This window comes from Ornithorhynchus anatinus, chromosome 13 (genome assembly GCF_004115215.2).
Source record: "Ornithorhynchus anatinus isolate Pmale09 chromosome 13, mOrnAna1.pri.v4, whole genome shotgun sequence".
Lineage (NCBI taxonomy): Eukaryota > Metazoa > Chordata > Mammalia > Monotremata > Ornithorhynchidae > Ornithorhynchus > Ornithorhynchus anatinus.
In genome coordinates, this window is record NC_041740.1 from 2,886,166 (window position 1) to 3,008,061 (window position 121,896).

The 121,896-nt window shown below is 60.2% G+C and overlaps 7 protein-coding genes across 7 annotated transcripts in view; 5 read left to right on the plus strand and 2 right to left on the minus strand.

Moving 5' to 3' along the window:
- ZNF467 (zinc finger protein 467) overlaps positions 1-6,190 on the minus strand; it is an 8,719-nt gene extending 2,529 nt beyond the window's left edge. The window contains exons 1-2 of the mRNA XM_029077578.2: positions 6,156-6,190; positions 1,130-1,241 (exon numbers count right to left, since the gene is read on the minus strand). Of these exons, the coding sequence (XP_028933411.1) occupies positions 1,130-1,217 (88 nt within the window). The 5' untranslated portion in view covers positions 1,218-1,241; positions 6,156-6,190. The remainder of the gene's footprint in view (positions 1-1,129; positions 1,242-6,155) is intronic.
- A 5,990-nt stretch (positions 6,191-12,180) lies between these two features.
- SSPOP lies at positions 12,181-70,105 on the plus strand. The gene is given in 117 exon segments (XM_039913972.1): positions 12,181-12,233; positions 13,030-13,218; positions 13,686-13,833; positions 14,305-14,604; positions 14,825-14,927; positions 15,620-15,778; positions 15,951-16,030; positions 17,281-17,433; positions 18,093-18,255; positions 18,523-18,763; positions 19,687-19,831; positions 19,963-20,089; positions 20,734-20,907; positions 21,303-21,559; positions 22,264-22,429; positions 22,952-23,016; positions 23,018-23,202; positions 24,027-24,114; positions 24,117-24,215; positions 24,381-24,475; positions 24,867-25,123; positions 25,798-25,935; positions 26,169-26,371; positions 26,470-26,597; positions 27,011-27,120; positions 27,443-27,592; positions 28,303-28,396; positions 28,486-28,655; positions 29,140-29,304; positions 29,307-29,375; positions 30,301-30,525; positions 30,718-31,449; positions 31,535-31,626; positions 31,765-32,020; positions 32,359-32,511; positions 32,612-32,752; positions 32,874-32,935; positions 32,937-32,954; positions 32,956-32,982; positions 32,984-33,059; positions 33,253-33,403; positions 34,264-34,418; positions 35,478-35,588; positions 35,947-36,256; positions 36,493-36,649; positions 36,826-36,970; positions 37,201-37,362; positions 39,052-39,198; positions 40,501-40,671; positions 41,103-41,121; positions 41,123-41,265; positions 41,569-41,684; positions 41,686-41,749; positions 41,889-42,011; positions 42,628-42,757; positions 42,976-43,101; positions 43,894-43,985; positions 44,130-44,312; positions 44,627-44,794; positions 45,222-45,474; positions 45,793-45,839; positions 46,248-46,418; positions 46,806-46,937; positions 47,339-47,481; positions 47,882-47,976; positions 48,086-48,138; positions 48,350-48,587; positions 49,495-49,562; positions 49,565-49,670; positions 50,355-50,398; positions 50,401-50,420; positions 50,758-50,793; positions 50,795-50,928; positions 51,013-51,070; positions 51,158-51,203; positions 52,410-52,430; positions 52,433-52,459; positions 52,462-52,575; positions 52,724-52,761; positions 52,763-52,801; positions 52,803-52,845; positions 52,848-52,925; positions 53,381-53,477; positions 54,124-54,148; positions 54,150-54,204; positions 54,207-54,323; positions 54,807-54,970; positions 55,262-55,422; positions 55,699-55,934; positions 56,368-56,409; positions 56,687-56,830; positions 57,640-57,764; positions 57,766-57,850; positions 58,413-58,580; positions 58,892-59,023; positions 59,176-59,422; positions 60,066-60,218; positions 60,472-60,518; positions 60,816-61,178; positions 61,516-61,674; positions 61,816-61,946; positions 62,346-62,435; positions 62,437-62,477; positions 62,647-62,693; positions 62,992-63,285; positions 64,096-64,254; positions 64,656-64,772; positions 65,151-65,170; positions 65,172-65,290; positions 65,413-65,621; positions 65,986-66,153; positions 66,355-66,581; positions 67,205-67,300; positions 67,653-67,713; positions 68,136-68,266; positions 69,552-69,702; positions 69,962-70,105. Coding segments are annotated over 117 exon segments (15,537 nt in total). The 3' UTR covers positions 69,985-70,105.
- A 2,733-nt stretch (positions 70,106-72,838) lies between these two features.
- On the plus strand, positions 72,839-82,832 carry ZNF862 (zinc finger protein 862). Its single transcript, XM_029077576.2, has 7 exons — positions 72,839-72,960; positions 75,390-75,501; positions 77,577-77,681; positions 78,209-78,894; positions 80,109-80,286; positions 81,251-81,355; positions 82,290-82,832. The coding sequence occupies exons 1-7, from the start codon at positions 72,874-72,876 to the stop codon at positions 82,745-82,747; spliced, it is 1,731 nt and encodes a 576-aa protein (XP_028933409.1). The 5' UTR covers positions 72,839-72,873; the 3' UTR covers positions 82,748-82,832.
- An 8,210-nt stretch (positions 82,833-91,042) lies between these two features.
- Positions 91,043-97,604, minus strand: LOC100082944 (gastrula zinc finger protein XlCGF57.1-like). Its single transcript, XM_029077581.1, has 4 exons — positions 97,300-97,604; positions 93,990-94,116; positions 93,406-93,519; positions 91,043-92,379 (listed from the first exon to the last, which is right to left on the minus strand). The coding sequence occupies exons 1-4, from the start codon at positions 97,357-97,359 to the stop codon at positions 91,163-91,165; spliced, it is 1,518 nt and encodes a 505-aa protein (XP_028933414.1). The 5' UTR covers positions 97,360-97,604; the 3' UTR covers positions 91,043-91,162.
- Positions 97,605-98,246: 642 nt separating this feature from the next.
- On the plus strand, positions 98,247-102,278 carry ATP6V0E2 (ATPase H+ transporting V0 subunit e2). The gene is made up of 4 exons (XM_001513485.5): positions 98,247-98,580; positions 99,824-99,871; positions 100,441-100,557; positions 101,211-102,278. The coding sequence occupies exons 1-3, from the start codon at positions 98,477-98,479 to the stop codon at positions 100,532-100,534; spliced, it is 246 nt and encodes an 81-aa protein (XP_001513535.3). The 5' UTR covers positions 98,247-98,476; the 3' UTR covers positions 100,535-100,557; positions 101,211-102,278.
- Positions 102,279-112,956: 10,678 nt separating this feature from the next.
- On the plus strand, positions 112,957-121,612 carry ZBED6CL (ZBED6 C-terminal like). The gene is made up of 3 exons (XM_029077570.1): positions 112,957-113,042; positions 116,388-116,504; positions 117,453-121,612. The coding sequence occupies exon 3, from the start codon at positions 118,105-118,107 to the stop codon at positions 121,306-121,308; it is 3,204 nt and encodes a 1,067-aa protein (XP_028933403.1). The 5' UTR covers positions 112,957-113,042; positions 116,388-116,504; positions 117,453-118,104; the 3' UTR covers positions 121,309-121,612.
- LOC100079396 (JRK like) lies at positions 113,042-115,201 on the plus strand. Its single transcript, XM_029077580.2, is given in 2 exon segments — positions 113,042-113,552; positions 113,555-115,201. Coding segments are annotated over 2 exon segments (1,557 nt in total). The 5' UTR covers positions 113,042-113,464; the 3' UTR covers positions 115,024-115,201.
- Positions 121,613-121,896: the final 284 nt, after the last annotated feature.

The window sequence follows — 121,896 nt, forward strand, 5'->3', positions numbered from 1 at the left end:
GACTCCCAGGAGGACGTTAGGGGGGAGACCGAGGATCCCAATATCTGAAGCGTTTGGTTTGAAGCCGTAAAATCCTTGCGCCACTCCCTCCCGGCTCCACTTTCCCGGCTGACCGTACCCACTCCCTCCCCACTGCTCTCATGCCCTAGTGGAAAGAACCCGGGCCTGAGAGTCAGAGGACATGGATTCTAATCTCAGATTTGCCACATGTTTGCTCTGTGACCTCGGAGGAGTCACTTAACTTCTCTGGGCCTCCGTTCTCTTATCTTTCAAATGCGGATTAAGACTGAGCCCCACGTGGGATGGGGACCGTGTCTAATCTGATTATCTTCTATCTACCCCGGCATTTGGAACAGTGCTTGGCACATAGTACGTGCTTATCAAATACCACAATTATTATTATTATTTCCTCTCCCCCACATGGCTGTGCCCACTCCCGCCCGCCTCCACCCTCCCGTGTGGCTGTGCCCACTCCCTCCCCACTGCTCTCGTGACCGAATGGAAAGAGCATGAGCCTGGAAGTCAGAAGATGTGGGTACTGATCCCAGATCTGCCACTTGTCTGATGTGTGACCTTGGGCAAGTCACTTATCATCTCTGGGCCTCAGTTCCCTTATCTGTAAAATGAGGATTAATACTGTGAGCCCCTTGTGGGGCAGGGACTGTGACCAACCTGATTACTTTCTATCTACCCCTGCGCTTAGTACAGTGCTTGGCACATAGTAAGTGCTTAACAAATGTCACAATTATTATTACTGCTCTCCCCCACGTGGCTGTGCCCACTCCCTCCCCCCTCCACTCTCCCATGTGACCATGCCCACTCCCCACCCTCTCCCCTCTATGTGGTCATGCTCGCTCCCCCCTCTGCTCTCCCCCACATAGCCATGCTCACTCCCTCCCCCCTCCACTCTGCCATGTGACTGTGCTCTCCCCTCCCTCCCCCGGGCAGTGCCCACTCCCTCCCCTCCTATTCTGCCATGTGACTCTTCTTACTCTCCCCATCCCCCTTCCCACCCACCCTGCTCTCCCCAACATGGTTGCCCTCTCCCCACTCCATCTCCATAAGGCTGTGCCCTCTGCTCCCTCCTTCCCCCATCTCCACTCCCTCTCTGAGAGCAGTGCCCACTCACCTGAGCCATTGTCTGGGGCTCTTTCTTCGACAGGCGGCACCTGGTCCTGGGCCCAAGGCTCTTCTCGGGGCTCCGTCTGATCAGCCATCTCCAAAGGCACCCGTGGGGTATCCTGCCCCGGACAGAGTGGCGAGCTTTAGCTCTCCCTGCCCGCTTCCCTCCTTCCTCTCTCCCCACCAGCTCCTGCCTCACCATGGTCAGCAGTGGGGTTGGAAATTTGGGCGGGGGGGGGGCGGTTGGTCGACCAGGCTGCTCCACGGCTGACACCGGAGAGGGGACGGACCATCCCGAAAGTAGCTTTGGGATTGCCCTGCGCTCACCCGGTTGAGGGAGGAGGCACCCAGCTGGCTCCAGGACGAACCCGAGCAGACGGTGTTGCAATATAGTACGCTGTGGGTACACACACCCACAGTTGCACACAGGGGCCCCTCTCTAGGGGGAAAGGAGTTAAGTGCTTTGGGATCCTTTGTGGCAGGAAGGTTTCCTTTGGTCCTAGGAAGAGGGTCATGGGCTGGAAACCTCAGGGGGCGAGGCGGGTTGGGAGGCCATGGGACTGCGGCCACTTGAGCTGGAGTTAAGCACGGGAGCGAGTCGCCCACCCTGGAGTCGGAGTCGAGGGGTCACAGAGATTCAATCTTCCTGAGAGCAGGGTCTCCTGGGAGCCCTTCAGCCCCCTGACAGGTCCGGTCAGCCCCTCAGACCCATCTCCCACAGGACCCTCCACCACCCTGGCAGCTTTCGGTCCGCTCTGAACCGCAGGTGGGGAAACTGAGCCCCTGAGCCTCTCTCCCTCTGGGAGAGAAACCCCTTACCAAGCCCCAGCCCCATCCAAGACCCACCTCCTTTTTGGGGGGCCAGGCTGGGGGTCGGGGTGTTAGCTGGTGCTCTGCGTGGGAGAGTGCTTGAAGGGGTGGGGGAGTCCTAGGGGCCAGGCCAATGAAACCGGAGCCCCCAGCCGGGATGAGGCAGGGGACTCTGTGCCCGGGACCCTGGCCAGGGTCTCCTTGCCTCCTGGGTATGTGCCCAACAATGTTTGGCGGCTGCCTCCTGGGGCCCGGGGCCCAGCTGGGGTGGGAAGAGGACAATTGTGAAGGGGAGGGCCGGAAGGAGCCCCCCACTCACAGGGTCTTCACAGGAAGTGGCCCTTACTTCCTCTTTTGGGAGACACCCTCCCTCTGCCACCCCTGCATGACCCACACTTCCCAGAGGGTCCCGTCCTCTCCCCACTGTGGCCCCCCAAATCCCCCCACCCAACCTCCCCCGGCAGAGGCCTCCTTCTCCCTCCCCCAACCCTCCCTCCCTCTTCTCCCCGCGGCTGAATTCCCTCCCCCTCCCTAATCTTTCTGGCTTCTTTCCCTGGGCCCCTCCTCTCCCCACCCATCCCCAGGCTTCCAGTCTCCCTCCTCTTCCCCGATCCCTCCCCTTTCCCTTCCCTCCCCCTCCTCCCCTTCCTCCTCTCTCCTCCCATCCCCAGGCTTCCAAACCTCCCCTCACCCCTCCCTATCCTCCCCTTCCTCTTCTCTCCTCCATCCCCAGGCTTCCAAACCTCCCCTCCCCTCTCCCTGATCCCTCCCCTCCCCCCCTTCCTCCTCTCTCCTCCCATCCCCAGGCTTCCAGTCTCCCTCCCCTTCCCTGATCCCTCCCCTCCCCCCCCCCTCCTGGCCCTCTCCTCCCCCTCTCTTCCCTTTTCCTAATCTCCAACTGCCCTCCCCACCCCTCCGGCTCCCCCCAGCCATTTTCCTCCCCTCCGGCTTCCTCCCTCCCATTCAGGCTCTGCTCTCCCCAATCTCTTCCTAGGGTCCCCCCACCCCACCTCCTTCATGGCATATTCTCCTTCCCCCATATTCCCCTCCCAAATCTCCCAGGCTGCTCTCCCCTCCCCCCACCCCCTTGCCCATCCCCTCCCCAGGCTCTGCCTGCCCGCCTCCCTCCTTCTCCTCTCCTCCCCCTCCCATTGCCCCCCTCCCCACTCTCTCCCCCTCCTCCCCCTTTGTCTTCCCTCTTCCTCCTCCTCCTTTGCCCTCCCCCTTTTTCTTCCTCCATCTCTCCCCTCCCCCTCCTCTCTCCCTGCTCCCTTTCCTCCCCATCCGCCCCCTCCCTTTTCCCTCTCCCTGTTTTCTTCTCCCTCTTGCCACTTTCCTCCTCTCCCTCCTTCCCCTCCTCTCCTCCCCTTCCTTCTCTTTTCCTTTCCTCTCTCCACTCCTCCCTTTTCCCTCTCCCTCCTTTCTCACTCTCCCCCTCCCTCCTCCCACTCCCTCATCCCCTTATTCTCTCCCTTCCTTCCATCCTCTCTTTCCCTGTTCACTCCTTTTTTCTCCTCTTCCCTCCCCCACCCATCTCCCTTTTCCCTCCCTTCTCCTCCCTTCCTTCCTCCTCACCTCTCTTTCTTCCCACTTACTTCCCCATCCTCTCCCCTCCCTTCCCCACCTCCTCTCCCCCTCCCCATGTCCTTCACTCCCTCTCTCCATGTCCTTCACTCCCTCTTTCTCCCCACCTCCTCTCCCTCTTCCTCCCCACCTTCTCTTTCCCCTTCCTTCTCCACCTCCTTCCCCACCTCCTCTCCCCCTCCCCATGTCCTTCACTCCCTCTCTCCATGTCCTTCACTCCCTCTCTCTCCCCACCTCCTCTTCCCTCTTCCTTCCCCACCTCCTCTCCCCTTCCCTCCCCACCTCCTCCCCCCCCCCCCAGCCTCTTTTCTTCCCTCCCTCCCCATTCCCACCAGCCTGGACTCTCCTCCCTTCAGCAGCTCAGTCTTCCCTTCCCCCACAGTCTTCCCCCTCATTGAGCCACTAGCTCTTCCCCTCCCCCTCTTGCCTATTCCTACTCCACTGTCTCCCCTTCCTTTGTCTCACCCCCCCATCTTGTGGGGGGGGCTCCTATTGACCCCCCTTCCAAATTCACCATTCCCCAGTCTCTCCTCTCCCTCACCCCTACCCCTGCTGTCTCTTTTCCCTTTTCCCCCTGGGACCCTCTCCCTCTCCAGACCTCTACTGCCCTTCTGCCCCTTCCCCTTTTGAATCTCGTTGCCCCACCGTGCTCCTGTCAAGGTAGAGAGCCCCTCCCTCAGCCCCCGCTTCCCACCCAGCCCAGTAGACTCCTGAGCCCTTTCTTCTCCCCCAAACCCCGCTCCCTCCCTTCTTTCTTCCAGAATCCTACCACCTCCCTCTCCTTCTCCCTGATGGATCCCTGCTCCCCCTCCCCCTACTCTCTTCCCCTTCTCTCCCTCTAAATCCCCTGATCTCTCTCCCCCAAACTCCCCTCCTTCCTCTCTCTCTCTCACACTCCCCACCCCCATCTCTCCCCCAAACCTTCCCCATCATCCCTCCCCTCTCCCAAGACCCTGCTCCTCCCTCCCAGACCCTGCTCTCTCTTCCCTCAGATCCCCTCCCCCCATAGGCCCCCCAACTCTCTCCCTCTTTCCCTAGACTCTCCTCCCCCCATCTCCCTCAGACTCCCCTCCTCTCTCTTTCCCAGACCCCCACTCCCTCCCTCTTCCCCCCACCCCCTCAACCTTCCTCTTTCCCCAGACCCCCCTCCCTGCCTCTTTCCTCCAGACCCCTGACCCTCCCTCTTTCCTCCAGACCCCCTCCCTGACTCTTTCCTTCAGATCCCCGACCCTCCCTCTTTCCTCCAGACCCCCACCCTTCCCTCCTTCCCCAGCCTTTCTCCCTCCCTCTTTCCCCCAGACCCCACACTCCCCTTTTCCCAGACCCCCTCTCCCTCCCTCTTTCCCCAGACCCCCATCTCTCCCTCTTTCCTCCAGACCCCAACCCCCTTCTTTCCCCAGACCCTCCCTCTTTAATGATGATGGCATTTGTTAAGCACTTACTATGTGTCAAGCACTGTTCTAAGCGCTGGGCACTAGACCCCCTCTCCCTCCCTCTTTCCTCCAGACCCCCACCCTTCCCTCCTTCCCCAGCCCCCTCCCTCTTTCCCCAGACCCCCTCCTTCCCCATACCCCCATCTCTCCCTCTTTCCTCCAGCCCCCCACCCCCTTCTTTCCCCAGACCCTCCCTCTTTAATAATGATGGCATTTGTTAAACACTTACTATGTGTTAAGCACTGTTCTAAGCGCTGGGCACTAGACCCCCCTCTTCCTCCCTCTTTCCCCAGACCCCCCTCCTTCCCCAGACCCCCGCCCCTCCCTCTTTCTTCCAGCCCCTCTCCCTCCCTCTTTCCCCCATACCTCCACCCCCTCTTTCCCCCAGACCCTCACCCCTACCTCTTTCCCCCAGACCCCCACCCCTTTCTCCCCAGACCCCCTCCCCCCTTCTTTCCCCAGATCCCCTCTCCCTCCCTTTTCCCCCCAGGCCGCCCTTTCCCCAGACCCCCACCCCCCTTTCCCCAGGACCCTTTTCCCTCCTCTTCCCCCAGCCCCTCACCCCTCCCTCCTTCCCCAGCCCCCCTTTCCCCCAGCCCCCCACCCCTTCTTTCTCTAGACCCCCTTTCCCCCTTCTTTCCCCAGACCCCCCTCCCTCTGTCCCCCAGACCCCCACCCCCCTCTTTCTCTAGACCCCCTCCCTCTCTCTTTCCCCCAGACCCCCTCTCCTTTCCCCAGGACCCTTTTCCCTCCTCTTCCCCCAGCCCCTCACCTCTCCCTCCTTCCCCAGCCCCCTTCCCTCTCTCCCCCAGACCCCCATCCCTTCTTTCTCCAGACTCCCTTCTTTCCCCCTTCTTTCCCCAGACCCCGCTCCCTCTCTCCCCCCGACCCCCACCCCCCTCTTTCTCTAGACCCCCTCCCTCTTTCCCCCAGACCCCCACCCCTCCCCAGACCCCCCTCCCCACGGGATCCCGCCCCCGGACCCCAGTCCTCCCTAACCCCCAGGAGGGGGAGAGGGGGAGAGCCTTAGCCCCCCGCCCTCTGCCCCCTGGGGGAAACTGTCACCGGCGCCCAACTGACTCGTGTTCGCGCCTGTGTCTGTGTGTCTGTGGCCGGGTGTCTGTGCGTGCGGGGGGGTGTGTATGTGTGTGTGTGTGTGTGTGTGTGTGTTAGGGGCAGCCGGAGCTCCGTCCCCCCGGTCCTTACCTGGCAGGAGGGCGGCGGGCAGGCGGGCAGGCCCCTCCCTCCCTCCCGACCCCGGGCGGACCCAGGCGTCCGGGCTCCCCTCTCCCTCCACCCGGGCCTACAATGGCGCCGGCAGCCTGCAGCTCCGCTGCGGACGGGACCCACCGATCGACCGACCGACCGACCGACCGACGGTCCGACCGACCGACAGACAGCCAGCCCGGCGGCTCCGAAACTTCCCGGGGAGGGGAGGGGAGGGAGAGAGAGGGACGGGGGGGGAGGGGCAGGGGAGGGGCAGGGGAGAGGGAGGAAGAGGAAGAGAGGGGGAGGGGAGGAAGGGAAGAGGGCAGGGCTGGGGGGTCACTGCCGGGGGGGAGGGGCTGCAGATGGGAAAATGGGGGAGGGGGGAAAGGGGAACCACAGAGGGAGGGGCGGGGACACGGGGCCGTCAGTAGCCACCACGGGACACTGACAATTGAGGGGGGGAGATGGGGAGGTGGGAGGGGGCTTCGTGCCTGTTTCTGTGTGTGTGTGTGTGTGAGAGAGAGAGAGAGAGGCACATGCTCAGAGAGAGAGATGCCCCCACGTCCGTGTCTGCCTGTCTTTTGTGCATGGGACAATCACTGTCAAATGGGGATGAAGACCCGGAGCCCCACCTGGGACCACCTGATGACCTCGGATCTACCCCAGCGCTTAGAAAGGTGCTGGCCGCATCGTCAGCGCTTAACAAATGCCGGCATGGTTGCTCATTCATTCCATAGTATCTATTGAGCGCTTACTGTGTGCGGAGCACTGTACTAAGCGCTTGGAACGGACGATTCGGCAACAGATATGGTCATTATTACCGTGGATATTTGGGTCCGAGGGTCTGAGGGAATGGCACGGCCCAGGGAGAGGGAACTGTCCCTCCACACCTCACCGCCCCGGTGCCTGTGAGGCTGTGCGTCTGTGTATGTAATAATAAGAATAATAAGGGTATTTGTTAAGCGCCTGCTATGTGCCGAGCACTGTTCTAATATATACCTATATAGATATATAGTCATGGGGCTGCTCGGGTGCTTCACTGCAATCGTCTGCCCGTCTGCGACTTCCCTCATAATAACGACGGTATTTGTTAAGCGCTTACTATGTGACGAGCACCGTTCCCTTATCCTCGACCGACAAGATATAGGACACTGCCCTTGTGCGGATGGGCAGCCGTCTCGGTAATGTGACTGCCCCTGTGTGCTAATAATAATAATAGCAATAATAACGATGTTTCGTTAAGCGCTTACTTTGTGCCGAGCACTGTTCCCTTATCCTCTTACGTGACTGACGAGATATAGGAGATTGCCCTTGTGTGGATGGGCGGGCCGTCTAGGTGTATGCAACGGCCCTTGTGTGCTTATAATAATAATGATGACGATGATGGTATCTGTTAAGCGCTTACTATGTGCCGAGCCCTGTTCTAATCGCTGGGTTACATATAAGGTAATCAGGTTGATCCACTTGGGGCTCACAGTCTTCATCCCCATTTTACAGATGAGGTAACAGAGAAGTGAAGTGACTTGCCCAAAGTCACACAGCTGATAATCGGCAGAGCTGGGATTAAAACCCACGACCTCTGACTCCCAAGCCCCTGCTCTTTCACTAAGCGTGGCTACATAGAAGCAGCGTGGCTCAGTGGAAAGAGCCCGGGCTTGGGAGTCAGAGGTCGTGGGTTCGAATCTTGGCTCCGCCACGTGTCAGCTGGGTGACTGTGGGCAAGTCACTAAACTTCTTGGTGCCTTGTACCTCATCTGTAAAATGGGAATTAACTGTGAGCCTCAAGTGGGGCAACCTGATGACCCTGTATCTATCTACCCCAGTGCTTAGAACAGTGCTCTGCACATAGTAAGCGCTTAACAAACACCAACATTATTATTATGTGATTGCCTGCATAAATGTGATTGCCTTGTGCATTTGAGATTGTCTGCACACGTGTGTTCTTTTTATTTCATGATATTTTAGTGTTCACTATGTGCCAGGCACTGGACTAGGTGCAAGCTAATCAGGTTGGACGCAGTCCCTGTCCCACATGGGCTCACAGTCTTCATCCCCATTTTTTAGATGAGGCAACTGAGGCACAGAAAAGTGAAGTGACTTGCCTAAGGTCACACAGCAGACAAGTGACAGATCCCGGATTAGAAGTCCTTCTGACTTCCAGACTTGCTCAATCCACTAGACTCCGCTGCTTCTTATGTGATTGTTCATGTGTGTTTGTGACTCCCAGTGTATGTGACACTGTCTGCACATGTGATTGCCCATGTTTACTTGTGGTTCCTTTCAAAACCTTATCAAAGGCCCATCTCCTCCAAGAGGCCTTCCCAGACTAAGCCCCACTTTTCCTCATCTCCTTCTCCCTTCTACGTCACCCGGACTCGCTCCCTTTCCTCTTCCCCGCACCCAGCCCCAGAGCACTTTTGTCCATATCTGTCGTTTTATTTATCCCTTTACTCTTCCCCTCTCCCAGCCCCATAGCACTTATGTACATATTTGTAATTTTGTTTACTTGTATCGATGTCCATTTCCCCCCCTCTAGACTGTGAGCTCACTGTGGGCAGGGAATGTCACTTTTTATTGTTGCATTGTACTTTCCCAAACGCTTAGTACAGTGCTCTGCACACAGTAAGCGCTCAATAAATAGGATTGAATGAATGAATATATGAGATTGTCTGCACATATGTGATTTCCCATGTGTATTTGGGACTGCCTGTGTCTGTGGGACTGCGCATATGTGATTGCCTCTGTGCATTTCAGACTTCCTGCCTGTGCCTGCCCTCCCATCTCCTAACCTCCCTCATGCAACATCCCCGGCCCAGAAACTCCACAAGGAAGGTTGACAGTCGGGAGTTGGGACCCCTGGCTCCTCCACGGACGAACCCTGGGCAAGTCCTGCCAGCTCAATGCCTCAGTATCCCCAAGCCTCCCCATCGCTCCCAACCCACCCTTTCCAGCCTAGCAGAGATGGGAAGTCTGGGTATTTCTTGCTTTGGCTAAAAGAATTTCAGTCCCACAGGGCTCCCGGCCTTGGTGGGAAAGAGGGGCTTTAATAATCATCATAATAATAATATTAATAGCTGTTGTATTTGTTAAGGACTTACTATGTGCCAGGCACTGTATTAAGCGCTGGGATCGATACACGGTAATCGGGTGGGAACCTATCCCTGTCCCACGTAGGGCTCACAGTCATAATCCCCATTTTACAGATGAGGTAACTGAGGAACAGAGAAATGTGAAGTGTAACCCTTGCCCAAGGATCACAGAGCAGACATGTGGCGGAGCTGGGATTAGAACCCAGGTCCTCTGACTTGCAGGTCCAGGCTCTTTCAACTAAGTCAGGTGGCCTCCCTACCTTAACTTCTCTGTGCCTCAGTTGGTTTATGTGATAAAAGGGGATTGAATACCTGTTCTCCCTTCCCCTTAGACTGTAAGTCCCTTCTGGGACAGGGACTGGTCCAATCTGCTTATATTGGATCTACCCCAGCGCTTAGTACAGTGCTTGGCACATAGTGAGAATTTAGCACCACAATTATTAGGATTCCCTGAATCCCTTCCCCGGTCTGGCCCGGTGCGGGGCGGGGTTCAGGAAGCAGTGTGGGCTAATGGATGGAGCATGGGCCTAGGAGTCAGAAAGGCCTGGGTTCTAATCCTGGCTCTGCCTCTTGTTTGCTGTGTGACCTTGGGCAAGTCACTTAACCTCTCTGGGCCTCAGTTACCTCACCTGTAAAATGGAGTTTAAGATTGTGAGCCCCATGTGGGACAGGGACTGTGTCCAACCCCATTTGCTTGTATCCGTTCCAGCGCTTAGAACAGTGCCTGACACATAGTAAGCGGTTAACAGATACCACAACTATTATTATTGTTATTATTATTACTTTCTTTCCCCTTCCTTCCCCTGGCTTTGACCTTGCCTCCTAACCCTCCCTCTATTTCTCCCCCATCCTCCTGTCCCATTCTCCTGGCAGCTGGTGCTGGTTGCCGGGAGATGGTTTTGCTACTTTTAGGTGGCTTTGCTCAGCCCCTGGAGGGTAGAAATTAAGCTGGTCTCCGAGGGGAAGAAGGGTCTGGTGTCTGGAAGTCTAATCCTATATTGAGTCTACTTCAGGGGAAAGACCGGGCCCTGCACCCCAGAGGCCAGGAGAATCCCCCTTTCTAAAGCCTTACGGAAGGCCCATCTCCTCCAGGAGGCCTTCTCTGATCGAAAGCCCCCTTTCCTCTTCTCCCACTCCCTTCTATGTCACCCCGACTTGCTGCCTTTATTCATCCCCCCTCCCAGCCCCACAGCACTTTTGTCTATATCTGTCATTTATTAATTTCTATTAATGTCTGTCTCCCCCTCTAGACTGTAAGCTCATTGTGGGCAGGGAATGTGTCTGTTTATTGTCCTATTGCCCTCTCCCAAGCATTTAGCCCAGTGCTCTGCACACAGTAAGCGCTCAGTAAATCTGATTGACTGACTGGCCGACCGATGGAGCCCCAGCCCGGCCCTGGAGGACTCTTCCTAGCCTGGACTCCCGGACGTCTCATAGCGGCGACACTGGATCGATCCCTTGGGCCGAGGAGTGGGGAATGGGGATGGGCGACCCACCAGGGTTGGGGGAGGCTGGTATGTGGGGAGCACGGGATCTCCTGGGTGAAGGCCTCCTAGCTGCTACCGAGCGGCCCTGGGCATCCCTAGCTGGCAGGAACCAGGATGTGGCCAGCAGGATTTCCTTTTGTGAACCCGGCCCCGGCACACCCCCGCCCCCCTCTCCGCCCCCTCCCTCCCCCCAAACCCGGATCTGCTGATCCTCCCATCCGGCTGGCTCACAGCGGGGCCGCAGAGGGCAGACCCGGGGCCCGGGGGGACGGAGGGACTACCCATCGGAGTTCCGGTTCTGGGCCGGCCCTCTCCGCTACCTCCAAGCCCACAGTTCTGCAGCTGGGGGGGGCTCCTGGGAGACCAGTGGTTCTAGGGGCCTGGTCCCTGGCAGACATAGACAGACACACACACACCCAGAGCCTCACACCCGGGCCCACGGACCCTCTCACATACCCACTCAGACACAGCACACATTCGGGGATGCTGAGATGCACGGCGGCTCATTCAAACACCCACTGTGCCCAGTAAGCATTCTGAGAATACCACTGATTGATTGATAATAACAATAATAATTATGGCATTTGTTAATTGACTGACACACCCTGGGAGACACACGCACACACACATAGGAGCACACGCGCACAGTCCCAGAGACCACATGATGCTGAGATGCACAATGGTTTGTTCGAAAACAGACTGGGATGGATGCCCACACAGTCACAGACAGATACAGTCACAGAAACACACACACAACGGGTGATACAAAGGCATGCAGACGTGCAGACACACTGGGACACGGACCCACACAGTGGGGACCCACACAGGAGCACACACAGACACACAACCGGGCACCAAGATCCACAGTGATACTGATGTGCGACAAGCTCTCGTTCAAATGCACACGCACTGTCACACTGGAGTACACACAACTACCTGAGAAAACTCCCTCTTTCTCCCACCCCGGGCTCGCTCTCACGCCTGTAGTCCCTCTCACCCCAGGGGGGAGTTTCGGGGGGGCACGGGGCAGAGAGCTGTGTCCTGTAAGAATTTGGTGGGGGCGAGGAGCACCAATCGGGATAGAGGCAGATGGTGCACGGGGGTGGGGCCGGGCTGGGGATAAAGCCCCCCGGCCACCCCTGGCGGCCCACTCCTCGCAGCCACCACGGACAGTGTCCGTGGCCGGACAGGAGGGGGACAGACGGACGCCCTGGACGTGGTGACGGTGGACGGATAGGCCGGAGTTGGGGCAAGGACAAGGCTAAAAGGCTGATGGTGGGGGGAGAGGGATGGATGGGTTGGGGTCAGATGGGAAGGGTGGCGGAAGGGAGGCGGTAAGTGGCTCTGGTGCTCTTCGGTGTCAGTCTGGCTGCTGTGCTAACAACCCGGTAACGAGGCCTCCGTATCCTGGCTCTCTTGCAGGTGGTACCGGAAGGGGGAGGCACCATGGGGCTTTTAGCCCTGCTCTGCCTCTGGGCCATCCTGGCATTGGCGGATGGGTAAGTCTCTGCCAACCTTCTCACCGTCCCTCGATCTCGCTTATCTCACCGCCTACCTCTCGCCCCCGTCCCGCCTCTGGCCTGGAACACCCTCCCTCCTCATATCTGACAGACCATTATCTTCCCCTCGTTCAAAGCCTTATCGAAGGTCCATCTCCTCCAAGAGGCCTTCCCTGATTCAGCCCTTCTATCCTCTTCTCCCACTCCGTTCTGCATCACCCTGACTTACTCCATTTATTCGCCCCCCCCCCCTCCCGGCCCCACAGCACTTATGTCCATATCTGTAATTCATTCATTTATATAAACACCTGTCTCACCTTTAAGACTGTTAGTTCGTTACGAACAAGGACTGTGTCTGTTGTATTGTACTCTCCCAAGTGTGTAGTACAGAGCTCGGCACCCAGTAAGCGCTCAGTAAGTACAACTGCCTGACTGATTGACTGACTTGGCCCCCATTGCTTCCTCAGGACCATGTCCCCCCCCCCCCGCCCCAAAGCCCCCTTCTCCTTGCTCTCTGCTTGCCTAGAAGGCTGGGAGTGCCCAGATGGGGGTCTTTAAACCCTGGCCATACCTAGGAGCATCTCTCCCTCCAAACCTGGCGCCCCTCGACCTCCCCTCATCCCAGGACTCTGGAGGCTGCCCCACTTCCCTAGGGCTGATTCCCCCTCCTGTCCTGCATCCCCGAGGGATCCCAGGGTTCTCCCTGAGCCCTCTTCAGGCATCTCTCGTGGGATGGCTGAAGCTGGGGCTCTGGGGTTGCCGTGCTACCAGCCTCCCACCTCCCCCAACCCCACAGCCGGTGGTGCGAGCGGACGGAGATGGTACAAGTGGAGGAGGTTGTGAGCCCACGGCAGGAGGATCTTGTGCCCTGTGCCAGCCTCTACCACTACCTCCGGGAGGGCTGGCAGCTAGATTTATCCCGGAGCGGGCATCCGTGGCCTGGCACCTCCTCTGCCCAGGCCCTGGCCCTCTGCCCAATCTACAAGTGAGTGTGACTCTGTTGACTCTGTGTGTATGTGTGTATGGGAGGTGGGGGGAAGCACAAGGTGCAGAGCTGGGTGGCATTAGGTAGCCAATCAATCAATTCTATTTATTAAGCACTTACTGTGTGCAGAGCACTGTACTAAGTGCTTGGAAGAGGAGAACAGAGTGCAAGCTAGACTGTAAACTCCCTGTGAGCAGTGAATGTGTCTACCGACTCTGTTGTGTTGTCCCCTCCCAAGCGCTTAGTGCAGTGCTCAGTACTCGGTAAGTGCTCAATTAAATACCATTGATTGATTGAGAGTTGGTAACCTGGGGCTGGAATGGGAGGGAGAAGGGAAGACAGTCCAGCCCAGACCCAGAGGATGAGGCTGAGTTCCCACCCTGGCCCCTTGCCCCTCGCTCTGGGGCTGAGGGGGTGGGATCTGCCCCCCACCCCGGGCCCTGCCGTAACCCCCTCGTGGGCCACAGACCCCCAGACACCGGCCGCAGTGTGGAACCGGACGGTGCGAGCCTGCTGCCCGGGCTGGAGCGCCCCCAGTGCACTCTAGGTAAGGACGGCCTAGCGGATGGCTTCGGCGGCCACTCGGGGAGATGGGGACAAGGAGGCAGAGCCAGGGTGGCCACCTCATTGTGCTCCACCATCACTTTCCTGTTCAGGTGGGCACCTCTCCTCAGAGGCCAGGCGGGGAGGGGAGAGGTGGGTCCCCTTCTATCAAGACCCCCGCTCCTGGGGCCTGACTGGGCTGCCCAGCCTGCTTGCCCCAAGGACCTGCCCTCAGGAAATTTCAGCCCCGGAAAGGGAACTTTCCCTTCAGACTGTGAGCTTGTTGTGGGCAGGGATCGTCACTATTATTGTATTGTACTTAACCCAAGCGCTTACTACAGTGCTTTGCACACAGCAAGCACTTAATAAATATGATTGAATGAATGAATGGGCGGACCTCCCCTGCCCGGCCCCTGGGACAGCAGTTCCAAGCTGTCTCAGTTGTGCCAAAGAGGGTACCCCCTCCTACCCGCACATCCCAAACTCTATCCCACCATTACTAATCTCTGCCCACCGCTCCCGCTTCCTGCCTCCTGCTCCCAGGGTACGCAGGGGCATCCCCCACCCTTGCTGTCACGGGGGCTGGTCTTTCTGGCAGGGCCCTCTCCCTCACCCACACTCTTGCAGCCCCTCGGGGGGGCGGTGGGGCAGGTGTGGGGACAGCGCCGGCGCCTCTCGGCCACCTGCACCACCTGGTCCGGCTTCCACTACCGTACCTTCGATGGGCGCCACTTCCACTTCCTGGGTCGCTGCACCTACCTGCTGGCGGGCGATGACGAGGCCACCTGGGCCATCCAGATCACGCCCCGGGCTCACTGCCCACATCCCGGGCACTGCCCGCCGGTAAGGGAGGGGATGCACCAGGCTGATGGGGATCATACTAGAACTATGACCAAGAACTGTGGTATTTGTTAGCACTGACTGTGTGCCAGGCACTGTAATAAGCGCTGGGGGGGATGCAAGCAATTGAGGGAGGGGCTGGTGGAGGGAACGGAGTTGGGTTGGGGACTGGGGAAGGAGATACGGTGTCCAGTGACCCTCCCTCCTCCCGTTCTCCTACCAGGCGGTGCGGGTGCTCCTGGGCCAGGATGAGGTGCTGGTCAGAGGGCGCGACGTCTCTGTGAATGGGGTCCCCGTGTCCGAGGGGGAGCCCCTCCTGCAGCATGGTGAGGGAGACAAGAGGGGAAGGTGAAGGGGGGGGAGGGCCGAGGAGGGAGGGGGCCGGGTCTGAGCTGGGCACTGGGATGAGGGAAGGAAGGGGTGGTCCTTTTCCCCAGAGCCTGCAATGGGTGTGTCTGGAATGCCCTCCCTGTCTTTCTATATTGTCTTTTCCCAAACGTTTAGTATAGTGCTCTGCACACAGTAAGCACTCAATAAATATCATTGATTGATTGATTCCTGTCCCCCCGAGTTGAGCCTATGGTGAGGGGTTGGAAGCCGGGAGACCTCTCTCCCCTTCCCCCCAGGGCTGAGTCTGCAGTGGAGGGGGGGATCCGGGGTGACACCCCTTTTCACTCCTTCCCCCAGGGCTGACCCTGAAGTGTGTGGGGGGGATGACTCCTCTCTCTTTCCCCCAATGCTGAGCCTGTAGTTGCTTGGGGGGATTCAGGGTGATCCCCTCTTTTCTCTCCTTTGCCCAGTGCTGTGGTGAGGGTGGGAGTGGGGGCCCGGTGACCCCTCTCTCCTTCATCCCCAGAGCTGATTTTGCAATAGGGGGAATCCCAGGTGACCTCCTTTTCCATTCCATTCCCCGGGCTGAGCTTGAGGTGGGGGTCCTGGTGACCCCTCTCTCCTTACCCCAGGGCTGAGCCCATGGTGGGCATGGGGATCCGGGTGACCCCTCTCTCCCTTTTCCCAGGGCTGAGCCTGAGGTGGCAGGATGCCTGGCTGCTCCTGGCGGGGGGCCTGGGGGTGTCCGTGCGGCTGGACCGGCGGGACTCGGTCTCCCTCACCGTTGACCACGAGTTCCGGGGCCACACCCGAGGCCTCTGCGGCCTCTACAATGACCAGCCGGAAGGTGAGGGAGGCCGGACAGAGGCCGGGTGACCTGGCGAGGGGGTGGGGAGAAGGGAGGGGCAGAGGGTGCTGGGGCTGCAGACCCTTGGACAGGAAGAGAGCGTCCCCCAAGAACAGGGGGTGAGAGACTGGAGACCCCACGTCCCACACCCATGTTCTGCCGTCACCCTCAGATGACTTCCGGGAACCCGGGGGGACCCAAGCTGTCTTGGCTGCTACATTCGGCAACTCCTGGAGGCTCCCAGGCTCTGAGGTGAGCCTCCCCCCCTCCAATCCAGCCCCCCGCACCTCTGCATCCTTCAGTGACCCCCTCCTTGGCCCTGGAAGTCACTCCCGGAGGAGGGTCGTGCGGTCAGGTGAGGCTAGTCTGAGAAGGCTTCATGGAGGAGGAGAACCAAAAGGAGTTTTGAAAGAGGAGCAGATGGGGGAGGGCTTTCCAGGCAGGGGGAAGGGCAAGCGCTCTCCCAAGTACTTGGTGCCCTGCTCAGTTTTCGAAAAGTGCTCGGTAAGTGCCACTGTTTGGTGAATGAGGGCAGGATCGGGGAGGGAATTGGAGCCCGGACATGTGGTGAATGAGCTTGGTGGTTGGGAATGAAGTAGAGGAAGGTGAAGGAGTCTGGATTTGATGCAAGGAGCTGGGGACCCCCATGATCTTTCTAAGAAGGACAGTTCCCCCTGCTCCCTCCTGCTCTTGAACCCTATTTCCTCTCTCAATCCTGTCTCTTCTCTTCCCTGGGCCTCAGATTCCCCTCCTCCTGTCCTTTACTGCCGGATAATAATAATAATAATGATGATGATGATATTTTTGTTTAGATAATAATGTTGGTATTTGTTAAGCACTTACTATGTGCCGATCACTGTTCTAAGCGCTGGGGTAGACGTAGGGGAATCAGGTTGTCCCACGTGGGGCTCACAGTCTTAATCCCCATTTTACAGATGAGGGAACTGAGGCACAGAGAAGTTAAGTGACTTGCCCACAGTCACACAGCCGACAAGTGGAAGAGCTGGGATTCGAACTCATGAGCCCTGACTCCAAAGCCCGTGCTCTTTCCACTGAGCCACGCTGCTTTTCCGAGCTTCCTCTATGCCAAACACTGGATCAAGGGCTGGAGTAAATGCAAGATAATCAGGTCCCACATGGGGTTCACATAATGAATAGGAAGGAGACTAAGTATTGAAATCCCAGTTGGTTGTGGGCTGGGAACATATTTACCAACTCTGTTGTACTGGACTCTCCCAAGCACTTAGTACAGTGCTCTGTGAATAGTAAGCGCTCATTTATTGCCTTTGATTGATTTTACGGATGAGGTAACTGAGGCCCAGAGAAGTGAAGTGTCTTACCCAAGTTCACACAGCAGACAAGTGGCAGAAATGAAATTAGAAGCCAGGTCTTCTGATTCCCAGGCCTGGGCTCTTTCCACTAGGCCGTGCTTGTTCCGAGGGAGGGGACGTTGGGGATGGGGGCTGGGCTGCCTTCTGAGAACTTGGCTCTCTCTCTCTCAGCCCGGGTGCCCAGATGTGGCGGAGGCGGCCCTGGGGTGTGAGGCCCCTGCGGAGGAGCCGAAGATGGGCCTAGAAGCAGAGGCACGGCGGGCTGAAGCTGAGGGAGCCTGTCACTTGCTGCTAGTGGGGCCCTTCAAGGATTGCCATGCCCAGGTGCCCGGAAAGGAGGGAGGATGGGCAGTACCCGGGTGCCCGGAGGGAAGGGAGGAGAAGCTGGACCCGGGTGCCCCGAGGGGAAGAGGGGCCATTCCCAGGTGCCTGGAATGGAGGAAGAAGGGACTGTGCCTGGAATGGAGGGAGAAGGAGCTGTGCCTGGGTGCCCAGAGGGGAGAGAGGAGGGGCTGTGCCCAGGTGCCTGAAGAAGAGGGAATAGGGCCATACCTGTATGCCGAGAGGGGAGGGAGGAGGGTCCGTGCCTGGGTGCCCAGAGGGGAGAGAGGAGGGGCTGTTCCCAGGTGCTTGAAGAAGAGGGAATAGGGCCATACCTGTATGCCGAGAGGAGAGGGAGGAGGATCCGTGCCTGGGTGTCCAGAGGAGAGGAAGGAGGGGCTGTGCCCGAGGACCTGGAGGGAAGCGAGGAAGCGTCGTGTCCAGGATCCGCTAAAGGGACCTCTGGCTGCAAGGGAGCCTGGGTTAATCTGGAGTGAGGATGCCCCCGATCGGGACACCTAACACTCTAGGTGATTGACAAGAAGGGGTGGGACAACTATGGACGGCTCAGAGGAGGTGGGCAAGCGGGCAAGGCCAGACAGGGCGGGGCATTGCCCTAAAGGGGTGCAGGGGCTAAAGCACTGCTGCCCCCGTGCCCCCAGGTGCAGCCCAGCGGGTTCCACGGTGCCTGCCTCTTTGCTTACTGCACAGCGAGTGAGGGGCAGGAAGGGCACCAGGAAGCCGTCTGCGCCACCTTTGCCAGCTATGCCCGCTACTGTGCCCAGCGCCACGTCTACATCCACTGGAGGAAGCCCGGCTTCTGTGGTACGGTCTGGGTGCCCTCCTGACCCGTGCCCCATACATGGGCACCCTGCTATCGTCTGGTCACCGAAACTCGGGCACCCGCTGCTCACACGGGGCCCTGCTCTCCCCTGGGCACTGACTCTGAGGGTATTAGTTCACCGGGGTACATGTCTCAGCTTGGGCACCTCATGGGATCCCTCCCACCTACCCCGGGGGTTTGCCTGAGTTTGGACTCTGGTGCCCTGCGTCCTAAGAGCCAACCGTGTCCTTCTCCCCCTATGCCCACAGAGCGCCCTTGCCCGACAGGGAAGGTGTTCTCGGACTGCGTGTCCTCCTGTCCGGCCAGCTGTACGGCCGTGGGTTTGGGAGCCGAGGGGCACTGCCGGGAAGAGTGTGTGAGCGGCTGTGAGTGCCCACCCGGCCTCTACCAGGACGGGGAGAGTTGCGTCTCCGCCGCCCTCTGCCCCTGCTACCATCGGGGCCAGCGCTATGGCCCTGGGGAGACTGTGGATCAGCTGTGCAATCAATGGTACAGACTGGGTTTCTGGGTCTCTCCCCTCCCCCTCCCCACCCCTCTCCCTTGCCTCTTAGGGCCCCTCCCCAGCCTGTCGCTCCCTCCCTCGGGGGGTTCCAGCTGACCACCCCTTCTTAATAATTATAATAATAATGATGATGGTATTTGTTAAGCACTTACTATGTAATGTTGGTATTTGTTAAGCGCTTACTATGTGCAGAGCACTGTTCTAAGCGCTGGGGTAGACACAAGGGAATCAGGTTCTCCCACGTGGGGCTCACAGTCTTCATCCCCATTTTCCAGATGAGGTCACTGAGGCACAGAGAAGTGAAGTGACTTGCCCACAGTCACACAGCTGACAAGTGGCAGAGCTGGGATTCGAACCAATGACCTCTGACTCCAAAGCCCGTGCCCTTTCCACTGAGCCACGCTATGTGCCATGCACTCTTCTAAGCGATTATAATGATGATAATGTTGGTATTTGTTAAGCACTTACTATGTGCAGAGCACTGTTCTAAGCGCTGGGGAAGATACAGGGTAATCAGGTCGTCCCACGTGAGGCTCACAGTTAATCCCCATTTTACAGATGAGGTGACTGAGGCACAGAGAAGTGAAGTGACTTGCCCACAGTCACACAGCCGACAAGTGGCAGAGCCGGGAGTCGAACCCATGACCTCTGACTCCGAAGCCCAGGCTCTTTCCACTGAGCCACGTTGCTTCACAAGGCAATCAGGTTGTCCCCCATGGGGTTCAGTGTCTTAATCCTCATTTTACAGATGAGGTCACAGGCACAGAGAAGTTAAGTGGCTCACCCAAGGTCACACGGCAGACAAGTGGTGGAGCCGGGATTAGAACCCATGCCCTCTGACTCCCAAGTCCGTGCTCTTGTCATTAAGCCAAGCTGCAATGCCCCTGTTCCTTCCCCTCTCCTTCCCCAGTGTGTGCCAGGAGGGCCATTGGCACTGTACCCAGGAGCTATGCCCAGCCGAGTGTGCAGTGGGCGGGGATGGGCACTACCTGACTTTCGACGGGCGTCGCTTCACCTTCCTTGGGGGCACGGGCTGCCGTTACACCCTGGTGCAGGTGAGCGCTCTGAGAGGTGAGGGCTGGGCAGGGGCCTAGGGCACAGAGCTGGGTTGCGGGAGGTGGGGGCACCTGGGCCCACTCCCCTTGCCACCTGTGCCTTCCACGTCCCCTCTGCCATCTCTGCCCAGGACTACGTGGAGGAGCGGCTGCAGATCACGGCGGAACACGGGAGCTGTGAGGCAGGAGCCCATGGAAGTTGTCTCCGGGCCATCTCGCTCACCATCGGGGAGACCCACGTCCAGCTCCTCGACTCAGGTCCTGGAGCCCCAACCCCACTCCCCTCCACACCCAACAAACACCTCGATTTAACTGTGGTATTTGTTAAGGGCCTACTATGTGCTAAGCACTGTACTGAGCACCGGAATAGATACGAGATACTACTACTAATAATAATCATGGTACGTGCCAGGCACTGTACTAAGCGCCAGAGTGGATTCCGGCCACTAAGCAAATCGGGTTGGATTCAGTCCCTGTGCCACCCGGGGCTCCCAGTCTCAAACCCCATTTTATAGAGGAGGTAACTGAGGCACAGAGAATTGAAGTGACTGGCCCAAGGGCACACAGCAGCAGATCATCAGGTCCCACATGTGCCAGGTCTACGGGGGAGAGAGAACCGGGATCGAAACCCCACTTTGCAGCTGAAAGAACTGAGGTGTAGAGATGTGAAGTGACTTGCCCAAGGTCACACACGGTGGACGGAGCTGGGATTAGAAGCCAGGTCCTCTGACTTCCAGATCCGGGTTCTATCCACCTGGCCACGATTTGCCCCTTCGACCTCCCCGCCCTTCCTTCGCGCTTCCCGTCGGGGGGGGGGGGGGGGACGGGGACCCCCGACCCCCTCGGTAGAGCCCCTCAACACCCGGCCTTGCCCCCTGAAAGAACCCTCTTGTGGCTTTCAGGGGCGGTGCTGGCAGCCGGGCGGGAGGTGTCCGTGCCCTGGGAGGGCCCGCAGGGCATCATCCGTCTATCCCGCGCCTCCTCCGCCTTCCTGCTGCTGCGCGGGCCCGGGGTCCTGATCCTCTGGTCCGGCCCGGCCGCCACCGCCTACATCACCCTGGAGCCACGCTATGCCCGTCAGGTGCCACCCCGGCCTGGATGGGCATCGGGGGCTCCGGGCAGAGTCCCCGGGGTGGGCGTGGGAGGCAGCGGGAAGAGTCCCTTGGAGTGGAAATGGAGGGCAGCACTCAGGTAGGGGGTTCCAGGCAGAGACCCCCAGGTGGGTATAGAGGGCACCTCCTGGGTGCGTATGGGACTCGGGGCTGGAGATGGGGGGTGAGCCTTTGGGGCACCGGGCAGAGCCCCGGGGGATGGGCATGGGACAGAGCCTTCTGGCGTGGGATTAGGTGGGCATCGGATAGAAGCCCCCGGGGTGGGAGCTGGAGGTCCGCAGGGCAGGGGGGCAGAGGGACCGTCCCGGGGCTTAGACCCCCCTCGTCCCTCCCCTCCTCCTCCTCCTCCTCCTCCGGAGGACAGGTGCGGGGTCTGTGCGGCACGCTCACCCGGAGCCAGCATGACGACTTCCTGACCCCCGAAGGGGACGTGGAGGGCGGCGTGGCCGCCTTCGCCAGCAAGTTCCAACTGGCGGCCGTGGCGAAGGAGGAGGAAGAGGGGGAAGGGGAGTGCCGGCCCGGAGACTCCATGGCCCTCGATCCCTGCAGCTCCTACGCGCAGCGCCGACCCTTCGCGGAGGAGGCTTGCGCCGTCCTCCACGGCCCGGCCTTCCAGGTATCCCGGGGGTGGGCACGGGGGCCTCCGGACGGAGCTCCCTGGGGCGGGCATCGGGGACTCCGGCCAGAGCCCCTGGGCTGGGTATGACGGAGGCTGGGCAGAGCACTCCCGGATGGGAATGGAGGCCCCGGGCAGAGCTCCCCCGGGGTGGGCATCGGGGGCACCGGGCAGTGCTACCCGGTGAGAAGCAGCATGGCACAGTGGATCGATTAGACTGTGAGCCCTTCATCGGGCGGGGATTGTCTCTGTCTGTTGCCGAATTGTACGTTCCAAGCGCTTAGTCCAGTACTCTGCACATAGTAAGCGCTCAATAAATACTACTGAATCACAGGCCTGGGAGTCAGAAGGTCATGGGTTCTGATTCCGGCTCCGCCACAAGTCCGCTGCGTGACCTTGGACAAGTCACTTCACTTCTCTGGACCTCATCTGTAAAATGGGGATCGAGATTGTGAGCCCCACGTGGGATAGGGACTGTGTTCAACCCGATTCGCTTGTATCCACCCCAAAGCTTAGAATGGGGCTTGACACGTAGTAAGTGATTGACAAATAACATTATTATTATTATTATTATTATTATTGGAGGTAGGCACTGTGTAAGACCTCCCGGGGGTGGCTGACACCAAGGGCCCTGGTCCACTGAGGGGGCAGCACTGGGGGGGCACAGGGGACCTCCCTGACCCCCCACCTCCCTGGGCCCCCAGCTCTGCCAAGGACTGGTGGAACTGGAGTCCTACAAGCAGCGCTGCTTGGCGGCGGTGTGCGGCTGTGTCCCCGGACGCGACTGTCTGTGCCCTGTGCTGGCCGCCTACGCTCGCCACTGTGCCCAGGAGGGCGCCCCCAGCCCCTGGAGGAACCAGACCTTCTGCCGTGAGTCCCGCTCCCACCTCCACCCCACCCCTTTGCCCGGTCCCACCCAGAGCCCTCTCCCTTCCCTCGAGGCGGAAGCAGTGTGGTGTAGTAGATAGAGCCCCGGGCCTGGTAGTCAGAAGGTCATGGGCTCTAATCCCGGCTCCGCCAGTTGTCTGCTGTGTGACCTTGGACAAGTCGCTTCACTTCTCTGGGCCTCAGTTCCCTCATCTAGAAAATGGGGATTGAGAATGTGAGCCCCACATGGAACAGAGACGGTGTTCAGCTCGATTTGTTTGTAACTACCCCAGCGTTTAGTACAGTGCCTGGCACAGAGTAAGTGCTTAACAAATACCATCATTATTATTATTACTAATGCCCCTCCTAGAAGGGAAGCCTGTGACTCCTGACCTCAACCTGCTGCAGGTCCCCAAGTGGAGTGGGAGGTTGGAGGGAGGACTTTGGGGTCCAGGTTGGGGCCGTGGGGGTGGGGGGGGCACCCGCTCCTGCCCCTGACGGGTCCACCCTCTTCCTGGCATCCAGCGGTCATCTGCCCCGGCGGCCAGCTGTACCAGGAGTGCTCCCCTCCCTGTGGCCGGACCTGTGGGGGAGCAGTGGGCCCCCGAGAATGCGAGCTGCAAGGGTGTGGGGGGCTGCGTGGCCGGCTGCAACTGTCCCCCAGGTCTGCTGTGGGACCATGTGGGCCAGTGCGTGCCCTCTGCCCTCTGCCCCTGCCGGCTGGGAACAAAAACCCACCCCCCGGGCAGCAACGTCCTGCAGGGCTGCAACAGCTGGTGAGAGCAGGGTCTGGGTCCAAGGTGGGGCGGGGGGCTAGGTTGGGGGTGGGGCCGGAAGGGTCCACGGGAGTGGCCGAGGTTCACCGGGCTGGGGGGATTGACCAAGGGACCCCGATGGACGCAGTGCCAGAGATTACCGGGGGGCAAGAGTGTCTGGGGCAGAGTTACGACAGAAGCAATTAGAGAAGCAGTGTGGTCAGGTGGACGGAGCCGGGGTCTGGGAATCAGAAGGAGCTGGGTTCTAATCCCAGCTCCCCCTCTTGTCTGCTGTGTGACCTTCGGCAAATCATTTCACTTCTCTGGGCCTCGGTTCCCTCATCTGTCAAATGGGGATTAAGAGTGAGCCCCATGTGGGACAGGGACTGTGTCCCTGCGCTTAGTACAGTGCCTAGCACATAGTAATGGCTTAACAACGCTTAAAAAAACAAAAAACAAAGAAGTAGTGTGACCTAATGGAAAGAGGCCAGACCTAGGAGTCCAAGGACCTGGGTTCTAATTCTGGCTCTGCCGGTTGCCAGCGTGGAAACCTTGATCACGCCACTTGCCTTCTGTGTGCCTCAGTTTCCCTAGTCTATGAAATGGGGATTCAATATCTGTTCTTCCTCCTGCTCGGCCTTCGAGTCCGATTTGGGACTATGTCCCTGATGATCTTATCTTTACCCCCCTGCTTAGTACAGTGCTTGGCACATAGGAAGCCCTTAACGAAGACCACAGTTATTATTATAAATTTGCCTGTGGGCAGGGGTTTTCCTTGTGGGTGCTGTAGGGAGGAGTCAGTCGCCTGGGTCCCGGGAAGGAGACCAATTCTTCTCTTCTTTCAGCGTGTGTCAGGAAGGTGCCTGGAACTGCACCACCCACGCCTGCCCCCTCAGCGTGGCATTCTGCCCTGAGGGCCGGGTCTAACGCCCCTGGCACCTGCCTGCCTCACCTGCGACAGCCCCAAGACCAACTTCACCTGCCCCACTGGCACCGCTGATAGCTGCGTCTGTCCCCCGGGCACCGTGCTGCTGGTGAGAGGGGCCGCCCCACAGAAGGGGACAACTGGAATATTGGGGGAGAAGATGAGTGTCGCCCGCTGAGGGCAGCTCCGATATGGTTCACGGGCATGTTTCCCCCCTCCCCTCCCAGTCCGTAGAGGCTGCCAGTTTTCCCAGATCCTGTCTACCCCCTCCCAGGACGAGCACTGCGTGTCTCCGGAGCTGTGCCCTTGCCACCACAGTGGGCGACTCTACCCACCTAATGCCACCATCCAGGAGGACTGCAACACCTGGTATGCCAAGGCATCCCCTGTGCCTCCCTGCACCGTGCTCTGCTTATTCCCCTTGCCTTTGGGTCGGGAGTGGCACTGGGAGGAATTGGCTAGGTACTTTCAGGGGTCATATTTGGACTCTGCCCACTGGGTGGGAGGAAGGAGAAAGCTGAGTGGGCCCGAAGGCATCACGGTCCATCATGGGTTATTCAGTGGCGCATCATAGGCCCTGCCCATCTCTTCCCACCAGCTTCTAAGCCCTGCAGGTCCCATCCCAGCTCATGATAGGCCTGCCCAACCCCGGCCCGTCCAACCACCGCCCCAGTGCCCGGCGATGCCCTCCCTGGAGGCCCATCCACCCCGTGCTTCCCTCCCTCCTCTTTCGCCTCTGAGGCCTGCCCCTCCCTCGCAGCGTGTGCCAGGGTCGGCGGTGGCAATGCGAGGGACGGCAGTGCCCAGGTCGATGCCAGGCCTCGGGGGCCCCGCACTACGTGACGTTTGACGGGCTGGCGCTGACCTTTCCCGGAGCCTGCGAGTACCTGCTGGTGCAAGAATTGGGTGGGCGCTTCTCCGTCTCTGCCCAGAACCTGCCCTGTGGTGCCAGCGGCCTGACCTGCACCAAGGCTCTGACCCTGCAGCTGGGCGGCACCGTGGTGCACGTGCTCAGAGGTACCCTGGGGTGGAGGGGGGAGGGGATGCATCATCAAAGGGAGAGGTCTCGGGGTCTGCAGAGGGAAGGAGTGTGAGAAGCATCGTGGCCTAGCCGATAGAGCCTGGGCCCGGGAGTCAGAGGACCTGGGTTCTAATCCCATTTCTGCTGCTTGTCAATTCAATTGAGAAGTCAATTCACTTTGCTGGGCTGAAGTTATCTCATTTAAAAAATGGGGATGAAGACTGTGAGCCCTCTAAGGGAGAGGGACTGTGTTCAGCCTGCTTCACTTGGATCCACCCCAGTGTTTAGTACAGTGCAAGACACATTGTAAGCGCTTAACGAATACCGTTTAAAAAAAATGGGGGCAAAAAAGGGAACAAACTGTCACCCAGAGAGGTGGGAGGGGGCTGGGGATGAGGTACAGGGAAGGAGGGGCAGGGCGTGTTCAGGAACACGTCTCCGTTCCTTGCTCAGACCTGGGAGCTAGGATTCCGGGGTCCCTGTCTCGCGCTAACTTGTCCAGTCCCCAAGGCTCAGTTTCTCCATCCGCCAAGCCGGTCGTTGTTTCCTCTCAGCCCCCCGTCCCCCCGCCCCAGGCCCACGGTTCCCCAGTCAGTGGGGTGGTGACGAGCTGTGTGTGGGGGGGGGTCCTCTGGGGTCCGTGCCCCGTGCCCCTCTCCCCCTCCCCCAGGCCGGACGGTGACGGTGAACGGGGTGAGCGTTCAGCAGCTCCCCGAGACCTACACGGGCCCCGGCATCAGCCTGCGCCGAGCCGGACTCTCCCTGCTGGTCACCGCCCGCCTCGGCCTCGCCCTGCTCTGGGACGGGGGTGAGGACCCCGCCCACCCATCCCCTCCTCCTCCTCCTCCTCCGCCCGACCCCCATCCCCCTGGATCCCCGAGCCTCCTGCCCCCCGGCCTCTGACCCCCCTCCTCCTCTTTAGCCCCCTAGGACCTCCTCGCCCCCTGCCCCCGCCTCTGACCTCCCCCCTCCTCCCTAGCCCCCCCCAGGACCCCCTCGGTCCGGCCCCCTCGCCCCTCGCCCCCCGCGCCCCTCCCCCAGGCACGCGGGTGCAGATAGAGCTGTCGCCCCACTTTCGGGCCCGCGTGGCGGGACTGTGCGGGGACTTCGACGGGGACGCGGCCAACGACCTGCGGAGCCGGCAGGGCGGGCGGGAGCCCACGGCAGAGCTGGCCGCCCACTCGTGGCGTCTCAGCCCGCTCTGCCCCGAGCCGGGGCCGGGGGACCGGCCCCACCCGTGCACGGTGAGGGGGCCGGGGCCGGGGGGCCGGCGGGGCCGGCGGGGCCTGCGGGGCCCGGGGGGCGGGGGCGGTGACCCGCCGGACCCCCTCTGCCCCGCCAGGTGAACGCCCACCGGGCGGGGTGGGCCCGGGCGCGCTGCGGGGCGCTGCCGCAGCCGCTCTTCGCCCCTTGCCACCCCGCCGTGCCCCCGCAGCAGCACTACGACTGGTGTGTGTACGACGCCTGCGGGTGAGCCGGGATGGGCAGGGCAGGGGGCAGGGCGGGGAAGGACCGGGCAAGGGAGAGGGCAGAGTAGGCAGGGCAGGGGATCGGGAGAGGGAGAGGGCAGGGCGGGCAGAAGAGACGGCAGGGAGGGCGGGGGAAAGGGGCAACGGGCAGGGAAGGGGCCCAGTGGGCAGGGGAGGGGCACGGCGGGCAGAGGAAAGGCACAGCAGACGGGGGAGGGCAGGACGGGCGGGGGAAAGGTGATCCGGAAGATTAAAGAGCTGGGTAGGATTGGTAGGGCTGGAGCACCTGCGCTGGGGGTGAAGAAGCTGAAAAGCTGGGCGTTCCGAGAGTGGAACTGATGGGGAGGGGGCTGAGGAGGGCTGCCGGGGGGCACCTCTGACTCGGCTGAAGTGCTGAACCCATCCTTTTCCCAGCTGCGACTCCGGGGGCGACTGTGAGTGTCTGTGCTCTGCCCTTGCCACCTACGCGGATGAATGTGCCCGTCATGGGCACCACCTGCGCTGGCGCAGCCAGGAGCTCTGCCGTGAGTTTCCTGTCTGCCTGTGTCCTCCGGCTTGCCTAGGAATCTCGCCGGTCCCTCCCTCGCGCCCCAGTGCGCTTCCTCCGTCCACTGACCCGGTGCTCGCTGCCCCACTGACCCAGTGCCCCCCGCCCCCCCGGTCTAGTGTCCGCTGCCCATCTGTCCCAGTGCCCGATGCCCATTTGAACCAGTCCTTGATGCCCATCTAACCCGGAGTCCACTGCCTCTCTGATCCAGCGCCTGCTGCCCATCTAACCCAGAGTCCCCTGCCCGTCTGGCCTAGTGCCTCCGATGCCCATCTGACCCAACGTTATCTCCCCCGCAGCCCTGCAGTGTGAGGGGGGTCAGCTCTACGAGCCCTGTGGTCCTACCTGCCCTCCAACTTGCCACGACTCCAGCTCTGAGCCCGCTTGGCAATGCCAGGCTGTGCCCTGTGTGGAAGGCTGCTTCTGTCCAGAGGGCACCCTTCTGCATGGTGAGCAGGACGGGGCCCAGAGGGGGTGATTTGGGGGGGGGGCGTATGTGTGGGTCCATGCATGTGCTAGCAGAGAAGTGGGAGGACAGCTGGATATCCAGAGATGCATTTATGGGGATGAAGATTGTGAGCCTCACGTGGGACAACCTGATTACCCTGTATCTACCCCGGCGCTTAGAACAGTGCTCGGCACATAGTAAGCGCTTAACAAATACCAACATTATTATTATTATTTGTGTGTGTGTGTGTGTTGTCATGTGTTAGCAAGGAAGGGGGGGTGAGACCTGGACAACCTGGGGATGGGGGAGAGAGAGTGTGTGTGTATCTGTGTGTGCTAGCAGGGAGGGCAACACTGGGGCTCAGCTTTGGAGGCCCAGCTTAGTGCCCAGTTGCTTCAGTCCTGGGCGGAGTGGTTGGTGAGGGGGATGGGCGGCCACTCGGAGCCCCAGCGTGCTGCCAGTCTGAAGATGGAGCACCGTGGGCACAAAAGGGGCAGGAGACTAAAGACCCAAATCCACACACCCTCCTGGGTCTCCTCGGCCATCCTCCGGCCCCAGGTTCCGGCCCCTGACCCCTAGGCTCAGGGAGGCTGTCATCCGGAGGTTCCCTGTGGGTGTGGGGAGCGGCAGCCTAGGGACTTCTGGAGAGGGGGAGGGGAGGAGAAGGGGGGGCGAGTCCTGAGACTCTGCCATCCCCCTCCCCGGCCCCAGACGGGGAGTGTGTGGAACCCTCCGCCTGCCCCTGCGAGTGGACAGGACGCTCCTTTCCCGCGGGAGCCGTGATGCAACGGGACTGTGGGAACTGGTGAGTGGAGCGGAGAAAGCGGAGGTGGTGCGGTAGGCCCGGGCCCCCTCTGCCCCATCCCTCAAGCCGAGGTGTCCCTGTGCCTCCAGTTCATGCCAGGCCGGGCAGTGGAGCTGCGGGGAGGCGGAGGCCCCGTGTGGCGAGCTGGCACCAGGCTGTGCGGAGGGGGAGGTCCCGTGCCGGACCGGGGGACACTGTGTGCCGCAGGCCTGGCTCTGTGACCACCAGGATGACTGCGGCGATGGCTCGGACGAGGAGGGTAGGTCGGGCTGGGGCTGGGGGCACAGGGAGCGGGGTGGGGGTGGGGGGCTCTGGAGAAGCAATGTGGCCTAGCGGATAGAGCACGGGCCTGGGGATCAGAAGGACCTGGGTTCTAATCCCCGGCTCCACCGCTCGTCTGCTGCGTGACCTTGGACGAGTCATTTCACTTCTCTGGGCCTCAGTTACCTCATCTGTAAAATGGGGACTGTGAGCCCCACGTGGGACATGGACTGTGCCCAACGCGATTTGCTTGTGCCCGCCCCAGCGCTTAGAACAGTGCCTGGCACAGAGTAAGCACTTAACAGATAACCGTGATTATTACTGGAGAACGTCCCCAATTTCCCAGTTCCCCCAGGCCTAGAGACGACCGGTCCCTGTGGGTGGGGGCGACACGCGGCACTCTGGGGTCCCCGGGGGCAGGGTTGGGTGGTCCCGGGCCCGGCCTTGGGGTCTCAAGGCACTGTGACCTCCTCGGGGCCCAGGTTGCGGCCCCCCCCCGGGCTGTGAGGAGGGGCAGCTGGCCTGCGACGGGGGACGCTGCGTGCCCGTCACCCTGCGCTGCGACGGCCGCGAGGACTGCGCGGACGGCGCCGATGAGCACGGATGCCCTTGCCCCGCCGGGCACGTCGCCTGTGCCAATGGGCACTGCCCCCCCACACGCGGCTCTGCGATGGGCACCCCGACTGCCCCGACGGTGCCGACGAGGACTCCTGCCTGGGTGAGCCCTTCTCAATCCATCAGTCCCTGTATTTACTGAGCACTTCCTGGGTGCAAAGCACTGTACCAGCGCTTGGGAGAGTCCGATAGAGTACAACGTGATCCCTCCCCTCAAGGGATGCAGTTTAGCTTCAGGGAAAGGGGGATGGTGACCCCACTGGAGAATCTTCGCTCACTCAATCAATTTTACTTACTGAGCACTTACTGCCTGCAGAGCACTGTACTAAGCGTCTGGGAGATGGAAATACAACAGAGTTGGTAAACACGTTCCTCGCCCACGGTGAGCTTACAGTCTCCATCCTGGGCAGTGTCCAGTGTGCGTCCTGGCCACCTACACTGGTTTGGGACACTCCGGGACACCCAGCCCACTGGCCCCCTTCGGGCACACTGAAGAACCCTTCCCCAATCATGGCTCCTACCTACCCAGGTTCTCCTCCCCGTCCTGCCCCAGCATGCCCAGCACCATGATGCCCAGGAGAAGCAGCATGGCCTAGTGGATAGAATCCCGGCCTTGGAGTCCAAAGGACCTGGGTTCTAATCCTGACTCGGCCACTTGACTGCTGTGTGACCTAGGACAAGTCACTTCACTTCTCTGGGCTTCAGTTCCCTCATCTGGAAAATGGAGGTTAAAACTGTTAGCCCCCGTGTGGGTCAGGGACTACGTCCAACCTGATTAACTTGTATCTATTCCAGTGCTTAGAAAAGTGCTTGGCACATACTAAGTGCTTAACAAGTACCATAATTATTATTTATTATTATTGTTAGTGCCCCCTGATCCAGTTCAGATCTCAGGCTGGAACTCTGGGTCTCCCCATTGCCTGGGCCTTTGGAGCAGCTGTGGCCACTGTCCGTTTTAAGGGAGGGCCCGGTTCGGGGGCAGGGGAGTTGGGGGGCCAGAGTCAGAGCTCTCCTGTCCCCTTCCGCAGGGCCCATGAGCTGTGCGCCAAAGCAGCTGCCCTGCCTGGATGGTACCTGCATTGGCAGAAAGCAGCTGTGCGACGGAGTCTGGGACTGCCCAGATGGGGCTGATGAGGGACCCGGGCACTGCCCACCGCCCTCCCCACTCCCCCTGCTGCCTGATGGCACGCCACCCGGGCCCCTGCCCGGGGACAACGGTCCTGGTGAGGGAAGGTCAAGCAGTCAGTCCAGGAATCAATGGTATTTATCGAGCCCTTACTGTGTGCAAAACACTGCACTGAGCACTCGGGAGAGTATAATAAAACAGTGGGTAGACACGTTGGTACTCCTGAGGAGAGGGGAGGTTGGGGGTGCGTGTGGGATGGGGGAACTGGGACTATCTGGGAGAGAATGGGCCCGTGCTCCTCTGAGCCCCTCGAGTTGACCGCCACCCCCACCCGTGCCCTCTGTGCCCCTGCCAGCCCCCTCCTGCAGCCAGTTCGAGTTCCCCTGTGGCAGCGGGGAGTGTGCCCCACGGGGTTGGCGCTGTGACCAGGAGGAGGACTGCCTGGACGGGAGCGACGAGCTGGACTGTGCCCGGCCCTGCCCCCTGCACCACGTGCCCTGTGCCCTCGGGCCCCACTGTGTGCCCTACGGGCAGCTCTGCGATGGGACCGCCCAGTGCCCGGACCACTCTGACGAAAGCGCCGACATCTGTGGCGAGACCCCCTCAGATGGGACCCGCGGACCACACCCCCTGCCCCAGCCCCTCAAGGGCCCCACCCATAAACCAAGTTCTCTGAAACCCAGGCCCAGACCCTGGTTCTGCCTCCATTTCTGCCCAGCTCCCCGGGATCAGAGGGATGAGAAGACCCTCCCTTTGCCCTCTGAAGGGGAGCATCCCAGCCTCTTCCTTTCCCGTGCACCGTCCTCCTCTTCCTCCCTCCTCCTTCTCCTTCTCCTCTCCCCCCGCCTCCCCACTCTGAGTGAAGAGGGCGGTGCCCACAGGCTCCATCCATCTGCCCCTCTGCCCGGGACTCTTTGCCTGCACGTCCGGTCCCCCCCATCTGCCTCGGCCCGGGTCGGCTATGCGATGGCGCCTCCGACTGCCCGGAAGGCGAGGATGAGGCCAACTGCGGTACGGCCCGGGCACCCTTCTGCCCGCCGTGGGGGCGTGGGTGCTGGCTGGGGGGCTGCGTGGGGTCAGGAGGTGGTGGGATTCTGCTCCCAGCTGACCCGACCCCTCCTCTTCCCCCTCTGCAGAGAGCAGGCCGACTCCAGGGCCGCCCAATGGGACAGTGGGACCTTGTCCAGAGTACTCTTGCCCTGATGGCAGTTGTATTAGCTTTAAGCAGGTGAGGCTTCCCCCAGTCTGACCTCTGACCTCTATCGTCCACCTTCCTCCTTGTCCCAAGCCCTCCTTCTGCACCCCCGGGGCCCAACTCGGCCTCCTGACTCTGCCTCCCCTGCCCGCCATCCCCACCCCTCTCCAGGTGTGTAACGGTCAGCCAGACTGCCCCACGGAGCCCCAGGCCCCGGCAGGGCCCCGGACCGGAGCCGAACTGCCCCCGAGGAGCGTGGCTGCGGGGCTTTGGGGTCCCTGGGGCCCTTGGGGGTCCTGCAGCCACTCCTGCGGGCCAGGGGTCCAGGAGAGGGTCCGGCACTGCAGCCCCCCAGAGCTTCCTGTGCTGTGGCGCTGCCCTGGGGGAGAAAGGCAGGCCCAGGAGTGCTTCAGCGACGCCTGTCCGGGTGAGGGCCGGGGCCAGGGCTGGGGCCGGAGGGCAGGGTTGGACAGGGCCGAGGGGAGAGCGGGGATGATCCAGACCCAGAGGAGGCTGGACTTGGATCGGGTTGGGGTCCAGAGGAACTAGAGGCAGGGGGACATCTGGAACGGCTCCTTTGGGTTGGGGGAGGCAGGGACATTGGATTCTTTGAGCCCAGCTCTGTGTCTCTGCTCCAGGAGGCTGCCCTCCATTCCCCTTGGTTCCTGCCCCCTTCCCGAGCCCCTCCTGAACCCTTACTAACCTCCCTCTTCTCCCTCTCCCGGCCCCATCTCCACGTTCCCCCCGCCACCGGTCCCCCTGCAGTGGACGGCGAGTGGGGCAGCTGGTCCCCCTGGTCCAACTGCTCGGAGCCGTGCCGGGGAGCGGTGTCGAGGCAGCGGGTCTGCATCCCACCCCGCAATGGGGGCCGGGCCTGTGCCAGCCTTCCCGGAGGCCCCCACAGCACCCTCCAGACCCGTGAGTGCCCAGCCGGGGCGGGCCCGGGAGGGGGCACTCACAGGATCAGGGGATGCTGGTCCTTCCCAGGTCTGAGCCCGTTCTGTGCTCTCGGCCACAGGGCCGTGTCCTCAGGATGGCTGCCCCACTGCCACATCGTGCCCAGGGGAGCTGGTGCCCTGGCCGTGCGCGCCCTGCCCTCTGACCTGTGCCGCCAGCTCGAGTCAGGCCAAATGTCCGCCGGACCAACCCTGCAGTGCCGGTAAAGGACATCCTCCACGGGGCAGAAGAGGTGGGACAGAGGTGGGGCCGGGGAGAGGCTGGGCGGAGAGTGGGTGGGGGGGCAGTCCCGCGGGCACTCTCGCCCCGTCCTTCTACTGCAGGCTGCTGGTGCCCCAAGGGGCAGGTGCTGGGCAGCGAGGGGCAGTGTGTGCGCCCCCGGGAAGTGCCCCTGCCAGGTGGACGGGCAGCCGCTACTGGCCGGGCCAGCGGAATCAAGAGCCACTGTCGGATCTGCACGTGCCAGGATGGACGGGCCCCGGCGTTGCGCCCTAACCCGGACTGTGCCGGTGAGACCCCTGCCCCGCGACCCGCATCTCAGCCCGATGGCCCTGAGACCTCATCCCTTCCACCCCAGCTGCCCCGGGACCCACACCCTCTCTCTCAGCTGCCCCCGGGACCCCATCCTCCCACCTGCCGTTGCCCCTGGAAGACCCCATGGCCCCGGGGCTCCTCCCCACCTCCCGCTCTTCTCTCCGTCAGTGAACTGCGGGTGGTCTGCGTGGTCGCCGTGGGGCGAGTGCCTGGGCCCGTTGGCGGTTGCAGAGTGTTCAGTGGTCCTTTCGCAGCCCGACAACCCCAGTCCGGCGGGCCAGGGCCGCCAGTGCCGAGGCATCTACCGCAAGGCCCGCAGGTGCCCCTCCCCCACCCTCGACCCCGGGGTCCCCACCCCTCAGGACCCCCCCCCCCACACACACAGGCACACACACACAACCCAGGAGTCCAAGAGGTCGTCCGGTGGAAGAGGTCCTCCACTTGCCTGCAGGGTGACTTTGGGCAAGTCACTTAATGTCTCTGGGCCTCGATTTCCTCATCTGTAAAACGAGGATTTAGTGCCTGATCTCCTTCCTTCCTTCGACTCTGAGCCCGTGTGGGGCAGGGACTGTGCCCCACTGATTATCTTGGATCTTCCCCGGCGCCGAGCACCGGTGTTTGGCACATAGTGAGCGCTTACCGAATACTATTATTGTTGGGAAGCAGGGGGGCTCAGTGGAAAGAGCCTGGGCTTCGGAGTCAGAGGTCAATGGGTTCGACTCCCGGCTCTGCCACTTGTCGGCTGTGTGACTGTGGGCAAGTCACTTCACTTCTCTGTGCCTCAGTTACCTCATCTGTAAAATGGGGTGAAGACTTGTGAGCCTCACGTGGACAAACCTGATTACCCTGTATCTACCCCAGGGCTTAGAACAGTGCTCTGCACATAGTAAGCGCTTAACAAATGCCAACATTATTATTTACCCTCCTGGGACTCCCCTACCCCCACAACCCAAACCCTCCAGGCCCCAGGGTCCATGCCAGCCACGGAGGGATGGGCACGAACGGGACGTCCGCTTGGTGTCACAGTCCGGGGGGGCTGGGGGGGAAAGGACCGCCCATCCGCGGGGCACGTGGAGCAGGGCGATACCCCTTAACCCAGGATGGGACCCCCAGAGCGAAAACCGGCAAGGGGCACCCCAAAAAATTAGCCTTGTCCCACACGTCTTGCCTCTTTCCCAGGTGCCAGACGGAGTCATCGAGGAGTGTGAACAGGAGGGTCGTGCTCAATGGCGTGGGAGAGCGCTGGCGCTGGGGGCAGTGCCAGGTGTGCCAGCTGTCTGGCCAAACCGCACGGTGCAGTGCTCCAGTATTGCCCCCTGGCAGGGTGCCCCGAGGTGAGCGGAGCAGCCTGGGTCGGGGTGGGGGGGCGAGTGGAAGACGCCCTTTTGGAGGGCACCAGAGAAGGGCACAGCACAGGCCTAGTGGATGTAGCACTGCCTGGGAGTCAGAAGGCCCTGAGTTCTTAATCCCGCCTCCCCAATTTAATCTTGTTCTGTAACCTTGGGCAAGTCACTTCCCTTCTCTGTGCCTCGGTTCCCTCTTCTGTAAAATGAGAATGAAGATTGGGCGCCCCATGTGGGACAGGGAATGCGTCCAATCTGATTAGTTCGTATCTACCCCAGCGCTTAGAGCAGGGCTTGACACAAAGTAAGCGCTCAACAAGTACATCAACATCCACATCATCGTCACAGGTGGAGCGAGCGGCACGGCTGGAAGCAGCAGGGGCGGGGTGGTCTTGAGTCCGGGCGATGCCCAACCCTTTCCCCTCCAGACTGTTAGCTCGTTGTGGACAGGGAACGTGTCCGTGTATTGTTGTATGGCCCTCTCCCAAAGCGCTGTAGTACAGTCCTCTGCACAGAGTAAGCGCTCAATAAGTACGATCGAACGAATGAACCTTTCCCTTCAGGGCCAGGTCTTGGAGAAGGAGCCTGGGGACTCCTGCTGTTCCTGTGCCCCCGCTGGTGAGCAGGGCTGAGGGGCAAAAAAGGCGGGGGCCTAGGTCGGGCGGGTGGGGAAGGGGCTGGGGGTCCCAAGAAGTGCAAACCCCGTTGCTCGCAGCTCCCGCGAAGCTGCTCCAGAGAGCAGAGGCTCTCCGGGAACCAGGGCCTGCCGTGGGGAGGAAGGAGGAGGAGCTGCGTGTCTTAGTGGAGAAGAGCGCGGGCTTGGGAGTCAGAGATCGTGGGTTCTAATCCCGGCTCCGCCACTTGTCAGCTCTGTGATTTTGGTCAAGTCGCTTCAGTTCTCTGTGCCTCAGTTAACTCATCTGTAAAATGGGATTAAGACTGTGAGCCCCGCGTGGGACAACCCGATGACCTTGTATCTACTCCAGCGTTTAGAACAGTGCTTGGCACAGAGTAATAAAGTACCGTTATTCTTCTTCTTATTCTGTTCAGAGGAGAACAGGACCAAGTGTCCCTTGGGTTTCTGGGACCCCTTCTGCCCCGCCTCCAGTATCCAGCCTAGCCAGTCTCCCCTCGTCACCTACTCGCTGCCTCTGCCTGGAGGTTGGTACTAACGGGGAGATACTGGGATCCCGGAGGGTTGGCAGGGCAGAGGGGTGTGGGGGGGGGGGCCAGGAAACTGGGTTCCGCTCCAGCTCTGCTCCTGGGGAGCTTAGGGAGGAGCCGCCCTCCCTTTCTGACTGCCTGGGCTGGACTACCCCTTCGAACCCCCTTTTACATCCCGCTAGGACCCCCCAGACTCCTATCTACTATTCCCTGCCCCCCCGAAACTCCAGCCCACGTCCTCAAAGCTTCCAAGCGTCGACCAACGCCCTGACTCCTAGCCAACTGTCACCTTAGGCCCCGGCTCCTCCCAGCTTCTGGCTCCGCCTCTCCTAACCCCTGTGCCCCCTTCCCGCAGACCCCTGCTACGCCCCCCTGGGCTTGGCTCGACTCCCCGCCAGCAGCCTGAGCGCCTCCTCACAGCAAGCCGACCACCCCGCCGCAGCCGGGCGCCTGGGTCCCTCTCCGGCGGGGCCCGACCTGCAGGGCTGGAGCCCCCAGGAGGACGTGTACCCCGAGTTGCACGCTCGTCCCCCCTTTCTGCAGATCGACCTCACTGGTCGGGGCAGTGGGCAGGGCATTGGGCAGGACACTGATCAGGACGTGGGGCCGGGCGCCCCCCAGGATAGGGACAGGCCGGGCCAGGAGAGGTGTTTGCCGGGACTGGGGTGAGAAGGAGTCGGAAGGGTGGGTTGGGGGACAGTGGAGTGGAGTGTTGGAGGAGTGGGCTCTCAGCTGACCTATGCCCATAGTCTGAGTGTGGAAAGGCGGATGGAGGCTCTGTCCATCGTCTGGGAAAAATGGGCAGAGGGCTGACTGGGGGCGGGAAAGGTTGGGAGCTCTGTTCGATCTGGGGCGGGACCTTGCCTGTCCTTTTGGGGAGGGGGTCTGGGACCCCCGGGAGCTTCGATCTCCTTTGCCGTCCTCCCTTTCTTCCCTCTGGCCCTCTTTCCAATCCCGCAGGCATCGTGGTGCAGGGGGCCGGATCATCGGATGCCTACGTCACCAGCTTCTCCCTCCAGTTCAGCGCCGACGGGCTCCACTGGCACGACTATCCCGAGGCCCCAGGCCTCAAGGTACAGCCCAGGATCATTGCCCAAGCTTCCCCTCCCCGCACAAGGCCCTCCTCCTTCTCCTCCTCCTCCTCGCCCTCCCTTGCCCGGTGTGTGCCTTCCACAGGCCAGGCTGACTGTCCCTGGGCGGGGGACCTGGCTGAATGCCCCTTCTGCCCGGGCAGCGGTTCCCGGGGAATTGGGATGATTCGACGCCGGCAGTGCGGACGTTCGAACGGGCGGTGCCGGCCCGGCACGTCCGGGTTCTACCCCACGACTTCCAGGCATGCCATCTTCCTCAGGGTTGGAGCTGCTCGGGCTGTGGGCCAGGTATGGACGGGGCCAGAGGGCAGGGGCCGGGTGCTGTGTGGAAGTGCTGGGAGGGTCCAGTTATGGCCTGCGAGCTGGGCACAGCCAGGGAGGAGTAGCGAGCTGGCTGCTGCTGAGAGGAGGGGCTGGGGGGCCGGACCCTGAGCTGGGGGCCCGAGGAGGGTGAGGAGAGGCATCCTGCCCGAGGAAGAGGCACCAAATTGACCGTCCCCGCCCTGCCCTCTGTCCAGTGTCCATCCCAACGGTGCCCCCTTGCCCGGGAGGGATGGCTCACTGTGCCAGCGGTGCTTGCCTCGTGCCGCCGGCCGTCCTGTGCGATGGGGTCGACGACTGTGGGGACGGCTCTGATGAAGAGGGTTGTGGACCCCTGCCCACCGGCACCGTCAGGTATGGTGACCCGGGCACTTCGCCCCGCCACTGGACACGACAGTCGTACCCATAAGCACGAAGCCCTTTCGGGGGAGGCCAGGAGTCCTTACGGCGGGTGGGGGTCAGACTCCGCTCTTCTCACCCCTGCTGCCAAATGCTTTGGCTTCTTGCCCCTGGACTGACTCCTGTCTTGTTGGGGTGCTTGGCTTCCTGAGGGCGGGGGATAGGAGAGATTGGGAAAGGGGCGATTTTGGGAGACTAGCAGGTGGAGCTGGTTCCTTTCAGCTCCAGTGACCAGACCAAGACCCTGCCCGGCTCCCTGCCCCCTGCCAGACGTCCCTCCCTGGTGAGAAGACCCCGACGGCAGGGGTGGGGACCGCGCAGTGGGAGGGAGGCTGAGCCGGGAATAGTGGAGGCCGGGGGAGCGTCTTGGGGCCTGAGGGGAGGCTCCCCCCTCTCCATTTCAGGGAGGCGGAGGGGAGGAAGATGGACAAACTGACCCCCTAAATACAAGGCAAATGGGTTGGAATGTTATCTCTCTCCCAGAGACCTCTGCAGACCAACACGTGGGAACCATCTGGGAGTGTCGGGAGCCCCCTCCCCACAGGTATAGAGAGCCCTGACCCCCCCCCTTCCCACCCTCCCCCTTCCCCCTATCAATCACTAATATTTACTAAACATTTCCTAAGCCCTTAGGAGAGTACAATCGAGTAAGAGATACACGCCCACAGCACTTATGTCCATATCTGTAATTTATTTATATTAACATCTGTCTCCCCTTCTAGAGTGTAAGCTCGTTGTGGACAGGGAATGTGTCTTTTATTGTTATAGTGTCCTCTCCCCAGCGCTTAGTACAGTGCTTTGCACACAGTAAATACTCAATAGATACAATTGAATGAATGAATGCATGAGAGTCTCTCTTCAAGGAGTTTATAGTCTAATGCTTCTTTCCGGACAGCTGTTGCTTGGGGGGGGGTTCAGCCTCAAGGGTTGGGTCTTTCAGAGGAGCAAGGGAGTGGGGCAGGGAGTTGTGGGGTGCTGAGCTTCGGGAGTCCCCGTGAGAAGTCTAGGGATCATCCCTGGGAAGGAGGGATCAGGTGGCATCCCCTGGCACTGCATGTGCCCTCCCCAGGCACCACCTCTGTGAGCAGTGAGGCCAAAGCCCCTGACTCCTCAACCCGGAGATGAGTAAAGCCCCCTGGGCTCAACGGTGCCTCTGTGGCTAAAGGTGAGGGGTGAGCACGGTCTAGTGAATAAAGTTCCGGCCTGGAAGTCAGAGGACCTGGATTCTAATCCCTTCTCTACCACTTGCTTGCTATGTGACCTAGGGCAAGTTGTTTCACTTCTCTGTGCCTCAGTTTCCTCAACTGTAAAATATCCGTTCTTCCTCTTATTTGACTGTGACCCCCATGTGGGACAAAGATTGTATCCCACTTACTGAACCTGTATCTACCCCCGGTGCTTATAACACTGCTTGACACATAATAAGGGCTTAACAAATACCATTAAAAAAAGGAACTTCTCTGCGCCTCAGTTTCCTCACTTGTAAAATGGAAATTAAGACAGTGAGCCCCAGATGGCACATGGACGGTGTCCGAAATGATTAACTTCTATCTACCCCAGCTCTTAGTATAGTGCCTGGCACATAGTAAGCGCTTAATAAGTACTGCAGGAAACTGTCTGAGATGCAAGAATGGTGTGTGTGTCCGCAGGTCTGAGCCCCGCCCCAGGGGACACCTTCCCCCATGTGCTTTGTGCCCCGGGCCACGTACCCTGTGAGCTGTTGGGCTGCGTGGAGGCTGGGCAGGTGTGTGATGGGCAGAAGGACTGTCCGGATGGCTCCGATGAACTGCACTGTGGTGAGCAGGGCCCCGGAGAGGCCGGGAGCAATGGTCGGGGAAAGGGAGCTCGCCAGTCCTAGAGGAAGTGAGGTGGCTCTGGCAGGGAGTGGGGTGGGAGGATCCAAAATTCTGGGAAGCCAGCCCGCGCACCCCCCTTCCCCGAATTTCCATCCTCTGGGAAAGAGGGAAGCCTGGGAGACAGAACCTAAGGGAAGGAGTTGGTTGGGCAGAGGGAGTGAGGGTCGCTGTTGATAGAATTTGCCAGTCAAGGGGAGTGGTGGGAAGATACGAGTCTGTCCAAAAAGGGACTGCAAAGATCCTGTCCACCAGAAAAACAAGAGAAGGCAGCAACGGCTTAGTGGATAGAACAAGGCCTGGGAGTCAGGAGGTCATGAGTTCTAATCCCGACTCTGCCCCTTGTCTGCTGGTGTGACCTTGGGCCGGTCACTTCACTTCTCTGGGCCTCCGTTCCCTCATCTGTAAAATGGGGATTAAGACTGTGAGCCCTGTGTGGGACAGGGACTGTGTCCAACTCAATTATCTTCTATCTACCCCATTGCTTAGAACAATGTCTGGCACATAGCAAGAGCTTAACAAATACCGTAATCGTTATTATTATTATTAGCAAAGGGGACGGAAAGAGCCCATTCGATCAGAAAAGGGATGCAAAAAACCTATCCGATCAGAAAAGGGGTTACAGGTAACCTAGAAAAGGGGATGTAAAAAACCTGTCCAATCAGGAGTCAGCCCTCTTTGAAGTTCCCTACCACGTCACCTTGGCTCGGGGGTCGGGATGAGGAAGACCCCCGGGAAGAGCCGGAGGAAGGATGCACACGTGCAGGAGTTCAAAGGCGGGAACTCTCCAGGATCCCCGGGCCGAAGGGGAGAGAGGCCAGGCCTGGGCGGAGCTAGGGACGGGGAGTCTTCCTGGAGGAGGAGAGATTTCGGGCCCGGGCTTGGGAGTCAGAAGTTGTGGGTTCTAATCCCGACTCCGCCGCTCGTCAGCTGTGTGACTTCGGCCAAGTCACTTCACTTCTCGGTGCCTCAGTTCCCTCAATCTGTAAAACGGGGACGAAGACTGGGAGCCCCACGTGGGACCACCTGATCACCTTGTAGCCCCCCGGCGCTTAGAACAGTGCTTTGCACATAGTAAGCCCTTAACAGATGCCCTCATTAAATTAAGTCTTCCTGGAGGAGGAGAGATCTCAGTGGGGCCCTAGAGGGACAGAGCCAGGGTTGCAGGAGTTGGGGGCCGGGTGGAGCGGAGGGGAAGGGCGAAGCCCCTGATGAGCCTCCCCCCTTCCCGTGGCGCCCGGGCAGCGGGTGCCACCCCGTTCCCGGTGCCCACGGCGGCGCTGCCCTCGCACCCCAGCGCCCAGGCCATCTGCTCCCCCAGCCAGCTGAGCTGCGGCAGCGGGGAGTGCGTCCCCGGCCAGCGGCGCTGCGACCTGCGGCCGGACTGCCTGGACGGCTCCGACGAGGACGGCTGCGGTGAGGGGGCTCGGCCCGGGACGGCGGGAGACCCTGCCCGGGGCAGCCCGGGGGGCGCTGGGGCGCTCTAACGCCCTGGGGATACCCCCCTGGCTCCCCCTTCCCCCCAGGGGCATCCCGGAGGGCGGCGCGAGCCCGGACATCCCTGATAGCTGGGGGCATCTCACACTCTGGGCAAGGTCCGCTGGCTCCCCTTCACCCCCGGGGGCAACCCAGTGGGCATCGCGGGTTGGCCCTGACGGCAGACCCCTCCCCTGGCCCTGGGCCACCGGACCCCTCTTCAGAATGGGCCCTTCCTCCTCCCCCGTAAGGGCAGGCAGCTCCCGGGGTCCCTCCTCCCCGCCCCGCCCCATGGATCGGCCCTGGCATCTTTTTACCCCCTGGGCCCTTCGTCCTGAGCGCCCCGGCTTCGTCCTCCCCCTCCCCGGCAGTGGACTGCGTGCTGGGCCCTGGCCTCCTGGAGCGGCTGCAGCCGCAGCTGCGGGTTAGGGGTCTCCTTCCAGCGCCGGGACCTGCTGCGGGCAGCCCTGCCCGGGGGCACCTGCCGCCAGGGTCACCTCCGGAGCCGGTCCTGCTTCCTGAGGGCCTGCCCAGGTAACCCCAGATTCTGGTTCCGCCCTCCACCTCACTCCCTAGGGCCCTTCCTTGGGTCGTCCCAGCCCCGGACCCCTTGCTCCGCCTCCCCGCCTGGGTAATCCCGCGATCCAGCCCCTCCCTCCCTCCCCAGGGGACCTCGGGTGACCCAGACGCCACCCGCCGGGTGCCCACCAGGATGAGGATCGCTCCGGGTGGACTCCGAATAGCCCTCGCGGCTGGGTCCCCGGGGCTGGGGCTGCCCAGTTCGGGGAGCTTGGGGGAAAGGACCCTGCCCGGCCTTGGCCCGTCCATCTTTCCCAGTGGCCGGAGCCTGGACGCCCTGGGGGCCGTGGGAGGCCTGCAGCGTGCCCTGCGGCGGGGGCCAGCGGAGTCGCCGGCGCGGCTGTGCGGACCCTCCGCCCAAGAACGGGGGGGCCCCCCTGCCCCGGAGAGGCCCGCGAGAGCCAGCCCTGCGCCCTGCAGCCCTGCGGGGGAGGCACGGGTACCGTGGGTCGGGGAGGGTACACTGGGCAGACTAGGGCGAGGGGGTGGCACGGGAGAGATGGGGGCAGATGGGAGCCAGGAGGCGGGCGGGGGCGCCACGCTCTCAGTCAGGGCTCCCTCCGCCCATCTCCTCCCAGACTGTGGGCCTGGGCAGGTGTATGTGGGAGCAGACCAGTGCCAGAGGGGCTTGGCGCCCCCGTGCCCACCCTCTTGCCAAGATCCAGCTGCCCGCAGGAACTGCAGCAGCCCCTGCCTGGAGGGTGAGAGAGGGGCTGAGGAGACGGGGGTGGGGTGGGTAGAAGGGGTGGAGCGGAAAGGGGGGCGGGGTGGATTGAAACCTGACCAGCCTGTGTCTACACCAGCTCTTTGAACAGGGCTTGGCCCATAGTAAGCGCTTAACGAATACCATTATGATTATTATCGTTATTATTATTGAAAAGAGGGTCCTTCACCCTTCACCTCCTATTCAGACCCCTCCCTCTCCGGACCCAGCCCCGCCCCCTTTCCCTATGGGCAGGGAACGTGTCTACCCACTCTCCCAAGCGCTTAGTGCAGGGCTCTGCACACAGTAAACGCTCAAGAAATACCGTCGATTGATTGATTGATAGATTGATTTTTCCGTCTGAGGGTTGCCTCTGCCTCTTCCCCTAGGCTGCCGCTGCCCCCCAGGACTTCTCCTCCACCACATCCATTGCCTGCCCCCGGCCCAGTGCCCTTGCCAGTGCCAGTGCCCTGTGGGCAGAGAACGTGTCTACCCCCTCTCCCAAGCGCTTAGTGTAGGGCTCTGCACACAGTAAACGCTCAAGAAATACCGTTAATTGATTGGTTGATAGATTGATTTCTCCGTCTGAGGGTTGCCTCTGCCTCTTCCCCTAGGCTGCCGCTGCCCCCCAGGACTTCTCCTCCACAACATCCATTGCCTGCCCCCGGCCCAGTGCCCTTGCCAGGCGGGCACCAAGATGTACCCGCCCGGAGAACCCTTCCTGTTGGACAACTGCAGCCGATGGTGAGCGGGTGCTGGATATGGGCAGGGAATGTGTCTATTACTCTGTCATACTCTCCCAAGCGCTTAGTACAGTGCTCCTCACACAGTGAGCGCTCAATTAATAGGATTGGATGAATGAATGAGGGTCCCTCTGGGAGAAAGGAGGGCCGGCCGGTCTGGCCCGGGCTGGGGCGGGAGGGAGCTGTGCCCCTGACCCTCACTCCCTGTCCTCCCCGCAGCGTGTGTGAGGGAGGGTCTCTGCGCTGCGAGGCGGGGGACTGCCCCGTGTCCTGCGGCTGGTCTGCCTGGTCTCCCTGGGGCCCTTGTGACCCCTCCTGTGGAACTGGATCCCGCGTCAGATTCAGGTGAGGGGGATGGAGGGGTGGGGGGGGCAGGGTCCTGGGGGCTGGGTGAAGCCAGGGGGAGGGCGTGGGGAGGAGGAAGCAGAGGGTCCCTGCTCCTCAGGGAGGGACGGAGTAATGGGGCGCCCACGGGGGTCGATTCTCTCCACTTCTTCCCCTCCCTCTTCCTCCCCCTTCCACCCTCTAGACTGCAGGATCGTTGTGGACAGGGGATAGGTCTAATAATAATCATCATCATAATCATTGTGGTATTCGTTAAGCGCTTACTATGTGCCAGGCACTGTACTAGGCGCTGGGGAGGGTACAAGCAAATCGGGTTGGACACAGTCCCTGTCCCACGGTCCCTGTCCCACGTGGGGCTCACAGTCTCCATCTCCATTTTACAGATGAGGGAACTGAGGCCCAGAGAAGCGAAGTGACTTTTCCAACGCCTCACAGCAGACAAGCGGCAGAGCCGGGATTAGAACCCATGACCTCCTGACTCCCAGGCCCACGCTTTATCCACTACACCATGCTGCCACCGGCTCTGTTGTGTTAGAATCTCCCAAGCGTTTATTATAGTGCTCAGTACACAGAGTGCTGTGTGACCTTCAATTCTCTGTGCCTCAGTTACCTCATCTGCAAAATGGGTATTAAGACTGTGAGCCCCACGTGGGACAAACTGATTATCTTGCCTCTACCCCAGCCTTTAGAACAGCGTTTGGCACATAGCGCTTAACAAATACCATTAATATCATTAGGAAGCGCTCAACAAATACGATGAATCGATAGATTGATTGATCGGTCTCTCCACAGGTCCCCTTCTAACCCGGCGCCGGCGGCAGGGGGTGAGCCGTGTGCGGGGGATGGGCAGGAGGTCCAGGCCTGCCACACACGCTGTGGAACAGGTGCGGCCTGCTCCCCGCAAGACTCTCCCCCAGGCCCCGGCCCTCTCCGCCAACCCCTCATTCTCTTCCCCCCCTTCCCCCATGTACCCATCCCCCGGGTCTGCCCCGGCCCTATGCTGCTGCCTGACTGTCCTCTGTCCCCAGAGCCCCCGCCGCCACCAGGTTGGACGCCGTGGAGCCCCTGGTCCCCCTGCCCCCGGACCTGCGACCCTCCCCAGGCCCTGCCCTCCTGGCGCCGCCGCTTCCGGCTGTGCCCCGGGCCTGCAGGCCTGGCCTGCCCCGGGGAGCCCGTCCAGGAGGAGGCATGCAGCCCCTCGGCCTGCCCAGGTGCCCCCTAGAGCCATCCCCACCCGGGGGGGGGGGTGAGGAGGGGAGAATAATAATAATAATGATGATGGGATTTGTTAAGCACTTACTATGTGCCAAGCACTGTTCTAAGCGCTGGGAATGGAGCAGACTGCCCTCGGGGGCTGGAATCCAGGAGTCACGAGCTCCAAAATGTCTGCCCATCTCGGGACCCCCCAGAACCCTGCTCCACTTCAGGCTCTGTCTCTCTCACCATCCTGGGTCTCGATGCCTGTCCAGGGCCTTCGTGATGACCTCTCTCTGCCTCTCTCCGTGGGTGTCTCTCTCCCTGGCAGCACCCGGCTCCTGGTCCCCCTGGACCCCGTGGTCCCCGTGTTCTGCTCCTTGCGATGGAGGGATCCAGACCCGCATCCGCAGCTGCCCGGGCCCGGTCCTCCCCAATGGCTCCGACTGCCTGGGTCCCCACAGCCAGAGCCAGGACTGCCACACTCAGCCCTGCGCAGGTGCCACCCCCTGCCCCTCTGTAGCTCCTCTTCTTTCTGGGGGGGGCGGGGGGACCCTTCCCCAGGAGACCCTCTTAGGGGCTCCTCCGCCCCGGGCCTCTGGGTCCCACCCTCTACGCCGGCCCTCAAATCCTTGCTCCTCGGGCATCTCCTATCCCCCACTCCTGCTCGCCCCTGTGCCCTCTGCCCCGTTGTGCCCACCTCCCCAGAACGGCTACCCCTAGTCTGCCCTCAGCAGCCACCCCTTCCCCTTGGCGCCGGCCCACCCAAGAATCATAACCCTGCCTCCTTGCATTCATTCATTCATTCATTCATTCAAATCGTGCACTCACTGTGTGCAGAGCACTGTACTAAGCACTTGGAGAGTACGGTATGACAGTGTATATAGAAAAGAATGTATAACAATATAACAATCCTCCGATGCCAGCCTGGTGCCCGCAAGACATGGTGTTCCACTCGGAGGAGCAGTGCCGCAAGGAGGGGGGGCCGTGCCCACGGCTGTGCCTGGCCCGGGGTCCGGGGGTGGAGTGCGCTGCCAGGTGCACCTCCGGCTGCGTCTGCCCACCCGGCCTCTTCCTGCACAATGCCACCTGCGTGCCCCTCAGCCACTGCCCTTGTCTGTTCCATGGGCAGCTCTACCCACCTGGGGCCAGTGCCCCCCGGGACGCCTGCAACAACTGGTATGACCTGCGGGGTTTCTGGTTAGCAGCAGGGAATGGGAGGTGGGGGCTAGAGAGGAAAAGGATGGGCACAAACAGTGAGGCAGGCACTGGGATGGCAGGGGTGGAAGATGGGTTCTGTCCTAGGCCACAGCCAGTCCACCACTTCCTCCCCTTCTCCTGGGTCTTCAATCGTATTTATTGAGCGCTCACTGTGTGCAGAGCACTGTTCTAAGCGCTCGGTGTGAGTGTGACAAGGGGAGAGAGGGGGTTTGGAGGCCTGGTGACCACCCGGCTGTAATTGTACCCTGACCCGCTCCCCTCCGTCTCGCCTCTCAGCACCTGTGTCTCTGGAGAGATGGTGTGTGACTCGACGCTCTGCCCAGGTAGTCATCAGGGAGTTGGGCGCTCAGTCTTTGCCCAGCACTGGGATAAACGCAAGTGGATCTGACCAAACGCAGTCCCCGTCCCCCTCGAGGCCTCTCATTCTAAGAGGGAAGGACAGCGGGGGTCTTACCCCCATTTTAGAGATGAGGAATTGAGCCCCAAATAGGTTGTGACTTGACCAAAGTCACATAGCAGGCAAGTGGTGGAGTCGGGATTAAAATCCAGGGCTTCTGACTCCCAGGCCCCGGGCTTTTTTTAACTAGGCCACGCAGGTACCCACCAGGTGGGCTGAAGCCCTGTTTCCCTGGGGAAAGTTGGCACGGCCCCATGCTGCCCCTGCCCCCGCCCCTTTGCCCTGCAAGGAGTGGAGGGATTCGTGGCCCTGATGCCCGCCCCCGCCCTGGCAGTGCCCTGCGGCTGGAGCCCCTGGACTCCCTGGAGCCCCTGCAGCCGCAGTTGCAACGTGGGCATGCGTCGACGCTTCCGGTCGGGCACTGCCCCTCCCGCAGCCTTCGGGGGCGCCGAGTGCCAAGGCCCCGGGGTCGAGGTCGAGTTCTGCAGCCTGCAGCCCTGCCGGGGCGAGCGCGTGGGCCCGGAGACCCCCAGGACCCTCCCCGCTTCCACATCTGAGAGCCCACCCTGATTCCCCTCCCCGTGTCACTTGGGGTGTCTGTTGCCAAGCCCAGGGCGTGGAGGGGTGAGGGGCAGCGCTTGAGTCGAGTGGGTCCTGCCAACCTCCACCAGGCCCTTCGGGGGTCACCCCTAGGGGAGGGAGCTCTAAAAGTGGGCACAGCCCATCTGCCCCGGGGAGCCAGAGTGTGAGAGTCCAAGGGGCTCGCTGCGGATAGGGAATGTGTCTGTTGTTCTATTGTACTCTCCCAAACGCTTAGCACAGTGCTCTGCACACAATAAACGCTCAATAAATGTGATTGAATGAAGGGAACTGATCCCGGTGTCGTTGACAGGACCGGGCTGGGAATGGGGTCCGTGGTCCCCCTGCTCTGTGCCCTGCGGCGGCGGCTACAGAAACCGCACCCGGAGAGATGCCCCCGGCGGACCCATCGACTTCTCCACCTGCAACCTCCAGCCCTGCGCTGGTAAGCCACTTGTCTGCTCTGTGACTTTGGGCAAGTCACTTCACTTCTCTGGGCCTCAGTTACCTCATCTGTAAAATGGGAATGGAGACCTTGAGCCTCACATGGGACAGGGACTGTGTCCAACCCGATTTACTTGTATCCACCCCAATTCTTAGTACAGTGCCTGGCACATAGTAAGAGTTCAACAAATACCATTATTATTAGTAGAGCTATTATTAATTCCCCTCCACCTCCCTCGATCCCCCCACCCCCTGCGTTCTTCTCCGCTCTACCAGTCCCAGACTGGGCAACTACCCCCCCACCCAGTCCCCTCCTTCCTGCACCCTCGCCCATCATTGAACCCTCACAGTGGGCAGGGCTGGGGAGGGATCTTCGCCCAGACTGGCCAGATTTTGTCTCAGGGTCCGTGCCCGGTGTGTGCCCGGAGGGGAAGCTGTGGCGGGACTGTGCCCGGGGTCCGGCTTCCTGCGCGGAGGTCAGCAGCAACTGGACTAATGAAACTTGCCTCTCCGGCTGCTTCTGCCCTCCCGAGGCCCTCCTGTTGGTGAGTGTCCACCCCGGGCTACCAGGACAAGCCCTCTGGGTGGCAAGTGTCCACTCTGGGCCGCCCCACCGAGCCCTCCTACTGGCGAGTGTCCACTCCGCCCGGCCGAGGCCCTCCTGGTGGTGAGTGCCCACCCCTGGCTGGCTGGACGGACCCCCGAGGACCTGGGGACAATCCATCAGCAGGCCTTGCCTGAAATCGATTACGTGCTCAATAAGTACGATGGGTTGATTGACTGATTGACTGAAGAGGTGGGAGAGGGGCGGGATTCAGGGGCGGCCGTGGGGCAGTTGAGAGCAAGGCCCTGGCCAGGCCGGGTAGGGGCAGGGGAGAGAAGGGCAGAGCTGGGGTTGGGAGGGATCGGGCCGGGCCTGCAACCGCCTCCGTCCATTTCTTCCAGAATAACGTATGTGTGCCCACTCGGGATTGTCCCTGTGTCCATGGCGGGCACCTCTATTCCCCGGGCAGTGCCGTGCTCCGGCCCTGTGAGAACTGGTGAGCCCCTGCCCCGTTTCGTGCCCCACCTCCCACTCCCAGTCCCCGGCCCCCCTTCGGTTAGCCCCTCTGCTGGGTCCCTCACCTCCCTCCCCGCCATCGTCCCCAGCTCCTGTGTCTCCGGCCGCATCACGAACTGCACCTCCCGGCCCTGTGAAGAGGGTGAGAAACGCAGCCCCAAATGCCCCCTTCCCCTTCCCCCCCCTTCTCTGCCCACAGTCCCTCCACGATGGTGCCAGCCCCAGACTGACCCCAAAGCCAGGGGAGGGGAAGACTGAGGGCTTTGGGATGGGATGGGGTGGTGTCTCTCCTTGGGCCCTCCCACTCGCCCTTGTGCCCTCACTAACCGGGTGCCCTGGGTTCTCGCCCCCAGACCGGGCCGTCTGGTCCCCCTTGACGCCCTGGAGCGAGTGTTCAGCCTCCTGCGGCCCCGCCCGACGGCACCGGCACCGCTTCTGCCCCGGGGGTCCCAGCCCGGTGCCTCCCACCCAGCCTCTGCTGCCCCCCCCCCAGCCTCTGCTGCCCCCCCAGCCCCTGGTGCCCCGTGCAGTTCCCTGCCCGGGGCCGGAGGCCGAGGAGGAGCCCTGTGCCCTGCCGGCCTGTGACCGTGAGTCCCCCTGCTCTGTTTCCAGCTCTACGGCCCCCCTCCTTCCCCTGCCCACTGGACCCCTCCCCGCTTGCCCCCTGATTTGCCCCCCTCCCCCGGTCCTGGGTCCCTTGCCCCCACCTTGCCCCCCGCTGTTGGGGAAGCAGCACGGTGTAGTGGACAGAGCCAGAGCCTGGGAGTCAGAAGGTCATGAGTTCTAATCCCGTCTCTGCCACTTGTCTGCCGGTTGACCTTGGGCAAGGCACTTCTCTTCTCTGGGCCTTAGTTCCCTCCTCTGTGAAATGGGGATGAAGACTTTGAGCCCCATGTGGGACAGGGACTGTGTCCAACCTGATTACCTTGTATCTACCTCAGTGCTTAGAACAGTGCCTGGCACATAGTAAGCAATTAATAAATACGGTAATAATAATAATGATTATGGTATTTGTTAAGCTCTTACTATGTGCCAAGCTGCAATTAATAAATACGGTAATAATAATAATAATAATTATGGTATTTGTTAAGCTCTTACTATGTGCCAAGCTCCGTTCTGAGCACTGGGGTAGACACAAGGTAATCAGTTTGTCCCACGTGGGGCTCAGTCTTCACCCCCATTTTACAGATGGAAAAACTGAGACACAGAGAAGTTAAATGACTTGCCCAAGGTTATAGAGCAGACAAGTGGCGGAGGCGGGATTAGAATCCACGCCCTCTGACTCCCAAGCCCGTGTTCCTCCCACTAGGCCAGGCTGCTTCTCTTAATAATAATAGTAATCATACTAATAATATTCTGAGCCCCAAGCCCCCTTCCGGTTTGCCCTGAAGTTCCTGCTGCTTTCTACCCTTCCCGACCCCTCTTCCCCCGAATGTCCCTCCCGGTCCGGGGCAGGGTGAGGGGGTCCCGCTGACCCGCGGGTCTCCCCACCCAGGAGCAGGGGCTGGAGCCCCTGGGGCCCCTGGTTGAGCTGCAGCCGGAGCTGCGGGGGTGGCCTGCGGAGCCGAGCCGGACCTGCGACCACCCGGCCCCGCGCGGGCTCGGGGATTACTGCCAGGGGCCCAGTGCCCAGGGGGAAGCCTGCCAACCGCAGCCCTGCCCGGGTACCCGGGGGTGCAACCGCGGGAGGGGGCGGGCCGCTGACACCCGGGCTGGGGGCTCCTGCTTTCCGGGAGCCTGGAGGATGCTCCGGTCCAAGGCCAGAGAGCACCGTGGCTTAGTGGAAACTAGCCCGGGTTTGGGGGGTCAGAGGACGTGGGTTCTAATCCGGTTCCGCACTTGTCTGCTGTGAGACCTTTGGGCAAGCACTTCACTTCTCTGTGCCTCGGTGACCTCATCTATAACATAGAGATCAAGACTGCGAGCCCACGTGGAACACCTAATTACTTCGTATCTACCCCAGCGCTTAGAAGAGTGCTTGGCACATAGTAAGCGCTTAACAAATACCATCATTATTATTACTGCTATTATTAATCCCGTCTCCGCCACTTGTCTGCTGTGTGACCTGGGGAAAGCCACTTCGCTTCTCTGTGCCTCAGTGACCTCATCTATAAAATGGGGATTAAGACTGTGAGCCCCACGTGGGACAACCTGAATACCTGGTATCGACCCCCAGCGCTTGGAACGGCGCTTGACATATAATAGGCGCTGAAACAAATACCATCATCATCATCATTATCATTAAGGCTGACGAGGGGGGAGGCTCCGGGACATTAGGGGAGGGGTCAGTGGGCTTGGGGCTGCCGCCCAGACGCCCGGTCCCGCCCCTGCCTCACCCCCACAGCGGTCAACTGGCAGCGCCATCCCCGGCTCCGAGTTCAGCCCCTGCGGCCCGCCTTGCCCCGTTCCTGCGATGACCTCACGGTGAGTCAGTCTGGGGTCCACCTTTGGGGACACCCTAAGCCTCCCCTGTCGGACCTCTTCGGTCAGGCCCGGCCCTCTGCCACACCCTCTCCTAGGCCCCGGCCGACCTCGACTCACCAGCTTCCCCGGCTCTGGTAGGTGGGCCCCTTGGCTGTCCCCCCCTGCCGAATCCTAGGGCCCTTACTGGTGCCCCCAACACTTGTGCCATGCTGCCCCTGGGCCGGCCTCCCATACCCCTAGTTGAATTAGATCCCCCGGCTGCCTGGGTCCCTCCCCACCCCCAAGGCCCCCTCTGCGCCCCTGCCCCCCCCAGCTGACCTGGGTCTCCGGGTCCCAGCATTGCGAGCCCCACTGCCAGCCGGGTTGCTACTGCGCCACGGGCTGGTCTTGAGCGTGGGCGGACTTCAAGCTGCGTGGAGCCAGCCACCTGCAACCTGCTGGGACTGCTGACCGGGGAGAGGCATCCTCCGGGCGCCAGGCTGGAACCGGCCGGACGGCTGCAACACTGGTCAGCCTCGGGGACGGGACGGAGCTGGGGTGGAAGCCGGTGGGAATTAGGGGAGGGGGTACTCCATGGGCCTCCACTGTCCAGGCTCCTGGGAGCAAAGAACGGCAGCTGGACGCTGAAGTCGCCTCTCGCAGGGGAAGGGGTTGGAATCGGTGGGGGCCCTGGGGTGGGGGCTGAGGGAGTGCCCCCCCCCCAGACCCCCTTCTTGTCCCCCTCTCCTTCCCCGCAGCATCTGCCGGGAGGGAAAGCTGAACTGCACAACCTGGCCTGCCCCGGTGAGTGCCCGGCTGGTAGCAGGGGCGGGGAGGAGGGTGGGGTCGGGCTTCTGAAGGAGGGGGCGGAGAGCGGGCAAACAGGGAGCTTCAGAGCAGGATGTCTCATGCCCCTGTCTCTGCCCTCTGCTCTAATGCCCCCTCCTGCCTGTTTTGCCCCACACACGTGTCCGGGGGCTGGTGCCCGTGGTCCGAGGTGGACGCCCTGTCTCAGCCGTGTGCGGTGGGGAGAGTCGTGCCCAGCTCCAGGGCCTGTTCCTGGCCCCACTCCTCGGCGTGGAGGGGTGCCCTGCCTGGGCATGGGGAACGAGGAGGGCACCCAGGTCCAGAGGGAGGGACTGCCCCTCCCCCACCTTGTGCCCAGGTGAAATGGTCGCCTTCCAATGGTCACGATCCACCTGTCCACTGCCTGACCCCCTCCCCTCCCCACACACCTGGAGTCTTCACTACCACCCCACTCCCCCTCCCTGCCTTCCATCTCTCCACCTCAATTCAATTAATCGATCGATCTATTTGCTGTGTGCAGAGCATGTGCTAAGTGCTTGGGAGAGTACACTATTACAATATCACAAGAGATGGTAGACACTTCCCTGCCCACAATGAGCTCACAAGCTAGCGGCCCAGAGAGAAAGGAGGAGAACCAGGAGATGGCTGTGTCCGTGAAGCCGAGGTTGGGTGATGTTTCCAGGAGAAGTCCAGTGTTGAAGGCAGCTGAGAGGTCAAGGGGGATTAGGGATGGATGAATGTGTCACTTTAATTGTCGCATTGTCCTCTCCAAGCGTTTAGTAAGTGCTCTCTGCCACAGTAAGTGATGAATAAATACGATCGACTGACTGACCCGAATAAAGGCCACTGGACTGGGCGAGAATATCTATGACCTTAACCAAAACAGAGTTGGTAGACCCGTTCCCTTTCATTCATTCATTCTATTGTATTTATTGAGAGCTTACCGTGTGCAAAGCATTATACTAAGCGCTTGGGAGAGTACAATATAAACAATAAACAGACACATTCCCTGCCCCAGAGAGTTTACAGTCTAAGAGAGGGAGCTTACAGTTATAAAGGCAGCCCTCCCCTACCACCCCCAGCTTGTGCCTCACTCTCCCGTACCCCTTATGACCAGTGTTGGGGTCCCCTGTGCTTGGGGAGAGGGGGTCACTCTTGCCCAAGGTTCCCACTCTGATGCTGGCGTCTCTGATCTGGACCCAGTGGATGGCGGCTGGAGCCCCTGGGGCCGTGGTCCTGCGACGCCTGCGGCGGAGGGCCTCCCGGACCAGGACGTGCGCCCACCCACCTGCCAGCCCAGGGGGCCGACCCTGCCCCGGTGGGGCATCGGCAGAGCCGCCCCTGCCAGGACAACACACCCATTGCCCAGGTGAGGACCATGGGGACACTTGCCCCTTCGATGAAAGTCAACCTGCCTGGCCCTCTGTCCCTGGAGAAGTGGTGCTGGGGCCCAGGGCACCCCGGGTCTGGGGTCCATGGGGGCGACCTCCATCCTCTCTTCTCTCTCTCTCCCTTAGATTGTGGAGGGGGTCTGGTGGCTCTCCCCTGTGGGCAACCCTCTCCCCCGCTCCTGCCAGGACCTGTCTAGGGGCAGCAACGTGCCAGCCGGGGCCGCCCGGCTGCCAGTTTTCCTGCGGGTGCCCCCTGGCCAACTCACTCAAGATGGGACCTGTGTGCCCGTTGCCCTCTGTCGCTGCCAGTACCAGCCCGGAGCCATGGGTCAGGAAAACGGACCCCCTCCCCATCCCGTTCCCACCCAGCCCCTCACCCCAATTCCCTGTCGCTTCAATCTGCCCCTTCCACCCTGCCTCGATGCCCTCTGCTGAGTGCTGATGGCCTTGGGGGGAGGGAAATAGGGCTGGGATCCAGGACTCCCGGCTCCTCTCCTGGGCACGGCCCCTGCCAGTCAAGGGGCACAGCCTCACCCTTCTGGATCCCGCTGACCCTGAGGAAGCTCAGACAAGATAGGGCAGGTCTCCAAATCCCAGCTGGGGGTGGAGGGAAGGAAGGGAAAGGTAATGGGGGTGGGAGGCCGGGGAAGAAGCCCTCGGAGCCGGGAGGCAGTTATGTAGCTGGTGCCAGGCAGAGCCTGGGGCTGGGCTCCTGGAGAGAGAGAGAGTTGAACTGGGGGGCCGTGTCGACCATGGTGCCGCCTCCATGCCCCCTAATTCCAGGGGTCCCCGAGAACGAGAGTCGCACGGCAGGGGGCAGGTTCAGTTCCTGGGAGAGTGTGGAACCTGGGGAGACCGTGACTGGACCGTGTGACAACTGGTGAGTGTCCAAGAAGGGGTGTGGCCATGTAGGGGTTGGGGCCAGAGGGGTGTGTGCCTGAGAAGGGGGAAAGGGTGGGGGGAGGTGCCATAGAAGGAGTAAGGGCAGCGGGATGTGGCTCAGAAGGGGAAAGGGGCAGCCTGGCAAAGTAGAAAGAGCAAGGGCCCTGGGCATCAGGTCATAGATTCTAATCCTGGCTCTGCTGCTTGACTTCTCTGTGCCTTGAGCAAGTCACTTCCCCTTCTCTGTGCCTCAGTTACCTCATCTGTAAAATGAGAATTGAGACTGGGGAGTCCCATGTGGAGCAGGGACTGCGTCCAAGCCCGATTTGCTTGTATGCTCCCCGGCGTTTAGTACAGTGCCTGGCAACATAATAAGCGCTTAACATATACCACAATTATTATTATTATTATTATAAGGCATGACCCGGGAGGGAGTCATGCGACAGGGCAAATGGTGCGAGAGTCCACCCCACCTCTAGATGGAAGGGAGAGGACTGGGAGAAACTCCAGACCTGTTTCCCTGGGCAGTGCCCTCCAGCCCTGGACAGTGCCCTGGGTCCCCTTCTCCAGAAGGCAGTTTGGAAAATGTGATAAGGGGTCAGGGATGGGTCCCTGGCAGCCATGCACCTGGTTCTCTGTTTCAGCACATGTGTGGCGGGCCTCCTGCAAGTGCCACGTGGTGCCCGGGTGCCCAGGGCCTGGCGGCTGGGGCCCGTGGGGCCCGTGGGGCTGTGCAGTGTCTCCTGCGGGGGCGGGGAGCAGCTGCGCTCCCGGGGTTGTGCCCGCCCCCCGTGCGCCGGCCCTGCCCGCCAGAGTCGCACCTGTCACACACAAGTCTGCAGAGGTGAGTCTGGCCCAGATTTCTGATTTTTGACTCCTTGACTTCTTCTGCCCCTGCCCCTGCTCCTGCCTCTGCCCTAACCCTTGCCTCTGTTCCTGCCCCTGGCTCTGCCATTCCTGGCCACGTTTGCTCTGAAGAGTGGCGGATCTGTCTCCACATTCCCCAGGCATTGGGAAAGGATCAGCGGAAAATCCTGCAACCCATTCCATGAGCCTGTTCTCACAGCCAGCCTAGGATGGTTTAGGAGGCCTGGGAGCAGTTGGGGGGTGGGGGAGTTTGACCCAGCTGCCCACATGGCACTGAGCTAGACAGTTCTCAGGGACTGTGGGACTCTCGCAGGTGAAAGGGTCCATCTGTGCTGTGGGTTGAAATAGGCCCGAAAGGTCACTGAGATGGGCCGAAGGCCTGGCCCTGAGGCAGATGAGGGCCCGGGTGGACAAAGGGGTCAGTGAACGGACCCTGAGGGGGGCTGTTGGCCTACAGAAGCTGGCTGCCCAGCTGGACGGCTGTACCGGGAGTGCCAGCCGGGCGAGGGCTGCCCCTTCTCCTGTGCCCACATCACCCAGCAGCTGGGCTGCTTCTCAGATGGCTGCGAGGAGGGCTGCCACTGCCCGACGGGCACCTTCCAGCATGGCCCAGCCTGCGTCCAAGTGAGTGCTGTGCCCGAGCCTCCCTCCCTCCCCCTGGCCCTGGATGGACTCTGCTGTCTCTAACTGCAGGCCTGGGGCCAAAAATGCCTGAGCTCCATGTGTGACTGACCCCTTCTTCCCTGCCCCAAAGTCAAGGAGCCTCTGGGTGGGCTTCACTTTCGGGCAACACAACCCTGGTCCTGCTCTTATATGCCCCCAGCCAATCCCTCCTTCTCCCTGACTTTTGAGCACAAGGAGGGGGGCAGGGGCCGTGGGGCCCTGCCAGGCTGATACCTCCTCACCCCCCCACAGGAATGTCCCTGTGTGCTGACTGAATCTGTACTGCAGGAGCTGGGGTCCCTCAGCCCAGATGCCGGGATCCCTCTTCCCTTGGTTGGGGAGAAGGGGCAGCCCTTGGCCCCTGGGGATGAGCTGGTCCCAGGACACACCCTTCACTATGGCTGCAGTAACTGGTGAGGGGGTGCTTGCTGGGCGGGGGGAGGGGCAAAAAGAGCCTCTGCCCACTGTGGGGGTGGGTGGAAGTGGAGGGATGAAAGGGCAGCTGGGAACCCTCGAGTTTGCTTGTCTTTGGCCCTCTGTGATCTCCCCGCTGCCAGTCTGAGGCCTTCCAAGCCTACCCTATGCCCACCACCCACTAGGCCCTGTCCTCCCACCCCCCCGGAACCGTGGTCCTCTGAGTCTGATTGCTCCCCGCCCATTTCCCCTCCTCCTCCTCCGCCCCTCCCCAGCTCCTGTGCCCATGGACAGGTCACCTGCTCCCGGGCCCACTGTCCCCGGGCCGAGGGCTTCTCCCCCTGGGGCCAGTGGAGTCCCTGCTCCCGCTCCTGCGGGGGGCTGGGAACCCGCACCCGCACCCGGCACTGCGCCCACCCCACCTCTGCCCACGGCGGCGATGGCGACGGCAGCGAGGACTGCACCGGGCCCCTCCAGGACCTGCAGTTCTGCCTGAGCCCAGACTGCACCGGTGCGGGGGCCTGCCGGGGGAGGTCAGGGGAAGGGGGCGGGAAACTGGGCCTTGTCTGTCAGCTTGCCTGTCTGTCTGGCTAGTCCTGTCTCAGCCTGCATCTTAGTCTCTCCTTGCCCCTTTGACTCTCTGTGCCTCTCTCTGTCAGTCGGTCTAGCTTTCTTATCTGTCTGTCTACCTTTCTGTCTGCCTCCCAGTCTACCTACTTGTCTCTGTCTATCTATTTATCTGTTCATCTGTCAGCCTGTCTATCTATATATCTATCTTGTCTATTTATCTGTCTTTCTATCTAGCCTGCTAACAATCTATAAACCTACCTAGTCTATCTAATCTATCCTGTCTATCTCATCTACCATATCCTTCTTATCTAATCTATCTAATCTATCTGTCCTTGGGTTTCTTTCTCTCTCTGACTCTTCTCTTCTCTCTCCAGGGGACGCAGGCTCCACTCTGGAGCCAATAACCGACTCCCCAGGTAAAATTCTAAACTCCTCAAGGGCAGGGATCATGCTACTAACTCTATTGTATTGTCCTCTTCACCCAGCAAGCGCTCAATGAATGACATTGATTGATTTATTGATTAACTGGAAGTCCCCCTGTCCCCAGACTCCTCCTCAGTCCCGGCCCCCTCTCCTTGCCCACCCCATCCCCCTGAGGTTTTTAGCCCGGGTTGAGATTGGTCCAAGGGCACTGTCCCTCCAGTTCCACTCAGTCTGCCCTCCCTTCCCTCCCTGGGACTCTGTGTCCCCCAGATGGTTGGGGTCCTTGGTCCCCCTGCTCCCGCAGCTGCACAGACCCCGTGCTTCCCGCCCTGCGCAGCCGAATCCGCTTCTGCTCTGCCAACTGCACCGGGGAGACCAGGCAGGAGCGGCCCTGCAACCTCCCGCTATGCACTGGTATGACCCTGACCTATAAACCTTGACCCCTGAACTCTGACATGAGAGGGCCAGGAAAGGTTGGCACAGGGGTAGGGTGAATCCAACTTAATATTAATAATAATGATAATAATAATAAGGGCAGATGATAAACTTTTACTATGGGCCAGGCACGGTTGTAAGCGCTGGGGTAGGTACAAGGTAATAATAATAAGAATAAAACAAATAATGATGGTATTTGTTAAGCGCTTACTATGTACCAAGCATTGTTCTAAGTGCTGGGGTGAATACAAGGTAATCAGGCTGTCCCACTTGGGGCTCACAGTCTTAATCCCCATTTAACAGATGAGGGAACTGAGGCCCAGAGAAATGAAGCGACGTGCCCAAAGTCACACAGCAGACAAGTGGCGGAGCTGGGATTAGAACCCAGGTCCTTTTGCTTCCCAGGCCCACGCTCTATCCATTAGGCCATGCTGCTTCCCACCATGCAATGGCCAGATCACCCTCCCTTGAGCCCTGATCTCTGGCCCCTACTCCAGCCATAACCAGGCCACACTAGAGTATATGAAATTGACCCAGGGTCTGCACTAGGATCGATTAAATCCCACCAATGATGACGATAGCGTAGTCCAGAATGGGGTCCCAGCCTGCCCTGGGCCCCAGATCCTGTCCTCATCCTTCAGGACAAGGACTTGCCTCTGGAGGGTCCCCAAAGGGAGATGCAAGTCGAGGTTGATGGACAGGAATGGGTGGTGGAGGGCAGGGTATGTATGGGGGAGAGATCTGCCCTCCTTCTGAGCCTCACCTCTGTGTCCGCCCTGCCCCTCCAGTGGTGCCCCCTTGCCCGGGCCCGGGCTGTTCCGGGGGGAACTGCTCATGGACGACCTGGGGGCCGTGGACCCCCTGCTCCCGCAGCTGCGGGGTGGGCCAACAACGGCGCCTCCGGGCCTACCACCCCCCCGGGGCCCGGCGGGTACTGGTGCCCGGACATCCTCACCGCCTACAAGGAGCGCCACTTCTGCAACCTGCGGGCGTGCCCGGGTGAGTGTGCCCCTTGGGAGGTGGACGTGGAGAAAGAGGGGACCCGGCAGGGGATGACCCGCGGCCCCGACCACCCTCAGCCGGGCTCCCCTGTCTCTCCTCCAGCCCTTGGGGTGGACGCATTCATTTAATGGTATTAACGGTGTGTAGAACAGTGTACTAAGAGCTTGGGAGAGTACGCTATAACAATAAACAGACACAATCCCCATCCACGATGAGCATACAGTCTAGAGGGGGAGACAGGCATTAATATAAGTAAATAAATGACACATATGGACATTAGTGCTGTGGGGGTGGGAGGGGGATGAATAAAGGGAGTGAGTCAGTGGGACACAGAAGGCAGTGGGAGAAGAGGAAAGAAGGGCTGAGTCAGGGAAGGCCTCTTGGAGGAGATGGGCCTTCAGTAAGGCTTTGAACGCTGCCCTCTAACTGGGCACCCGCCCCGGGCACTGAGCAGAATCCCTCTCCTTTGGGTAAGGGCTGGTGGGATGACAGTTCCCCCCACTGGTCCTGGGCCTCCTGGACTCTCGTTCACCCTCGCTGCCCTGGTTCCTGTCCACAGTGCCGGGCAGCTGGTCCCGCTGGAGCCCGTGGTCCTGGTGCGACCGGAGCTGCGGCGGGGGCCGCTCGCTGAGGAGCCGCAGCTGCTCCAGCCCCCCGCCCAAGGACGGGGGTGCTCCGTGCCCCGGGGACCACCATCATGCCCGTCTCTGCAACCCCACCCCCTGTGGTATGGAGCCCTGATGAACCCGGGGAGGGACTCAGGGGAAGAGAAGGAGAAAAGGAAGGCCTGAGGGAGGGCGGGGTGCGTGTGAGAATTTGAGGAAGGGGCTGGGGGTGAGAGAGAGGTTAAAGGAGAGGCTGGAGAGGGGTTGTGGAAGGGGTTGAAATGGAGGTTTGGGTAGCTGGATTTAAATCCTCCTGTGTCTTCCCAGACTCCCCAGTGCCCCATCACGGGCAGCCAGAGGGGTTTGGGGGTGCTAAGCCCCGGAGTTTGGGGAGACCCTAGGGACCCTCACTCCCCCCTCTGTGTCCCCTTAGAGGAGGGCTGTCCCCCAGGCATGGAGGTTGTGGACTGTGCCAACCGCTGCCCACGCCGCTGCTCGGATCTCCAGAAGGGCATTGTGTGTCAGGACGGGCAGCCCTGCAAACCAGGTTGCCGCTGCCCTGAGGGTAGGTGCCTGCTGGTTGCCGCTGCCCCGAGGGTAGGAGGGAGAGAAATACCCCCTACCCAGGCCCCACTTTTACTCCCTTAAAGATGCCCGGGGGGCTTTGAGCTGGGGGACGAGACGGGGTCTTCACCGCCACTGCTCCTGCCCGTTCAGGCTCTCTGGAACAAGATGGTGTATGTGTGCCAGTTGGGCACTGTGAGTGCACTGATGCCCATGGGCACAGCTGGGCCCCGGGCAGCGAGCATCAGGAGGGCTGCAACAACTGCACCTGCCAGTCTGGACGACTGACCTGCAGTGCCCAGCCCTGCCCAGCCCCTGCCCACTGCAGCTGGAGCCTCTGGTCCACCTGGGCCTCCTGCAGCAGTTCCTGTGGGCACGATGGGCAGCAAAGCCGTTTCCGGTGAGTGTGCCCGAGCTGAGACCTCCCTCCCCCGGCCCCTTTCCTGCTGTCCCAACCCTTTAACCTTCTTTCCACATAATAATAATAATAATGAGAATAATAATAATAATAATCATATTTGTTAAGCGCTTACTACGTACTAGTCACTGTACTAAGTGCCGGGAGGGAATACAAGCAAATCAGTTTGGATACGGCCCCTGTCCCACATGGGGCTCGCTGTCTTAATCCCCGTTTTACAGACGAGGTAAATGAGGCATAGAGAAGTGAAATGATTTGCCCAAGGTCCCACAGCAGTCAAGTGGCAGACCCCTCTCACTCTTAGCTCGTCCTAGGGGTCTCCTGCAACTCATTCCTCTAGACTGTGAGCTCCTCGTGGGCAGGGAACGTGACTACCAACTCTGCTATATTGTACTCTGCCAAGCACTTAATACGGCGCTCTGCATATAGTAAGCGCTCAATAAATACCAGTGAGTGATTGATCGGTTGACTGCGGGGGGGGGGGGGTTGAGGGTCTGCCAGCAGGAGGGGGAATCTCTGTTATTGTCTGTTGCAATGCTGGATGCCGCGTTTGTTTGAGAGACCCACCCGGCTCCCGCCCCCGACCCCCCGGAACTCCCACCCGTCCCCTCTGGCCCCTGCCCAGGTCATCTACGTCCGGCTCGTGGGCCCCAGAGTGTCGGCAGGAGCAGTCCCAGACCCGGCCCTGCCCGCAGCCCCCCTGCCCACCGCTGTGCCCACAGGGGGCTCACCACAGGGTGCTGGGGGACAGCTGGCTTCAGGATGAGTGTCAGCAATGGTCAGTGCCTGGGGCCCACAGGAGGGCTGGACTCCATGCCAGCGGAGATGTTGGGGGGGGGTGCTGGCCTGACTGGGGGGCGGGCAGTGCCCGGGGGGTTGGAGCCGCCTGAATGTTGGGTTGCCAGGGGCTGGCCTCTCTGCCACCCAGATGCCCCTGGCCCCATCCCTTTCCTCGCGGGGAAGATGGGATCTGGGGCTCCCCGTGACGCGGAGTCTGGGGTTCCCCCTCCCTTCCCGGCCTCTGCCACCAGCTCCTGCACCCCTGAGGGCATCTCCTGCCAGGACATCGACTGCGCAGGTCGGACTCCCCAAACCCCAGTTCCTCCCTTGCGGTCCTCTGCTGCTGCCCTTTCAGTCATTCATTTAATCGTATTTACTGAGCGCTTACTGTGTGCCAAGCACTGTACTAAGAATTTGCTTAGTACCCCTTAGTTCCCCCAGCCCACCAGGCCTCTCCCCACTCCCCTTCCCCACTGGGCAAGGCTTGGGTGGGCTCTGGCCGGACTGGTCCTCCCCCTCCTGCCTTTCTCTTTACCCTGACTCACTGATCCATGCCCACCCTCTCCACCCCCTTCTCCCCTCTCTGTGCCCTCAGTGCCCGGGGGCTGGACGCCCTGGTCCCCCTGGTCAGACTGCCCCGTCTCCTGCGGGGGCGGGGAGCAGATCCGCACCCGGGCCTGCATCGCCCCAGCCCCTCGCCACGGGGGCGCTCCCTGCCCTGGCCCCGAAACCCAGGCCCAGCCCTGCGGGCACCAGCCCTGCCCAGAGATGCCCGGGGAGTGTTCCTGGGGGGCCTGGGAGCCCTGCTCCCGTAGCTGTGGCACCGGCCTCGCCGCCCGGCCTGGATCCTGCCCATGCCCTTCTCCCGGCCCCGCCGACCCCGCTGACCCAGGAACCCCCTGCAACGGCACCGTGGCCGGCCAGGACACCCGGGCCTGCTTTCTGGGGCCCTGCCAAGGTGAGCCACCATCGCCCAGCCCCGTCCCGACCCCACGCCGTCCCTCACTGGTGGCTCCAGGGCTTGGCGCTGCCTTGAGGTTGTCCCCTCTCCTCCCCACCTCTCGCTTTCATTCATTCAACCATATTTATTGAGCACTTACTGTGTGAGGAGCACTGAACTAAGCCCTTGGGAGAGGACAATATAACAATAAACAGACACATTCCCTGTCCACGATGAGTTTATAGTCTAGAGGCACTGGACCGGTCTGGACCGGGCTGCTCCTTGCCCTATTTCTTCAGTCGGGCAGGGAGTGGGGCATTGGCTCAGCCCACCACCCCCTCGTGTCCCCCCCCAGAGGAGTGTGTATGGGGGGGCTGGAGCCCCTGGACGCGCTGCTCGTGTCGGGTACTGGTCCAGCAGCGCTACCGACACCAGAACCCTGCGCCCGGGATGAGCGGCCCCTGCACCCGCCTGGACGGCCACTTCCGCCCCTGCCCCCCCAGCAACTGCTCCGGTGAGGAGGCGGGATGAGCCAGGGAGCTGGGAGGGGGTGGCCCTGGGGGGTGGGATGCAGTATCCCTCCCCGAGCCTGGGCAGCGGCGGTGGGCAGCCAGTCGGGCCTGTCCTCGGAGTACCATCCCCTCCCCTCCCCCAGAGGAGAGTTGTGCTCCCCCGTTTGAGTTCCAGGCCTGCGGCTCCCCTTGCAATCGGCTCTGTGCCACCCACTGGCGCCAGGGCCTCTGCCAGGACCTGCTCCCGTGCCAGCCTGGCTGCTTCTGCCCACAGGTGCCACAAGAGGCGGGGGTGAAGGCGGGGAGGAGGGAAGTCACTGGGTGGGGATGGGGGCCGGGTCACGCTGGAGACCGATGGGCCTGTTTGGGGGGTGGATTCCTTGCCCCTTCTCCCTTTAACCTCCAGGCTTCCCCTCCCTTCTGCGTCACCCTGACTTGCTCCCTTTATTCACCCCTCCCAGCCCCACAACATTTATGTCCATATCTATAATTTATTTATTCCTCTTAATGTCCGTCTCTCCCTCTAGACTGTAGGCTCGTTGTGGTCAGGGAATGTGTCTGTTCTATGGTCCTATTGTCCTCTCCCAAACGCTCAGTACGGTGCTCGGCACACAGTAAGCGCTCAGTAAATACGATTGACTGACACGGACTGACTCGGTGCCCCTCCCCTCAGGGTCTGCTGGAACAGGCAGGCGGCTGCGTCCCCCCGTCGCAGTGCAACTGCCTCCACCAGCCCCAGGACGGAGTTGGGGAGCCCCAGGCCCTGCCCCCCCGGGGGCTCTCTGACTCTGGGCTGCAAAAAATGGTGAGAGTCAGGGAGGGGGCTACTGGGGGGCCCAGGCAGCAAAAGGTCCGGAGGGGACTGTGGACCCCGCCGTGCGGGGGATGCGGAGCGGAGGGGCGAGGGCACAGGGCCGAGGAGGGTGGGAAGGCCCCGAGGTGCCAGGCTGCCCTTGATGGTGCCCTCTTTTCAGTGTGTGCCAGGAGGGAGTGCTGCAGTGCACCAGCGACAGCCGCCACGGTACTGCCCTGCTCCCCTGGGGGTCGCAGCCCCCAGAGCGCTCTCCCCACCTCGACCTGGGGGACCCCCAGAGCCCCCCACTCCCGCCCCTCCTCTCTTCTTCACCCTCACACTGTCTTCCACCTGCCCTGTTCTGGGTCTTGCCCCTCTCCGACCTCTCCCACCCCCACATCCCTGCCTCCTCCTATTCCCCAGTTCCGCCGGGCTGGGTCACCGCTACGGAGAGGGGGTGGGGGGTGGTCCTTGCCCCGGCGGAGCGGGCAGGGGTCTCCCATCCATGCCCGCCCCCTCTCTCCAGGTCTCCTGCCCCTGAGCGGCTGGTCCGAATGGTCTCCCTGCGGGCCCTGCCTGCCCCTCTCCGCTCTGGGCCCTTCGTCTCAGGCGGCGGCCCTGGCCCTGCGGAGCCTCCGGCCCACGGAGGGAACCGTGCCTGGTGCCCTGCGAGCACCCCCAACCCCACTGGCCTCCGAGCAGCACCGGTACTGCCTCTGCCTGGACCCAGAGACTGGCCTGCCCTGGGGCGGTCCCCCCGACCTTTGTGCCACCCCCCTCAGCCAGCAGCGTCTCTGCCCTGACCCTCTCGCCTGCCAGGGTATTTATTCATTCAGTCGTATTTCTTGAGTGCTCACTGTGTTCCGAGCACTGTACTAAGCACTTGGGAGAGCACGATATAACAATTAACAGGCAGATTCCCGCCCACAATGAACTTACATTCTAGAGGATTGGAAAGAGGGCCCGGGGCCCGGCGGGCCTCTGGTTGGCTGGGGGGGAGAGAAGCAGGTTCCGGGGTTCCAGATCTGATATTTATTGAGCACTTACTACATGCAGAGTGCTTTACTAAGCGTTTGGGAGAGTACAGTATAACAATATAACAGACATTCCCTGCCCATAATGAGTTTACAGTCCAGAGCAGGGACTGGGGTGGGGGGAAATCCACCCCTGTTTGTAGGGCTAAAGTCTAGGACCCTTCATCTCTACCCTCCTGTGAAGGTTGGGGTGAAGGATCGGCTGGAGAAGCAGCACGGCCTAATGGAAAATGGGCCCGGGAGTCAGAGGGCCTGGGTTGTAATCCCGGCTCCACCACGTCTGCTGAAAGACTTTGGACAAGTCACTTCGCTACTCTGTCCCTTGAGCAGTAAAATGAGGATTAAGATTGTGAGCCCCACGTGGACAGTGACTGTGCCCAACCCAATTTGCTTGTATCCACCCCAGCGCTTAATACAGTACTTGGTACATAGTAATAAATACCAGCGAGGACTATAATTATTATTATTATCTTGCCATGCCTACCCCTCCCCAGAATGCATTGCACAGAGCTGGGAGGGCCCTGAGGGGAGGAGAGGGACCCTCGGAGTTGGGTCTGGCGGGTGGGTACTGACCTCCCTTCTCCCCCCGCCTTCAGACCTGTGCCAGTGGGGCACCTGGTCGCCCTGGGGCCCTTGTCGAGCGCCCTGTGGTGGTGGATTCCGGCTGCGCTGGGGAGAAGCGGGGGGCCGGGCAGCAGGGCACTGCCAGGGGGCCTGGGCCCAGACCCAGAGCTGTAACGTGGCCCCTTGCCCAGGTAATGCCGCTTTCCCAGCCTCCCCGTCTTTCAACAGTGGAAGGGCTGGAGTGGGTTGGTGAGGGATGGCAGAGGGGCCCTCGGGAGAGGGCCATGGAGGGGTCCGGGGCCTGCAGCCCCGCGGACGGACCAGAGTTGGGAGTGGGGGCTGTTTCCCATCTCAAAGCCTTGGATTGGTCGGGGAGGGGGCTGGCGCCCGCCTGGAGTATCCCCCAGCCCATGTCCTCAGTCGACGAATGGTATCAAGCGAGTGTTTACTGTGTGCAGAGCACTGGAGTAAGAGTCTGGGCAAGGACAATGCTATACCTTGGAAGGCTCGATCCCTGCCTTCAGGGAGCCGACGGTCCTCCCTCCACGTGCTGTCCTCACCCTCCCACCCGTCCCACCCACCATGTCCCCAGGGGAGAGCTGTGAGGCTCGGGGCACGGTGCCCGCTGCGGACTGTGCCAACCGGTGCCCTCGCAGCTGCGCCGACCTCTGGCCCCGAGTGCAGTGCCTGCAGGGTCCCTGCCGCCCAGGTACTCCCCAGTCGGTCGGCCCCCGGGAGACCCCACTTGAGACCCCTATTTCCCACCCCCGCTTAATCCAGGATTCCTCTTGCCAAGGCCTCGCTCCGACTTTCTGGGGTCAACCCCCTCCTCCCCGTGTCTGATCAATCACTGGTATTATTCAGCATTTACTGTGTGCAGAGCACTGTACTAAGCGCTGGGAGGAGGACGATAAAACAGAGTCGGTAGACACACTCCCTGCCCAAAAAGAGCTTCTGGTCCAGAGGGGAGGACGGACATTAATATGAATAAGTAATTTATAATATATAATTTTAGGGGGGTTTCAAAGGTGGGGGAGAGGAGTGGACTGTCTGTTCTCCTTTTCTCCCCCCTCCCCCCTCTGCCCAGGTTGCCGCTGCCCCCCAGGACCAGCTCCTGCAAGACGGACAGTGTGTGCCCATCTCTTCCTGCCGCTGCGGCCTTCCCGGCCCCAACGCCAGCCACGAGCTGCTCCCGGGGGAGACCTTGAAGTTGCACTGCCACAACTGGTCAGATCCTGGGGGCCACGGGGAGGGGCGGGGGGGCACCCCGGGGTGGGGGGGAGAGGGGGAGAGAGGGCAGGCGAGGGAGCCGGAACTAGCCGCCTGATCCCCGACTTGGGTGCCTGCAGCACCTGTGCCAACGGGTCCCTGGCGTGCCCGCCCCACGGGTGCCCGGTCTTCGGCCCGTGGTCCAGCTGGAGCGACTGTTCGTCCTCTTGCGGGGGAGGGACGGCAGAGAGGCACCGGGATTGCCTGGAGGGCACCCAGGGGGCACCGTGCCAGCCCGGGGACCTACAGCAGCTACAGACCTGCAATCCCCAGCCCTGCCCAGGTGAGTGCCCGGTGGGGGGAAGGGGAGAGGGGCTGCCCCAGAGGAGCCCAGCCTCCGGTGACCCCTGGATTCTACACTTGGATTTGCCCCCTATATCCACCCCTCCCTCGGCCCTACAGCACTTACGTCCTTATCCATCATTTATTGATTTCTATTATTACTGTCTGTCCTCTAGACTGTAAACTCATTGCGGGCAGGGAATGTGTCTTATATTGTTATATCGTGCTCTCCCAAGAGCTTAGTACACTGCTCTGCACGTAGTAAGCGCTCGGTAAATATGACTGAATGAATGAACCTGGGGCGGAGGGGCTTAGAGGCGATGGGGTTGGGGCCCGGGGCACCCCCCCCCCAATCTCCCCCACCTCCTCAGGTGAGCCCTGCGTCTGGGGGCCGTGGACGCCCTGGTCCAGCTGCTCTGTGAGCTGTGGCGAGGGCATCCTCACTGCCCACCGGAGCACTGTGCCCCTCGGCCCCGTCCCGGGCACCGAGTGCAGGGGCCCCGCCCAGCGCCAGCAGCCATGCCAGCTTCCTGACTGTGGTGAGATGGGGGGAAGAGGGCCTGGGAGGCAGCCACTGTGTGGCAGGAAGGGCAGGGGCGACTGGTGGAGCTAGGAATTCCAGGGCTCCGGCTGGGTGTGGAAACCTGGGGGACTCTGCCTCCGGGCAGTGCCCCTCCACCCCTCAACCACTGCAGCCTGTCTCAGCTCTGGGGTCTTTTGGGTGGGGGCGTTTCTGACAGGCTGCCCTCCAGGGGAGCGCTGGCAGCGGGCAGGGCCCGGGGAGCCCATCCCGTGTGAACGGACTTGCCCAGAGGTGTATGCAGAAAAACCTCCACAAGGAAACTGCAGCCTGAGACAGATCCCGGGCTGTGTGTGCCAGGCCGGGCACTACCGAAGCCTGGGGGGCTCGGGGGCTTGTGTCACCGCTGCCCACTGCGAGTGCCAACATCTTGGGCTTTTCTACGCGGTGAGGCACTGTCCTGGCCCTGCTCTCCTGAGCTCCCACCCCTGCCCAACTTTTCCCAGTCCTCCCCCGAACCCTCAGAGGTAGGGATCCGAAATCATGACCTAGTGGATGGAGTAGGGGCCTGGGAGTCGGAATGACCTGGGTTCTAATCTCAGCTCCTCCACTTGTCTGCTGGGTAACCTTGGACAAGTCAAGTCATTTCACTTCTTTGTGCCTCAGTTACCTCATCTGGGAAATGGGGATTAAGACTATAAGCCCCATGTGGGACAGGGACTGTGTCCAACCTGATTAGCTTGTATCTAATTAGCTTGTATCTAACAAATACCAACATTATTATCTACCCCAGTGCTTAGAACAGTGCTTGACACATAAGTGCTTAACAGATACCATCATCATCATCATCAGATCAGGGGGGATAGATCAGGGGGTCAGCCAGCTGGGCTATGAGGATTCTCAGCTATATAAGGTCCTGTCTCAGCCCTGCTCCCTCGCATCCTCCCCCTTGTCCTCTGACCCCAGCCTCCCTGTACCACCCCCTCACTCCGGCTACTGACCCCGAGGATTCTTGCCGGGAGTGGGGGGCAGGCAGGGTGGGAGGGGGCTTCACCCTCACTCTCCCCTAGCCGGGCTCCGAGTGGCAGGATGCCTGCGAGACCTGTCGCTGCCTCAACGGGAGGAGCCTCTGTAGTCGGGACTGCTCTTCCCTCACCTGTGCCCAGGTAACCTCTCCTCATCGTCCCCTCAGCTAGTCCGGGGTCTGCCAACTGATGCCATCCACAACTGGGCCGGCCCTGGGCACCGTCACCCCTTCCCCATCCCGAATCGGGATCCTCCTCCTGCCTCCCTCCCTCTGCCCAGCTGAGGTCCAAATTGGTCTCAGTGTCCTCCCCTCATGTGCCCAGATTTCATTTTCGCCCCCGACTCCGTGCCCTAAAGGGGGGAGGGGGATGGCGTCCCTGCTGCTGTGTTCTCTATTCCCCGGTTCCCGTGTCCCTTGTTCCCCCGGCCCCTGTCCTCTGGTTTTCAGGTCACCCTTGTCCCCATGTCTTCTGATCCTCTTGTCCCCAACAGGGAGAAGTTAAAGTATGGGAGCCTGGGAACTGCTGTCCTGTGTGTCGCCAGGAGGTTCAGGGTATGGCCTGGGCACCCCGGGCACCTTTTCTCTTCCCCTTCATCCCTCCAACTTCCTTCGCCCCCTTCTCCAGCTCTGCCCTCCCTCTGCCTCTGCCCTCCCTTCACCTCTGCCCTCTCTCCACCTCTGCCCTTCTTTTGGCCCTGACTCTTTCCCCCTCACCCTTGGCCACCACTTAGGGCTCCATTCTTCCATCTACCCCGGAGGCCACGTTGGTGTCCCTGGCACCCTGTGCCAGGGCTGAGCGAGCCCATTTGCCTCGTCCCTCAGCTGGGCCCAGTACCTCCATGTGGCCTTCAGTCTTCTAGTCTATACAAAGACTACGAGGACAGGGCGCAGGTTGAGACAATCCCTCCGCCCACCTCTCCTCCCTCCCCGACCAAGCCCCTGGCCCTCACCCATGCCCCCTCTTCCCTTGGCAGAAGAGCCGTCATCCTCCTGCCGGCATCTCACCGAGCTGCGCAATATCACCAAGGGCAGCTGCCACCTGGAAGGGGTGGAGGTGAGCTACTGCAGCGGGCACTGCCCATCTCGCACTAACGTCATCCCGGAGGTGAATGACGGGTCTCCTGAGGGCACGGGGGAAGGGGCACAGAGGACGCCAACCCGATCCCACAGATGGAGGTGTCCATCTGGGGGCATTATATCGTCCTTCTCGCTGCCGACCTCTCGCCTACATCCTGCCTCTGGCCTGCAATGCCTTCCCTCTGACTGTAAACTATCTGTGGGCAAGGAATGTGTCTGTTTATTGTTGTATTGTAGTCTTCCAAGCATTTAATACAGTGCTCTGCAAATCGTAAGCGCTCAGTAAATACGATTGACCGACTGATCCCCTTTCATATCCAACAGACCATCTCTCTCCCCACCTTCAAAGTCTTTTTGAAGACACATCTGTGTTACCCTTGCCTTTAGATCTGCCCCCTTTATTCACCCCACCCTCAACCCCATAGCTATTATATCCACATCCATCATTTATTGATTTATATTCACGTCTGTTTCCCTCTCTAGACTGTGAGCTCGCTGTGGGCAGAGAACATGTCTACCGACTCTATTGCATTGTACCCTCCCAAGTGCTTAGAACAGTGCTCTACACAGAGGAAGCGCTCAGTAAATATGACTGATTGACTGACTGTTTGATGAGGTCAGCCCGAATGTCAACAGTCCTGCCTAGAGGATGTTGATGGTCACTAAAATCCTTCTTTTAGGGCGACGAGCACTGCTAGGCTTTATGTGTGTGTATGTGTGTGTGTGTGAGAGCGTGTGTGAGAGCGTGTGTGAGAGCGTGTGTGTGTGTGTGTGTGTGTGTAAAAATGATTCAGCCTTTGCTGTGATAATGAATGCACTATTCCCAACTGGGACATTTAAAGGTGCATGCTAATTTAGAGAAATAACGACAGTAATAACTGTGGCATTTGCGAAATGCTTATTCTGCGCCAAGCAGTGTACTAAATGCTGGGGAAGATACGAGCACTTACCACTTGCCTGCTGGGTGACCTTAGGCAAGTCCCTTAACTTCCCTGTGCCTCAGTTCCCTCATCTGTAAAATGGGGATTAAGCCTGTGAGCCCCCCGTGGGACGGAGATTCTGTTCAACTTGATTACCTTGTATCTAACCCAGCGCTTAGAGCAGAGCCTCGTACGTAGTCAGTGCTAAATAAATATCATAAAAAAACTCCTCTGTGCTCTCAAGCCCTTAGCGTAGTGCTCTGCACATAGTAGGCACTCAGTAAATATTACTGGCGGATGGGTGGAGAGTCCCCTGGGGGTCAGTGGGGCTTGGGCCGACTGTCCTCTGCCCTCCATCCCTCCCACTTTCCTCCCTCGCTCCTCCCCGACCAGGAGCCGTACCTGCAGAGCGAGTGCGGCTGCTGCAGCTATCAACTGGACCCCGACAGCCCCGTGCGCATCCTGAGCCTGCGATGCCCAGAGGGTGACCTCGAGCCCGTCGTGCTGCCCATCATCCACAGTTGCCAGTGCAGCTCCTGCCAGGGTAGAGTCTGCCAGGGTCGGGGCGAGGGAGGGGCCCGAAGGGCTGGTATTGTGGGGGACGGGGGGCAAGGAGGACAAGTGAAGGGCAGGGAAAGGATGGAGGGGGCTGGGCCCTCTGAACTGTGCCAGGGTGAGCGTGGGTAGAAGGGGCAGGCCCGAGCACTGGGCACGGGGCTCCAGGGGTCTCCCCGCCCCTCCAGGGACCCGGGTCACCCCCCTCCTCTCCCCAAACTATCTCTTCTGTCTCATCTCATTCACAGGAGGAGACTTCTCCAAACGCTAAGCCCTGTCGCCCCCTGTTCCCCACCCCGGGATCCCCCGCCATCACCACCCAGGAGGCTGAGGGGGGCGGGTGTCAAGGGAATGTGCTGAACGTTGGGTTCAGCGGTTCGTTCCTCAATAAAGCAACTTGCCTAACGCTCTGTGTCCAGCCTCTTTGTCCGGGGCGCTGGAAAGAGGGTCTGGGGGTGCTGGGTGAGGAAACGGGGGACAGGTGGGCTGACCCGGGGGGTGTGAACACGGGCCTGGGCGTCTGAAGGACCTGGGTTCTGATTCCGGCTCGGCCACTTGTCTGCTGTGGGACCTTGGGCAAATCAATTCACTTTTCTGTGCCTCTATTACCTCATCTGTCAAATGGGGATGAAGACTGTGAGCCCTCTCTGGGACAGGGACTTTATCCAACCTGATTAACTTGTACCTACCTCAGCACTTAGTACAGTGCTCGGCATGTAGTGAGCGCTTAAAAAATGCCATAAAAGAATGGCTAGGATGGCGCTGTGGGAAGTGCTCTGCCCACAGTAAGCGTTCAGTACATACTATTGACTAAATGTATTGTAAGCTAGAGTGTAGGCTCCTTGTGGATTGGAATGTGACTGCCAACTCTGTTCTATCGTCCTCTCCCATGAGCTTAGTACAGTGCTCTGCACAGAGTAAGCGCTCAATAAATATGGCCTAGAGGCAAGAGCAAAGGCTTGGGAATCGGAAGACGTGGGTTCTAATCCCAGCTCCGCCCCTTTTGTCTGCTGTGTGACCTTGGCAAGTCACTTCACTTCTCTGTGCCTCAGTGACCTCATCTGTCAAATGGGGATTAAGACTGGGAGCCCCACGTGGGACAACCTGATTACCTTTTCTACCCCAGCCGTTTAGAACAGTGCTTGGCGCATAGTAAGCGCTTAACAAATACTATAATAATAATTATTATTAATAAATACATTGTCGATGCTTTTAGAGTGCGAGCCCGTCGTGGGTCAGGGATTGTCTCTATCCGTTGCCGAATTGTACATTCCAAGTAAGCACACAAGAAATACGATTGACTGACTGACTGAATGAATCAATACGATTGAATGAACGATGCTGGTGATCGACAGAACCGGAGAGCGGGCTGTTGTTCTAGGGCGTTGCCTAGTAACAAGAGGCCATGCGCAAGCACGCGGAGGGGGCGGGGAAAGGGAATCGCTCCAGCCAATCAGAACGCTCCTTTCCCGCGGCCAATTGAGACGGGGGAAAATTAAAAAAAAACTGAAGGGGTTGCCTAGCGACCGATGCACATGCGCAAGGGCAAGAAGGGGGGCGTGAAGGGGTCCTCCCCCCTCCCCTCAGCACTGTGCTTATTTGCATATATTTTAATAATAATAACAATGTTGGTATTTGTTGAGCGCTTCCTATGTGCAGAGCACTGTTCTAAGCACTGGGGGAGATACAGGGTCATCAGGTTGCCCCACGTGAGGCTCACAATCTTCATCCCCATTTTACAGATGAGGGAACTGAGGCCCAGAGAAGTGAAGTGACTTGCCCACAGTCACCCAGCTGACAAGCGGCGGAGCCGGGATTCGAACCCATGACCTCTGACTCCCAAACCCGGGCTCTTTACACTGCGTTGTGAGTGAGTGAACGAATGAATGAACGAATGAATGAATGATTGAACGAATGAACGACTGACTGACTGACTGACTGACTGACTGACTGACTGACTGACTGACTGAATGATTGAACGAACGAACGAACGAATGAATGAACGACTGACTGACTGACTGAATGAATGAACGAATGAATGTATGAATTATTGAACGAATGAATGAAAGAACGAATGAACGACTGACTGACTGAATGAATGAACGAATGAATAAAAGAAAGAATGAATGAATGATGGAACGAATGAATGAAGGAATGAATGAACAAATGAACGACTGACTGACTGACTGAATGAATGATTGAACGAATGAATGACTGACTGACTGAACGATTGAACGACTGAATGAATGAACGAACGAACGAATGAACGAAAGAATGAATGAACGAATGAACGACTGACTGAATGAATGAATGAATGATTGAACGAATGAATGACTGACTGACTGAACGATTGAACGACTGAATGAATGAACGAACGAACGAACGAATGAATGAAAGAATGAATGAACGAACGAACGACTGACTGACTGAATGAGTGATTGAACGAATAAACGACTGACTGACTGACTGAATGATTGAACGAATGAACGACTGACTGAATGAACGAACGAATGAATGAATGATTGAACGAATGAATGAAAGAACGACTGACTGACTGACTGAATGAGTGATTGAACGCATAAACGACTGACTGACTGACTGAATGATTGAACGAATGAATGACTGACTGAACGAACGAACGAATGAATGATTGAACGAATGAATGAAAGAACGACTGACTGACTGACTGAATGATTGAACGAATGAACGACTGACTGAATGAACGAATGAATGAATGATTGAACGAATGAATGAAAGAACGACTGACTGACTGAATGAATGAGTGATTGAACGCATAAACGACTGACTGACTGACTGAATGATTGAACGAATGAACGACTGACTGAACGAACGAACGAATGAATGAATGATTGAACGAATGAATGAAAGAACGACTGACTGACTGACTGAATGAATGAAAGAACGAATGAACGAATGATCGCCCGACTGACTGACTGACTGAGCGGGCCTGGCCTTTCTCCTCCAATCAGGTGGCGCCTCGGGGTGGCCCGGGGGGGAGGGGGAGGGGGGGAGGAGGGGGCGTGGCTCCTCGGGCGGACTACATTTCCCGTGAGCCCGCGGGGCCCCGCCCGGGCGGTTGCCGTCAAGCAGCGCGGACGTTGCGACGGTCGCCCGAGCCGAGGTGTCCGGGGCCCGGGCCATGGCCGGTGTCCGGGCCGGACGGGAGCGGCCGGGAGCGGACAGGACGGGCCCGGAGCGGACCGTGGAGGCCGGGGAGTCGGGGCAGGTAGGAGGCGGCCGCGGGAGGCTCGGGAGAAATGGAGGCCTCGCCGGGGAGGAGGCGCCCGCCACTTCCGGCGGCCGAGCAGCCTGCTCTCCCCCTCCCGTCCGTCCATCCGTCCATCCCGCGGCCCCTTCATCGATCGGAGCCATCGATCCGCGCCCGGCGCTCCGTCGGTCGTCTTGATTGAGCGCCTTTTGCGTGCGGAGCGCCCTCCTGAGAAGCAGCGTGGCTCCGTGGAAAGAGCCCGGGCTTTGGAGTCGGAGGTCATGAGTTCGAATCCCGGCTCTCCCACCTGTCAGCTGGGTGACTGTGGGCGAGTCGCTTCACTTCTCTGGGCCTCAGTCACCTCATCTGGAAAATGGGGATTAAGACTGTGAGCCCCACGTGGGACATCCTGATTCCCCTGGGTCTACCCCAGCGCTTAGAACAGTGCTCGGCACATAGTAAGCGCTTAACAGATACCAACGTTATTATTATTATTATCCTGAGAGCACGGGCCAGCAGACCTAGCCGACACGTGCCCTGCCCGTCCTTCCTTCAGGAGCATTTATTGAGCGCTTGCTATGTGCAGAGCACTGGACTGAGCGCTTGGAAGCGGCGTGGCTCAGTGGAAAGAGCCCGGGCTGGGGAGGCAGAGGTCCTGGGTCCTAATCCCCGCCCCCCCGGCAGAGAAGTCGCTTCACTTCTCTGGGCCTCAGTGACCTCATCTGCAAAATGGGGATGAAGACTGGGAGCCCCACGTGGGACAGCCTCATCACCTTGTATCCCCCCAGCGCTTAGAACAGTGCTTGGCACCTAGTAATAATAATAATGTTGGTATTTGTTAAGCGCTTACGACGTGCGGAGCACCGATCTAAGCGCTGGGGGAGATACAGGGTCATCAGGTCGTCCCACGTGAGGCTCACAGTTAATCCCCATTTCGCAGATGGGGTAACCGAGGCCCAGAGAACTTAAGTGACTCGCCCACAGTCACACAGCTGACAGGTGGCAGAGCCGGGATTCGAACCCATGACCTCTGACTCCCAAGCCCGGGCTCTTTCCACTGAGCCACGCTGCTTCTCTATTAAGCGCTTAACAAATGCCAACATTATTATTATTATTATTATTATTGTTACTTCTCGGTGCCTCAGTGACCTCATCTGGAAAATGGGGATTAAGACCACTTGGAAGTTTTCAATGTTCCCCTCCCACATCTGGGGGAAGCAGGTGCTGAGCCTGTCCCCTCAGACTTTGGGGGTTTTTTTAGTAGTATTTATTAAGTGCTTAATTAATCATATTTACTGAGCGCTTACTATGTGCAGAGCACTGTACTAACCGCTTGGGAGAATACAGTACAACAGAATTAGCAGACATGTCCCGTGACCGTAACGAGCTTGCGGTCTAGAGCGGGAGACGGACATTACCGTGTGTCAAATGCTGTTCTAAGTGCTGGGCCAAGAACAAGTTAATTAGGCTGGACAATGTCCTTGTCCCAGTGGGGCTCACAGTCCAAGTAGGAGAGAGAACAGGTATCTACATTTTACAGTAGAGGAAACTGAGGCCCAGAGAAGTGAAGAGACTGGCCCAAGGTCACACAGCGAGCAGTTGGCTGAGCCGGGATTAGCACCCGGGTCCTTATAACTCCCGGGTTGGAAGAAAGGGGAGAAAGATGGCCGATTTGGTGTACCAGGATCCTTGGGGTCGGGGCACCTAGGCCAGACTAATCAGCACTCGGTTTAGGACAGCGTAAAACACAGGGCATAGTGAGGGCCGCAGTGCAAAACACAGGGCTTAGCGCGGGCTGCCGTAGCCCTTCTAGGGCAGGATCTCCTCCCCTTCCTCATCTCATACCAAGACCGTGACACTGCCTCCTCCTAAGCCGTGAAAATGGCAGAACTGGGGACTTTTGATCCTGAAGGCGCCCTGAGGGCAGGGATCTTGTCTACTAATTCTGTGGCACCTTTTCATTTTGAGTGGTATTGGTTAAGTGCTTACTATGTGCCAAGCATTGTTCCAACCACTGAGGTACATAGAAGCTAATCAGGTTGGACACAATCCCTCTCCCACAGGGTGCTCTCAGTCTAGTCCCCATTTTACAGATGAGTCCCAGAGAAGCCAAGTGACTTGGCCAAGGTCCCGCATCTGACAAGCGGCAGATCCCAGGTCCTTCCGACTCCCAGGCCCGGCCTCTCTCCACTTGGCCGCGCTGCTTCTCGGTCGGACTGGACTGTCGCGGTACGATCGTGGCCCGCGTCGCTTCGGAGTCGGGAAGGTCTTTCCGGAGAAGGCGGGCTTCCAACCCGCCCTCGCAGGGGTTTTTCCAGGGAAGGAGAAGACCGGGTTGAGTTCGGCGGTTTGCGGGTTTAGGAGGAGGGGGCCGGCTCGCGGAGCGGTGGGAAGCTCAGAGGAGGGAGGGAGAGGGAGGCCCGAGCGGCTGTACTTTGTCCTTGCAGATGCTGGTGACGTTCGATGACATCACGGTGTACTTGCTCCAGGAGGAATGGGTGCTGCTGGGCGAGCAGCAGAAGGAGATCTGTGGGTCAGACAAGCTGGCGGCCCCCCTGGGTAAGGGTGCGAGGGCACACTCATCTACCCCCCCACCTCCCGCCCCCCGCTCTGGGGGCTCTGCGGGGGCAACGGCGATGGCGGGGCACTGTTCCCAGAAATTTACCGAGAGTGCACACCGCTCCCTGCGCTCTGTGTTTGTGTATATTTGTACATATAGATGTGTGTCTATACACTTATATGTATATATGCACAAGCCCTTATGTAGGTATATATATTTGTATGTACGTGCATATATATACATGTGCAAGCGCGTATGTGAATACGCATATATGCACCCATATGGGCGCGTATATATATGGTATTCATTAAGCTCTAACTGTATGCACTGTACTAAGCGCTTGGGTAGGTACAAGCTAATCAGATTGAACACAGTCCCTGTTCACAGTCCCTGTTGGTATTCGTTAAGCGCTTACTATGTGCAGAGCACTGTTCTAAGCGCTGGGGTAGACACAGGGGAATCAGGTTGTCCCACGTTAATCCCTATTTTACAGATGAGGTAACTGAGGCCCAGAGAAGTGAAGTGACTCGCCCACAGTCACACAGCTGACAAGTGGCAGAGCCGGGATTCAGACTCCTGACCTCTGACTCCAAAGCCCGTGCTCTTTCCACTGAGCCACGCTGCTTCTCCACGTGGGGCCGATAGTCTTAATCCCCATTTTACAGATGCAGGAACTGAGGCCCAGAGAGATGAACTGACTCGGCAAAGTTCCCGCAGCAGACAAGTGACGGGTCAGGATTAGAACCCAGGTCCTTGTGACTTCCAGGCCCGGGTTCTATCCACTAGACCACGCTGCTTCTCTCTACTCCCACTCCCTCCCGCTTGGCTGCTTTCTAGAGCAAGGGTCTTTCTCCCTTCCTGGGTCGAGGGTGCCCCGAGGGCTCTGAGAAGTGCCCACCCAAGCCTCCGCTCCCCTCGGGACTGTTTCACTGGCTCATCCTAGACGGACGTTCATTCAGTAGTATTTATTCATTCATTCATTCAGTAGTATTTATTGAGCGCTTACTGTGTGCAGAGCACCGTACTAAGCGCTTGGAATGAACAAGTCGGCATTTGACGGGCTTACGGTCTAATCGGGGGAGACGGACGGACGAGAACGATGGCGATAAATAGAGTCGAGGGGAAGGACATCTCGTAAAAACCGATGGCGACTAAATAGAATCGGGGCGATGTACAATTCATTAACAAAATAAATAGGGTAAAGAAAATATATACAGTCGAGCGGACGAGTACGGTGCCGAGGGGACGGGAAGGGAGAGGGGGAGGAGCGGAGGGAAATGGGGGGAAAAGAGGGTTAAGCTGCGGAGAGGTGAGGGGGGGCGGTAGAGGGAGTAGAGGGAGAAGGGGAGCTCAGTCCGGGAAGGCCTCTCGGAGGAGGTGAGTTTTAAGTAGGGTTTCGAAGAGGGGAAGAGAATCGGTTTGGCGGAGGCGAGGAGGGAGGGCGTTCCGGGACCGCGGGAGGACGCGGCCCGGGGGTCGACGGCGGGACGGGCGAGACCGAGGGACGGCGAGGAGGCGGGGGGCGGAGGAGCGGAGCGTGCGGGGTGGGTGGTAGAAAGAGAGAAGGGAGGAGAGGTAGGAAGGGGCAAGGTGATGTAGTTATTGAGCACTTACTATGTGCAGAGCACTGTACTCAGCGCTTGGAATGTACAATTCGGCAACAGATAGAGACAATCCCTGCCTAATGTCGCAAGTTGTCCCCAGGGACTAGACTCCCCCTGCATCCCTCTCCCCATCCCCACCTCAGATTTGTCCTCTACATCTTCAAGGACCTGCTGACCTCATGTGGCCTAGAAGATAGATCCCGGGCCTGGGAATCAGAAGGACTAATCCCTTCTAATCCTAGCTCCGCCACTTGTCTGCTGTGTGACCTTGGATGAGTCATTCGGCTACTGTGGGCCTCACTTCCCTCATCTGTAAAATGGGGATGAAGACTGGGAGCCCCACAGGAGACGGGGACCGTATCCAACCCGATTTGAGGGCATCCACCCCGGCATTTAGTACAGCGCCTAGCACATCGTAAGCGCTTGACAGATACCGCGGTTCTTATTGCGCTTCTCCGTCTCCCGCCCAGGCCCCCCCATCGCCAATCCGGAACTGTTCTGCAGACTCGAGCGAGGACCAGAGCCGTGGCTGGGTGATCCACAGGCCCGGAGGAAGTCCTTAAACCTCCACTCAGGTGTGTGTCATCGAACCTCCCTCCGAGGGGCGGGCTGGGGGGGGGGGGTCACCGGAGACCCCAAGACTGCCCCCCTAGAACAGTCGACTGTGGTCCGAAAGGATTCCCCCCGCCCCAGGGGGGGCCCTCCAGAAGCCTGCGCTTTGGGCCGGGCCAGATGGGGTTCAACCCGCCGTCCGGCGGAGCGGGAGGAGCGTCTGGATCCTTGGCTCGAGCCCAGTGCGCGATGAGAAGCCCGTCCGTCACATGGGGGCCGCAAGGGATCGCGGGGCCCGGTCTCCACAGGTCGAGGTCCCCAAGGCCCTGCTTGAGACCCAATCAGCCAATCATTCAATGCTATTCACTGAGCGCTTACTGAGCGCCAAGCGCCGTACCAGGCTCGGTACAGCGCCCTGCCCATAGCGAAAGCCAGAAGGGCCAGGGAGAGGGGTGGGCCGACGGTCCGGTGGAGGTGGGGGGCGGGCACCAGGGTGGGAAGGAGCAAAGGTGACCCAGCCGGTTCCTTTCACCCTCCCTTCCCTCCAAAGGCAAGAGCAAGCGAGGGACCCCGGGGCACCCGGACGAGCCGGACGGTCCGGCCGACGAAGCCGACCCCCTCCGCCTCCCGCCCCGCAAGAAGGCCCGCGCCTCCCCGCTGGGCCCGGGGAGCGGGCCGGAGGAGCCGGAGGCGGCGGACCACTCCAGGAGGCCCCCGCGACCGCGGTCCATCCAGAAGTCCTGGTTCGAGCAGTTTCCGTGGCTGCTGGCCAACACGGAGCAGACGGCGCTGTTCTGCTCGGCCTGCAGGGAGTACCCGGCCGTGAGGGACAAGCGCTCCCGCCTCATCGTGGGCTACACCGGCCCCTTCAAGGTGGAGACCCTCAAGTACCACGCCAAGAGCAAGGCCCACAGGTTCTGCGTCAGCGCCCTGGCCGCCCGAGACCCCGTGTGGGCCGCCCGCTTCCGGGGGGTCCGGAACCTGGCCGGCGACCCCCTGCTCGGCCCGGAATATCTGTTCGCTGCCGACTACCCTCCGGGACCCGACCTCGACTGCCCCGCCGGGCTTCTGCAGAGCCCCCGGCCCGAGCCGGGGGACCCCCCCACAGACGGCCTGGTGCCCCCGCTCTTCCCGGACGGCGTGGCCGACCTGTGCCCCCAGGACGCCCTGGCGGACCTCCGAGACCCCTCGACCCTGAGCGTCCTGTTTGACGACCCCGCCGAGCCCTTCGGCCAGGTACCGGGGTCACGTGGGAGGGGGCCGGGCCGCGGAGATCCCGCGGAAGGGCCTCTCCCGGGCTTCGGTCGGGGAACGTCCGCCGGCGTGCCAGCCGGAGGGGGACCTGCCGGCGCCACCCCCTGAGCGAGGAGCCCCAGCCGGCCCCGTCCCGTAGTCGCTGCCCGCCGGCCATGCTGAAACTAACCGCGGCTCTCGCCGAGACGGCGAGCGAGTGGGTCGCCCCTACTCTGCACGAGCCAGGGGGTTGGGGCCGGGCAGGCGACGGGGTGGATTCCTGCCCTGTGTGTCCCGGGCATCCGGACCTCCGAGCCCGATGAGAGAGCCGGCACCTCGAGGAGAGCTGAGGGGCCCGCGGCGTGGTTCTCTCCCCGTCTCAGCCCGGGCATGGGGGCAGATGGTGGGGGTTCCCAGCCCCCGGCAGCTGCCCGTGCGTTTCCAGTCAGGAGACGCCCCGCTGCGGTTCCCGGTGTCGCGGGCGTCAGAGAGGCGAACGTCGGCCCTGACCCCGAGGGCGACGGAGCCTCCGTCCCCGGGGCCTGTGGGGGCTCCCAGTCTCTCCGGCCAGGCGGGGGCCGCCACGTCCAAAATAGTCCCGGGCCTCGGAGCTGGTCTGTGGGGGAGCACCGGTCTCTGGGCATCAGCCCGGCGGGGCAGGGAGAGGCGAAGAGGCGCCCGGAGGGGCGGGGGAGACGGGCGGGGGGCCGCGTGGGTTCTAGACCCAGCGACGGGAATCCCACAGACCGTCCGCTCCATTTCCCCCCTTTCTTCCACCCAGGAATCTAGGGCCTGCCAGAGGGATCCGGACCTCAGGTAGGCGTGCAGGTCTGGGAAATTAAGGAGGCGACAGCTCCAAGTCAAACAACGGGGGGTTAAGCGCCAAGAAGCCTGTCCCGTCGACAGGGTCAAAAATCGAGGTCCGTCTGTCCCTCGAGCGGCCGCCTCCCCCCCAGATTAGGGCTGGGATGAGGGACGGGGCCTCCCGGTGGGGCCGGGCGCCCCCGTCCCGTCGACGACCCCGCTCTCGGTGACTGGCTTCCTGGGGCTAACCGGCGGTCGCGGGCCGGCGGGCGAGCCGCCGGGGCGAGGAAGCGGAGCATCTCCCGGTCTCCCCCTCGAGTCCCGGGATACGGGACGTTCGGTGACCTCGGCCCTCCGGGGGAGCGGAGGCCCGCGCTTCCGGAGGCGCTGAGCGGGTGCGCGCTCTGCCGCAGGGGCCGTCGGAGGAGGGGCCGTTGGAGGATGTGCCGGTGGTGTTCGCGGAGCTGCCGGTGACGTTCGAGGACGTGGCGGTGTACTTCACCAGGGAGGAGTGGGGGATGCTGGACAAGCGGCAGAAGGAGCTCTACCGGGACGTGATGCGGGTCAATTACGAGCTGCTGGCCTCGCTGGGTGAGCCGAGGTCTCGTTCGCCACCGCCGCTGCCTCGGGGGCCGCGGGCAGTCGCTTCCTCATCCTGGCGCACCCCCTCGTAGAGAGCCCTCCCTTCCTCGTCCCCCACAGGCCCCGCCTCGAGGCTGCTCCCCTTTGCCCCAGACTCGCCGTGCCGAATGGAGTCTGGCCGGGCAGCAGCGTGGCTCAGTGGTAGAGCCTGGGAGTCAGAGGGACCTGGGTTCTAATCCCAGCTCCGTCGTGCGCTGGGTGACCTTGGGCAAGTCACTTCGCTCTTCTGGGCCTCTTGCGACCTCATCTGTAAAAAAATCGGGATAAGAGTGTGAGCCCCATGTGAGACGGGGACTGCGTCCAACCGGATTAACTTTATCCGGTGCTCGAACGCTGCTGAGCGCATCATAAGCACTTAGGTACCATAATTATAATTATCATCCTCCCGGGCGTGCACGTGACATTCGGGTCTGTTTGGGGTCGGCTCGAGGGACCTGCGTCGGAAGCCCCGCCAGGCTCCTCTCCCTCACTGTCCCCTTCAGATTCAGGGAACAAGCGGGCATTTCAGTGAGACGAGCCCCCTCACTCTCCCCCACCCTTGGCTGTTATGTCCGGGGCCCCCCCCGACACGGACGGGAGAAGCAGCGCGGCTCAGTGGATCTCACGTGGGGCCAGGAGTCAGAAGGATTTGGGTGTGAATCCCGGCTTTGCCACTTGCCTTGGCGAGTCACTTCACTTCTCTGTGCCTCGGTTACCTCATCTGTAAAATGGGGATGAAGACTGTGAGCCCCACGTGGGACGGGGACCGTGTCCAACCCGTTCACCCTGTATCTACCCCAGCGCTTAATATAGCGCTTAAAAAATACCAGAGTTACTACAAGAGCATTTGGGGCTTCTCTAAACGTCAGGGGCCGGGGCGGGCAACCAGGAGACGGGCAGTGACCGAAGTGGGGTTCTCTGTCTCCGGGCACAGGGCCCGCCGCGGCTAAGCCGGATCTGATCTCGAAGCTGGAGCGCAGGGCCGCGCCCTGGATCAAGGATCCAAATGGCCCCAAGTGGGGGAAAGGCCGCCCGCCAGGTGAGTGGCGGAAAGAAGCGGGGAGAGTGGGGGATTCTACGTTCCCTGACAGTTGCTGACCCGCAGTTGTCCAGGCTGTGGGGACCGGGGCAGCAGGGTGGCCAGGGAAGCTGGGAGACCGAGGGGTGAGGTGCGACGGCCGCTGGGAGGCGGCGGGCCGTCATGGGAACAGAGTACCAGGAGCTCATGATCGGTTTCCCCTTCCCGTCTCGCAGGCCGGAGGCCTAGAACTTGGCGTTTTCGGGGTGATATCGTGGGCCCTAGATGGGGTCGACCACTCCGCCTGCCTCGGGCAAGTAAGGCCATCGCCAAGGCCAGCCTGGGCCCTGTGTCTCTTCAGGTCCCCTGAAGAGGAGGAGGGGACGAGCCTTAGCCGGACTCCCAATCCCGTGGCTCTTCCCCTCTCCGCCGAAGCAGCGGTGTCACCCTTGACCGAGTCATCCCGGGTTGCCGTCCGAAAGGAGACCCGGCTCTTCCCAGCAGTGGGGGACGTGACGATTCTCCAGTCCGCCAGTGACCCCGCGGGGCGGTGCTGGCGGGAACCCGGGCGGGGCGGGGCAAGGGGAAGCGGCCTCCCCAAAAGCCAGACGGACGCTCGCGGACCAAGGGGAGCCACCGGAGCAGAGGGCGTGGGAAGCCACCTTCTCCTTGCCAGGGCCCACGGGGACTCACCCCAGTGGCACGGGCCTGGGAGTCCGAGGTCGTGGGTTCTGATGCCGTGTGCTCTGTGACCTTGGGCGAGTCGCTTCACTTCTCTGGGCCTCAGATACCCCATCTGGAAAGTGGGGACGAAGACCGCGAGCCCCCAAGTGGGATAGGGACTGGGTCCAACCTGATTACCTTTGCGTCTACCCCGGCGCTCAGAACGGTGCTTGGCACGTAGTCCGCGCTTAACAGATACCATTGTCATCATCCCCCTTGCTCGCCTCCACAGGGAAGAAGAAGAAGAAGATGGCAGCGGCCGCCGCAGCCCAGGAGGCGGCCGAGCAGGGGGCCGCCGAGGAAGCCCGGCCGCCCCCGGCCTCGCCGGAGGAGACCGGAGCTTCCCTCCCGCCCGCCGGGAGCGTCGACCCGGAAGGCGACGGGCCCGGGCGAGTCAAGAAGACGTACCGGCCCCGCTCGATCCAGAAGTCGTGGTTCGGCCAGTTCTCGTGGCTGATCACGGACCCGGAGGAGACCACGCTGTTCTGCTCGGTCTGCAAGGAGCGTCCGTCCCTCCACGACAAGTCCTCCCGGCTGGTCAAGGGCTACACGGGGCCTTTCAAGGTGGAGACGCTCAAGTACCACGAGGTCAGCAAAGCCCACAAGCTGTGCGTCAACACGGCCGAGGCCCGGGACACGGCCCCGCGAGCCTCCCCGGCCCCGGCCGCCCCGAGATCTCCAGCGACCTGATGGCCAACATGGAGCACTTCTTCAACGCGGCCTACTCCATCGCCTACCACTCGCGCCCGCTCAACGACTTCGAGAAGGTCCTGCAGCTGCTGCAGAGCACGGGCACCATGATCCTGGGCAAGTACCGGAACCGCACGGCCTGCACCCAGTTCATCAAGTACATCTCGGAGACGCTGAAGCGGGAGATCCTGGCGGGACGTGCGCCGCTCGCCCTGCGCCAGCCTGCTGCTGGACAGCGCCACGGACGCCTCGGACCAGTCCTGCGTGGGCATCTACATCCGCTACCTGAAGGAGATGGAGGTGAAGGAGTCGTACATCACGCTGGCCCCGCTCTACAGCGAGACGGCGGACGGCTACTTCGAGACCATCATCTCGGCCCTGGACGAGCTGGACATCCCCTTCCGCCGGCCCGGCTGGGTGGTGGGGCTGGGCACCGACGGCACGGCCATGCTGAGCCGCCGGGGCGGGCTGGTGGAGAAGTTCCAGGAGCTGATCCCCCAGCTGGTGCCCGTCCACTGCGTAGCCCACCGGCTGCACCTGGCCGTGGTGGATGCCTGCGGCGGGATCGACCTGGTGAAGAAGTGCGACCGCCACATCCGCACGGTCTTCAAGTTCTACCAGTCGTCCAACAAGCGGCTGAGCGAGCTGCAGGACGGGGCCGCCCCCCTGGAGCAGGAGATCGCCCGGCTGAAGGACCTGAACGCCGTCCGCTGGGTGGCCAGCCGGCGGCGGACCCTCAACGCCCTGGTGGTCAGCTGGCCCGCGCTGGCCCGCCACCTGCACGGCGTGGCCGAGGCCGGGGGCCAGATCGGCCACCGGGCCAAGGGCATGCTGAAGCTCATGCGGAGCTTCCACTTCGTCAAGTTCTGCCACTTCCTGCTGGACTTCCTGAGCGTCTACCGGCCCGTGTCGGAGGTGTGCCAGCGGGAGATCGTCCTGGTCACCGAGGTGAACGCCGCCCTGGAGCGGGCCCACGGGGCCCTGGAGACCCTCCTCCGCCAGCCGGGCCCCAAGGAGGAGGAGTTCAACGGCGGCTTCCTGGACGGCCGCCTGCACGGGGTCCCCCTGGACCGGGCCGACCTGGCGGAGCAGCGCTTCCGGGCCGACCGGGAGAAGGTGATCCTCACGGGCATCGGCTACCTGCGCCAGCGCTTCGACGCCGACCGGTCGCCCCAGCTGAAGAACGTGGAGGTGTTCGACACCATGGCCTGGCCCGCCGGGCTGGAGCTGGCCGCCTTCGGCAACCGGGAGATCCTGGCCCTGGCCCGGCACTTCGAGCTCTCCCTGCCCTCGGGCTACCGCGAGGACGGGCTGCTCCAGGAGTGGCTGGGCCTCAAGGCGGCGGCCAAGAACCTGCCCTTCTCCATGCTGGGGCAAGGACGCCCCTGGCCCGGCACGACCGCTTCCCCCTGCTCAGCCGCCTCATGGCCGCCGTGCTCTGCCTGCCCATCTCCACCTCCTGCTGTGAGCGGGGCTTCAGCGCCATGAACCGCATCAAGACGGACGAGCGGACCAAGCTGTCCAACGAGGTCATCAACATGCTCATGATGACGGCCGTCAACGGGGTGGCCGTCACCGAGTACGACCCGCAGCCCGCCATCCAGCACTGGTACCTCACCTCGTCCGGCCGCCGCTTCAGCCACGTCTACACCTGCGCCCGGGGGGCCCCTCGGCCCGGCCCCGGTAAGCCGGGGGGGAGAGGGGGACGGGAGACGGGGGAAACGACGGGGCCGGCTGGGATGGAGCCTCTGGCCCGTCCCGGGTCCCAGCCGGGCCGGTCGGTCGTCTCTGGGGCCGCAGCGGGGAAGGAGCCTCACGGGCTCCGTGCCCTCGGGAAGCTTGAATTTCGTAGCATCGAATTCGGCGGGCCCCCGTGGTCCCCGGAGGGTGGGGTGATCACTGGACGGTGTCGTCTCTGGGGCAGGTCAGCGGGGGCTTCAAGGAGAGGGAGAGAGAGTGGGGAGAGGGATGTGTGAGTTCAACCTTCAGCTGCAGGCGGCTTCCTACTGGCCACGGATGGTAGAGTGGGTTCCCCCCGAGGGCTCCCTACGGGCCATTCAGAGCCAGCTCTTGGCCGCTTCAGGACGGAAAGGGAGCCCGGAGGACTAGGGTAGGACAAGGAGAGGCGAGAAGCTGCACGGCCTAGTGGCCTGGAAGTCAGAAGGACCTGTGTTCTCATCCTGGCTCTGCCACTCATCTGCTGGGTGACCTTGGGCAAATCATTTCACTTCTCTGAGCCTCAGTTCCCTCCTCTGCCAAATGGGGTTAAGACTGTGAGCCCCATGTGGGACAGGGACTGGTGTCCAACCTGATTACCTTGTGTCTGCTCGGTGCTTAATACAGCACCTGGCAGAGAGTAAGCGCTTAACAAATGCCATTAAAAAAAAAAGACACCAGTAGCCGAGCAGGAGCTCGCTTTTCCCCCGAGACTTCCTCTCCTGCCCGGCTTCCGAGGGCGGGGGAGTCCAGGACGGTGAGGTCTCGGGGCCCTGGGTCTGTTTGAACTCACTGGTTGAACTCGGAGCCCAACAGGCAGAGGGAGTTGGTTGCCCCTGAGGTCTCTCCCTCTGGCCCGGCAGTGGGGGAAAGGGCTGGGGGGGGGGGGCTAATTCCTGGGTCTTCTTCCTCCTGCGGCAGCGGACGCTGAGAGCAGGAACGTCGGGAAGGACGATGCCCTGTACACGGAGGCGGCAGGAGCCTCCAGAGCTGGACCCGTCGTCCCGCGGGGGAAGCCGAGGAGGTGCTGGCGGACCACCTGATGGACTCGGCCGGGATAACCCGCTCCGTCCCGGCAGGCCGCCCCGGCCCCTGGGACGGTTGCCTTGGGGCCAGGGGCCTGGAGGGGCAGGTCAACTGAGGGGGAACTGCGGGTGACGCCGGATGAGTTTACCCCGAGGGAGGATCTCCTATTTCACGGGAGGATCCCGACGGGGAGACGGGGCCGTAGACGGGCACGGCGGGGGGCGGAGACGGGCACGTTGACCCCGATCGCCACGAACAGGCACGCCACCCGGGATGGTGGCGGAGAGGTTCGGCCCCCCGGTCCCGGGCTTTTTTCCAAAGTGCTCGAGCAGCTCTGCCCTGGGGGTAGCCCTCCTGGGCGTGGGGGATGAATTCATTCTCCTCCAGCCCCAGAGACCCCCACCATCACCACCACCACCAAGACTCGCCCCAGGCACCAGGGGACCAGAAGCATCGACCACAAGAAAACGAGCGACGGGGAAAGACCGCCGGGGACCCCGGGGGAAACCCTGTATCCCAGAGAGGGTCGAAGGACAGCAGCGAGACCCCCTAGGGGTGCGGTGAGAGGGACGGGGTCCTAGACGACCTCTTCCCCTCCTGGAGAGTCAGGATTGGCACCTCAGCCAATTGGACTCACTGAGTGGACTGTGCGGTGGCCAGGGGTGTGCGGGGAAGCGTTCTTGGGCCATCGAGGTAGCCCCAGGCGTCGACAGGACAGAGAGGCAGCTTTCTTGCCCGTCCCCCGCTCCCCGGCCTCCTCCTCCCAGGAGACAAGTACATCAAGGCCGTCGTTGGGAGGGCTGAGAGAGGAACTTTTCCTGTCGGGGAATGGGGCGGGGCATGGGAAAGGCTTCCTCTGGCAGTGAACAGAGAGGGGGTTCCAGTCCACCCCTTTCGCCCTTGGCCTCTCCCTGTCCTTCTGGGCTCACCCCGCCAGCCTCCAGGGAGTTGTTCGAGGGGAGAGCCCAGGTTTCTGGCTCGGCTCAACCCGAGGTGATTCAGCGAGTCCCGAGCAAGTTCCTTTTCCTCCTAGTGCCTCAGTCTCCCCTCCCTGTGGAAGGAAGAAAAGCCTCTCTCTCTCCGTCCTCTACCCACAAGCCGCAAGGACGGCGGTTGAGAGCATGTGGGTGAATGAGGGGTCCTCAGAGGACCATCCGGTCAGCCGGCAGTCCTGCCAGACCCGTGCCCTCCGACTGCACTGGGTGGATTGGCGACGGCCACCGTGGCCGTCGTGGAGATGCCCGAGCCCACGGCCCTGGATGCCCCGCTTAGGGAGAAAGGGCACCGAGAGTCCAGTTGTGGGGCTCGCCGGGGACGCGGAAGCATCCGAGGCCGTCCAACAGGCGAGCTCCATACCCCGGAGAGCAGCTCCTCTCTGGGAGGAGGACCAGGCTTCCCGCTCAGGCCCGGGCACGTGGACGCCCCGCCTGCCATTTGACCTCCCTCACGCATCATGCCGGGACCACCGCCTCCCTGAACCCCACCATCCTCCTTGGACGAGATCACCATAGCCCTGCCTGACGCAAGGGTCCTCAGTGGACCGAGTGGTTTGCAGTGCAGTTGCCTCCTCAGATGGGTTCCTCAGACCCGGGGTGGCCAGACAGGGAAGAGAGATCGAGTGCCCACTGCAGGGAAGAGCACCGTGTTAAGTACCGGAGAGGCTACGGAAAAGTAGACGTCTCTACGATCCTGGAGGAGCTACGGATGGCAGCTCAGGTTACTGACTGGGCTCTTCCCGCTGATCTGCGGCCCGTGGGCTCTGGCTGCCCCCAGTTCTCCTCACGGGGCCATGGAAGCTTCCCGGGAAACACCCTATTTTCTGCTGCACCACCTCCTGTGGCGACTGACCTAAACCCTTGGCCGATCCCCGCCACCGTGGCTGTCGGGCCAGGTGGGCACTGGAGGTGGTCTCGGGCTGGGGGGTCGACGCGTCGACCCGGAGCGTCGCCGTCTTGGCTCCCAACCCTGGGCTGAGAAAGGAGCCGCGACCCCCAGCACCCGCTTGCTTGGTTCCCGCGGTGCCCTAGGACCAGCCTGGGATGTTTTGAAGAGGCTCTGCCCGGGGGCGGGGCCGCCGGTTGGAACAATGGCAGAGGGGGCACGATCCAGGGTGGGTGTCCCGGCACCCTGTGGTGTGGTGTTGCAGACGCCACCCGGGCCCCTGGGGCTCATTGGCTCCTATGACCCCTGGACTGAGGCCCAGGAAGCCCGTGACCTCTGTTGGCCCTCTCCCTCTCCCAGCACGGCCTCCCTAGAGGACCCCCGCGCGTCAGTCCTCCTGAAGGCAGCCAATCCAGAATATTGGGGGGGGGGGGCTTCCTGGGGCAGCGAGTCCTGGGGGACCAGGAGCCAGGAGCAGCGGCGCTGGGCCGGAGCCCGGCCGGCCTCTCCGGCTGGATGCCGCCCTCGTGGTGACCAGAAGGGCAGGGATGCTCTGAGAAGCCCACCCGAGTTAGGGTCTTCCAGCCCCCGGGGCAGCCCACCACCCTAGAGGATCCTAACCCAGTCTCCCTGGCTTGCCTTCTGCCGGGCCTCTGAGCCCCCCGAGCTTCTCCGTGTACATACTTCTATGTCTCTAGGTCGCGGCCCTAATGTACCGGCCCTAATGTACGCCGTGATTCTAATTCTCCTAAGTGACCAGCATCCTGATTGACCTCTCAATAGCCATAACAAAGCAGGGAGGGTGAGGGAGAAGGGGAGACCCTACCTCCCACCTATAAGCCGTTACAAGGAGCCCGGTCCGGACTCCGGGTATTCGCCATTAACCCTGCCTGGGCCCAGGCCCCCGTTGCCAAGCCCCTGCGTCGGTATCAGGACGAGACGACGAGCCCGCCGATCCGATCTCCCCCGATTAAATCCGGTGGCCCCGGGGGTCGGCGGGGGTAAGTAGCAGGGGCGGCGTCCTCTCCCGCGCCCGGCCCCGGTTCCCCCATCAGCGACATTTTCAGCCTCCGGAAATTTGACTCTTCACTTTTTTGCTATCTGAATAAAGCAGAGTTTATGTTCGCTTTGCGGCCCAATCCCCGTCCAACCCACGGGAAGAGGGGCACGGTGCTGGAAGAGAAGCCAAGCTGGTAGCTGGGAGTGGGGTTCGTTTTTTGTGTGTCCCCCCTCCCCCCGACTTCCAAAGGAAATAGAATGATCCATTTTGACTAGGGAGAAGACAGATGTGAGAGGCGAGAGCCCAAGAAGCAGCGTGCCTCGTGGAAAGAGCCAGACGGGCCGGGTGTCAGAGGACCTGGGTTCTAATCTCAACTCGGCCACGTGTCCGCTGGGTGACTTTGGCAAGTCACTTGGCTTCTCCGGGCTTCATTTCTGTCATCTTTAAATCGGAGATTAAGATTTTGAGCCCCATGTGTGACAGGGACTGTGTCCAGCCCAATTAGCTCCTATCATCCCCAGTGCTTAGTACAGTGCCTGGTACACAGTAAGCATTTAACAAATATCTTTTTTTAAAAAAAAAAAAAATCCCTGTGGAAACAAGGACCTCTTCGGGGGCCAGAGAGGGAGATGAAAGCTGGACCTTTCCAGAGACCATCCTCCTTCCCAGTTCCAAACTTCAGTCGCCCAATTCCCCCATTCTGAAAAGGGGTGGCAGGGGCCCATGTATCCGTGGCAACACTGGTTCCCGAGGAAGAAAGCCTCTTCTGTCCCGTAGCAGGGTTGGGGAACAGGAGTCGGCATGGGAACACCGGAGTGTTTCTGACTCACCGGGTTTGGTTTGGTTTTTGTGGTTTTGAAGTGCTCACTATATGTCACGCACCGTTCTAAGCGCTGGGGTAGATACAACTTATTCCCTTTCCCACATGGTGCTCGCCGTCAAATGGGGGGAGAATAGGTATCGAATCCCCATTTTGTAGTTGAGACTGAGGCATAGGGAAGTGACTTGCCCGAGGTCACACAGCACAGTCGGCGAGCGGTGGAGGTGGCATTAGAATCCAAGTTCTCTGCCTTCCGGGCCTGTGCTTTTTCTGTTGGCCACGCTGCTCTCGTTGCTGGCCAAGAGGTCGGGCGACGGGTCTTGGGAAGGTGATCACACGCCGAAGGGCCTGCTTCGGTCATCCCAGCCCCTTCGGGTCGAAACTCCACCTCTCTCAGTTTGGGGGCCTGTTCTCTCTCCCGGGTATCAGACCTGAGCTGGCCCAAAGTCCAGAAGATACTTTCCACCTCACACCTTGTTTGCCCCAAAGCACCCGTGCTGCAATCGAAGAATCGCCCCCAGATTTTCAGGCTATGCCGGAGAAGTCGAATCACTCCCAGTGAGCCACACAAGTACGCGCTGGAGAAACCATCACTTCCACGCACATCACTGAAAAAGCCAGGTCAATCAGTAATATTTATTGTGCACTTGCTGGGTGTAGGACGCTGTATTAAGTGATTGGGAGAATTACAATATAAGAGACACATTCCCTGCCCACAACGAGCTTACAGTCTAGAGGGGAAGACAGGCGTTAATATAAAGAAATTACGGTTGTGCTGTGGGGTTGAGGAGGGAGTGTATAAAGGAAGCAAATCGGGGCAGTTGCAGAAGGGAGAGGGTGACAAACTCCCAGTGAGAGAGACAAGCTGGAGTAGTCAAGTCGCTCCCAGTGAGACAGTCCCTGTCTCTCACACCACCAATCAAGCCACAAGATCAGCTAAATAATGAGAAGCAATGTGACATAGTGCAAAGAGGCCTAGGTGTCAGAGGACCTGGGTCCTAATGCTGGCTCTGCCTCTTACCTGCAGTGTGAACTTGGATAAGTCACTTCTCTGTGCCTCAGTTCCCGCATCTGCAAAATGGGGATTCGATACCTGTCCTCCCACCTACGGAGACGGTGAGGCCCGTGTGGGACCTGATTATCTTGGATTTACCCCCATGTGCTTCAAAATGATCATCATTACTACTACTGTCATTAACCAGGCCAAGCACAGGAAGGGGTGGCCACAGTGAGGCTGTCTGCCTGGAAACTTTATGCAATAAGTCACATAAAACACTGGGCGTTTGAAAACATTAGTCTGGTCCGAGCTGTCCTCACAGCATATTCGAAGTAGTCAGAAGGAGACAGAAATACGAATAGCGAGATGGTGGAGAAAGAGGCCTGACAGAAAGACTTCAGCCTCTTGGTATAAAAACATTAAATCACAGAACTTCCTGCCCAGGTTTTAGGGTAAAAAATGACCAGCTCACAGCGGGGCAGGACTGTTTCCAGAAGAACACGTCCTGGAACCACGGCCCCCGTCTTGCCGTCCGGCCCTTACAGTCCTCAATCCCTTCGCCTGGCGGCTCCTTGAAGGCGGGGAACGTAATAATGAGTGTGATATTTATTAAGCGCTTACTGTGTGCCAGGCCCTGTACTAAGCTCCGAGGTGGATACGAGCACTTGGGGCTTCCGGTCTTAATCCCCACTGTACAGATCAGGGAATTGAGACACAGAAGTGAACCGATTTGCCCAAGGTCGCATATGACAGACAAACGGCAGAGCCGGGATTAGAACCCATGACCTTATAATCATTTTGGTGTTTGTTAAGTGCTTACTATGTGCCAGACACTGTATTAAGCTCTGGGGTGGATACAAGCAAATCGGGTCGGACACGGTCCCTGTCCCACGTGGGGCCGAGGCCCGGGCCCACGCTCTACCCACCGGGCCGCGCTACTGCGGCCGGCTGCCGCCATCGTCCTCTCCCAAGCGCTCAGGACGGCGCGGGGCTTCCAACGAGTCTCCCCGACGGGCCCCTGGCCTCCGCCTGCCTCAGATGGGCCGAGGGGGCAAGAGCGGGGGGCCGCTTTTGGCGGACCCCGGGCCAGCGTTCCGGCGGGGTCTCCTCGGCGTGCGTCCCCCGGTGGGCCAACATGATCCTCTCATCCCGGAAGCTCTTCTCGCACTTGCCGCATTTATGGGGTTTCTCCGGGCGCAGTCTGTGCTGGGCCGGGGCTCGGCCCTCCCGCTCCCCGGCCCCCGCCCCGGGACCCTGGTGGGTCCGCAGGTGGCTCTTGAGGTGCTGCTTCTGGCTGCAGGTCTTCCCGCACTGGGCACAGGAGTAGGGCCGCTCGCCGCTGTGGACCCTCCCGTGGATGATCAGGGTCTTCTTGTCCTTGAACCTCTTGCCGCAGTCGGGGCAGGGGAAGGGCCGCTCACCGGTGTGGATGCGCCGGTGGCTGACCAGGTGGTGCTTCTGGCTGAAGCTGTGGCCGCACTGGACGCAGGAGAAGGGCCGCTCGCCGGTGTGGGTGCGCCGGTGGCTGAGCAGGTGGTGCTTCTGGCCGAAGGTCTTCCCGCAGTCCCCGCAGTGGAAGGGCCTCTCCCCGCCGTGGATCCTCTGGTGGGACACGAGGATCTGCTTCAGCCGGAAGCGGCTCCCGCACTGAAGGCAGGCGAAGGGCCTCTCGGCCGTGTGGCTCCTCTGGTGCTTCGTGAGGTCGCGGCCCTTGCGGAAGGTTTTCTCACACCGGGGGCAGGTGTGGGCCTTCCTGGGGGCCGGGTGGCCCCTGTGGGGCCTGGCGGGAAGGGGCTTCGGAGGGGGCTCCCTCCCCGGCCGGGCGGCCCGCTCCCCCACGTGGGTTTTCTGGTGCCGTTTCAGATCCCCCTTGGAGGGGAAGCCCTTCCCGCAGTCGGGGCACTTGAAGGGCCGCTCCCCGGTGTGACTCCGCTCGTGGATGGTCAGCGCCGTGTTGCTCTTAAAGCTCTTGTCGCACTCCGGGCAGGTCGGGGGCTTCTTTCTCGAGGGGAGGCCCCGGAGGGTCCCGCCGGGGGGTTTCTCAGCCAGATTTCCTCCAGGGAGCTTCTGTTCCGTGGGGGGTTTCCTTCTTGTCGCCCAACCCGGAGTCCTCACCGAGACCCGGGATGCCGGGGCGTCGGCGTCGCTTCCGGCACCTAAGCGGTCCTCCCTTTGAACCCGGGCACCGCCACCTGCGGAAGGACACGAGCATCCGGATGCAATCGCTTCCGGGGGCGACTGCACCTCCCGCTCCCAGGCCAGCAGCGGTCCCCTTAATCCCACATGGACCCTGGGGGCGTTCAGGGAGAGCTATGATGGGAGATTATTTTTGTTATTATTATAAATGGTATCTTCTCATCGCTTGCTATGTGCCAGGCACATATATAAGCTAATATAAAGATATAGATATAAGCTAATTAAAGTGGACACAGTCCTGTCACAGCCTTAATCCCCACTTCACAGATAAGGTAACTGAGGCACAGAGAAGCGAAGTGACGTGCTCGAAGCCACCCAGCAGATGAGTGGGGGAGCCAGGATTAGAATCCAGAGCCTTCTGATTCCCAGGCCTGTGCCATATCCCCTAGGCCATGCCGTTTCTCGCCCCTCTAGACTGTGAGCTCGCTGTGGGCAAGGAGTGTCACTGTTTATTGTATTGTCCTCTCCCAAGTGTTTAGTACAGTGTTTCTGCACACAGGAAGTGTTTAATAAATACGATTGAATGAATGAATGAATGAGTGAATGAATGATTCCTCAAGTGACCCAGAATCTAGATTCTGTAGAAGTGTGACCTTGGTCAAGTCACTTAACCTCCAATGGCCTCAGTTGTGTCCTCTGTAAAATGGGGATAAAACACCTGTTCTCCCCACGTCTTGAGCGTGGGTCAAGCATCCCGCGTGCTTATCTGTTCTCGGCCCAAGCGATCAATCCATCAGTCGGATTTGTTGAGCATTTACCATGTGCAGCACACTGTTCTAAGCGCTCGGGAGAGTAGAGCGTGACAGAGTTGGTAGACGACTTCCCTTCCCACAACGAGCTTACAGTCTAAAGGGGGAGGCAGACTTTAAAACCGAGGACGAATAAGGACGGGGGGGCTGAAGGTGAGGTGAATACAGTAAGTGCTTAATAAGCATCGTATCGAGGACGGTGGCCAATTTACAGCCCAGCAGCGGGGCCGTTGGGTGGGTGGGTGGGTGGGGGAATTCTGAGCAGGGACTGACCTGAGGAGCGTCTCTGGGGCTGCCTCCGTACCGGGCGACCTTGCGGCTCTCCTACCCCCAGCTCTTCGTCCCGTTCGATTTGACAGATGAGATCAGGTTTGGCAGCAGGACACCCTAAAAAGGGAAACCGAAGGGTAAGGCGGGGAGCTAGACTCTGAATGGTAGCCAGGGTACCGGTCTGAAGATGCAAACCCCCATCCCGGCCCCGCGGTGAAAATTAATTGAAAACCTCCATGAAACTTTCCCTGATGAACCCGACTCCGGCCCTCCCATCATTCCCAGCCCCCGGGACCCCTGCCGATTTCTGGGATGCACTGTGGGTGTTTCTGTTTGGGAAGCAGCACGGCCTAATGGAAGAACACAATGGAAGGCCTAATCAACTAGGCCGTACGGTTAGTGCGTACGATCCCTGCCCTCAAGGAGTTTACAGTCCAGCACGCTTCAGCCCAAACTTTCCTCAAGGAGCTTACTATGGAGCTCAAACCTTTTTCCGTCACTCAACTCTGGGACCCGGGAAGGTTCTTTGCAGGGGTTTCCGCGTGGGACGTGGAGGCTGTAAAGGAGGATCCAAAGTGGCCCCATACCCAGCGAAGCCACCAGCTCGTAGTTGCCCCGCATCACGTCCCGGTAGAGCTCCTTCTGCCGCCCGTCCAGCGCCGCCCACTCCTCCCGCGAGAAATAGACGGCCACGTCCTCGAACGTCACCGGCACCTGCAACGGAGATCCCCCCCCCACCCCCGGCCTGTGGCTGTTGGTGCTGTGGGGTGCGGGGGAAGACCGAAACCGGTTCCAGACACCCGGTCCCTTCCGGAGATGAAAGGTGGGTTTTAAACGCCTCCCAGAATCCTCCGCTTCCAGCAAGCCCCCTCTCCTTCTGCCTCCTCTGCCCCTCGGTTTTGAAGTGTTCTAGCTTCAGTCCCTTCTAGAAATAAATGAAGAAAAATTCAATGAAGGGAAGGCTACGGGCGTCAGAAAAATAATCAGCGCTGTTGTCACGGAAACCCTGGCACCGAAACCGTGAGCAACCGTCCGAGGTGGTCAGCGGGCAGTGGTGAACTGCTTCCCCGGCCTTCTCTGGGAGGGGGCTACCACCCCCGGCCCGCCACCGCCAGCCCCCTTGCAGCTTTGGGCTACCTCACCCTCCTCTCAGAGCCATGCCTGAGGCACAGACTCCCAGTTCTCCCCTCTTCCCAGCAGCTGGGAATTGCCAATCGTGGACAGACGGGACGGGTACAGAGCCCCCTCCCAGTCTCCCCTGCACCTCAGGTGCCAGCTTGCTGCCAACCCTGGGTTCTTTGAGGGCAGAGCTCCCTGCGGGGACCGTTGAGGGTCTAGCAACGACCACCCGACAGGACCCAGACCCGCTCAGGGCCAACGGGCTCCAGGCAGATCCACAGGGACGGGGCTGATCGTCTCCTCTGGCCCCTGACCCCCAAGGATGCCCGGGCCGGGGAGGGTCCCCGGACCGGTCACTTGGGTAGAACGAGAAGGAATGAGGTTCGACTGCAGCGAGAGGAATCTGGGTTAGGCCCAAAAAGGGCTTCCTCAAAGTGTAGACCGTTGAACCCAGAGATAGAGTTGTGGAATCTCCTCATGTGGAGATCCTGACGGCAGGAGAGCGTAAGCAGAGGCAGGCGGAGAGATGAACTGAATGGCCTCTGCTTGGTCTCTCTAGCCCAAAATCCCGAAAGAGGAAGCCCCCGACTCTTGTGCTGGACCTCCGTCCGGTGGCTCGGCCTTGACCCCGATGGGCCTGTGGTTGAGGGGGCCCCGAGGACGGGGTTCAGGCAGGAGACTGGATCGAACTGCCCCATTTTGAGTTGGCCTGGCAGCCCCGACCACCGATACCTCCTGCCTGATCCTCCTCCCCCGCCGTCCCGCTCCCTCTCCCCACATTAACCTTAACCCACCCGGACCCCAGTGGCGCTCCCCCGGCCCACCCCCCTCCACCCCGGTCACGAGTCTGGGACATCCGGGACATCCACCACTCCACCCCGTCTCTCCCAACCGGCTTCACTAGTCTAAAGTAAGTGAGATGCCCTCCTTTTTTTTTATAACGGTATTTATTAAGCGCTTACTATGTGCCAGGCACTGTTCTAAGCGCAGAGGTAGATACAGGATCATCAGTTTGGAGTCAGCCCATGTCCCACAGGGGACTCCCAGAGAAGTGAAATGACTTACCCAAGGTCACCCTGCAGATAAGTGGCGGAGCTCATATTAGAACCCAGATCCTTCTGAGTCCCAGGCCCGTGCTCTCTCCACCAAGCCACACTGCCTGCCCTTAGAGGGTACCTGCCTGGCCCGGAGAGAGAGGGAGGAGCCCGGCACTGATGGGGGAGGTGGTCAGCGGGGGACCCCTTCCCCCGATTTTCAGGGGTTTGTTCCCTGTGCCAGGCCGGATCTGCAAAAAGGGCAGCTCAGGACTCGCACCTGCCCAGAGAGGGGGCCCGCGGATATGGGCCGTCAGGAGGGACCAGGTCGGTGGGCTTGGCCCTTGGTGAGCCCACTGTGGCCCGGCTCCCTCGGTCACTGCTCCCTCTCCCCAACCCGGAGCCTTGCAGCCGGCTCCCTGGGGGGCTGGGTAATACTGGTATTTGTTATTTAAGTGCTTACTATGTGCAGAGCACTGTTCTAAGCGCTGGGGTAGATACAGGGTGATCAGGTTGTCCCACGTGAGGCTCACAGTCTTCATCCCCATTTTACAGATGAGGGAATTGCGGCACAGAGAAGTGAAGTGACTTGCCCAAAGTCGCCCAGCTGACAAGTGGCGGAGGCGGGATTAGAACCCATGACCTCTGACTCCTAAGCCCGGGCTCTTTCCACTGAGCCACGGTACCCCTTCCCCCAGCAGCAGCAAGGAGGGGGGTGAAGACCAGGTGCCCCAACAACCCTCCCTCAGGTCTCGGGGCAGCACCCCCCACCCCACGACCCTAGGGTGGGATTCTGGACCCCGGATTTGCCCCTAACCTGAGAAGCATTCATTCATTCATTCATTCATTCAATCGTATTTACTGGGAGCTTACTATGTGCAAATCCCTGCGCTAAGCACTCGGGAGAGTACAATAGAGCAACAAACAGAATAGAGCTCGGGCCTGGGAAGGACCTGGGATCTCATCCCAGCTCCGCCACTTATCTGCTGTGCGACCTTGGGCCAGTCGCTCCTCCGTGCCTCCGTTCCCTCATCTGTAAAATGGGGATTACGACTGTGAGCCCCACGTGGGCCAGGGGCTGCGTCCAACACGATTATTCTATTCCTGATTCTATTTATTTGCTATTGTTTTAATGAGACGTTCATCCCCTCGATTCTATTTATTGCTTATTGTTCTCGCCTGTCCGGCTCCCCCGATTAGACTGCAAGCCCGTCGAAGGGCAGGGCCTGTCTCTATCTGCTACCGATTTGTCCATTCCAAGCGCTTAGTACAGTGCTCCGCACCTAGCAAGCGCTCAATAAATACGCGTGGCTCAGTGGAAAGGGCCCGGGCTTGGGAGTCAGAGGTCACGGGTTCGACTCCCGGCTCTGCCACTTGTCGGCTGTGGGACTGTGGGCGAGTCGCTTCTCTGGGCCTCAGTTTCCTCATCTGTAAAATGGGGATTAACTGGGAGCCTCACGTGGGACAACCTGATGGACCCTGTATCTCCCCCGGCGCTTAGAACGGCGCTCTGCACATAGTCCTTCAACATTATGACGAATGAACAGCTTGGATGTCCCCCAGTTCTTAATGCAGGGCCTGGCACCTGGTAAGCGCTTAATAGAGGTCATAAAAAACCAACCCCTGCCCAGGGATTCCTAGTGACCCCTTGCTGGACCCCTCCCGTCTCTCCCCTGGCCTGGGGGCTTCAAGAGACCCCCCCACCCCCACGTCACCACCCCGCCGCGGGACGAGGATCCTTTACCTGAGCCATCTCCCGGCTGTCCGGCCCCGACTTGGGGGGCCACTCCGGTGTCCAGGCCATCTCGGGGAGACCCGGGCCTTCCCCCTCCTCCTTCCAGGGATGCAGACATGGGGGAGGAGAGACAGGAAGGACAAAGGAGGAAGAGGAAGGTCGGGAAGCCCGGGGACGGGACTAGGAGATGCAGGAGACCGGGAAGGCGGGACCGTCCGGCGCTGCATCAGCCGGGGGAAGAGCCGCAGCCCGCTCCTCCCCCGGCCCTGCGCTGGACGATCAGGGGTTCACCCGTGGGGGGGTTTGGGGGGGGGGCTTTAAGGCTTGATCCGGGGGCTTCTGGGAGCTGTAGTTTCTTGGGGTTCCGTGGGAACGACCCCTAGGCCCCGCCCCGTCTCCGCCGTCCAGCCCGAGGCCCGGTAGGATGCACCGCCCTAGCCGCGTTCTTTCATTCAGTCGTATTTACTGAGCGCTTGCTGGGTGCAGAGCACTGTAATAATATCCGATGGTATTTATTGAGCGCAGAGCACTGTACCGCGTGGCTCAGTGGAAAGAGCCCCCGCTGGGGAGTCCGAGGTCATGGGTTCGAATCCCGGCTCCGCCACTTGGCAGCTGGGTGACTGTGGGCGAGTCACTTCACTTCTCTGGGCCTCAGTGACCTCACCTGGAAAATGGGGATTAAGACTGTGAGCCCCACGGGGGACAACCTGATTCCCTTGTGTCTCTCTGGCTCTGCACAGAGTAAGCGCTTAACAAATACCAACGTTATTATTATTATTAAATACTATCGATGGATTGATTGATCAGAACCCGGGCTCCAATATGCCCTGCCGCATCCTAATCCCCGCCCATCCCGCTCCACAACCAATCGTTGCTCAGGGGCCTCCTCCCCAGCCCCCTTCGGAGGGGGGGGTGATTGACAGGCCATTAAATAATCCCCCCCCCCGTCCCCCGCCCTGGTAGTCGCTTATTACAGCTCTCGCACTTGGGGGGAGCTCAGGAGGTCAAACCCGATTTTTTTTTTTTCCCCCCCCAGGTCCCGAAAAATCCCGTTGAGATCCCAGGGTCCGGCTCCGCGCATGCTCCCGCCTGGCCCGTTATCTGCCAGCTGAGGAGCGGAGCGCTTCGCGGAGGTCGGGTTTGCAGGAGCCAGGCGTCCGGGGGCTCCCTCCGTCCGGCTCCCGCCATGACGGCGCACTCCTTTGCAGTCCCGGTGATCGTCTTCACCACCTTCTGGGGCCTCATCGGCATCGCCGGGCCCTGGTTCGTGCCCAAGGGACCCAACCGTGGGTAAGAGAGCCAAGCATCCCCAGGCCTGGACCCTCCTCTTGCCTCCGCGGCCGCCCGCGAGACCTCATTTCCTCTCCTCCCTGAGTTCCTCTCTCTCTCTCTCCTCCATCTGTCGCTTCCATTCACCTCCTCCCCTCTCCTGTTTAGCGATAATAATAATGATGCTATTTGTTCATTCATTCATTCAAAAGTATTTATTGAGCGCTCACTATGTGCAGAGCACTGGACTAAGCGCTTGGAATGGACTGTTCGGCAACGGAGACCATCCCTGCCCAATGGCGGGCTCGCAGTCTAATCGGGAGAGACAGACGGACAAAAACAAGACAACATAATCACGATAAATAGAATCAAGAGGATGGACACCTCATTAACAAAATAAATAAGGAAGTAAAAAATATAGACAGATGAGCCCAGTCCTGAGGGGAGGGAGAGGAGCAGAGGGAAAGGGGTTTAGCGCTTACTACGTGCCAGGCACCGTACTAAAGGCTGGGGTGGATACAGGCGAATCGGGTTGGACACAGTCCCTGTCCCACGTGGGGCTCACAGTTTCAATCCCCATTTTAGAGATGAGGAAACTGAGGCCCAGAGAAGTGAAGTGATTTGCCCGAGGTCACACAACAGTCAAGAAAATCCAAGTCCCCGATCTGTCCCCGAGCTAGCTCTGGCCACCCCCTATAGGGACATATTTTTGGCTCTTATTGACCAGTTATCCTGTTCCTCTAGTCTGTAAGCTTATTACGGGCAGGGAATGTGTCTGCTAATTCTGTCGTGCTGCACTCTCCCAAGTGCTTCATTACAGCGCCCTGCACATAGTAAGCGCTCCATACATACCACTGACTGACTTGTACACTATCTTTTTTTAAAATGGCATTTATTAAGTGCTTACTATGTGCCAGGAGCCATACTAAGTGCTGGGGTAAATACAAGGTAATCAGGTTGGACACAGTCCCTGCCCCACATGGGGCTCACAGTGTTAATCTCCATTTTATAGATGAGGGAACTGAGGCCCAGAGAAGTGAAGTGACTTGCCCAGGGTTTCACAGCAGATGATATCTGTACCGATTCTTCCCCCCTTCACCCTCTCCTGGTGTCCCCAGGGAAGGGCTGATCCCCCTGAAAAGCTGAGTGGGAAGAGAGAATCTTCTTTTCCTCTTCTCATCTTATTTCTTTCCCATCTTATTTTCCTCTTCCTCTTCCCATCCTCCCCACCAATTCCCGTGACCTCTCCTCTCTCATGTTTCAGGGTGATCATCACCATGCTCGTCTGCACCGCCGTCTGCTGTTATCTCTTGTAAGTAGCTCTGCGGGAAGTCCGGCACTCAGACCCCATGACCCCAGCCTTCCCTGACTTCACTAAGCAGATTCACTTTGGATTTCTGGGTTCAACTCATTCACTCAGGCCTATTTATAGAGCGCTTACTGGGTGCAGAGCACTCTACTAAGCACTTGGGAGAGGACAATATGACAAGAGTTGGAAGACACGGTCCATGACCACACAAACTGAGAGTCTAGAGGGGGAGACTGATGTTAATATTAATTAATAAATTATGAACACTCTGGAGGGAGTGGTGAATAAAGGGAGAAAATCCAAGTGCAGAGATGATGATGAAGGGAGTAGGAGAAGAAATGAGGGCTTAGGTGGGGAAGGCCTTCGGAGGAGAGGTGTCTTCAAATAAGGCTTAGCTTACGTAGCTTCACTGACCTCTCCAGTCTGCTCTGCCAAAGAGGTGCTCCCATCTCTCTAGATCCCGTGAGCCTCCACCTCCCCATTATCCCCACCCCAGGCGACTGAATCCTGTCTGTCCAGCCAGAGTCCCTGTTGTCCCCAGACTCACCGTTTCTGACCTCTGATCCCGGCAGCTGGCTCATCGCCATCCTGGCCCAGCTGAACCCCCTGTTTGGCCCTCAGCTGAAGAATGAGACCATCTGGTATGTGCGCTTCCTGTGGGAATGACAGGCCACCGCCCCTGGGACAAGGTAGGAGAGCCAAACACCAGTGGGTTGTGGTTTCTTTTAATGGTATTTGTCAAGCGCTTGCTTTGTGCCAGGCACTGTCCTAAGCACTGGCGAAGATCCAACGTAGTTTGGCCTCAGTCCCTGTTTTATGTGAGGCTCACCATCTTAATCCCCATTTTACAGATGAGGTACCTGAGGTACAGAGAAGTGAAGAGCAAGGTCACAGAGCAGACAAGTGGAGACACTGGGGTTAGAACCCAGGTCCTCTGACTCCCTGGCCCGGGCTCTTTCCGCTAGGCCGCACTAGGGAGTGAAGGGAGAATGTTGTTCTCCAGCCACGGTTGTGGTCTCCTGGTCAGGCCATAAGGGTTGTGGGAACGTTTTCTATTTTGAAGGCTCTTTGCCTTCCAGCAGAGGTACCACTCACGGTCTGCCTGCTCAAAACCTTGGCTGGGATGATTTTTGGCTCCTCAGGAGCCTGGAGGTGGGGGAAGAAGGGAGAGGGCCCTAAAGGTCTTGGAAGACCCTTGGAAAGAGGATAGAATGCCTTGGAGGGAACAAGGGGTCTCGGGGCTCCCCTCCTGGGACACTGAAGGAGAGGGTCTGGGGATGAAATGTTTGGGGAAAGGGGTGATCTTGCAGTGGGAGCTGTTAACACGTATGTTCTTCCTCAGCTACCCGAATCTTCCCATTCAGATGGAGCTCTGCCCTACGGCAAGCGTGTCCCAGCGTCCTCCCGCCCGTCTCCGTTCCTCCGTCGTGCTGCCCGTGGGGATCCAGAAACAATCACGTCCCACCCATATCAAGGCCACAGCCACCGTTTTAGAAAACTTCCTCTAGGGAGAAATCCAGATCAGCCAACACCTGGGGACCCCTCTCCATAACCACTCCTTTGAGCCTTCAGGGATCACGGGGGGGGGGGTCCTGGCTGAGCCTGTACCCCAAAACTAAGCCCGCCCTTGACCAGAAGCCCTCCCTCTCCAGCTGCTGGTTCCAGTTGGTAACCAGGTCGGGTCCTGGCACCATGTTGCAAGCAAGAACTCTGTTCTGTCTTCTCCATGTACCGTGAACTCCCCGTCCCTGGGCCAGCAGGGGTGGGCATGGGGAGGAAAGCAGACTCATTATTTATTTTTATTTTATGCTCTATTTATTAGGCACCTAATTGTTGGTGGTCTCGTATAAAATGTTGTGTAGCCCCCGACTCTGACTGCTTAAGGAAGCCCCCCTGCCCGCGTTTCCCCGACCTTGTCCATCCTTTGTGCCCAAGCCAGGAGCTGGAGAGTTGGGTGGGGTGGTGTCAGACAGTCAGGCTGAGGGAATTCTTTTCACCAGGTCCCTGTAGGGATTCTTCCCGCCCCCCAACCTTTCCCGGGCCTAGAGAATCCCCATTCTAAGCCTGACTGGCCTGGTGACGGTGACACTGTTCTTGTTCCACTGGTTTGCCGGGGACTGCCCGTCCCTGAAGAAGGATGTTGAGATTGCCCATGGGCACAACGCTGGGGCAAGAGAAGGTCAAAGTTGCCTGTGACAAAAGATCCCCAACAGTGGACCAGCTGCAGGGAGGAAGGTTCAGGGTTCCCTCATTTGTCTCCCTACTGCATCGCAACCCCTTCCTCCAACTCCAATGTCTCGAGGTAGTCCCGGGACACCTCCCCGCCTCACTGTCTGGCCTTCCGAGTGTTTGTTCTTAACATAGAGAATGATCCTTATGAATGTGCAATAAATCAGGACCCCCAAACTTCTCTCTGGCCTGCTGCATTTCATTCTTCAAAAGATAACCTCTTTTTTCCCCCCCACTGTTCTCCATTCTGTGACATCTTTGCACTTGGATATGTGATTTTGGGACACTGTGGGCAGGTAACGTGTCTACCAAATGTTATAGTGTTATATTGTATCTTCCAGGCATTTAGTACAGTCTGCACACAGTAAGTGCTCAGTTAATACAGTTGGTTGATTCATTTGACATTCACCCACCCACAACCCAACCCTTAATAATAATAATAATAATAATAATAATGGTCTTTAAGTGCTTACTATGTGCCAGGCACTATACTAAGCACTGGGGGAGATATAAGCAAATCACGTTGGATACAGACCCCAGTCCCTGTCCCACATCCAGCTCAAAATCTCAATCTCCATTTTACAGATGAGGTCACTGAGGCCCAGAAAGGTGAAATAACTTGCCCGAGGTCACACAGCTGACAAGTGGCGGAGCCGGGATTATGTACATACCTTTAAATTATAAATTATTTATAGTAATGGTTCTCCCTCTAGACTTTTAGCTATTATACTCTCCCCAAGCTCTTAGTACAGTGCTGGGCACGTAGTTGCCACTTTTCCATTTATTTATGTTGATTAATGTCTGCCTACCCCTCTAGACTGCGAGCTCATTGTGGACAGGGAATGTGTCTGTTTATTGTTGTATTGTACTCTCCTAAGCGCCTAGTACCAGGTAGCTTTGCCACAGGGAAGTGCTTAAATGAATAAGTTGAATGCACTGTGTGATCCACTGTGGTCGGGAATTTGTTTATTGTTGTAGCGGTACCTCCCAGCTCTGTATCTACCCCGAGTGCTTATGAACGAGTGTTGGCACCCAGTAGCGCTGAACAAATACCAACATTATTATTATTATTTAGGCTCTGCCCACTTGTCTGCTGGGCCCCTGGGCAAGGCCCCTTCACTTTTCGGGCGTCAGGTTACCTCACCTGAGAAAGGGGGAGTGAGACTGTGGAGCCCTACGTGGGACAGAGCTGTGTCCATGCCCGATTTGCCTTGTATCCACCCCAGCACTTAGTCCCAGGGCCTGGCAGAGTTAAGCGCTTAACAATACCACATTATATCATTAATTATTAACCTCCTCAAAAGCACTTTCCACTCGGCTCAGTGGAAAGAGCCCTGGCCTTGGGTAGTCCATTCATTCAATAGTATTTATGAGCGCTTACTATGTGCAGAGCACTGTACTAAGCGCTTGGGGATGAACAATCGACAACAGATAAGAGACGGTCCCTCCGTTTGACGGGCTTACGGTCTGATCGGGGGAGACGGACAGACAAGAACGATGCAATTAACAGCGGTCGAGGGAAAACATCTCGTAAAACCGATGGCGACTAAATAGAATCGAGGCGATGTACAATTCATTCACAAATAAATAGGGAACGAAATATATACAGTTGAGCGACCGAGTACGGTGCTGTGGGATGGGAAGGGAAGAGGTGGAGGAGCAGAGGAAAAGGGGGAAAATGAGGGCTTTAGCTGCGGAGAGGTAAAGGGGGGATGGCAGAGGGAGTAAGAGGGGGAAGAGAGCTCAGTCTGGGAAAGGCCTCTGGAGGAGCGGTGATTTTAAGTAGGGTTTCGAAGAGGGAAGAGAATCAGTTGGCGGAGGTGAGGAGGGAGGGCGTCCGGACCGCGCAGAGGGCGTGACCCGGGGGTCGACGGCGGATAGGCGAGACCGAGGACGGTGAGGAGGTGGGCGGCGGAGGAGCGGAGCGTGCGGGTGGGCGGTAGAATGAGAGAAGGGAGGAGAGGTAGGAAGAGGTAGGAGAGGTAGGAAGAGGTAGGAGAGGTAGGAGGTAGGAGAGTCACAGGTCATGGGTTCTAATCCCCTCTCTGCCCACTTGTCAGCTGTGTATGCTTTGGGCAAGTCACATCACTGGCCTCAGTTCCCTCATCTGTAAAATGGGGATGAAGACTGTAAGCCCCCATGTGGGGCCAACCTGATGGCCTTTGTATCCCCCCCCACCCCCATCAGCGCTTAGTAGGGCTTGGCACAGAGTAAGCCCTTAACAAATGCCACCACTATCCCCCGATTAGACTGTGAGCCCATCATTGGGCAGGGATGGTCTCTATCTGCGGCCAAATTGTCCGTTCCAAGCGCTTAGTCCAGTGCTCTGCGCATAGTAAGCGCTCAATAAATACGATTGATTAAACGAATGAATTCTGTGGCCGAATTGTCCATTCCAAGTGCTTAGTCCAGTGCTCTGTGCATAGTAAGCGCTCATTAACCTCCAGTCTGAGCTTCCCCTTTTCCCTCTGCTCCCTCTCTACCCCCACCTTCACCTCCCCTCAGCTAAGGCCCCCCTTTCCCCTTTTCCCTCTGCTCTTCCCCTCTCCCCTCCCCCAGCACTCTGCTCATTTGCTCATTTGTATATATCTTTATTACCCTATTTATTTGTTACTAAGATGCACATCCCTTGATTCTATTTACTGCTATTGTTTCTGTCCATCTCCCCCGACTAGACTGTGAGCCGTCAATGGGCAGGGATGGTCCTATCTGTTGCTGAATTGTCCATTCCCAAGCGCTTAGTACAGTGCTCTGCACAGAATAAGCGCTCATAATACGAATGAATGAATGAAATGGAATGAATGAAGAATGAATGAATGAATGAATGAAAGGCTGGGGCCCCCGGCCCAAGAGCCTGTCGCCCCCCAGGCCGGCCAGGAGGGGGCGCCTCAGGGCCGAGCCCTTTCCGCCAATGGCAACGCTCGATTCCTGCCTCTAGCCCCGCCCCCTCGCCTTCGGCCCCGCCCACTTCCGGTCCCCTTTCCTGAGGGGAGCAGACTTCCGGTCTGGAGGGGGCTTCCTCTCTCCATTCATTCATTCATTCATTCATTCATTCATTCATTCATTCATTCACTCACTCACTCACTCACTCACTCACTCACTCACTCAGCCGTATTTATTGAGCGCTGACTACGCACAGAGCACGCTTGGCATGTACACTTTGCCAACAGAGACCACCCCTGCCCAACAAGGGGCTCCCAGTCTAAACGGGGGAGACGGCCGAGCAAAAGAAGACAAGTAGTCACTAGAGATCAATAGACTCACAGCTATAGACCCATCACTGACAAAATAAAGAGAGTCATAAATAAGAGATACACAGAGGCACAAGGGCCGAGGGGAGGAGGACCAGGGGGAAAGGGAGGCTCAGTCTGGGAGGGCCTCCTGGAGGACTACTTCTGGGAGGGGGGGACAGTGGAGGGCGCCATCCGCAGTTCCCCCCCCCCACGTGATCCCGAGCCCGAAGGTAATGGGAAACCCATTCGGAAAAGCGGCGGGATCCCCTCAGATGCTGGCGGATAATCGGCGCCTCTCCGGATCCTCCTCCCCCCCCCCAGACACCCCCATCCCCGTCGCCCAGATGGATCGGTCCGGACCCCCCTTCCATCCGTAACGTGGATGGGGCGGGAGGCGGGAGAGACCATTCCCGCCGTGTGGGGGGGGGGGGGGGGGGGAGGAAGGACTGATCCAGTCCTTCGGAAGGGCTGCGAGGCCGCCGGGTAAGGGGGCGCGAAATGGCGGGCTGGGGGAGGTGGAGGGGGACCCTTGGTGCTGATTGTGTGTGTGAGTGTGGGGGCGGGGGAGGTCCTGGGGGCGGGGGAGGGCGGGGGCAAGGTAGGTCAGGGCTGGAGCTGGGGGAGAAGGCCCATGTTCCTCAGCTGGCGAGGGAAAGAGGGATGGGGAAGGACATTAGTAATAACAACAACAATAATAATGGTATTTCTTAAGCCCTTTCTATGTGCCAAGCTCTGTTCTAAACGCTGGGGTAGCTCCAGGGTAATCAGGTTGCCCCCCCTGGGGAAATCACACTTTTCACCCCCATTTTACAGATGAGGTCACTGAAGCACAGGGAAGTTAATAGTTGGTATTTGTTAAGCGCTGACTATGTGCAGAGTACCGTTCTAAGCGCTGGGGGAGATACAGGGTCATCAGGTTGTCCCACGTGAGGCTCCCAGTTAATCCCCATTTTACAGATGAGGGAACTGAGGCTCAGGGAAGTTAATAATGTTGGTATTTGTTAAGCGCTGACTATGTGCAGAGTACTGTTCTAAGCGCTGGGGGAAATACAGGGTCATCAGGTTGTCCCATGTGGGGCTCACAATCTTAATCCCATTTTCCAGATGAGGAATTGAGGCCCAGAGAAGTGAAGTGACTCGCCCACAGTCACACAGCTGACAAGTGGCAGAGCCGGGAGTCGAACTCATGACCTCTGACTCCGAAGCCCAGGCTCTTTCCACTGAGCCACGCTGACTCTGAGCCTGTTATTGGGGCAGGGACGGTCTCAATCTGCTGCCGTATTGTCCATTCCAAGCGCTTAGTTCGGTGCTCTGCACATAGTAAGCGCTCAATAAATACTGTTAATAATAATAATGGCATTTGTTAAGCGCTTACTATGTGCAAAGCACTGTTCTTAGCGCTGGGAGCGATACACGGTCATCAGGCTGTCCCACGTGGGGCTCACAGTCTTCATCCCCATTTTACAGATGAGGTCACTGAGGCTCAGAGAAGTGAAGTGATTTGCCCAAAGTCACTCAGCTGACAAGTGGCGGAGCGGGGATTCGAACCCATGACCTCTGACTCCCAAGTTCGGGCTCTTTCCACTGAGCCACACTGCTTCTCTTAATAATAATCGTAACAATGGGCTTTGTTAAGTGCTTACTATATGCCAGGCACTGTACTAAGCACTGGGGTGGATACAAACAAATCGGTTTGGGCACAGTCCCTGTCCCAAGATAATAATAATAGTGTTGGTATTTGTTAATAATAATAATAATAGTAATGTTGGTATTTGTTAAGCGCTTACTATGTGCCAAGCACTGTTCTAAGCGCTGGGGTAGACACAGGGGAATCAGGTTGTCCCACGTGGGGATCACAGTCTTAATCCCCATTTTACAGATGAGGGAACTGAGGCACCGAGAAGTTAAGTGACTTGCCCAAAGTCACACAGCTGACAAATGGCAGAGCCGGGGTTCGAACCCACGACCTCTGACTCCAAAGCCCCGGCTCTTTCCAATGAGCCACGCCGCTTCTCTAAGCGCTTACAATGTGCAAAGCACTGTTCTAAGCGCTGGCGGGTTACAAGGTGATCAGGTTGCCCCATGTGAGGCTCACAGTTTTAATCCCCATTTTACAGATGAGGGAACTGAGGCATAGAGAAGTTAAGCGACTTACCCAAAGTCACACAGCTGGCAAGCGGCAGAGCGGGGATTAGAACCCACGACCTCTGACTCCCCAGACCGTGCCCCTTCCACTGAGCCACGCTGCTTCTCTTCTGATTCTGAGCCCCATGAGGGACATGGACTGCGTCCAACCTGATTACTGTGTAACCACCCCAGCGCTTAGAACAGTGCTTGGCACAGAGTAAGTGCTTAACAGGTATCACAATTATTGTCACCTAGTTAAGTCGGGGTCACAGTCTCGAAAGCCATTTTACAGATGAGGTAACTGAGGGACAGAGAAGATAAGGGACGGGCCCGAGGTCACACAGCAGACAAGTGGCGGATCTGGGATTAGAACCCATGACCTTCTGACTCCCAGCTCTCTCCACTTTGGTTGGGGGGCATTCAGAAAGCAGACGTTTTGGCCCGTAAGCTCCCTCTAGACTGTAAATTCTTTGTGGGCAGGGAATGTCTGCTTATTGTTATATTGTATTCATTCATTCAATAGTATTTATTGAGCGCTTACTATGTGCAGAGCACTGTACTAAGCGCTTGGAATGAACAAGTCGGCAACAGATAGAGACGGTCCCTGCCGTTTGACGGGCTCACGGTCTAATCGGGGGAGACGGACGGACGAGAACGATGGCGATAAATAGAGTCGAGGGGAAGAACGTCTCGTAAAAACCGATGGCAACTAAATAGAATCGGGGCGATGTACATTTCATTAACAAAATAAATAGGGTAATAAATATATACAGTCGAGCGGACGAGTACAGTGCCGAGGGGATGGGAAGGGAGAGGGGGAGGAGCGGAGGGAAATGGGGGGAAAAGAGGGTTAAGCTGCGGAGAGGTGAAGTGGGGGGTGGTAGAGGGAGAAGAGGAGCTCAGTCTGGGAAGGCCTCTCGGAGGAGGTGAGTTTTAAGTAGGGTTTCAAAGAGGGGAAGAGAATCAGTTTGGCGGAGGTGAGGAGGGAGGGCGTTCCGGGACCGCGGGAGGACGCGGCCCGGGGGTCGACGGCGGGACGGGCGAGACCGAGGGACGGCGAGGAGGTGGGCGGCGGAGGAGCGGAGCGTGCGGGGTGAGCGGTAGAAAGTGAGAAGGGAGGAGAGGTAGGCAAGGTGATGGAGAGCCTCGAAGCCTAGAGTGAGGAGTTTTTGTTTGGAGCGGAGGTCGATAGGCAACCACTGGAGTTGTTTAAGAAGGGGAGTGACAGGCCCAGATCGTTTCTGCGGAAAATGAGCCGGGCGGCGGAGTGAAGAATAGACGGGAGCGGGGTGAGAGAGGAGGAAGGGAGGTCAGAGAGAAGGCCGACACGGTAGTCTAGCCGGGATATTCATTCATTCATTCAATAGTATTTATTGAGCGCTTACTATGTGCAGAGCACTGTACTAAGCGCTTGGGCATGAACAAGTCGGCAACAGATAGAGACGGTCCCTGCCGTTTGACGGGCTTACGGTCTAATCGGGGGAGACGGACAGACAAGAACAATGGCACTAAACAGCGTCGAGGGGAAGAACATCTCGTAAAAACCGATGGCGACTAAATAGAATCGAGGCGATGTACATTAACAAAATAAATAGGGTAACGAAAATATATACAGTTGAGCGGACCAGTACGGTGCCGTGGGGATGGGAAGGGAGAGGTGGAGGAGCAGAGGGAAAAGGGGAAAATGAGGCTTTAGCTGCGGAGAGGTAAAGGGGGGATGGCAGAGGGAGTAGAGGGGGAAGAGGAGCTCAGTCTGGGAACGCCTCTTGGAGGAGGTGATTTTTAAGTAGGGTTTCGAAGAGGGAAAGAGAATCAGTTTGGCGGAGGTGAGGAGGGAGGGCGTTCCGGGACCGCGGGAGGACGTGACCCGGGGTCGACGGCGGGATAGGGCGAGACCGAGGGACGGCGAGGAGGTGGGCGGCGGAGGAGCGGAGCGTGCGGGGTGGGCGGTAGAAAGAGAGAAGGGAGGAGAGGTAGGAAGGGGCAAGGTGATGGAGAGCCTCGAAGCCTAGAGTGAGGAGTTTTTGTTTGGAGCGGAGGTCGATAGGCAACCACTGGAGTTGTTTAAGAAGGGGAGTGACATGCCCAGATCGTTTCTGCGGGAAGATGAGCCGGGCAGCGGAGTGAAGAATAGACCGGAGCGGGGCGAGAGAGGAGGAAGGGAGGTCAGAGAGAAGGCTGACACAGTAGTCTAGCCGGGATATAACGAGAGCCCGTAATAGTAAGGTAGCCGTCTGGGTGGAGAGGAAAGGGCGGATCTTGGTGATATTGTAGAGGTGAAACCGGCAGGTCTCGGTAACGGATAGGATGTGTGGGGTGAATGAGAGGGACGAGTCAAGGATGACACCGAGATCGCGGGCCTGCGGGACGGGAAGGATGGTCGTGCCATCCACGGTGATGGAGAAGTCTGGGAGCGGACCGGGCTTGGGAGGGAAGATGAGGAGCTCAGTCTCGCTCATGTTGAGTTTTAGGTGGCGGGCCGACATCCAGGTGGAGACGTCCCGGAGGCAGGAGGAGATGCGAGCCTGAAGGGAGGGGGAGAGGACGGGGGCGGAGATGTAGATCTGCGTGTCATCTGCGTAGAGATGGTAGTCAAAGCCGTGAGAGCGGATGAGTTCACCGAGGGAGTGAGTGTAAATGGAGAACAGAAGAGGGCCAAGAACTGACCCTTGAGGAACTCCAACAGTTAAAGGATGGGAGGGGGAGGAGGCTCCGGCGTAGGAGACCGAGAATGATCGGCCAGAGAGGTAAGAGGAGAACCGGGAGAGGACAGAGTCCGTGAAGCCGAGGTGAGATAAGGTATGGAGGAGGAGGGGATGGTCGACAGTGTCAAAGGCAGCAGAGAGGTCAAGGAGGATCAGAATGGAGTAGGAGCCATTGGATTTGGCAAGAAGGAGGTCACGGGTGACCTTAGAGAGAGCAGTCTCGGTAGAGTGGAGGGGACGGAAGCCAGATTGGAGGGGGTCTAGGAGAGAATGGGAGTTAAGGAATTCTGGGGATATAACGAGAGCCCGTAGCGGTAAGGTAGCCGTTTGGGTGGAGAGGAAAGGGCGGATCTTGGCGATATTGTGAAGGTGAAACCGGCAGGTCTCGGTAACGGATAGGATGTGTGGGGTGAACGAGAGAGACGAGTCGAGGATGACACCGAGATCGCGGGCCCGAGAGACGGGAAGGACGGTCGTGCCATCCACGGTGATAGGGAAGTCTGGGAGAGGACCAGGTTTGGGAGGGAAGATGAAGAGCTCAGTCTTGCAAGATGAGGAGCTCAGTATTGTACTCTCCGGAGGGCTTGGTACAGTACTTTACCCACAGTGCGTGCTCCAAAGATACGACTTAACGTTGACCTGTCCTCCGGAGAGGTCAATAAATAAGTGCTCAATAAATACTATTGAATGAATGAATGAATGGAGAGGGGTGAAAGTGGTCATACCTGTGACAGGGGGAATCAATCAATCGATCGTATTTATTGAGCGCTTACTGTTTACACAGTGCTTGGGGGAGTATAACAGAGCCTTATTGAAGGCCCATCTCCTCCCAGAGGCCTTCCCTGAATAAGCCCTCCTTTCCTCTTCTTCCACTCCCTTCTGCGTCGCCCTTGTACGGGATTTGCTCCCCTTTTTCACCCCTCCGTCAGCCCCACGTCACTTACGTCCGTATCCATAATTTATTTACTGTATTAATGTCTCTCTCCCCCCAGACTGTGAGCTCACTGTGGGCAGGGAACGTGTCAACCAGCTGTTAAAGTGACCTCTCCCAAGCTCTTAGTATGCCGCACACAATAATCGCTCCATAAATTTGATTAACTTCATTCAATTCTATTTATTGAGCGTTTACTGTGCGCAGGGCACTTTACTAAGCACTTGGGAAAGTACAATATAACAATAAACAGATACAGTCAACAGAGTTGAGAGACACCTTCCATATCCACAGTGATAGCCTAGAGGAGGATGCCCAGGTGTCCCTGGCTGGATGCACAGGGGTTGTTTGAGTATCCGCTAAGCGCTTTGAGAGCCGGAGGTTGTTGGGAGAGGGGGAGAGTGGCCCAGGGAACCCAGGGATAATCCTCCCTGAGTGTGATCTGCAGTGTGGTTAATCCTCCCGCAGTTCATCTGCAAAATGGAGAAGAGCAAATGGCCCTCATACCGCATGATTTACTTTTCTGGCTCCAAATAAATCAAAACATCGTAAAGGCTAGTGTAGCTTTGTGGACAGAACTGACAAATGAGGTGCCCCAGTGAGGCCGATGGACCCAGATCCTGTTCGCATTCGGGTTTTTGGGGGGCCTCGGGCCACCGCCTAAATAGGATGCCAGAGACCCCGGGGCATTGGAGCTGACTGGGGAATGAAAAGGAGCAATTACAACTAGAGGATTTATGTTCCAGACCTTTGCTTCCCATCCGAATACAGTCTCCTGAGGGGTTTTAGCAAGCGTATAAATTTTAACATACATATGAGCCTTTTTTCCCTATCTCTTTAAAATAAAATTACAGATGGATATGTACATAAGTGCTGGGGAGGGCCGAATAGCACTTTCCTATCTTTTTTCCTATCACGAAAAATCTCTTTCGTTTAAACTAGGGGAGTTTGTGTTTTATTTCACTTTAGTTCTTTTAAAGTTATCAAGTGGAGAAGCAGCGGGGTCTAGTGGGTAGTAGCCTATGGGCCTGGGAGTCAGAAGTCTGACTGGGGCCATACATTTTAAAGCATACATTTTAGAGAAAAAGAAATTCCTCAAAATCTCTGACAAATTATTTTCAGAGACAGGTCACTAAGGACGCCGGTACGTAGAATAAATAGCAGGGATTGTCTCCATCTGTTGCCGAATTGTACATTCCAAGCGCTTAGTACGGTGCTCTGCACACAGTAAGCGCTCGATAAATACGATTGATTGAATGAATGAATGAAATGGCCACTCCCTAGGTTTTTCAAAAATTGATTTACTCAGCAAAGTGCATGAGACTGGCCAAATCATATTATTAAATCACCCCAATTTCTTCTATATCTGTCTAGTCCCCCCTTCTGAGAAAGGTGGAAAAACAACACCTTCTCGTTATCACTGGTAACAATAATAATGATAATAATAACAATAATGACGATTTTGCTATTTACTATGTGCCAGGCACCGTACTAAGCTCTGGGGTGGAGACAGGTAAATCCCTGTCCCACGTGGGGCTCGCAGTCTTAATCCCCATTTTACAGATGAGGTAACTGAAGCTCAGAGAAGTGAAGCGACTTGCCCAAAGTCACCCATCAAGCAAGTGGCAGAGGTGGGATTAAAACCCATACCCTCTGACTTGTAGGCCTCTGCTCTTTCCGCTGGGCCACACTGCTTCTCCTCTCGGCTGTTTCTCTCTTCACCTCCCCCAGACACCCCAGTTTGCCCCTGGACCTGTTGATAAATTCTACTTTAGTGTCAAATTCCCTTAAAGGAGAAGGGAACCCCCCCCCCCCATAAAAGTTCTGCTTACATTTATATCCAGCCTGCAGCAATGAAGCTTTCCTATGAACTCGGACATCCCGGCACGAAATAAAAGCCTTTCGGGAAATGGGAAAAGCCACCCCACAGGACGCGCTCTGACTTCACGGTAAATATTCTTTGAGGATTACGGTCGCCGCTATAAGTACCTGTGTGACTGAAAGGGGGTGATACCGCCGGGGAACCCCAAAATCTCCAGTCGCGTTGTAACCACGGGGCCAGGCTGGGGCCCTCCCCCCCCCCCCCCCCGACAGTCAGCCGGAGCGGGTCCCAGTCCCCGCTCTGGTCTTCTCCGCGCCCAGACCTCGCTCTCCTCTCCCTTGGCATTCTGTTCTCCCCCCAAATCCCGCCCCGGCAGATCAGATAGCTAGGCGGCCACTTCCGGAATCGATTCCGGAGAGGCTCTACCCCTCGGCCCGGCCCGCCCTCCTCCTCCCCGCAGGGGAGAGTTGTCCAGGAAAAAGTCTAGGACAGCGTGACTGGAATCCACCTCCTCGCCCTCCGATGTGAGGCCCAAGCCCAGGAGCGACCATGCCGGGGAAACGGAAGCGCGTGGTGTTGACGATCAAGGACAAACTGGACATCATCGAGAAGCTCGCGGTGGGGAACTCCTCCAGAGAGTGGCGCTGATCTACGGGATCGGCGAATCCACGGTCCGGGACATCGGGAAGAGCAAGGAGAAGATCATCACGTACGCCAGCGGCCTGAACTCCACCAGCGGCCTGTCCCGGCGCAAGTCGATGAAGCCGGCCACTTACGAGGAGCTGGACCGGGCCATGCTGGAGTGGTTCAACCAACAGAGGGCCAAGGGGACCCGGGTGTCCGGGCCCAGCTGCCTGAAGCAGGCCCAGTTCTTCTTCTACGCCCTGGGGATCGAAGGCGACTTCAACGCCTCGTCCGGCTGGCTGTCGCGGTTCAAGCAGCGCCACGGCATCCGGGGCATCGCCATCCCGGGCGACAAGCTGAGCGGGGACGAGATGGCCGCCAGCCGGTTCTGCAGCAGCTTCCAGGAGCTGCTGGAGCGGGAGAACCTGCGGCCGGAGCAGGTCTACAACGCGGACGAGGCCGGGCTCTTCTGGAGGCGCCTCCCCAGCAAGGCCCTGGTGTGCCAGGGGGAGCCGGGGGGGCCGGCCGCCGAGGGCCCCCGGGACCGCATCACGGTCATGTGCTGCGCCAACGCCACGGGCTTCCACAAACTGAAGCTGTGCGTGGTGGGGCGGGCCAAGAAGCCCCCGGCCTTCGCCCAGGCCGCCGCCTCCAACCTGCTGGTCTCCTACTTCAGCCAGAAGGGAGCGTGGATGGAGCGGGCCATCTTCAAGCAGTGGTTCGACGAGAGCTTCGTGCCCCAGGTGCGGGAGCACCTGAGGTCCCTGGGCCTGCCCGAGAAGGCCGTGCTCCTCCTGGACAACGCCCCCGCCCACCCCAACGAGAACGTCCTGAAGTCGGACGACGGGAACATCTTCGTCAAGTACCTGCCCCCGAACGGGGCCGCGTTGATCCAACCCATGGACCAGGGCGTGGTGGCCACCATGAAGCGCCACTACCGGTCGGGGCTGGTCCAGAAGCACGTGGACGAAGGCGGCGACCTGAGGGCGTTCTGGGAGAAGCTGACCGTGCTGGACGCCATCTACGAGGCCTCGCGGGCGTGGAACACGGTCACCCCGGTGACCATCAGCCGCGCCTGGAAGAACTTCTTCCCCGAGAACGCGGGCTTCGACTTCGAGGAAGGGGGCGTCTCGGCCGTCCACCTGGCCACCGTCTTCAAGCGCGCCGAAGGCTGCGAGGACGTGGACGTGGACGACGTGGAGCGGTGGTTCGACGTCGACCGCGCCGAGCCCGGCTACGAGGTGCTGACCGACAGCGAGATCATCCGGCGGGCGCAGGGGCAGGGGGACGACTCGAGCGACAACGAGGAGGAGGGGGAGGCGGGGCTGGTCCCGGAGAGGCCCATCAGCCACGCCGCCGCCCTGGAGTGGACGGAGAGTTTACTGAATTACCTAGAGCAGCAGTGCGACACTCTCCTGTCCGACAAACTTCTGGTCCGGAGGCTCCGGACCACCATCAGGAAGAAGCAGAAGACCCCCCGGTGAGCTGGGAGGCAGCCCGAGGGGCGACGGGAAAGTATTTCGGTGTTTCTTTTTGTAACCGTGCTAGTGACCGATCTGTCCGCAGGCGTGGATCTCCTATTCTGTGCGAAATGTTGTAAAAGCTATTCAAGTGTAAGCAGAGACGTGCGTTCCAAAGCCAAATATATAAATGACTTTCGGATTTCCGGCTGTCTTGTGTTCTCTGCGCTGCGCCTGCCTTCTGCAGGGACGGGGAAATCGATCGACCGATCGATCCAAGTATCCGTTGAACGTTTACCCTACGCGGAGCACTGTGCGAAGCGCTTGGGAGAGGACAGGGTCGGTAGACGTGTTCCCTGCCTGCGACGAGCTTCTCATCTAGAGGGGAATCGAGAGGAGAGTGGTCATCCTGCAGTAGGGCATAACGGAGTTGGTAGATGATGCTGGCGATAATAATGATAACCGTGGTATTTGTTCAGCATTTACTGTGCGCCTGGCAGTGTACTAAAAGCTAGGGTGGATACAAGTAAATCGTGTTGGACACAGTGGCTGTCCCAGATGGGGTGCACAGTCTTAATCCCCATTTTACAGATGACGTAACCGAGGCACAGGGAAGTCAAGTGACTTGCCCAGGGTCACCCAGCAGACAAGCGGCGGAGCCAGGATTAGAACCCAGTCCTTCTGACTCCCAGGCTCGGTTCCCTGGCCGTAATGATCTTTCAGCCTAGAGGGGAACTGAGAGCGGTCACCCTGTCCACCAAACGGTTGAGGTCGCGGGTGGCCTGGGGAGGCTTAGGTCGACCATGGTTTTCTTAGCAACCAAAAGGAGAGAGGAACACAGAAGCGGCGTGGTCCGCGGTTAGAGCCAGAGGGACCTGTGTTCAAATCCTAGCTCCACCACTTGTCTGCTGTGTACCCTTGGGCAAGTCACTTTTCTTCTCTGGGCCTCGGTTTCCTCACCCCTAAAATGGGGATGAAGACTGTGAGCCCCGTGTTTAGCTCGCGTCCACCCCGGCGCTCAGTACGGTGCCTGGCACATAGCTTAAATTCTGTTAGGAAAACAAAAAAAGCCTCAACCTTTTTCTCCAGCACCGTGTCACGCTCCATCCGGGCAGACGTACACAGCCGGGAGAGTGTTCCCTAATTCTCCGGCAGCGTGATCCGTCCGAGGGGCCAGGGGGAGGGGGGGGGAGGGCGGGGACACGCGGTGTGGAAGGACCCCGGGGACCACAGGGCCCGGGCATCCGAAGGATGGGTTGTCCGGGTGGTAGGTGGATGGAGCCGCTTGCCTCGCCGTGCTGAGCCTCGGGCAGATTCTCCCGCCGCCCAGTTCTCGGTGGAAACTGTTCCCATTTTCCCTTCTCATTGCCCTCCTGGGTGACTTCTAGGAGCGTGGTGATCTGGGGGCGGAAACGGTAGCGGAAGTCACCCGGGAGCACAGTGACTGGACGGAAGGGGAGCGGCCCAGGATCGCTGCGTAGCGGGAGAAGCTGCCCAGGAGCATGGTGAGCCGGGGGACGGAAGCGGCTCGGGGGGCGGGGGCGCGGCTGAAGGGCAGGGGGTGGGGAGTTGGCGGATCGTCGGCTCTTTCGTCCTCTGAACCACCGCCCCCTCCGTTGGCCCGGGTACTTGAGACAGTCGGTCGCGTTTATTGAGCTCTTACTGGGTGCACAGCACTGTACTGAGCACCTGGGAGAGGACAGTTTAACACTAAGCAGTCGCGTTCCCCTGCCGCAAGGCCGGCCGCTTCAGATTTGACCCACGGACGTTAAAGCCAGGCCAGCGAGGCCCAGCCGATCTCTCCCGGGCCGCCCGTTTTGTGCCGTTTCTTCGCCTCCTCGAGCCGCCCCTCCCGTCCGGCCCAGCAGGGCCTGGCTCGGCCGCGGCCTCTCCCGGGAGGCTGAGGGAGGGTCCTCCCGTTCGGCCCCCCGCCCTCCCGCCGCAGCGCTTCACGCCGAATGCGTCGTTTCACAGCATCGTGAACTGTCCCCGCTCGCCCCTCCACGTAGCACGCTCGCTTCTCCTCGGGGCCCCCGGGAGACCCTTTACGGGCTCCGTCACTTGTCTGCTGTGAGGCCTTGGGCTAGTCACTTCACTTCCTCCGTGCCTCAATAACCTCATCCGGTAAATGGGGATGGAGACGGCGAGCCCCACGTGGGACAAGGACTGTCCAACCCGATTGGCTTGTATCCACCCCAGCGCTTAGTACAGCGCCCGGCCCAGGGTGAGCGCTTAACAAATCCCGCCATCACCTGTTATTATAGGGGCAGCTCTTCTGGACGCCCTGGGCTTGGAGGGGCTTCGGTATCCAGAATCCCAGGCTCCCCCCTCTGCTGAGCTGTGTCGGAGCCAGCCCCAGGAAGGGAGTGGGGAAGTGGGGACAGAACGGGGTGAGCGTTGGGTGGGGGACAGCGGAGCAGGGGGTGGGTTCAACCTGCTCTCTGCACTTGTAGGTCCAGGAGCTGCCCGGTTTCCTCTTCCGTCCCCTTCGCACCCCGGAGGATCGCTATAGCGGGCCAGACTGCGCCATCTCTGCCGGCACCGCCGCCGAATCCGCTCCCGACAGACGAAGCCCTCGTCGCCACCCCGGCCGCGCAGGACCCCCGACGGGACTCGGGGAGCCCACCTCGGGGCCGGCCGCCTCTCTCCTCGGCCGCTGGGGCCTTCAGGGAAGGGATGGCGCCGGGGCAAGCGTCTCTCCCGTTTTCCCCCGCCCCCCCGGCCGGAGGAAGCCACGGCCGCCGCCGCTGAGCCCTGCCGGTCACGTGACTCGCCCAGGCGGGAGCAGGGGGTTGGCGAGACCTCCGAGCCAGGGAGTTTAGGGGTGTCAGCCCTCTGGGCGGATTTACTCGGGGGGTGATGCTGTAGGTTCCCCTCCTCACCCACCTCACCGGTCTCCACCCGTCTCCAGCGCCTAGCGGGGGAATCTCCTTGTGTCCCCGAAGCCGGTTGTCCCCTACGGGCTAGCCGCCTCATCCCCTCGAGCCCTGTCCTGAGCGGTTGGGAGAGACCTGCTCCCTGCCCTCAAGGAGTTTGCCCCCCTGCTGGGGAGACAGGCCCAGAATAACCGCCCAGCCACGGGGAGGGGCTTCGTTCGGGGTAAACATGCTGAAGGTGAAAAAGCCCAAAAAAGTCCGGAAGAGGCGAAAAGCGGCCGGCCCGGCGGGGCGGACCCCCGGGGTCGGGCCCGACCCGCCAGACGTCACCGCTGCCTCCCCCTCCTCGCCCTTCCCTGTGTCCAGCACCACCGACAGCCCCCAGCACAGCGCGACCCCGAGCTCTAACCCCGGCCAGCGCCCGGTGACCGAGATCAAGCTGGAGTCGGGCACCAGAGAAGGGGAAGACGAGGGCTACGAGAGCCACCTGGGGCCCCACCCCCTGGAGGAGAGGAAGGGGAAGGAGGCCGACACCCGCCCCCAGGCCGGCGGGAAGACCCCCCCTCGGCCGTCCCCCGGCCCGGACCGAGCCTTCCCCGGCCCGCTGGCCTTTGGCGAGGCCTCCTCGGCGCAGGAGAGGAAGGCCGACGTGAGCGCCTGGCAGTTCTTCGACCCCGACGAGGCGGACGCCTCCCGGGCCACCTGCACGCTCTGCCTGGCCAGCGTCAGCCAGCGCAAGGTCAAAGGGCACCTGATGACCACGGCCCTCAAGCGCCACCTGGAAGGGAAGCACCCGCTGGAGTGGGGCGAGAAGGCTGGCAAGAGGAAGCGGGCCAGCGGTGGCAAGAGGAAGGAGGAGGAGGGCGAACGAGAGGGGGTGCAGGCGCCGGGAGGGGCGGGCCCGCCCCTGAGCCCGGTGGCCGGCCCGGCCCCGGACGCCAGCGCCTTCCGGCGGGGGATCGGCAGCGAGAGCGACAGTGAGGATGAGGAGAAGCGGAGGATCGAGATCCTGATCGCCCAGTTGGCCAGGGACGAGAGCAACCGCAAGCAGAGGAAAGGGGACCACCCGTTCCGCTGCCGGGGGCGGGGGCGGGGCCAGGGGAGGAAGCCGGGGCCCCAGCCGGGCCACCAGAAGCCGCCCTCCCTAGAGACGCCGGTGGGAGCCGGGACCCCCAGCCCGGGGAGCCTGAGCTCCGCCAGCCTCCCGCTCGTGCCCTCGGGCATCAGGCACCGGAGGTCCATCTCGGCCGTCTGGCAGTTCTTCTACATCGACTGTAACAATGTGTCCCGAGCCATCTGCACCCTGTGCCAGGCCAGCGTCAGCCGGGGCAAGCTGCGGGCCCATTTTGGCACCACGGGCCTCAAGCGCCACCTGGAGTGCAAGCACCCGCTGGAGTGGGGCCGGAACCGGGCCTGCCCCTCGGCGGGCAGAGGGAAGAGGGTCGGCGAGGAGGAGGAGGAGGAGGAGGAGGAGGAGCCGGTGACGTCGTCCCTGGGCGAGGCCGCCCTCGGCCCGGGCCGGACCCTGGCCTCGTCGGACCGCTGGGGGGAGGAGCCGGAGCCGGCCGGGGGGGACGTGGGCGGCAGGTACGCCCCGGACCACCCTCGGGCGCGGGCCTGGAACCACAGCATCGCCGAGCTGCTGTGCGGCACGACGCTGCCGGACTCCTTCGTGGCCTCCCGGCCCTTCCGCAGGTTCATGGCCCGGGCCGACCCGTGCTACCTCGTGCCCTCCCCGGACTTCTTCTCGCACGAGGCGCGGCCCCGGCTGCACGGGGCCGTGCGCCTGCGGGTGCTCCGGGACCTGAAGCGCGCCGAGGGGGGCCGGATCCACCTCGCCGCCCACGTGTCGACGCGGCATCCCGCGGTGGACTTCCTGTCGCTCACCGCCCACTGGGTGACCTCCGACCCCGCGGGGGGCGGCGGCCGGCGCCGGCAGGCGGTGCTGAGCGTGCGGGGCCTGCCCAAGGAGCGTCCCCCGGGGGGCCAGCTGGAGCAGCAGGAGCTGGCCCGACAGACCCGCTCCTGGCTGGCCCCCCACTCGCTGAGCCCGGGTTTCACGGTGGCCGGCGGCGGCTGCCCCGGCCTGGAGCGGGCCGTGAGGGAGGCCGGCCACGCCCACGTGCCCTGCTTCGCCCACTGCCTCGGCCTGCTGGTCGGAGGCTTCCTGCACCACCACCACAGCGTCCAGCTGGCGGTGGGCACGGCCCGGGCCGCCCTGGCCCACCTGCGCCGCTTCCCGGAGGCCCAGCGGCTCCTGGCCCGGCTGCAGCGGGAGAGCGGGCTCCTCCCCGCCGGCCGCGCGTGGCCCGAGGAGACGGGCCGCTGGGACTCCACCTACCGCCTGCTGGAGTGGCTGGCCGAGCGGCAGCTGCCCCTCCAGGAGTGCGCGGCCCAGCGCCGGCTCGGGGAGGCCGGGGCGAAGCTGACCCCCAGCCTGTGGAGCCTGGTGGGCAGCCTGGTGGCGCTGCTCCAGCCCTTCGAGATGGCGGCCCGGGAGGTGGAGGCGGCCGGCGCCTCCCTCAGCCAGGTGCTGCCTCAGGTGCGCTACCTGCACATCTTCCTGCGACAGATCCGCGGGCGGTTCGAGGCGGCCGGGGGCGGCGAGCCCGGGGCCGCCGGGCGCCTGGCCGAGAGCCTGGCCCTCCAGCTGGCCACCGACCACCGGCTGAACGAGCTGTTCCACCACGAGGCGTACGTGCTGGCCACCCTGCTGGACCCGCGCTTCAAGGGGAAGATGGAGGCCATCCTGCCCCTGGGCTCCGACGTGGACCACTGGAAGCAGGTGCTGGTGCGCAAGGTGAAGGAGATCATGGTCGCCTCGGCCTGCCCGCCCCGGGCCCCCCAGAGCCCGCCGGACTTCCGGGACTTTCCGGCCGACGTGGCCCCCGGCCGGCGCGGGACCGGGCGGCCGTCCCAGGGCAGGAAGGGCTACCGGAGGCCGGAGAAGGGCGGCGGGAAGGGGGCCGCGGCCGCCCCGCTGATCCACAAGGAGAAGACCCTGACCGAGCACCTGGAGGGCGTGGGGCTGCTGGCCTCTGAGGGCAAGGGGGCCTCGCTGTCCACCGAGAGCCACTCGGCCTGCGTCATGGTGGACAAGTATCTCCGCGACACCCAGACCGTCGGGGCCCGGGACGACCCCCTGGCCTACTGGGAGAGGAGGCGCGGCCTCTGGCCCGCCCTGGCCCAGCTGGCCGTCCTCTACCTGTCCTGCCCGCCCTCGGGAGCCTCCTCGGAACACCTCTTCGGCTCCCCGGACGGCCCCGCCGAGAGCCAGAGCCGTCCCCTGGAGGTGGAGGCGGTCGAGGACCTCCTCTTTCTCAAGACCAACCTGGAAAACTTCCCCGACTACAGCCCCCCGCCCCTCGTCTTCTCCTCGGACCCCGACCCGGGCGGCGTCTGTGACCGGGAGGGGGAGAAGCGGCCGGCGTAGGACACCCCCTCCCCGGGATCCCGGGGGGGGGGAGGATCAGCCAGGGGCACCCTGGGGAGTCGGGGGCGGCTCCTGACGTGTGTCCCCCCCCCCCCCCCAGGGTGACCCCGACCCTGCAGGTTCAGCCTGCACCACACAGCCTGCCTTACCCAAGCGGGGGCTCCGAGCACGCTGGGACTCGGGTCGTCTGGCCCTCAAGGACGAAGATGTAGCTTAACCTTTTGTAACTTCATCAGCATCTCATCGTCCCGTGCGAGGCACGGAGATGCACAATAAATTTTATTCCCAAAGTGGATGGTTTGAAGTCTTAGGGGCTGGACTCTTCCTCGAGGCAGCGGGGCGGGAGGTCGGTTACCCCATCCGGTCCCGTCGACGGGAGAGGGGGCAGGTTGCCAGACCGTGGGGCGGAGGGTGGGGGGTATTGCCCTGTCAGTGTTGTTGGGGGTCTTCCCGTCTGGCCCTTGGCCCAGGTCGGTCGTACTGTCTGCCGTGCCCCGGGATGCTCTCATCCTCTGCTGGAGGAGGGAGTCCACGGCCAGGGGCTGGATCGGGGTCTCCGTCTTCCCGTTCTGCCTCCCCCGGGGAGCG

Coding starts and splice junctions, on each gene's coding strand:
- ZNF862 (XM_029077576.2), top strand. CDS start 72,874: ATGGCCGGTGTCCGGGCCGGACGGGAGCGGCCGGGAGCGGACAGGACG. Junction 72,961..75,389: donor AGGCCGGGGAGTCGGGGCAG/GTAGGAGGCGGC, acceptor TTGTCCTTGCAG/ATGCTGGTGACGTTCGATGA. Junction 75,502..77,576: donor CAAGCTGGCGGCCCCCCTGG/GTAAGGGTGCGA, acceptor TCTCCCGCCCAG/GCCCCCCCATCGCCAATCCG.
- ATP6V0E2 (XM_001513485.5), top strand. CDS start 98,477: ATGACGGCGCACTCCTTTGCAGTCCCGGTGATCGTCTTCACCACCTTC. Junction 98,581..99,823: donor CCCAAGGGACCCAACCGTGG/GTAAGAGAGCCA, acceptor CTCATGTTTCAG/GGTGATCATCACCATGCTCG. Junction 99,872..100,440: donor GCCGTCTGCTGTTATCTCTT/GTAAGTAGCTCT, acceptor TGATCCCGGCAG/CTGGCTCATCGCCATCCTGG.
- ZBED6CL (XM_029077570.1), top strand. CDS start 118,105: ATGCTGAAGGTGAAAAAGCCCAAAAAAGTCCGGAAGAGGCGAAAAGCG.
- LOC100082944 (XM_029077581.1), bottom strand. CDS start 97,359: ATGGCCTGGACACCGGAGTGGCCCCCCAAGTCGGGGCCGGACAGCCGG. Junction 93,520..93,989: donor CGAGCTGGTGGCTTCGCTGG/GTATGGGGCCAC, acceptor TTCCCTTTTTAG/GGTGTCCTGCTGCCAAACCT. Junction 92,380..93,405: donor GCCCCAGAGACGCTCCTCAG/GTCAGTCCCTGC, acceptor GTCCTTCCGCAG/GTGGCGGTGCCCGGGTTCAA.